Genomic DNA, 144,179 nt, shown 5'->3' on the forward strand with positions numbered 1-144,179 from the left:
CACAAATCTCAGCTTTGCTAGGCCTATGACTGTCTGGTAAGCACTGTCAGTATTTAAAATGACAAAAGGTGGGTATAGAAAGATGAAGGGGAATTTGTGGGCCTGTTAATTGACAGGAGCAGTCCTTAAGATGTTTGTTCTGGCGGCTATCGTTGAGGCTCTTTAAGAGGTGTTGTAGCACTTAACGAAAATCCTGATGAACCTGCAGGCAGTTAATGTATGCTATAGAGGTAGTATAGTCTTTGCACAGGACACAGAATAGATGAGGGTCAGAAGCAGTGGCAGTTCAGTAGAACCATGGTATAGAGTCGGTAAAGGTCCAGTATAGGTCAAGTAGAGGTGCTATACAAGATGGGTGTAGATGCAATATGTGAGAGGTGCAGTTGGTGTCCTGTTCTTGACAACTCAGTCTTTGCTAGCAATATAAGTAATGGGTCGATAGCCCTCCCACCAATCCCCAGGGTACAACTGTAGGCATCTGACGTGAAAGGGGCCCCCGAAGCCTCCAAGGAGCAGCGGTGTTAGCGAATGTTGTATGAATGCTCCAGCCTCTCAGTGACTATGGGGCGAGTGTTTCTGATGTGGCTGATACTGTGCCACAGCAAGTATTCTACTCCCAACCACCCTACTAGCACCCCCCGAAGACATACATTTGCATGAAACGCATTGCAGCAAAAACTACATTCTAAAATCTCACTGCAATGTCCATGCTTGGAACTGGCGTAAGTGCAATGTTTCATTTATCATGACAATCGTTGTATTGGGATGAAGCCTTTTACCTTTTTATGCAATATCTAAACCTTTTAATAAACATACTACACTATATGTGGTCCCCTGCTTGTGGCTCCGTATGGTGAGCATTTTTTCCCCAGACAGTATCAAGTAAACCTTCTGACTGACCCCAGTGGTGAGAAGCAGTTTTGCCGGATGTCCCCTGTTGATACAAACATGCATGTTGCTGCTTTTCTCTGGTAGCTTTAATGTCAGTATGCAGAGGCGTAGCTACAATCTTCAGGGTCCTGGTACAAGAATTCATATAGGGCGCCCCTGACACACGGTCGAGGCCCTACCACCTGGCATAACGCCAGGGCCCAGTCACAAGTGCAACTTTTGCGACAATAATAGTTCTGCCACTGGTGTCAGTAATTTTGTATTTCTGTTATTATATTTTTCTATTTCTTACTATTTTATTATATGTATTTATTATTATTTTTTTTACAATTTAGATTTTTGTTATTTAAAAAATAAATAATTAGGAGCCCCGTTGGGGGGCTCTGGTGAAATATTAGGGGGTCTAAACAGAACAGTTTCACCTTTAAAACAAAGAAAAGAGATTGAGGACACCTTCTTATTTCTTATTTTCTGCAGCCTTAGCTTTGCAGTTTGAAAGGACAGGAATTTGAGGTTGTTCCCAGAAAAGTAATAAAAGGGAAATCTTCCAGGGACACTAATTCTGGTGACTGGGGGTGGGGTCTCCAAAGAATTCCCTTAATTTACCAGGATTTCTCCTCACTTCCTGTTCGGTTATGGGACAGAAAGTGAAGGGAAATCTCACCAATGGGACACAGTTTTTTTTTGCTTTGGACTTTATTTATACTAATTTTTATTGCAGATGTTTTTTTGCACATTATAATTTAAGCTTGTAATATTTTATTTTGGAGGCGCTGCACGCGATCGCATGTGGCCGGCGGGCACGCGCAACGGGTCCCCTGCCGTGCAGCGGGCATGCACGTGTGTGCCCTCTGGTGGCTCTTAAAGGGGAAAACAAACTTGTACGGGGTTTCGCCCAACAGTGCCATTCTACCGCATTATATACACGAGCCAGTCGGGAACTGGTTAATCTTTTTTGAGCACGGTGAAGAGGTGGAAGATCACTGATGGAGAAATGTGCATGAAGGGTTTTCACCATTATCGCACAAGTTTCTTTCTTTCTTTATTTTGGACATTTTCTTTGGATTTTCTTTCCACTTAATAAATATATCCATATAAGCAAATCTATAAATAAACCTTGCACTTGGTTTCATTGGAACGAAGACTGCTGCACCCTAATAAAACCTTAATACAAGATCCAAAATAATATATAACAAATATAAAAAAGTGCGCTGTCTCTTTAAATGATCATAATCTCATAAAGTGAATTTTTACACATAAACATGTGAGAAACTATAAAAATACTTTTTATTGAATCAATTATTGCACTTACAAGAATTCAAAAGCAGGCATTTTGTGTATCGCTGGCTTTTGTGTAACCTTATACAGCGAGCCGATGCATGATGATGTCACATAACTAGCCACGTCCAACGCGTTTCTCCATACAAGGCGTCCTCTGGAATTGAAGGTCTTCAATTCCAGAGGACGCCTTATACTGTATGGAGAAATGCGTTGGAGCTAGTGCAATTTTTTATATTTGTTAAATATATCAATATAGTTGGTGGATTTAAAGACACGTGTACTTTATGCATATATAAGAACTACCACAGCATGTGCCATCAGAGGGGTGGGGTCATCTGGTTACGTCACCGAGTGGCCCCGCTCAACAGCTGTCACAGCGAAAAGACAGCAGTCGGCGGGACGCTGCCCAAGGAGGCGGAGTATTATTATTATATTTTGGGGTCCGTTGGGCGGTGTGATCGATGATAGATTTACATCGCGGGACACTTTTTTTTATTTTTTAATAAAGGAATTGTGAAAAACTGTTTGTGTTTTTTTACTTTTTGACACTTTCTTGTTGAATGGGTAGGGGTAAAATATACCCAAATACCCATTCACATAGGAAGGGGGACAGGATCTTTTGGGGGGATTCCGATAAGCTCCCGCCTGCAGACCCCCACAACCACCGGGCAAGGATGTGGAGATGAGGCCCTGGTCCCCATCAACATGCTATTTTTTTTTTTGCCGTGGAGTTCCCCTTAAAATCCATGCTGTTTTTTTTCATAGATTTTTATCTATATTGCCACAATGTGGCTAATACATTAGTTGCAAGCAATTTTAAATTACATTTTTTCCTTTGGAAATGTAATTTTGCTGTGGGACTGTAAAACGCATCGACAGATGCGCCACTTTACAGGCAGACTAAGGGGGGACCCCCCCCCCCCCCCCAGGCAAGATATTTAAAGGAATATTTCATTTTTATTGTTTCACTTTAAGCATTCTTAAAATCACTGCTCCTGAAAAACTTCAGTTTTAAAAACGTATTTTTTGCATTGATCGTCGTGCCCTGGCCCCCATACACTTTTTAGGGCAATAACTTGCATATAAGCCTTTAAAATTAGCACTTTTCATTTTTCAAGTAGACTTTAAAGGGGTTTGCATACATTTTTTGTCTGTTCGCATGTTCTGGTGCAAACTAAACCTACTTGTCGGGATAGAAGAAAAAATGTATGGGGCAAAATACTGTCTAATTCTTAAAGCGGGGGTTCACCCTTAGAGGGCACTTTTCCCCCTTAGATTCCAGCTCGTTTTTACTAGGGGAATCGGCTATTTATTTTAAAATATGTGCAGTACTTACCCGTTTACGAGATGCATCCTCTCCGTCGCTTCCGGGTATGGGCTGCGGGAATGGGCGTTCCTTCTTGATTGACAGTCTTCCGAGAGGCTTCCGACGGTCGCATCCATCGCGTCACGATTTTCCGAAAGAAGCCGAACGTCGGTGCGCAGGCGCAGTATAGAGCTGCACCGACGTTCGGCTTCTTTCGGCTACGAGTGACGCGATGGATGCGACCGTCGGAAGCCTCTCGGAAGGCTGTCAATCAAGAAGGAACGCCCGCTCCCGAAGACCCATACCCGGAAGCGACGGAAGAAGATGCAGCTCGAAAACGGGTAAGTACTGCTCATATTTTAATACAAATAGCCGATTCCCCTAGACCGAACGAGCAGGAAGCTAAGGGGAGAAATTTTTTTTTTTTATAAATGGGTGAACTCCCGCTTTAATGAAGATCTGCTGCCCTCTGCCAGAAAGTTGTTGGGAAAAAGGTTTACCTTCCAACATGACAATGACCCAAAGCACACAGCAAAAATTACCACACAGTGGATAAAGGAAAAATATGTGACTGTCCTTACATGGCCTAGTCAGAGCACAGACTTACACCCCATTGAAAATCTGTGAAATGACTTGAAAACTGCACTCCACAAACGGTCACCAACAAATTTAACTGAACAAGAAGAGTTTGCAAATATTGCAGTCTGGATATGAAAAGTTAAAGCAAAGGGTGACAAAATATATAGTGTCAAATGAAAGTCCATAAAAAATATTCCACCAGTGCTAAAGAATTCACAGATTGTGACAATCCCTCCACCTTAAGTCTATCTGGGTACTCTAACCTTCCAGCATGGACCGCTGAATCACCAGGAAGTCATGCAAGCAGAATATAACATGGATCAGATGCCTCAGAAAACGTCTCCTAAATGCTGCTTAAGACTCCAGAAATGAGTGGTCTCCCTTTAAACTCAGCAGGCAGTGCAAGGTATGCAAATAGAAGAAAGGATCCAAGTGCTCTCGGTTGAAAATTTTTACAAACGTTTATTAAAAAATACACAGGGTACTCACATTATGGCCTAATAAAAACAGCATGTAGTGGTACTGAAAGGACTGTGGATAGTAGCGGGTGACGTCATATGTAGCTACCTCCCCCATACGCGTTACGTTCTTGACGGAACTTCCTAAGCGGGCTTTAAGAACGTAACGCGTACGGGGGAGGTAGCCAAGTATGACGTCACCCGCTGCTATCCACAGTCCTTTCAGTACCACTACATGCTGTTTTTATTCGGCCATAATGTTTAACCACTTAAGGACCGCCTCCTGCAGATATACGTCAGCAGAATGGCACAGCTGGGCACAAGCATGTACCTGTACGTCCTCTTTAGGTGCCCAGCCGTGGGTCGCAGGCACGCGCCCGCGACCTGGTCCGAAGCTCCGTGACCGCGGGACCCGATCGCCGCTGGAGTCCCGCGATCGGCCCCCGGAGCTGAAGAACGAGGAGAGCTGTGTGTAAACACAGCTTCCCCGTTCTTCACTGTGGCGCCGTCATTGATCGTGTGTTCCCTGATATAGGGAAACACGATCAATGATGTCACACATCCAGCCCCGCCCCCTACAGTTAGAAACACCAATGAGGTCACACTTAACCCCTTCAGCGCCCCCTAGTGGTTAACTCCCAAACTGCAATTGTCATTTTCACAGTAAACAATGCATTTTTTGCTGTGAAAATGACAATGGTCCCAAAAATGTGTCAAAATTGTCCGATGTGTCCGCCATAATGTCGCGGTCACAAAAAAAAATAAAAAATAAAAAAAAAATAAAAAAATCGCCGCCATTAGTAGTAAAAAATAAATTAAGAAAAATGCAATAAAACTATCCCCTATTTTGTAAACACTATAAATTTTGCGTAAACCAAATCGATAAACGCTTATTGTGATTTTTTTTACCAAAATAGGTAGAATAATACGTATCGGCATAAACTGAGGAATTTTTTTTTTTTATATATATATATATATATATATATATTTTTGGGGGATATTTAGTATAGCAAAAAGGAAAAAATATTGCATTCTTTTCCAAAATTGTCGCTCTATTTTTGTTTATAGCGCAAAAAATTAAAACCGCAGAGGTGATCAAATACCACCAAAAGAAAGCTCTATTTGTGGGGAAAAAAGGACGCCAATTTTGTTTGGGAGCCATGTCGCACGACCGCGCAATTGTCAGTTAAAGCGACGCAGTGCCGAATCGCAAAAACTGACCGGGTCCTTTACCTGCATTTTGGTCCGGGTCTTAAGTGGTTAATGGTAGGTTCATTTTACCAGTGAGAGAATAAAAAAAAAAATCCAGAAAAATGTATTTCAAAAAAAGTTAGAAATTGATTTGCATTTTAATGAGTGAAATAAGTATTTGACCCCTTCGCAAAACATGACTTAGTACTTGGTGGCAAAATCTTTGTTCTCCAAGTAACTCGAACCTTCAGCTCCCTCCACATATTTTCATTGGGATTAAGGTCTGGAGACTGGCTAGGCCACTCCAGAACCTTAATATGCTTCTTCTTGAGCCACTCCTTTGTTGAAATGGCCATGTGTTTTGGGTCATTGTCATGTTGGAACACCCATCCACGACCCATTTTCAATGCCCTGGCTGAGGGAAGGAGGTTCTCACCCAAGACTTAACGGTACATGGCCTTGTCCTTTGTCACTTTGATGAGGTTTTCCTGTCCCCTTAGCAGAAAAACATCCCCAAAGCATAATGTTTCCACATTTATGTTTGACGGTGGGGATGGTGTTCTTGGGGGTCAAAGGTAGCATTCCTCCTCCTCCAAACACGGCGAGTTGAGTTGATGCCAAAGAGCTAGATTTTGGTCTCACCTGGACACAACACTCTTACCTAGTTCTCTTCTGAATCATTCAGATGTTCATTAGCAAACTTCAGACGGGCCTGTACATGTGCTTTCTGGAGCAGGGGGACCTTGCGGGCACTGGAGGATTTTAGTCCTTCACGGCATGTTACCAATGTTTTCTCCTGTGTAGTATTGGGCCAATTCTTCACCGTTCTCATGTTCATTAAAACTCCACAAGGTGAGATCTTGGATGGAGCCCCAGACCGAGGGACATTAACAGTTATTTTGTGTTTCTTTCATTTGCGATTACCAAGCTGCTTGGCGATGGTCTTGTGGCCCATTCCAGCCTTGTGTAGGTCTACAATCTTGTCCCTGACATCCTTGGACAGCTCTATGGTCTTGGTCATGGTGGAGACATTGGAATCTGATTGATTACTTCTGTGGACAGGTGCCTTCTGTACAGGTAACAAGCGCAGATTGGGAGCACTCATTTCAAGAGAGTGCTCCTGATCTCAGCTTGTTGTCTGTATAGAAGGCACCTGGGAGATCTTTCTGATTGATAGGGGATCAAATACTTATTTCATTCATTAAAATGCAAATCAATTTATAATTTTTTTTAAATGTGTTTTTCTGAATATTTCTGTTGTTATTCTGTCTCCCACTGTTAAAATAAACCTACCATTAAAATGATAAACTATTCATTTCTTTGTCGGTGGGCAAATGTACAAAATCAGCAGGGGATCAAATATTTTTTTCCCTTACTGTGTCCACCACGTTCTGTAGCGAGGACGTGATATGGTAACGCGCTGAATTTGCCCTATCTCCGGCTGTATGGGTACTCTCTGTACTAGTGTGTCCTCTCTGGACTAGTGTGTCCTCTCTGGACTAGCGTGTCCTCTCTGGACTAGCGTGTCCTCTCTGGACTAGCGTGTCCTCTCTGGAGTGTAGTGATAAGGAATATGATCAGTGCAGTGTATGAGGCGTCACCCAGCACAGAAGATAAATGAGGCCGCCTGTGTCTGGGCCCTTCTTTCCGACAGTGTATACAATAACCGTCCCTTCCTTCCAGGCCCGTCACTCTAGCACAGGTCATGTCCCCCTACTTCTCGGTCCCCCACCTTCCAGATCCTTCTCTCTGGCATAGGCCATTTCTCTTTCCTTTCAGGTCCATCTCCCTAGCACAGGTCATGCCCTCTCCTTCCAGGTCCTTCTCCCTAGCACAGGCCTTGTCACCCTACTTCCAGGTGCTTTTCTCTGGCATAGGCCATGTCCCTTTCCTTCCAGGTTCATCTCCCTAGCCCAGGCCATGTCCCCCTCCTTCCAGGTCCTTCTCCCTAGCACAGGCCATGCCCCCTTCCTTCCATGTCAATCTTTAGAGCACAGCCCACGTCCCCCACCTTTCAGGTCTTTCTCTCTAGCACAGGCCATGCCCCCCACCTTCCAAGTCCTAATCCCTAGCACAGGCCATGCCCCCCACCTTCCAAGTCCTAATCCCTAGCACAGGCCACGTCCCCCACCTTCCAGGTCCTTCTCCCTAGCACAGGCCATGTCCCCCTCCTTCCAGGTCCTTCTCCCTAGCCCAGGCCATGTCCCCCCCCTTCCAGGTCCTTCTCCCTAGAACAGGCCATGCCCCCTCCTTCCAGGTCCTTCTCCCTAGCACAGGCCACGTCCCTCTCCCTCCAGGTCCTTCTCCTTAGCACAGGCCATGTCCCCCACCTTCCAGGTCCTTCTCCCTAGCACAGGCCATGTCCTCTCCTTCCAGGTCCTTCTCCCTAGCACAGGCCATACCTCTCCTTCCAGGTCCTTCTCCCTAGCACAGGCCATGCCCTCTCCTTCCAGGTCATACTCCCTAGCAAGGCCATGTCCCTCACCTTTAAGGTCCTTCTCCCTAGCACAGACCATTTTCCCCACCGTCCAGGTCCTTCTCCCTAGCACAGGCCATGCCCCCCACCTTCCAGGTCCTTCCCTCTAGCACAGGCCATGTCCCCCACCGTCCAGGTCCTTATCCCTAGCACAGGCCATGTCCCCCACCTTCCAGGTCCTTCTCCCTAGCACAGGCCATGTCCCCCACCTTCCAGGTCCTTCTCCCTAGCACAGACCATGTCCCTCACCTTCCAGGTCCTTCTCCCTAGCACAGACCATGTCCCTCTCCTTCCAGGTCCTTCTCCCTAGCACAGGCCATTTGCCCCACCTTCCAGGTCCTTCTCCCTCTAGCACAGGCCATGTCCCTAGCCTTCCAGGTCCTTCTCCCTCTAGCACAGGCCATGTCCCTCACCTTCCAGGTCCTTCTCCCCAACACAGGCCATGTTTCTCACCTTCCAGGTCCTTCCCTCTAGCACAGGCCATGTCCCTCACCTTTCAGGTCCTTCTCCCTAGCACAGGCCATGTGCCCCACCTTCCAGGTCCTTCTCCCTCTAGCACAGGCCATGTCCCTAGCCTTCCAGGTCCTTCTCCCTCTAGCACAGGCCCTGTCCCTCACCTTCCAGGTCCTTCTCCCTAACACAGGCCATGTTCCTCACCTTCCAGGTCCTTTCCTCTAGCACAGGCCATGCCCCCCCCACCTTCCAGGTCCTTCCCTCTAGCACAGGCCATGTCCCTCACCTTTCAGGTCCTTCTCCTTAGCACAGGCCATGTCCCCCACCTTCCAGGTCCTTCTCCCTAGCACAGACCAAGTCCCCAGCCTTTCAGGTCCTTCTCTCTACCACAGGCCATGTCCTTCTCCCTAGCACAGGCCATGTCCCCAGCCTTCCAGGTCCTTCTCCCTAGCACAGGCCATGTCCCCAGCCTTCCAGGTCCTTCTCCCTAGCACAGGCCGTGTCCCCAGCCTTCCAGGTCCTTCTCTCTAGCACAGGCCATGTCCTCCACCTTCCAGGTCCTTCTCTCTAGCACAGGCCATGTCCCTCACCTTTCAGGTCCTTCTCCCTAGCGCAGGCCATGTCCTCCACCTTCCAGGTCTTTCTCCCTAGCACAGACCATCTCCCCCCCCTTCCAGGTCCTTCTCCCTAGCACAGACCATCTCCCCCCCCTTCCAGGTCCTTCTCCCTAGCACAGGCCATGTCCCCCACCGCCCAGGTCCTTCTCCCTAGCACAGGCCATGTCCTCCACCTTCCAGGTCCTTCTCCCTAGCACAGACCATGTCCTCCACCTTCCAGGTCCTTCTCCCTAGCACAGACCATGTCCTCCACCTTCCAGGTCCTTCTCCCTAGCACAGACCATGTCCCCCACCGCCCAGGTCCTTCTCCATAGCACAGGCCATGTCCTCCACCTTCCAGGTCCTTCTCCCTAGCACAGACCATGTCCCCCCACCTTCCAGGTCCTTCTCCCTAGCACAGACCATGTCCCCCACCTTCCAGGTCCTTCTCCCTAGCACAGACCATGTCCCCCACCTTCCAGGTCCTTCTCCCTAGCACAGGCCATGTCCCCCCACCTTCCAGGTCCTTCTCCCTAGCACAGACCATGTCCCCCCAACCTTCCAGGTCCTTCTCCCTAGCACAGGCCATGTCCTCCACCTTCCAGGTCCTTCTTCCTAGCACAGGCCACGTCCCTCTCCTTCCAGGTCCTTCTCCCTAGCACAGGCCATGTCCCCCACCTTCTAGGTCCTTCTCCCTAGCACAGGCCATGTCCTCCACCCTAGCACAGGCCATGTCCTCCACCTTCCAGGTCCTTCTCCCTAGCACAGGCCATGTCTTCCACCTTCCATGTCCTTTTCCCTAGCACAGGCCATGTCCCCCACCTTCCAGGTCCTCCTCCCTAGCACAGGCCATGTCCCCCACCTTCCAGATCCTTTTCCCTAGCACAGGCCATATCCCTCTCCTTCCAGGTCCTTCTCCCTAGCACAGGCCATGTTCCCCACCTTCCAGGTCCTTCTCCCTAGCACAGGCCATGTCCTCTCCTTCCAGGTCCTTCTCCCTAGCACAGGCCATGTCCCCCACCTTCCAGGTCCTTTTCCCTAGCACAGGCCACGTCCCTCTCCTTCCAGGTCCTTCTCCCTAGCACAGGCCATGTCCTCCACCTTCCAGGTCCTTCTCCCTAGCACAGGCCACGTCCCTCACCTTTCAGGTCCTTCTCCCTAGCACAGACCACGTCCCTCACCTTTCAGGTCCTTCTCCCTAGCACAGACCATGTCCTCCACCTTCCAGGTCCTTCTCCCTAGCACAGGCCACGTCCCTCACCTTCCAGGTCCTTCTCCCTAGCACAGGCCATGTCCCCCTCCTTCCAGGTCCTTCTCCCTAGCCCAGGCCATGTCCCCCCCCCTTCCAGGTCCTTCTCCCTAGAACAGGCCATGCCCCCTCCTTCCAGGTCCTTCTCCCTAGCACAGGCCACGTCCCTCTCCCTCCAGGTCCTTCTCCTTAGCACAGGCCATGTCCCCCACCTTCCAGGTCCTTCTCCCTAGCACAGGCCATGTCCTCTCCTTCCAGGTCCTTCTCCCTAGCACAGGCCATGCCCTCTCCTTCCAGGTCATACTCCCTAGCAAGGCCATGTCCCTCACCTTTAAGGTCCTTCTCCCTAGCACAGGCCATGCCTCTCCTTCCAGGTCCTACTCCCTAGCAAGGCCATGTCCCTCACCTTTAAGGTCCTTCTCCCTAGCACAGACCATTTTCCCCACCGTCCAGGTCCTTCTCCCTAGCACAGGCCATGCCCCCCACCTTCCAGGTCCTTCCCTCTAGCACAGGCCATGTCCCCCACCGTCCAGGTCCTTATCCCTAGCACAGGCCATGTCCCCCACCTTCCAGGTCCTTCTCCCTAGCACAGACCATGTCCCTCACCTTCCAGGTCCTTCTCCCTAGCACAGACCATGTCCCTCTCCTTCCAGGTCCTTCTCCCTAGCACAGGCCATTTGCCCCACCTTCCAGGTCCTTCTCCCTCTAGCACAGGCCATGTCCCTAGCCTTCCAGGTCCTTCTCCCTCTAGCACAGGCCATGTCCCTCACCTTCCAGGTCCTTCTCCCTAACACAGGCCATGTTCCTCACCTTCCAGGTCCTTTCCTCTAGCACAGGCCATGCCCCCACCTTCCAGGTCCTTCCCTCTAGCACAGGCCATGTCCCTCACCTTTCAGGTCCTTCTCCCTAGCACAGGCCATGTGCCCCACCTTCCAGGTCCTTCTCCCTCTAGCACAGGCCATGTCCCTAGCCTTCCAGGTCCTTCTCCCTCTAGCACAGGCCATGTCCCTCACCTTCCAGGTCCTTCTCCCTAACACAGGCCATGTTCCTCACCTTCCAGGTCCTTTCCTCTAGCACAGGCCATGCCCCCCCCACCTTCCAGGTCCTTCCCTCTAGCACAGGCCATGTCCCTCACCTTTCAGGTCCTTCTCCTTAGCACAGGCCATGTCCCCCACCTTCCAGGTCCTTCTCCCTAGCACAGACCAAGTCCCCAGCCTTTCAGGTCCTTCTCTCTACCACAGGCCATGTCCTTCTCCCTAGCACAGGCCATGTCCCCAGCCTTCCAGGTCCTTCTCCCTAGCACAGGCCATGTCCCCAGCCTTCCAGGTCCTTCTCCCTAGCACAGGCCGTGTCCCCAGCCTTCCAGGTCCTTCTCTCTAGCACAGGCCATGTCCTCCACCTTCCAGGTCCTTCTCTCTAGCACAGGCCATGTCCCTCACCTTTCAGGTCCTTCTCCCTAGCGCAGGCCATGTCCTCCACCTTCCAGGTCTTTCTCCCTAGCACAGACCATCTCCCCCCCTTCCAGGTCTTTCTCCCTAGCACAGACCATCTCCCCCCCCTTCCAGGTCCTTCTCCCTAGCACAGGCCATGTCCCCCACCGCCCAGGTCCTTCTCCCTAGCACAGGCCATGTCCTCCACCTTCCAGGTCCTTCTCCCTTGCACAGACCATGTCCTCCACCTTCCAGGTCCTTCTCCCTAGCACAGACCATGTCCTCCACCTTCCAGGTCCTTCTCCCTAGCACAGACCATGTCCTCCACCTTCCAGGTCCTTCTCCCTAGCACAGACCATGTCCCCCACCGCCCAGGTCCTTCTCCATAGCACAGGCCATGTCCTCCACCTTCCAGGTCCTTCTCCCTAGCACAGACCATGTCCCCCCACCTTCCAGGTCCTTCTCCCTAGCACAGACCATGTCCCCCACCTTCCAGGTCCTTCTCCCTAGCACAGACCATGTCCCCCACCTTCCAGGTCCTTCTCCCTAGCACAGGCCATGTCCCCCCACCTTCCAGGTCCTTCTCCCTAGCACAGACCATGTCCCCCCCACCTTCCAGGTCGTTCTCCCTAGCACAGGCCATGTCCCCCACCTTCCAGGTCCTTCTCCCTAGCACAGGCCATGTCCTCCATCTTCCATGTCCTCCACCCTAGCACAGGCCATGTCCTCCACCTTCCAGGTCCTTCTCCCTAGCACAGGCCATGTCCCTCTCCTTCCAGGTCCTTCTCCCTAGCACAGGCCATGTCCTCCACCTTCCAGGTCCTTCTCCCTAGCACAGGCCACGTCCCTCTCCTTCCAGGTCCTTCTTCCTAGCACAGGCCACGTCCCTCTCCTTCCAGGTCCTTCTCCCTAGCACAGGCCATGTCCCCCACCTTCCAGGTCCTTCTCCCTAGCACAGGCCATGTCCTCCACCCTAGCACAGGCCATGTCCTCCACCTTCCAGGTCCTTCTCCCTAGCACAGGCCATGTCTTCCACCTTCCATGTCCTTTTCCCTAGCACAGGCCATGTCCCCCACCTTCCAGGTCCTCCTCCCTAGCACAGGCCATGTCCCCCACCTTCCAGATCCTTTTCCCTAGCACAGGCCATGTCCCTCTCCTTCCAGGTCCTTCTCCCTAGCACAGGCCATGTTCCCCACCTTCCAGGTCCTTCTCCCTAGCACAGGCCATGTTCCCCACCTTCCAGGTCCTTCTCCCTAGCACAGGCCATGTCCTTTCCTTCCAGGTCCTTCTCCCTAGCACAGGCCATGTCCCCCACCTTCCAGGTCCTTTTCCCTAGCACAGGCCACGTCCCTCTCCTTCCAGGTCCTTCTCCCTAGCACAGGCCATGTCCTCCACCTTCCAGGTCCTTCTCCCTAGCACAGGCCACGTCCCTCACCTTTCAGGTCCTTCTCCCTAGCACAGACCATGTCCTCCACCTTCCAGGTCCTTCTCCCTAGCACAGGCCACGTCCCTCACCTTCCAGGTCCTTCTCCCTAGCACAGGCCACGTCCCCCACCTTCCAGGTCCTTCTCTCTAGCACAGGCCACGTCCCTCTCCTTGCGGGTCCTTCTCCCTAGGACGTGCCTTATCCCTTCCCTTGCCTTGCCTTGCCTCCTAAGACCTAAACCTTTCAAACGGCACGACAATCTGAATACAGTAGATAAGGTGCAGATACTCCCCGCCCCCTCCAACACAATAGCCAACGGTTAGTGTCTCCGTCACCCCTCCCTCCACCAATCAGAAGGAAGTCTCCGGTGTGCGTGCTCTATCGAAGCACTGGAGTGGGCGGGGAAGGTGTGCTGTGTGCGGATAGTGGAGGATCTCGTCAGTCGGGTCGCGGCGGCGGTGGTGAGTGCAGACCAGACCGGGGAACACTGGAGTCGTCATCGCTCTTCTCCTCTGAGGGTGGAACCAGCTGCGGGGGGCGCCATGCTACCGGAGAATGGAAGCCGATCAAGATGTGTCTCTTAGAGAGCAGCTCTTCCATGACTGGGTCCGGGAATGCATAGTGAGTACCGGGCTGGAATGCGGGTGTGGGGGGAGAACCGGCTCGGTTGGGGGACTATTCTGGGAGAGGTGTTCGGTGATCGTAGTGTGAAGGGGGGTGTCACCTGTGGATCACTAAACTCTCCACCAATGGAGGTCAGGACACAGGACCTTCCTATACTTCACTATGGTAGGGGGATCCGGAGCACCACACTCCATGGGGGGGGGGGGGGGGAGTAGGGTAATGACAACCCCCCCCCCCCCCCCAAAACAATTCTATCTTGAGACCCTGGAAAATAAAATGGTGACAGTTGCAATTTGTGAAGTCACGTGATATTTGCATCGTTATTTATCAAACGCATTTTCAAGAAAAATTATGTTAAAGTGAGTTTTAGTGCAAAGAAGTACAATATTGTGCCCAATTCTTTATAAAATATAAAAATGGGGTTACATTGAGTAAATATATAACTGTATCCAGTCTTACAATTGAACATTTCTGTCGGATCTCACGGAAAAATGTGCGCCCCCCCCCCCCAAATCCTCCACAGGCCACGCTTTTATTGGCATCATCCGTTTAGGATAAACCATGAACTCCTAGAATTCTTCCTATCTCTCCGACATTCGCATCGTCAATCTTTACATGCACATGATCACTCTATGCTGTCCTTTTTTTTGGGGGGGTGCTTTAAGTTTTTTTTTATTATTATTTTATACATTTTTTTTTTTTCCTTTTTTATTGCCATGACAGTGATGGCAAACCTTGGCACTCCAGATGTTTTGGAACTACATTTCCCATGATGCTCAACTACACTGCAGAGTGCATGAGCATCGTGGAAAATGTAGTTCCAAAACATCTGGGGTGCCAAGGTTCGCCATCAATGTCCTATGTAATAGCATAGGCAGATGACAGGTCCTCTTTATGGAGACATTGGGTATCTATTGGACCAAAGGTCTCCAAACTTTCTAAACAAAGGGCCAGTTTACTGTCCTTCAGATTTTATGGGGGCCGGACTGTGGTCAATGGGATTAAACAATGCCCCATCATTGGTTTTAGTGGAAGGAATAGTGCCCCATCCTTAGGAGGGCTGGACTGTGGCCAGTGGGAGTTGAAAAGGTTTCCGACATCAGTGGGAAACATAATACCCCATTGTTTGTTTCAGTGAGAGTAATTGCGCCCCATTATTGGTGTAACTGGGAGGAATTGAGCCCCATCGTTGGTGTCATTGACAAGAATTGTACTCCATCACTGATGTTATTGGGCCCCATCCTTGGTGTCATTGAGAGGAATTGTGCCCCATCCTTGGTGTCATGGAGAGGAATTGTGCCCCCATCACTGAGGTTATAGGGCCCCATTGTTGGTGTCATTGAGAGGAATTGTGCCCCATCCTTGGTGTCATGGAGAGGAATTGTGCCCCCATCACTGATGTTATTGGGCCCCATTGTTGGTGTCATTGAGAGGAATTGTGCCCCATCCTTGGTGTCATTGAGAGGAATTGTGCCCCATAACTGATGTTATTGTGCCCCATCCTTGGTGTCGTGGAGAGGAATTGTGCCCCCATAACTGATGTTATTGAGCCCCATCGTTGGTGTTATTGAGAGGAAATGTGCCCTCTTGCAGACATCAGTGGGAAAAATAATACCCCATTGTTTGTTTCAGTGAGAGTAATTGCACCCCATTATTGGTGTAACTGGGAGGAATTGAGCCCCATCGTTGGTGTCATTGACAAGAATTGTACTCCATCACTGATGTTATTGGGCCCCATCCTTGGTGTCATTGAGAGGAATTGTGCCCCATCACTGATGTTATTGGGCCCCCTTGTTGGTGTCATTGAGAGGAATTGTGCCCCATCACTGATGTTATTGGGCCCCCTTGTTGGTGTCATTGAGAGGAATTGTGCCCCATCCTTGTGTCATGGAGAGGAATTGTGCCCCCATCACTGATGTTATTGGGCCCCATTGTTGGTGTCGTGGAGAGGAATTGTGCCTCCATCACTGAAGTTATTGGGCCCCCTTGTTGGTGTCATTGAGAGGAATTGTGCCCCCATCACTGATGTTAATTCTCCCCATCGTTGGTGTTATTGAGAGGAAATGTGCCCTCTTGCAGACATCAGTGGGAAAAATAATACCCCATTGTTTCAGTAAGAGTAATTGCGCGGCCCCATTATTGGTGTAACTGGGAGGAATTGAGCCCCATCGTTGGTGTCATTGACAAGAATTGTACTCCATCACTGATGTTATTGGGCCCCATCTTTGGTGTCATTGAGAGAAATTGTGCCCCATCCTTGGTGTCATTGAGAGGAATTGTGCCCCCATAACTGATGTTATTGGTGTCATTGAGAGGAATTGTGCCCCATCCTTGGTGTCATTGGGCCCCATTGTTGGTGTCATTGAAAGGAATTGTGCCCCATCACTGATGTTATTGGGCACCATTGTTGGTGTCATTGAAAGGAATTGTGCCCCCATCACTGATGTTATTGGGCACCATTGTTGGTGTCATTGAAAGGAATTGTGCCCCATCACTGATGTTATTGGGCACCATTGTTGGTGTTATTGAGAGGAATTGTGCCCTCTTCATTGGTGTGAGTGGATGGGAATTGACCCATTGTTGGTATTAGTGGATGAAATAGTGCCAAGGGCCAGATGAAAGCAAGCAAGGTGCTGCATCAGTTTGGAGACCACTGTATTAGACCCCCAACTGTCTCCCCTGCCCTCCGGTTCTACGATTCCAGCACGGATCATGTTTGAATAGCCAAGGAATGATGGCTGTGACCCCGGAAGTGACAAAATACACACCGCTTGCAGGTGGGAATAGATGTTCCCCCAAGTTCCTCCAGGGAGCTGTGGAATAGAAGAGCCCCGGAAACACTGCATGTGCTGCCGGTGGGGGAAGGGGACTGTAAAAGCAATCGGGTGGCTCCAAGGCCATCTGATCACTTTTATCAGAAACCCTTCTCTGGCTCAAGGTCACATTTGCAGCAGCCGTGAGCGGATTTAGGTCCCTTTCACATTGTCGTGACGCAAAAGTCGTGTGGATGAAATTTTGCAGCGATTTCAGTGAATGCCTGTGTAAACGTGAGGTCTGTGGACCTCACCTGGCACCAAAGTAGTACAGAGACTACTTTGAAGTCGGCGCGATGTGCAGTCGCACAAATATGAATGGTTATCATTGGGGATCATAGGGTACAACTTGTCATGCCACTCTGTCCAAAGTTGCAGGAAAAGTGTGTGAAAGGGGCCTTAACCATTTTTCTACTATGCTGTTTACAAACGTACCTTGGCGATTTACCTTCACTGAGCTTTATTTATAGTAGACATGTCCATAGACCGTTTTGGCGCTTGTGTTTATACATGTTGCGATGCGCTGACATGTAACACGCTGGTATGTACAGCTCCTATTGAAAAATGATTTTACAATGCATGTGCTGCCTTTCTGAAAAGAGATCCTTGGTGGATCACTTTTCCGAGGGGGTTTGACAGGGAGTGAGGAGGGTATATGTCGCCTCATAACTGCCTGTTTTGATGCTAAAAAGGACAAAGCACTGTACTGTAGCCACACACATTGCATGCTGTTACAACCTGGCCCATACACTTAAAAAGGTTGCATTCAGTGGCAGTGTCGCCTGAGCAGCTGCATTGCCTTCTTTAGGTAGGGCAGGGGTGTCGCAGGTGGCCCTCCAGCTGTTGCAGAACTACAAGTCCCATCATGCCTCTGCCTGTGGGAGTCATTCTTGTAACTGTCAGCCTTGCAATTCCCCATGGGACTTTTAATTTCGCAGCAGCTGGAGGGCCGCCAGTTTGTGGGTCAGTTGCAGAGTGGTGAAACTGCTGCTCGGCTTTTGCCACCCATGTGAATGAACCCTTAAAGGGGTTGTAAAGGTTTGTTTATTTTCTAAAAGGGTTCCTTTAAGCTAGTGCGTTGTTGGTTCACTTACATTTTCCTTCGATTTCCCTTCTAAGGGGTAGATTCAAAAAGACTTACGACGGGCGTATCAGTAGATACTCCGTCGTAACTCCGAATCCCCGCCGTCGTATATTTAAGGGTATTCTCAAACTGAGATACGCTTAAATATTGCTAAGATACGACCGGCGCAAGTCTCCTACGCCGTCGTATCTTAACTGCATATTTACGCTGGCCGCTAGGGGCGTGTACGCTGATTTACGCCAAGAATATGTAAATCCGCTAGATACGCCTATTCACGAACGTACGCACGGCCGTCGCAGTAAAGATACGCCGTTTACGTAAGGGGTTTTTAGGCGTGAAGATAAACCACCAAAAACATGGCGCAGCCAATGTTAAGTATGGACGTCGGAACCGCGTCAAATTTTTCAAATTTTACGTCGTTTGCGTAACTCGTCCGTGAATGGGGCTGGGCGTAATTTACATTCACGTCGAAAGCATGACGATTTTGCCGACGTCATTTGGAGCATGCGCATTGGGATACGTCCACGGACGCCACATGCACCGTTCGATCGAAACATCATTTACGTGGGGTCACAGTTAATATACATAAAACACGCCCACAGCTTCAAAATTTGAATTAGGCGGGCTTACGCCGGCCTTAATACGCTACATCGCCGTAACTTCGGCGACAAAATCTTTTGAAAATACCATACTCGCCTCTCAGTTACGGCGGCGTAACGTATAGGAGATACGCTACGCCCGCCTAAAGGTACGTGAATCTACCCCTAAATGTTTTTTTTCTTTGTCTGAATTTCTCACTTCCTGTTCCTCCTCAGTAAGCTGTTCTGCCTGACTAAGCCCCATGGATGATGGGGGGAGCTTACTGAGGAGAAACAGGAAGTGAGAAATTCAGACAAAGAAAAAAAAATTAGAAGGGAAATTGAAGGAAAAGGTAAGTGAACCAACAATGCACTAGCTTAAAGGAACCTATTTAGAAAATAAAAAACAAACCTTTTTTTCCTTTTTAGTTTTGTATACAGTAGAGAGATTAGAACACCTGTCAGTTGTAATTGCGGTCTGTCCCCCTGTTGGGGAGATTCACACTCTTTTTCCTGTTTACCTTTATCATTAAAATAGAAAGAAAATTCAAAATTTTGAGTTGTCACCATAAACGTAATAGAGTGGAAATCTTCCAATGGGGACACTAGTTCTAGGGACATGGGGTACCCAAGGGATTGCCTCTCACTTCCTGTGTGGCTATGAGACAGGAAGTGAAGGGAAATCTCCACAATGGGACACGGGTGGCAAAAAATAAACTGACCGGGGTTCTAACCCGGCCTCACTCTATCCAAAATGGGGGTAAAAAAAAGTTTTGCCTTTTTTAGTTCTCATTTAAAAATGTAGTAGGACATGTTTGAAAGCGGAAATTGCCTGTGTTATGGTGCCCGTATATTGGTGAAATTATGATTTTGTATGATGGCTGTATTTTAGAATTATAAGGCTGTTGTACATATATTACCGGAATGATCAAGTACATTTTTCTTTACCACTCCTATATTTTGGTTTCATTTCTGAATCTTTTTGATCGTTTGGGCTTTGATGGTTAGCAGATATCGTAGATCCAGTAATGTCTATGAATAATCGTCCTATGAGATTTTTTTTTGTCAGACTTTTTTTGACCCTCATTGGCAATCATGGTGTTCTCCATCTCCATTGTTCCAAACTTAAAGCGGTGATTCACCCTAAAAACTACTTTTTCTTATTCCAGTGCCCCCCCACATTACAATCCGATTAAGGCTCTTATTATTTTTTTCATGCTGTACATACCTTAGTACAGCATATTCATCCGGGTTGCGAGTCCCGCGGGAGTGGGCGTTCCTCACATGCGGGTGATTGACGTTTTGCCCAAAAACGAGCTCCCCCCCCGTCGCGTAAGCCGCGTCACGGTTGGCGAAAGGAGCCGAACGGCGAGTCGACGCTATACTCGCCAATCGTGACTCGGCTTACGCGACGGGGGGGAGCACGTTTTTGGGCAAAACGTCAATCACACACATGTGAGGAACGCCCACTCCCGCGGGACTCGCAACCCGGATGCACGGGTGAATATGCTGTACTAAGGTATGTACAGCATGGAAAAAAATAAGAGACTTAATCGGATTGTAATGTGGGGGGGCAGTGGAAATAGAAAAAGTAGTTTTTAGGGTGAACCACCGCTTTAAATTGGCCATATATGTATAGATTTTGTTTTGCTCAGCCTTCATCGGCTGAAGGAAAAAAATCATGATGGCAGACCCCACGCTGTTAAAATCCCCGAACAGCACGTAATTGGAAGTAGCTGCTGTTCAGTTGACAATTTTCCTTCCAACGCCTTTTCAAGGATAGGCAGAAGGGTCATGATCAGTCCCCCTCCCCCCTTGAGCTTTGCACTGGAGGACCTCTATTGACCACTTCCGTCCTTCTAATGGTAGCTGAAGATGCTTTGTGACCACATGATGAAGATTCTGGTGCGTGTCCATCTCCATGAATAATGACATGCTTTCCATGTATATTGACTTCTGTAGCTCTGCACACGATGAATGAAAATGCTCCGCTTGTCCCGGCGTCTCGGTCATGGTGCTCTGGTCCCATCTTTACGTGCAGAGCATGTGATCAATCAGGGAATGTTGAGGGTTATGAGCCACTGAACACCCTCTGATGGAGATCTACTTTGATTTTCCTGCACTATTTATTATGGGGAGGGGGCTGCAGTGTCATCGGGGAGATGCAGAGACGTCATGCTTTCACTTAGAATTTCCTAGTTTGCACCAAGGGGAGATATCTGGTCTAGTTCATGCATGTTCTCGGAGCTTGTGGGTTTCCTCCACCTTTCTCCCAAACTCCAAAGACGTGCTAATAGGGCAATTGCTAATGTAGTATGTCCTCCAGCTGTTGTAGAACTACACATCCCAGGAGGCATTGTAACACACTGACATTCACAGACATGACTAGGCATGATGGGAATTGTAGTTCCTGAACAACTGGAGGGCTGTAGTTTGAAGACCCGTGACTTATAGTATAAGTTCACCTCTCATTCCATCCATATTCAGGGTGTAACATGTTATGCATGCAAACAACCACCATTTTTATTCTCTAGGGTCTCTACTAATATATGTATGTTTGTATGTGTTCTAAGTAATTTTCTAGCAACTTTTTTTTTTTTTTTTACTTGAATACAACTGTCAGAAAAAGGTTTGGTGGTTAAACATTCCTAATTTACATGCAGAAGTGTATTCCTTTTGCTGTAAAAGTCAAATGAATACAAGGTTTAGACCTTACATTCCACAGATGGAATTTTTTAAAACTTGGCAGACTGCCCAGACTTTGACTTTTGAAGGCTGAGCGCAGAAAGAAAATTCTCTGCATCCCGAAGATCGGGGAAACCCTTTGTCAAGATCGCAAAGGGGAAAAAAATTGCGATAACAATTCTTGACGATTAATCGCGCAGCTCTACGTGGTGCTGTGGTAGTCCATTGAGTCTTCCTGTCAGAATGTATGGGCTTGCTCCTACGAGGTACGAGCAAGCCGATACACTGACCGATCTGCAGTAGAGATGCACAGAAATTTGAAAATGGTGCTACCGGCATTTTGCCGATAAGAGCAAAGTGTGTTGATAGTGGTGTTGAAAACGCATGGGATGTAACTGCGACCTTGCCGCGACTTTGCTGCTGCTCCTGTAAAAAAAAAAAAAGAAAAACAATTCCCATGATTTTTTTCATGATTTTACTATGCTTACTAGGTTATGTGATTGAAATACCGCATCAAACGTAACAGGTGCGTTATTGATGCGTTTTCAATGTATTTCAACAGTGCTTTATTTATTTATTTTTTTACTGACCAAGAATGCAGCAAGCAGGGTTTTTAACCCCATAATGGAAGCGCAACTAACCAGTGTGAAGACATGCATAGAATTTAAAGGGATGCGTGTTTTTTTTTATTTATTTTTTAAATTTTTGCAACGTTGCAAATAAGTGGCTGACAATAATTTCACATTCATTTAAATGCATGATATTAAAAAGTTGATTACAATACAGTTCTTTATATAAAAAAACTGCCATTTCTCTTTCGTTCATAGACGGACACCGCCTTTGACATTAGGGTTATGCTTCTTCCTACCAGGAGAGAAGAAGCATAACCCTAATGTCAAAGAAGGCTGTGTCCGTCTATGAACTCAGAGAAATGGATTTTACTGTGAGTACAAAAATCCTATTTTTCGGTGTTCGGCCAAGTGTATCCTGTATTATCGGTTACAACACCAAAATTTTCATTTGGTGCATCTTTAATCTGCAGCAGACCTACATGGCATTGGTGATCTGATCATTGGCGCAGTGCTTTACAGGCTCCTAAAACAAAAAATAATAATTGCACTTTATTTTTTCTGCAAAAAATATGCATTTATTTTTGGCCAAAGGGTGAACATGCCCTTTAAATACAGAATTCAGGATTGTGATCCCAATTGTAATGTATTGTAATAACAAGTTGTGTTGGGTTGTTCACATATATTCTGATCAGAACACGGGTTCTTGCTGGCAGATGGTTCCTGCATAAAGTACTTGCGTTTAGACATGTACAGTTCTTTGGTGACGTTTTGCATGTAATGCGTATACAGATTTTCATTCTGTAAACTCTGCACATATGTATGGCCTCAGGCACAACCGTGTTCTAGTTTATTTTTTATGTACACTGCTAAATGTAGTGCACATTTGTTTGTAGATGCACCTGTGTGTATGACCCCAATCCTATGGTGCCACATTTTAGATGCGTACAGTATTGTACACATCCTAAGGACTGGGTTTAGATGCCCATCTGCAAAAATTATTACAAGAGATAATACTAACTATATGATACTATAGAGAATAAAATGCCCTGCTTTCCATTATAGAAATGGCGATGAGCCGTGTATCTCCTAGACCAGGGGTCTCCAAACATGTTAAATAAAGGGCCAGTTTACTGTTCTTCAGACCTAAAGGGGTGGGGGACGACTGTGGGCATTTGGAGTAGAAAAGGTCCTGGCATTAGTGGGAATAAACGGTGCCCCATCTTTGGTTTCAGTGGGAGGAATAGTGTCCCATTGTTGGTATCATTGGGAGGAATTCTTCCCCTTCATTGGTGTCAGTGGGGGTTGGGATTATGCGCTAATGTTGGTATCCGTGGATGAAAATGGTGTTCCAAGGGCCGGATAGAAGCAAGCAAAGGGCCACATCTGGCCCCCAGGCCGCAGTTTGGAGACCCTGTTGTATTACTGGGTACTAAGGATGAGCTCCGGTGTGTTCGCAGAGCCCGCCAGGAAGTCGGCACAGAGTTGCGCTAATCACAGGCAGTGAGACATTTCCCGATCTCTGCAGCCACGAATCGGGACAATGTCTCACCGCCTGTGATTAGCATAGTGCCGACTTCCTGGTGGGCTGTGCGACCACGCCGGAGCTCATCTTTACTGGGTACTGATGTGCTTATAGATTAAGGGACCATTTGGTGGCAGCTGCCATTTGCCAACAAACAGCCAAAAATGAGTGTCCTGGGAGTGGAGCGTTAAAGTGCTGCTTCTATGGCATTTAAAGTTATTGTCTCTTCAGAATAACAGTGGGGGCTAAAATTGTTGAACACCTGGTGAGGCACAGTGCTTACACTGTAAAATTTGGACCAAAAAAAAGGTACATAAAAAAAAAAAAAAAGCTGCATGATCCCCTTTTTTGCTCTTGCTTCCTGCAGATTGGAGAACTCTGACTTGGCGGGAAATATGTTGGACCTCTGCAGGGAGGCCGCTGATTCCCCACAGAGAGGAAGGGTTTTGGCAAGGGACTGGCTTTTCCACTCTTGCTGTGGCTGCTTTCTAAGCAAAATTAACTGCAAGATTTTGCACACTTTTTGGTTTTAATGTACCTGGATCGTATTTAAGAGATTTTAAAGCAAAAACGTAATTTGTAAAATGTAGCAAGTCCATAAATATTGTTCCATTATAATGCAGCTAATGTAATCATTTAGCTTTGTAGTTGCCAACTGGACCTTGGGCTCCATGCACACTGGAAGCTAAAAAAACGCAGTAGCTTTGCAGGGAGCCTTTCAACGTTTTTTAGCGTTTTTGCAATATCGTTTATTAGCGTTTTTCAGGGTAACTTTTATTTTTTTTTTTTTTTTTTTTTTTCAATGGATAAAAAACGCTGGCGAGCAGCGGTTTTTGAGAATTTTTCTGCATTATTTCCTGCCGAAAAACTGCACTTTGAACGCAAATTTCTGGCATTCGGGGGGAAAAAAGCCCATAAACTCCACTGCTCATTAACACTATAAAACGTCCTTGTGTGCACGGACACATAGGCTAACATAGAGTGCAGTTTATGGGTTTAAAAAAGAAAAAAGCCAAAATGCCAATATACTTCAGTTTTTCAGCTTCAGTGTGCATGGAGCCTTATTCTGACACGCATGTACTTACACAACTGACTGGTAATGTTCTTGTGTGTTTCTCAAGGGTTGTTGCTTGCCCTGGTCGTCACTTTTTTGTTTCCTGTCACTAGCTGATGTCGTTTTTATCAACATCCTGTGTTGAAGGTTGAAGATATGCCACGCCGCCGTTCTACCAGCATGTGTGGGAAGTTCATTTGACAGCTAGAAACTCCTATGTACGTAATCAGGCTTAGGCAAACATTACTGGCACTTCACAGCCAAGGGAAAAAAAGGTTACAGACTTAACCTGTGCTAAGAATGGAAGGATGCCGCTGTTCTTGGCACTGACACTGGCTTATATTTCAGAACTCTTTTTTCAGGTTGAATTTTTTTTTTTTTTGATGGGTCTGACGGCGTTTCAATGGCTGATTGAAGGAGCAATGTTTTACAGGCTCCTTTAAGAGGGGGGGGGGGAGAATCGCTGCACATTTTGTACACTATTTTTAATTTATTTTTTTAGGTGAACTTATCCTTTAACCACTTCCCTACCAGGCCAATTCTGGCATTTCTCTCCTACATGGAAAACATTTTTTTTTTATATAGCAGACACCCTAGAGAATAAAATGGAAATTGTTGCAATATTTTATGTCACACGGTATTTGAGCAGCAATTTTTTGGGAATGAGTTTACTTTACTGAATTATGACGCAAAAAAAAAATATAGACAGTATATAAAAATCTCACCCAATTTTTTGGGTAAAAGAAATTACGCTGGATGGATACCTAACGTCACGCTTTTAAAAAATTTCACGGAATGGCACCAAACTACAGTACTTAAAACACTCCATAGGCGTTTTTTTTTTATTTTTTTTTGGGGTTATCAGTTTAGAGTTGCTAGCTCTAGAATTATTGTGCTTGCTATAACATTCGTGGTGGGAATGCGCGACCTAGGTATATATCGTCTTCTACGTGTAAGCACGGGGGGCAGAGGTGCCTTATCACTTCTGTTTAAAGATTTTATTGGTATTTTTAAAATAAGTTGTACAATAAAGCAATAAGCATCCATTGATACATCAAGACAATAACGGAGCAAATGAAGTGAATTAACAATATACATGGAACAGCAAAAGTCATGAAAATATATATTTCTTTGCATTTACATAACCGATGAAAACAAACAGAGAATTCTATCATGAATAGATAGGTATATTATTTTTCTATTTTCTATATTTCAAATAAGAATCACCAATCCAAACATAAAAAGGAAAGAAAAAGAAAAGAGGGAGGTAATCATATGGTAATCAAAGGTCGCAGATAAAGTTAGGGCAGTACCTTATCACTTCTATTCCTATTACAAGAAATGTAAAAAACATCCCTTGTAATAGGAATAAGGCATGGTATGTCCTCTTTGAGACCTCTGGGTTCAATAAGACCCTGGATAGCTCCTATACTCTGAGAAAAGAAAAACGTTGATCTCTGCTTTTCGGGTGTTTGTGTGTTTTCATCTGCCAGAGCCGGAAGTGACGTCAAGTTGTCACTTCTGGCCACCCAGTATCATGGAGATGGCTAGGGACCATAACGTCGATGGCCATCTCTATGATAACCCATCGGATCTTCAGCTCCCCGATCACATGGGAGAGCCCAGAACGGTGGCGAGGGGGGGATGGGTTCCCTCCTGTTGCCTATAAAAGCAATCCACCGGCTGATCGGCCGCTAGGTTGGCTTTTACAAGAGAGGGAAGAGCCAGGTAAACTTAGATACTGGGATGATGCCTGCAGCTGCAGGCATCATCCCTGCATAACCACTTCCAGTCCAGGACGTCATATGACATCCTATGGTCGGGAGTTGGTTAATGGTCCTATAATCTATATTTCATGAAATTTTTGTTTTTATTTATTTTATTTTTTTATTCCTTTTTAATGTCCTCTCTTTTTTTTTTCCCCCTCTCTTCAGTTTGTTTGGAGCGAGCATTGCAGCCTAGTTGCAGTCATATGCACTGCTTAATGCAGTGTTTCTCAACATCAATCCTTAAGGTGCCCTAATAGGTTATGTTTTCAGGCTTTCCATTATTTTGCACAGATAATTTGATAATTTTCACTGCCTTTGTAATTACCACAGCTGTTTCATCTGAGGAAAATCCTGAAAACATGACCTGTTGGGGCGCCTTGAGGACTGGAGTTGAGAAACGCTGGCTTAATGCACACTACACATCCCATAGTCGGGTACAACCATTCTATGAAGGCCTGTAGGCAGCTAAGGGTGTCCAGGGTAGGCAAGGTATAGCGTAGCTGGGGTTTCCAGGCTTTGAGAAATGTAAGTAAGTGAGTGAGTAACTTGTATAGCGCAACAAATGCGAACTAAATCGCCTCAAGACGCTTCCCGTCCAGAGTCATTCCGGTCCTTCAGAAGAGGTGGGTCTTTAGTTTTTTCCTAAATGCCGATGGTTTTCCTCTAAGCGGATGGTGATGGGTAGAGCATTCCAGAGCCGTGGTCTACGTTCTCCCTTCGATTTGTAGCGGGATTTAGGAATTTGGAGAAGGTTTTGGTCGGTTGACCGGAGAACGCGCTTGGTGACGTAGGGTTTTATTTTCTCGCTTAAGTATTGGGGAGCGTTCCCCTGTATACATTTGTGGGTGAGGCAGAGTGTCTTGAATGTCACCCGGTCCTGTACGGGCAGCCAGTGGAGGGATCTCAAGGCCGGGGAGACTGATTCCCACGGCTTTTTACCTGTTACCAGTCTGGCTGCCGTGTTCTGGACGACTTGTAGACGTGAAATCTGGTATTTTGGTAGTCCTAAATAGAGGAAATTTGCGTAGTCGAGTCGTGAGTTGATGATCGTTCCCACCACTACTGCCGTGTCCTTTTAACCTATACATACGCACTTCAACCTCGGCTAACTAGACTTCCTGCATGCGTTTGCGATGGATTATTTGGCTGCAACGAAGAAGAGTAGAGTCCCAGGACTGAGTGAGACGTTGATTACTTAAAGTGGCTGTAAACCTTGGACATGACATATGAAGCATATCTCTCTATTGTGTGTCTCTATTAAGAGCACGAAGTGACATTTCTGTCTGCTGCTTCGTTCCTCTATCAGCATGAATCCCTTCTGACAAGTTTTCCTGACACCAAGAGAAAAAATGATGACAGGGAAGGGATCTCCAGCTGAGTAAAAGCCTTCGCTCTGTTTCCATTCACCTTGTTTGTGTGGAAGGAGAAATGTGTTACCCGCTAGAAAAAATAATTGGGGAGGGGGTGGGGAAGGTCAACCTATGGGGACTCGAGTGGGGAGATGACTGCATCATTGCAAGTAGGGGCTCCCTGTTGGCTATTGTATTAAAGTGATATTAAAGGCTTGCTCACCTTTTGTTGTATATTTAAAAAAATATAAAATGTCTCGCTCGCCTGCTCTGTGCAGTGGTTTTGCACAGAACAGCCAGTCATCTTCTCGGGTCCCTTGGCAGAGCTCTTGACCCCTCCCACCTGCTGAGTGCCCCCAGAGAAAGCCGCTTGCAATGGGGGGGGGGGGGGGGGAACCAAAGGAGGCTCATTCATGATTCACACAGAGGTGTTACTTGGCCCTGCCCCTCTCTCTCCTCATTGGCTGTGATTAAAAACAGTGGGAGCCAATGGCTCCTGCTGCTGTTTCAGCCAGTGAGGTGGGAGAGTCCCCAGAGAGCCGATTGCTCTTGTGCACGTCGCTAGATTGAGATCGGGCTCAGGTAAGTATTGGGGGGGCTGCATACAAGTTGTTTACCTTTATGCACAGAATGTATGACGGTAAAATACCTTGAGCCTTTAGAACCACTTTAATTTGTTATATGCAGACTCTGGTTGGGAGCAGTGAGATTGTACAGTGGAGATCTGAGCACTAAATGCTTTGTTGAAAAAGGCAAGTCAGGGTGTGTCTTTCCAAATAGTGTTCCTGTTTGGTGGGTTTATTACAGGTCAGTGTGTGCTATTTGTGTATCCATTTTATTTTCCAATGATATGTGGACGTGTATAGGCTTGTGTATGACGTGCAAAGCAGGAAATCAAGGTGTAGCCTCATAACGGGTATGAATTGTATCAGCACCGCAATACCATTAGTCCTAACACATTTAAATGGAATCTGTCACAAAACACTATCCCGGGCTGCGAAAAGCTACCATTCTGGGTCTCATTTACCAAGTGATAGTTTGGGGTGGGGTGAAGGCGAATTTATTTGCCGCCTTTGCACGTGATGGCAGTATTGCAGAACTAGTATGGAACTTAAAAGGAACAGAATGGCTGCTTCCATCTGAGGCTTCTCAAACATTTTTGATTCACCTGACCCTACTGTAAATCACCAGGACCAAAAAAGTGAGTCTTCCTAAATGGGGATAGAGACCACAATAAAAGACAACTATCAGGTTTCTAACCCCCTTCATCACACACAATATTAAAGCGGTGGTTCCCCCTTAAAAACAACTTTTTTTTATTCCACTGCCCCCCCACATTACAATCGAAATAAGGCTCTTATTTTTTTTTTTTGCTGCTGTACATACCTTGATACAGCATCTTCACCCGTGCATCCGGGTTGCGAGTCCCGCGGGAGTGGGCGTTCCTCACATGCTGTTGATTGACGTTTTGCCCAAAAACGAGCTCTCCCCCCGTCGCGTAAGCCGCGTCACGATTGGCGAAAGGAGCCGAACGGCGATGCGCATGCGCAGTATAGCGCCGACTCGCCGTTCGGCTCCTTTCGCCAACCGTGACGCGGCTTACGCGACAGGGGAGAGCTCATTTTTGGGCAAAACGTCAATCAACAGCATGTGAGGAACGCCCACTCCCGCGGGACTCGCAACCCGGATGCACGGGTGAAGATGCTGTATCAAGGTATGTACAGCAGCAAAAAAAAAAATAAGAGCCTTATTTCGATTGTAATGTGGGGGGGCAGTGGAATAAAAAAAAGTTGTTTTTAAGGGGGAACCACCGCTTTAAATAATGTGGCTTTAGATATACTTTATTGCTGAGCTCAAATCTAGTAGCTAAATATACAGTAAAACCTTGGTTTGAGAGTAACTTGGTTTGAGAGCGTTTTGCAAGACAAGCAAAGTGTTTTAATAAATGTTGCCTTGATATACAAGCGATGTTTTGATATAAGAGTAGCATCACGTCACAACTGAGTATAAAAAAAGAGAGACGCCTCTAAGTGTAGCAATACTTAGAGGCGTACTTACATTCGCTACAATTTGTTAAAGGGGTTTTCCACCCATTTTTTACGTTTATTAAAAGTCAGCAGCTACAAAAAGTGTAGCTGCTGGCTTTTAATAAACAGACACTTACCTGCTCCAGCGTTCCAGCGACGCGCCAGCCGGGGCTCCGCTCCTCTCCCCCCTTCCCCGGCCGGCGTCTTCATTGTCACTGTGGGCACCCAGCCGTGACAGCTTTCGGCTTCACGGCCGGGCACCCACTGGGCATGCGCGCCCGGCGCTGCGCTGTTTGATTGGACAGGCGATCGCCTAGGACCTGTCACGTGTCCTAGGCGATCGCCTACAGGGAGGGGCTGCCAAAAGGCGATTAAGCTTAATCGCCTTTGCAGCCCCTCGGCGGAAGGAGGAAGTGGGACAGGAAGTCCCCTTCTCCTGAAGCCCCCACTCCCCCCCCAAAAAAATTACATGCCAAATGTGGCATGTAAGGGGGTGAGGAGTGGGATAAGCGGAATTTCCATTTTTGGGTGGAACTCCGCTTTAATGAATCCGTCTGTATTTGAGCTTTAACTAACAATCTGGTAGCTACAGGGAGTGCAGAATTATTAGGCAAATGAGTATTTTGACCACATCATCCTCTTTATGCATGTTGTCTTACTCCAAGCTGTATAGGCTCGAAAGCCTACTACCAATTAAGCATATTAGGTGATGTGCATCTCTGTAATGAGAAGGGGTGTGGTCTAATGAAATCGAACACCCTATATCAGGTGTGCATAATTATTAGGCAACTTCCTTTCCTTTGGCAAAATGGGTCAAAAGAAGGACTTGACAGGCTCAGAAAAGTCAAAAATAGTGAGATATCTTGCAGAGGGATGCAGCACTCTTAAAATTGCAAAGCTTCTGAAGCGTGATCATCGAACAATCAAGCGTTTCATTCAAAATAGTCAACAGGGTCGCAAGAAGTGTGTGGAAAAACCAAGGCGCAAAATAACTGCCCATGAACTGAGAAAAGTCAAGCGTGCAGCTGCCAAGATGCCACTTGCCACCAGTTTGGCCATATTTCAGAGCTGCAACATCACTGGAGTGCCCAAAAGCACAAGGTATGCAATACTCAGAGACATGGCCAAGGTAAGAAAGGCTGAAAGACGACCACCACTGAACAAGACACACAAGCTGAAACGTCAAGACTGGGCCAAGAAATATCTCAAGACTGATTTTTCTAAGGTTTTATGGACTGATGAAATGAGAGTGAGTCTTGATGGGCCAGATGGATGGGCCCGTGGCTGGATTGGTAAAGGGCAGAGAGCTCCAGTCCGACTCAGACGCCAGCAAGGTGGTGGTGGAGTACTGGTTTGGGCTGGTATCATCAAAGATGAGCTTGTGGGGCATTTTCGGGTTGAGGATGGAGTCAAGCTCAACTCCCAGTCCTACTGCCAGTTTCTGGAAGACACCTTCTTCAAGCAGTGGTACAGGAAGAAGTCTGCATCCTTCAAGAAAAACATGATTTTCATGCAGGACAATGCTCCATCACACGCGTCCAAGTACTCCACAGCGTGGCTGGCAAGAAAGGGTATAAAAGAAGAAAAACTAATGACATGGCCTCCTTGTTCACCTGATCTGAACCCCATTGAGAACCTGTGGTCCATCATCAAATGTGAGATTTACAAGGAGGGAAAACAGTACACCTCTCTGAACAGTGTCTGGGAGGCTGTGGTTGCTGCTGCACGCAATATTGATGGTGAACAGATCAAAACACTGACAGAATCCATGGATGGCAGGCTTTTGAGTGTCCTTGCAAATAAAGGTGGCTATATTGGTCACTGGTTTGTTTTTGTTTTGTTTTTGAATGTCAGAAATGTATATTTGTGAATGTTGAGATGTTATATTGGTTTCACTGGTAAAAATAAATGATTGAAATGGGTATATATTTTTTTTTTGTTAAGTTGCCTAATAATTATGCACAGTAATAGTCACCTGCACACACAGATATCCCCCTAAAATAGCTAAAACTAAAAACAAACTAAAAACTACTTTCAAAAATATTCAGCTTTGATATTAATGAGTTTTTTGGGTTCATTGAGAACATGGTTGTTGTTCAATAATAAAATTAATCCTCAAAAATACAACTTGCCTAATAATTCTGCACTCCCTGTATATCCTCCTTTTTTTTATTTTTATTTTTTTATATGAATTTTTAGGCTGATGCCAGGTGGGTGACTCATCTACTGGTGACTTGTCGGCAGTATTGCTCTGAGTTGGCCTTTTTGTTCCTGCCATTGCTAGCGATCAAGATTTAGCAGCGTTCAAGCCATCAACCTCTCTTCCTACAATGGGAGCTATTCCATAGGGAGACGGGCAACCTCCTTGGCAACCCTGCCTGGGAGTTTCATTTCTAGTTGGCAGAACTCTCCATCTGAGATCAGCCTAGGTTATTTCTGTTTGCCCATCATCTGTTTTATATCCGACTATCAAATTCTCAGTTAAGCTAGTAGATTTTCAATAGAACATATGTACAAATATTCAATAGACTGTTCATATAAAAATTCTCCTAGTGCATTTGGTGAATGTTTTACAAAAAGCCATATGCTTATAACGGTTCAGTTATAGTTTGAATGGACTTTCCAAGAAACCACATGCACTATTAGACCAGCCATACACGGTTCGAATCTCGGCCGCTTCAGCAGGAACTGGCTGAGATTCGAACCGTTGATGGGCAGGTGGAATGCAGGGCTGTGGAGTCGGTAGATAAATGTTCCGACTCCTCAGTTTTATGTACTTCCGACTCCTCTGTATTAATATGCGAATGTATTTTATACATTCCTTGAGGGAAAGAAACGCAACCTACCACAGGACTACTGGCTGGGAAGCCAACAGTCTACTGTATTGCACAGTTTAAGCAAAAGACAAACACAATGAAAACACAGTTTTTTTATTCTAAAACATGATTTTCCTAGGAGAATCCCATAGTCATGTTTAAAGCGGTAGTTCACCCCCCCCCCCCCCCCCCGACACATTTTACCATCGAGACAGGCATTGTAGCGCGAGCTACAGTATGCCTGTCCCGATTTTTTTTTTTAACCCCGTACTCACCTTGTAGTCGTCCATCGTAGATTTCGGCTCCCGCGGGGAATGGGCGTGCCTATGGAGAGGGAGGATGATTGACGGCCGGCCCTGGCACGTCACTCTCCCCGAAGACAGCCGGAGTAGGTCTCGGCTCTTCACGGCGCCTGCGCACAGGCTATGCGCACGCGTCGTGAAGACCAAGCCTATTTCGGCTATTTCCGGAGAAGCGTGACGCGCCAGAGCCGGCCGTCAATCATCCTCCGTCTCCATAGGCACGCCCATTCCCCGGTATCTTCGATGGACGACTACAAGGTGAGTACGGGGGTAAAAAATTCGGGACAGGCATACTGTAGCTCGCGCTACAATGCCTGATTTTAAGGTAAAAGAAAAAATTTTTTTTTTTTCCCGTCGATAGGGTGAACCCCCGCTTTAAAGTTTAAGCTAACAATCGGAGTTTACAAGTTTTTATAGCCTTAGCTAAATGACAGCAGTTTTTCCAATGGTTTACAGCTTCAGTCTTGAACTATTGGCCCTCCATTCCCTTCACTTATACAAGTGTCTCACTCTCTAGTCCTGCAAAAAAACATATTTATTTAATCCCTTATCAGTGAGAGGCTAGGTTGCACATGGATGCTGCGTTCCCTGTAAAAGCAGAACACAACACTATGGAAAGTATAAGTATTGCAGCTCCTAATTGTGCGTTGCGTGCCATATAGTGAAGCACATGAAAAGCATGCTTCTTCACGGTCAATTAACGCGTTCATTTTGCGGTTACGTGAGGCACTGCATGCATTGGTCTTTATTCTTACAGTAGAGAAGTCATTAATTATAACTTTTTGTGAATTGGGACATTTAAACTTGCTTTTTTTTTTTATTCCAATCTAAATTTAGTAGGAGTCGGTGCATTGTTTGCCGACTCCGACTCCAGGTACCCCAAATTTCCCCCGACTCCGACTCCACAGCCCTGGTGGAATGTAAAAAGTTGATCGATCAACTTGGGTACAACCAGCCTGCTGGATTCTCTTGCGATTATCACTAGCGTCTGCTTTAGCCGTCAGCGATCATCGCTGTTTTCTCCCAGCGGGAGAAGACAATTACTGATTTCCCTATCAGTTCTGTCTGTGTTAACGGGGGAATTGTGCAAATGTATTTCCTGCAGGAAAGAAATTTGCACTGCCTGTGGCCGGCCTTAGATTTTTGTTTGTTTAGAACTTTTTTTACTCCATTTTGCTTCTTGAGATTTTTCTCATCACTGTGGTTGAAAACAAATGTTACTTTATTTGTCACTACTGAATAAAAAATCCTGCCCCATTGGGGAGATTTCCCTTCACGTCCTGTCCCATAGCCAAAACAGTAAGTGAGAGGAAATGCCTGAAAATTAAAGCTGGGCTCCGTGGCAACATTTTGCACCTTTTTTGGTGGGGAGCGGGTACCTGTTTTTCGCAGGTACCCACCTCTACTTCTGTTTCAGTTCACCACAGTATTTGTAGCTGCTGACTTTTAATTTTTGGATGAAGGAGAGGTTCTCTGCTTTAAGGAGATTCCTTGGGGCCTACTCCAGGTCACCAGAACTAGTATTCCCATTGGAAGATTTCTCCTCTACTACTACTTTTTTGGGGAAAACACAAAATTCTTGGTTCTACTTTAAAACTTAAATCGTCCAAATTGTATTGCTTCAGCACTTCCAGCACAGTAGCTGAGAACTAGACTGAGGGTTACATAGGGTCTGTATTGTACCCTATTGTAACAGACTTGATGCGTCATGTGATTGTGTTCTATATAGAAGCATGGAAAGTGTTGCATAAGATCTAACCCCTGGGCTGATTTTTTTTTTACCATTTTTAGAGCAGAGCCATTTGTTGCATGAACTTTATTCCTCTAATTGAGCATTGCAGCTATAAACCTAATCCTTGAGTGAACTGCCTGTGCGTTGAGGTTTTCAGATGATGCTTCATGGTCGGGGGCTCTGTTAATTAAATTCTTCCAAGAACATATTTGAGTTGTGTACAACCTTGATTCTCTGTAGCTCAAGGTTTTCTGTGACCGAACAGTAAAAAGTTACTTTTTTTCCTCTTTAGCGGAGGAGAATAGAAAAGTATGCTTCTGGTTATTCCTTCCTACATGGCTTGTTCACACCACCCCCGTGATGCTGCGTTGGGCACAGTCCCAATGTATAAACAAGGCAATGTATCTCCTGCCCTATTGTTTCAGCTTACACCAACGCACTGTGCACCACCCCTAGACTATACAGAGCGCAGTGCACTACGCTAGTATAAATTGACCTTAAAGCGGGAGTTTACCCAATTCGTTTTTTTTTTTTTCTATTATCCCCTTAGCTTCATGCTCGTTTTGTCTAGGGGAATCGGCTATTTGTTTTAAAATATGATCCGTACTTACCCGTTTACGAGATGCATCTTCTCCGTCGCTTCCGGGTATGGGTCTTCGGGAGCGGGCGTTCCTTCTTGATTGAGTCTTCCGAGAGGCTTCCGACGGTCGCATCCATCGCGTCACTCGTAGCCGAAAGAAGCCAAACGTCGGTGCGGCTCTATACTGCGCCTGCGCACCGACGTTCGGCTTCTTTTTCGGAAAATCGGGACGCGATGGATGCGACCGTCGGAAGCCTCTCGGAAGACTGTCAATCAAGAAGGAACGCCCAGTCCCGCAGCCCATACCCGGAAGCGACGGAGAAGATGCATCTCGTAAACGGGTAAGTACGGATCATATTTTAAAACAAATAGCCAATTCCCCTAGACAAAACGAGCATCCATCTAAGGGGAAAATGTGTTCGCTGTGGGTGAACCTCCACTTTAAATACTTGGTATATAAGTCCGCCTAAATGTGGAAATCCAGTGTCAGCTGGAATGTTGATAAGGCTGGTTTACAGTCACCTGGAGTGTGGACTTCTCATCCCTTCTTCAATGGGTACTTCCATGTGTTGCATACTGGGCAGTACAGCGGTTAGTGCTTCCACTAGCAGCGCTAGGATCATTGGTTTGAATTCTTTCATGCCTGGCGTTTGCTCGTTCTCCCTGTGATTGTGTGGGTTTCCTCCGGGTACTCTGGTTTCCTCCCACACTCCAAAGACATGTCGGTAGGTTAATTGGCTCCTGTCTAAAATTGGCCCTAGTATGTGTATGTATGATTGTGAATTAGGGACCTTAGATTGTAGGCACCATGAGGGCCGAGACTGATGTGAATGTACAATACATATGCTGCATAAATTGACAGTGCTATATAAATACAAATACTGTATAAACAGTTCATAAAGACCAAGGGTCTCCAAACTTTATAAAATAAAAGATTCCAAATTACTGTCTTTCATAAAAAAAGGGGGGATCTGGACTGTTGCCATTCTGAATAGAAATTGTCCTGTATCAGTGGGAGTTAACTTTGCATCTTTGACATTAGGGGGAGTGAACCTTTGTTGGTGACAGTGTGAGGAATAGTGTCTGACCTCAGTGTGAGGAATAGTGTCTGACCTCAGTGTGAGGAATAGTGTCTGACCTCAGTGTGAGGAATAGTGTCTGACCTCAGTGTGAGGAATAGTGTCTGACCTCAGTGTGAGGAATAGTGTCTAACCTCAGTGTGAGGAATAGTGTCTAACCTCAGTGTGAGGAATAGTGTCTAACCTCAGTGTGAGGAATAGTGTCTAACCTCAGTGTGAGGAATAGTGTCTGACCTCAGTGTGAGGAATAGTGTCTGACCTCAGTGTGAGGAATAGTGTCTGACCTCAGTGTGAGGAATAGTGTCTGACCTCAGTGTGAGGAATAGTGTCTGACCTCAGTGTGAGGAATAGTGTCTGACCTCAGTGTGAGGAATAGTGTCTAACCTCAGTGTGAGGAATAGTGTCTAACCTCAGTGTGAGGAATAGTGTCTAACCTCAGTGTGAGGAATAGTGTCTAACCTCAGTGTGAGGAATAGTGTCTAACCTCAGTGTGAGGAATAGTGTCTAACCTCAGTGTGAGGAATAGTGTCTAACCTCAGTGTGAGGAATAGTGTCTAACCTCAGTGTGGGGGAAAAGTGCCTCATGGGTCGGATAGGACCGCAGTTTGACAACTTTCTACTCTGCATTAAGTAGGAAGAAACAAAATAAGGATGAAAGACTGACTAGGTGTAGACCTTGTCCTTAACAAATTACTATCTGTTGTCTCCCAGTTTTATGACCACCAGAGCAGCACTGACACTGCTGCTGTGTGGGTTAACCATTGATGGCTGGTCAATGGGCAGAAGGCTTGACCATATGTTATGCACTTTGGCACCCAGATAACTAACTTCAAGCTGTCTAATTGTCCTATATTTATTGGTGATGTTTTATTTTGAATTTAACCCATGGTCATATATTCAGGCAAACCTCTGCGACCAGAAATATGGGAACTGTCTTTGCTGGTCTGTTTTAGGTGGCTCCAGAACCTAGTAAGTCATTGACCTGGAGCAAGCATACAGCCAGTGAAGTCTGAACTCTCTAGGTCAGAGATTAGCGTTTTTTTTTTTTTTTTTTTCTTATCTGAAATGCAGCCAATTGTTTACAGTGTGCCTGTACACAAGTTTTGCATATTGAGTAAAAAATAGAAAAATCTGCATTCCAGGTAAGTATTTTGCACTAGTATGCGCATCAATATTAATGAATTTTCCATAGGAATGTATTGTGTGCGCAAAACAAACACCTGAAACTATGTAAAAAAAAAAAAAAAATCCTTTTTTTTTTTTTTTTAAACATCCGTACCCTGTGCGAGAGGCCAAACAAGGTAGCATAGCTGGGATTAGAAAGTCAGCCTTGTAGGCCAAATCTTTGAAAAAAGGGTCAGCATTGACTGCTCTCTATTTGCACTGTCATTGGCGCATGCGCTCTGAAGAAACCGCACGGGTGGCCGTTTTTTTCAGAAGACAGTGCCGACATTGGACCATGGAGATCAAACGTAGCCACCTTCTAACAGGAGGTTGGCTCAGAGCAGCAAAAATACGGCATGTGGAGGAGGCAGAGAGCACTAGAAGGCACTTTTTTTTTCTCTCCTTGCATACAGTACTTGTATAGTTGTGTAGTTATTGTTGCGTTACAGAACAAAATAATTTCAGACTGGGTCCAAACATAACTTTCTGCTGCAGAATCCAGTGGCAAGGCCCTGTCTAGACATCGCACTCCATGCAGAAGGTGGACTGATGTCTACAAAAGTAGAGTTTCAGATAAAACATGACCAATCCAGAGATAACAAAACATTGGCGTTATAAATTTGGAAAAAGTAAGATCGGTTAGCATTGTGACTTGGTATAACATGACTTGTTTGCTTTGTTGGTGCATGTACACACATTGTATATGTTTTCTTACCTCATGCAAACTTGTAATATGAACTGACACAAGGTCGGGAGATGACGGCAATACTTGAGGTAGAGCCAGTGTTCTGGAGTGTTGTTTACCAAACTCTCAGAAGTACCTCTGATCTGTAGTCTTGTCTAACGCTTATACTAACCATAAGAACTTCCTCATTCCCTGTGAACAGGGTGATATCATATGGTGGTGGAAATGATTCCACGTTCAGCGTTCTCGGCTAATCTTCAGTAATGTTTAGGTATCAAGTTCTCCGTACAGCTGGGGTTCTGCATGCTGAATAGCCAAATTCTCGGCATAACTTGTGAATGACATTGTTTTTTAGGCGCCGCCAGCAGCCTCTCCCTGAATTCATCGGTCACATATGTACTGGCAGAGTCTGTTTAATGTGTATATTTGCATGTTGCTGAAAATGTTTTTTTGCATTAGAAATGGCTGCTTTAAGTTTAGCAGCTCTGTCACTTTGTATACCAGACGTGTACCGTCTCAGCAGGGAGTTACGTGGCGTGACGAGGAATGGATTCAGTGGAGCGCAGACTGAATGCAGCGATGGAGACAGGAGCCGGGCAATTTCCAATTGGTCTGTGTGTTGCTGCATTGCTGTGCTTAGACAGTTAAAGGTCATAGAATTCCTAGGACTTTTCATCCTGTGCCCCCCCCATATGTCCACGTCCCTGAGCAGTCTGTGACGAGCACTGAATTTCAATCACTTTTTGCTGTCTGCGTATTACATGCTTGCTTGGCCAATGTCTGAGCAGCGCCTGCTTTTTGAACAAGGTGACCTCAAATCCTTTTCTTAGAAGCAGCTCTTTTGTTGCTTTGAATTTAATCAGTATTTGACCTCTCTTCAGGTGTAAGTTTACCTCTGCATGCCCTGCTTGTATTCTTCGAGAGCTCTATTATTTACATGGTGTTTGCAGCCTCAGGCATGGAATTCTCCAATGTCACTGTCGCAGCACGTTTTCTTGGTGACAAGAAAGCTTCCAACAATTCACCATGAAAGAAAGACGCCATAGGTGAGCACATTAGCCATCCATCCATCCATCCATCCATCCGCAGCATAGCCAGGGTGAAGGTGCTAGCACAGCTCATCTGCAGATTTAGGCTTCACTTCCATGGACGTTTTTACAGACACTTTTTTTTTTTTTTAGCCTTTTTTTACAGCTTAAAAACGACTGTCCATGTTTAAAAAAAAAACGCTCAAACGCTGTGGTAGCGTTTTTGCTCGTTTTTGAGCGTTTTTAATGTCTGGCGTTTTTACAGCTCTAACGTTGGAGCTTCAGAACGCACTGGTCCTGTTTTTTTTTTTTTTTTGCAGCTTAGCCATCTACAGCTCAAAAACTTCATGGTGGGCATGAGGCCATAAACTAACATGGAGAGCTGTTTTTCCCTGTTCGTCTTTCAGGACAGGTACTGTAGAGAGACACAGGCTCCTCCCCTCACAGGAAACACCGCCTTCCAATTAAGAATTTAAGCCTCATCCTCCCTCAGCTCCTCAGTTTATGGTGTTTCCTCCGGAGGGGAGACACCGCTGGGGGCCAAGGGCCAGACAGCTGGGGAAGCTGAGGCCAGTTTTCCTGAGAGGGGGGACCTGTTCTCCCTGGGCTCAGGGCTATTTTTTTTAAACGCATGGCGTCCTGGTTGACTGGGGAAGTCACTTACCCAGGACATCGCCGTGTAGCGTCCCGCGGACATTCCTGGGGTGGATTCAGCCGCGGAGGCCTATTCACTCAACGCACAGGGGTGGCGCTGCAGGCGGGGTGCACGCTCCCTGTGAGATTTCACAGTCGGCCAGGAGCTGGGCCGGACCGGATGACGAGTGACGTCAGTTCCGGGGGGGGGCGGGCACTTCCGCCGGATACGCGTCACTGGTCCCGGACGCTGCAGTGTGAAAAGGCCTGACGCTGGGCTGGTGCGGCCTCTCTCTTCTCAGCCGTAGGGTCGGCGTTTTGGCAGGCAGTCGCGACCACATTCCTCAGCGAGATGTCGGAAGCAGAGGCTTCCCGTGCACCTCCGGATGACGACAGCACCAGCCACTCTAAGGTAAGGAGAACCCTGGGGTGGTGTTCCCTTATCATGTTGTACAGCTTCACTGGTGATTTTTTTTTTGTTTTCCTGGTGGTCGGGGAGTTTGTTAGTGTAGTGTGTCTGGAACCCTGGTGGTGGTTGGTCCTAGAACACTCCTGGTGGTTACCTGTGTTATGCGCTGGTCTCTCTTTTAATCTAGCCTCCACTTTCTTCTGTGTTTTTCAGAAATCCACAGAAAAATCAGCCCACAGCAGGAAGAAATGCCCTTCCTGCAGATCTTCACTTAGTGAGAGTTGGAACAAAGCACTTTGCAGGAGATGTATTGAGGGGCTGGTTAAAGAAAGGGAGGCAGAGCAGGCATCTGAATTAGCAGCTTCTATGAAAGAGCTTTCTGGCACCTTTCAATCGTTTAAAGATATTTTTGCTAATTTTCAATTGCCCCAAAGCAGCCCTTCTGTAGCGCAACAGGTAATTCCACCGAATCCTGAGGTTCTTCCCTCTGGGAGTAGAGAGAAACCTGCGGATATCAGAGAGGATGCTGAGGAGGAGCAAGACAGTGCCGCTTCTAGCTCCCAAGAGGAGTCAGATAGTGAGAAGACAGAGGCAGGGTCCTCAAAGGTCTCTCGCTACAAGCTTTCCCTTGAAGAGGTGGAAGAGTTATTGGAAACTATCCACGCTACTTTAGGGATAGTTGAGGAGAAAAAGACACTGTCACTCCATGACCAGATGTACAGTGGTTTGGGAGAACAAAAGAAAAGGGTTTTTCCAGTCCATGAAGTACTGGTCAATGCCATCAAAAAAGAATGGCAGGACCCAGAGAGGAAACCTTTCTTCTCAAACTCTTTGAAGAGGAGGTTTCCTTTTTCTGAAGAGGAGGCTTCAGTGTGGAACAAATCCCCCAAACTAGATGCCGCCTTTTCGCAGGTATCCCGACATACGGACTTGGCGTTTGAGGACATGGGGGTCCTTTCAGACCCCATGGACAGGCGGATGGATTCGCTATTAAAAAAGTCCTGGGATGCTTCCCAGGGGAACCTTAAGCCAGCTATGGCAGCAACAGTGGTGGCCCGTAATTTAGAGCATTGGCTCTTACAAATTAAGGCACATATTGAGGCCGGAACGCCAAAAGAGACTATACTTTCCTCTTTTCCAACTTTACTGAGTGGCGTACGGTATGTAGCGGACGCCTCAGCAGAGTCAATCCGCATGTCTGCCAGATCTGCAGCTCTATCTAATTCTGCAAGAAGAGCTCTCTGGCTCAAGACATGGCAGGGGGATAGCGCCTCAAAGGTTAAATTGTGCGGGATCCCCCTTACAGGAGACTTATTATTTGGGCCAGGCTTGGAGGCTGTCTTAGATCGTACAGCCGACAAGAAGAAGGCTTTCCCCTTAAAGAAAAAATTTGGGGGACAGACAAAGAAAAAATTCTGGACCCAAAAGAAGGTGGAAGTCCCCAAACCTGAGGGAAAGAAAAAGTTTTGGGGACCAAAAGGGAAAGGCCGTGCCGGGGCACTTTTTCGTGCTCCTGAACAGCCCCAAAAACCTCAATGACGGAGTCAAGGTGGGAGGAAGGTTGGGGGCCTTTCTCCCACAATGGGAGACGATCACCAGCAACCAATTTGTGCTGGGGATCATAAGGAGAGGGTACAGACTAGAGTTCTCAAGTCCCCCCCCATCCAGACTCTTAGTCACCAATTTGCCCCAATGCAAAGAGAAATCTGTGGCTCTGATCTCCTCTCTTCAGGAGTTGGAGGATCAGGAGGTGGTAGTTCGGGTTCCATCGGAGGAGATAGGAAAGGGCTTCTACTCCCACATATTTGTGGTCCGCAAGCCTTCAGGGAAATTCAGGCTTATACTGAATTTAAAACCTCTAAACACCTCGGTCACGTACAAACGGTTTCGGATGGATTCCATCTATTCCGTGAGGACACTCCTCCTTCCGAACTGCTTCATGGCATCCATAGATTTAAAGGATGCCTACCTACACATCCCAATAGCGGAATGCCATCAGAGATTTCTCAGACTGGCCGTGAGGTCCAGAGAGGGGATGTTTCACCTGCAATTCAAAGCACTCCCCTTCGGGCTCTCCTCTTCCCCCCGCATATTCACCAAAGTGATGGTGGAGGTACTAGCCTTTCTACGTCTCAAGGGCATCCTGGTGATAGCTTACCTGGACGATCTGCTATTCTTTGCAGACTCTCCGACACGGTTGTCCCAGGACCTCCAGGTTGCAAAGGGGATTCTGGAGAACCTAGGTTGGTTACTCAATCTGGAAAAATCCAGCCTGACACCCTCCCAAAGAGTCACTTTTCTGGGATATGTACTGGACTCAACCAGACAGATGACTTTTCTCCCAATAGAAAAAGTTCAGAAGGTGGACAACGTAATATCACTTCTTCAGAGCAGTTGCCAGCTTCCGATAAGGAAAGTCATGTCAGCTCTGGGGTTATTAACATCTTGTCTTCCTGCAGTGCAGTGGGCGGGTCTGCATTTCCGACCTCTACAACTGTTCATACTGAACATTTGGGACCACAAACCGGAATCCTTGGATTCCCTGATATCCATACCGGTTCACATCAAGAGGTCCCTTTGGTGGTGGAGGAAGGGGGCGAACCTTTTACAGGGCCTGGATTGGATCTCCCCGATTTCCAGAACAGTGACAACAGATGCCAGTGGCTCCGGTTGGGGAGCACACCTGGACTCCCTTCTGACACAGGGTCGCTGGGCAAAAGAGGACTCGCAAAAATCTTCGAATTGGAGAGAACTAAAAGCGATAGAGTTAGCCCTCAAAGCCTTTCAGAAGGAGCTGCAGGGACAGCATGTTCGAATCAGGACAGACAACTCCTCGGCAGTAGCTTATGTCAACAAGCAGGGGGGCACCAGGAGCAAGTCCTTATGGGATCTGACAAAATCTATTCTCATATGGGCGGAGGCCAATGTCTTGTCCCTCTCAGCCATACATCTGAAGGGAGAATTAAATCAGGTCGCAGACTTCCTCAGCAGGAAGAAACTGAGGGAGGGCGATTGGGTTCTGAATCAGGAAGTTTTCAGAGCGATCACTCAAAGATGGGGTCTTCCGGAGGTGGATTTATTCGCCTCAAGAGAAAATGCCAAAACTCGGCTCTTTTTTTCCCTAAACAGATGGGATGGAGCTCTGGCGGTGGACGCTCTGGCCCAAACCTGGAAGTTCTCCAGGTGTTATGCTTTCCCCCCTCCGGTTCTAATACCAGCAGTCCTGAGGAAACTGCAGGGGGAGAACACAACACTCATTCTCATCGCACCTCATTGGCCCAGGAGACCATGGTTCTCTATCCTAAAAAATCTATCGATAGAATCTCCTTGGATTCTACCAATTCGGGAGGATCTCCTTTTGCAGGGTCCAATCTGCTGCCCGCAGGTAGAGAGATGGAACCTGGCAGCCTGGCTTCTGAGGAAGAGCTGCTGAGGGGCAAAGGGTTTTCAGAACGCTTGGTTGAAACACTCCTAAGCTGTAGAAAGAAGGAGACGCAAGCCATTTACCAAAAAGTGTGGAAACGGTTTAACATCTGGTGTGCAGAAAGCTCATTCAGTGTCAACAGCTCTGTGGCTGTTTTAGAATTTCTTCAAGCTGGAGCTGATAAAGGGTTGGCAACTAGCACGCTGAAGGGTCAGGTGTCAGCGCTAAGTGTATTTTTTGAAAAACAACTAGCATTTGACCCTTGGGTCTCTAGATTTTTTTAAGGCTTTGAGTAGACGGAGACCTGTTAAAACCTCCAACTTCCCAGTTTGGGATCTCTCATTGGTTCTTCAAGCCTTTACAGTAGAACCATTTGAGCCTTTAGACAAATGTAGTTTAAAAGTGATCACTCTCAAAACAGTGTTTTTAGTAGCGATCACTACTGCCAGGAGAGTGAGCGAACTCGAGGCCCTATCTATTAGGGTCCCCTTTTTTCAAGTTTTTCCGGATCGCATCATTTTTAAGACAGATCCGGCTTTTCTACCAAAGGTAGCTTCTAAGTTTCACAGAAGTCAAGAAATAACATTGCCTTCTTTTTGTTCAAATCCTGTGAGGGAACAGGAACACAAGTTTCACAACCTAGATGTTAGGAGGTGTGTCCTACAATACTTGGATTACACAAGTCAGTTCAGGAAAGCTGATTCACTATTTGTTTTGTTTTCTGGGTCCAAGAAAGGGTCTAGGGCTTCTAGACGCACGATAGCCAGGTGGTTAAGGGCAGCCATCGTTCTAGCCTATTCTTCTAGGGGAGTAGAGCCTCCACAGGGTATCAAGGCTCATTCCACCAGGGCAGTAGCAACTTCCCAAGCAGAGTGTGCTGGTGCTTCCCCGGAGCAGATCTGCAAGGCTGCAACATGGTCTAGTTTCTCAACGTTTGTAAAACATTACAGACTGGACCTACTTTCAACCAAAGACCAGGCTTTTGGACGCAAAGTACTGCAAGCAGTTGTCCCACCCTAGGGTAAGGTGCTCGCTTATCCTCTCTACAGTACCTGTCCTGAAAGACGAACAGGGAAAAACGGGGTTACTTACCGGTAACATCCCTTTTCCTGGAGTCTTTCAGGACAGCACTGGTACCCACCCTCTTTTGTTGTAGGGGATATTATGGAAACTCATCAGACGAGGCCGTCAGGTAAGATGTAATTTTATACTTTTATGACGTGTTCTTGTGTCTCCCCAGCTGGCCGGAGGTACTCTGGAAAAAACTGAGGAGCTGAGGGAGGATGAGGCTTAAATTCTTAATTGGAAGGCGGTGTTTCCTGTGAGGGGAGGAGCCTGTGTCTCTCTACAGTACCTGTCCTGAAAGACTCCAGGAAAAGGGATGTTACCGGTAAGTAACCCCGTTTTTTTGTGCTACCCCCGACAACCCCCCCCCCCCCCACCGTCTTCCAGTGCACGTGCTCCTGTCCGTGCATGCCCTCCCTGGTAGTACGGGGAACGAGCACCCTGCATTGGAGAGTAAAGTAGTTTGGCCACGCTGGCCTATGTTATATTACTTATTAATAAAAAAACGTTTTTATGTTCGATATGTTAAAGCAATTGTAAGACCCCTTTCACACTGAGCCGCCCTGGGCATTCGCCGGTAAAACGCTGCTATTTTTAGCGGTGGTTTCCCGTCATTTTTACTGCGCCTTTCAGCCACTAGCAGGGCACTTTTAAGCCCCACTAGCAGCCGAAAAGGGGTTAAAAGCACCGTTACAGTTGCACTTTGCCGGCGGTTCAGTGGTACTGCCAATTGATTTCAATGGGCAGGGGTGCTTTAGAGCGGTGTATTCACTGCGCCTAATGCGCTGCAAAGAAGCTGCTGGCAGGACTCTTTCTGATGCCCGGGAGTGGCTCTTTCAGGGAACTTTGCAGATGCTATTTTTAGCGCTATAGCGCCTCACTGTGAAAGGAGTCTAAAGGTAAATAAAAAAAATTTAAAATCACAAACCTGTCTATACTTGCTGCACAGAGTGGCTGCGAACCTCCTCTTCTTGGGTCCCTCGCTGGCCTCTCCTCTGTCCAGTGGAAGTGGCTTTGCTGAATTTATTACACAGATACTGACAACGATTTTAAGAATGTGCCTGTGAGCTGCCACATTCTGAACAAGCTTTTTGAGTGGAATTCCATGGGGGCACTCGTGCATTCTTGCTCCCGAGCCCCGCTGCTGCATCTATTGACACAGACAGTAGGACCTGGGCACCCCCCTTTTTCCCTTGTCACTGACTTTGATTGACAGCACTGGGAGCCAAGAGAGACTGCAGACATGCACAGTGCTGGATCAAATGAGGGCTCAGGTAAGTAAAGAGAGGGGGGGTGGGGTGCTGATGCCTGTTTAGGAAGAACCACTTTAATGTGTTTGTGTTAGAGCACCAGTATGTTGCAACACAGTCCATGGACAGGGTGACCTACTGAAATGTCACACTTTTCATGAACTATCTGTTGCATCATTTTCATTTGTTTTCTGTGCCATTGCTGGTAGGTTGGCATTAACAAAAATCAAGCACTTTTTACAGCTTATTCTTTTAGTTTTAGCACAGTTATTTTGCTTATGGTAGAATGACCTGTCTGTCTTGTTCTTGAGGATTCCAAGCAAAAAGTCTACAGCTTTTAGTTGTGGTGCCTGGAGCCACGGCTGCAGAATATTTTTGTCCATGGGAATGAATTACAGAAAACACAGCGCAATGCTAACTTGCACACGTATGGATGTATTTTTCAAAACGGAAAATATTAGGTTACTCATGTATAGGCATGCACGTTTTCTGCGTTGCATACCTATGGCAGAAATATGTAGCAGCTGTGGCTCCCGGAAAGAACTACACAGCTACATCCGTATTTTGCTCTGTACACCCATACACGTTTTCTAACAAGAGAATTTGTAACATGTACGTGATCATATAATCTTGCTAAACAACCGTTTCAACTTTTACAAAGAGACCAATTGAGCTCATGTTTAGCTATGTTTCCGTCTTTATGCCCTGGTTCACACTGGTACAATTTGACATGTCTAATGTTGTGGTTGAACTGGATGGACTTGTGTCTTTTTTCAACCTGACTAACTATGTAACTATGTAATCGGCGGCAATGGCACTGTCCTAATCGTTGCGACACTGCATCTGCGGCGCTGCACCTTTTTCCTGTACTACTTTTTGCAATGTATTTCCCCCCCCCCCCCCCCCCACGATTTACATTGACATTTGTGCAGAAACCTGCACAGATGTCTCTGTAATCGCGTCCGAAATCGGGACTGACAAGCGGGAGTGAAATTGTGCGAGTTCAGCTGAACTCGCACCGCTTCATTCCCACAGCCCGTGTGAACCTGGGCTAAAAGCTATTTTATTTATTTATTTTTTTGAGCAAAGGTCATTTTTATTAACCTTCAAATACAATATGATTTGAGTCGCAACAGTATACGCAATATTTTGTATTTGCTTTTGATAGCAGTTGACAGGTAGATTTGGGGACACGGTACAAACCGCTCATGAGATAGGTGGGTAATTAAACTTGCTAAGTACTACCAAATGTATCAATGTTGGTGTAGTTGAGCTTAAAGTGGAATTCCATTCAAAAAGCAAAGTTTGCCTATGATTAGTATGTCGAACAACTTTTACGCATATTCTGAAATGCCGTGTTTCCCCGAAAATAAGACCTACCTAGGTTTTCGGGAAGGGCTGCAATATAAGCCCTAGTTGAAAGTGGTTGGAAAAAGGTAGAATCCACTGTCCTAATAATGGTAGACAATTCAAAAGGTTTGTGCCTCTGCAATACAATCGTATCACATACCCCTCGGTACAGCGGCGCTCGGCTGATCTCTTCTTTTTTTTTTTTCCTCCTGCTCTCATCGTCTCGAGGGTGCCAGTACAGGATCTCACCCTCCGTCTGCAGGCGCTCAGCTCCACTGGTCTCCCAGGTGTCGGCGGGGGATGTCGGGCCCCCCTCCGTCTGCAGGCGCTCAGCTTTGCTGCTCGCATCATCTCCCGGGTGTCAGTGGGGGATCCCACCCCCCCTCTGCAGGCTCTCAGCTCCGCTGCTCTCATTGTCTCCCGGGTGTCAGTGGAGGATCTCGCCCTCCGTCTGCAGGCACTCGGCTCCCGTGCTCTACTTGTCTCCTGGGTGTCACTGGAGGATCTCGGCCACCCTCCCTCTACAGTGCTCAGAATTGTGGAAGAAAGTTCAGGCAGCCATGAAAGCGCCAAGCAGCACTATAAGAAGGTACTTGCACAATTTTATTACAGAAACACACACCCTCAACATTACACAATCCTGTAATAGAGAGAATTCCAGCATTTTACAGGCACTTTTACTCTGTTCACACTAGGGATTCCTGGCATGCAAGCCCTAGCCCGAAAATAAGCCCTACCGCATTTTTGGTTCCTAAAAATAATATAAGACCTGGGCTTATTTTCGGGGAAACACGGTAGTTGTCTAAATTAGAAACCGCAGAAGTCTAAGCCAGACAACCGGCAATCCCCTGATCTCTGCTGACAACGGTCAGCTTGTTGCAGAATGTGGCAGCTCACAGGCACTTTCTTAAATCGTTGTCAGTCTCGGTCTAATAAGTTTAGCAAAGCTCAGCGTAGCCCCATCCCGCCCAACCATCAGCTCGGTATGTCACTTCTGGCAGTGACAAGTGAAGGATGCGCCCAACGGCCGCATTAATCTACTAAACCTGAAAGCTGTACGGTCACATGACAAGGGGACTTTTAAAAGAAAATAAGACACAAAGAGGCCTATTTAAAAAATGTGAACTATGCAGAATTTCTACTATTGTAGTTAGAGAGCCTGGCTTTGATGTATATATGTATTTTTTTCAGTTGTAGATCTATATCAGTTGGTAAGTAGAGAATAGTTGGGTTAGTTTTGTGGTCCCTTTTTCCTGCTTTTTCTGTGCCATAGACACAACATGAAAAGTGAGCGTACATTTTTATAAATTTTATAAACTTTTTGGATTAATCTCCCCACCAGGACAAATGCAGGCTTATTCTCCACAGCAGAGATCTAGAAATAAATCCCTGACGAGTTTTAACACTTACCCACACATCCAAAACCTTAGAGTGGAGGTTCACCCTAAAAACAAATTTTTAACATTAGACTAAGTATAGTAAGGGCATTTTCTTTCGGCAGGTCTTTTTTTTTTTTCTCCGTACATACCTTTTTTATATTTTGATTTGGTCCAGGGCTTCCGCGTTCTGATGACTCCGGGACTGGGCGTTCCTATCCCTGTCTCAGGGTTCTGATGACTGCGGGACTGGGCATTCCTATCCTTCGGTTCGATGATTGACGGCTTGTGAAACAGGTCCCCTGTTGCACAACGCGCGTCACCAGATTTCCAGAAATAGCCGAGCTGCGAGCCGGCACTATACGGTGCCTGCACAGTCAGCTCTACACGGCAGGCGCCATATAGTGCCGACTCGCAGCTTGGCTATTTCCGGAAATCTGGTGACGTGCGTTGTGCGACAGGGGACCTGTTTCATAAGCCGTCAATCATCGAACCGAAGGATAGGAACGCCCAGTCCCGCAGTCATCAGAACCCTGAGGCAGGGATAGGAACGCCCAGTCCCGCAGTCATCGGAAGCCCTGGACAAAATCAGAATATAAAGGTAAGTACGGAGACATTTTTTTTTTTTTGGGTGAACCCCCGCTTTAAGGCCCCTTTCACACATGCGGACCGTTCAGATCCGCCTGTCAGTTTTTTCAGGCGGATCTGAATGGGCGCTCCATGTATCTCTATGGAGCGTCGGATGTCAGCCGTGACATGTCCACTGACACCCGTGATCAGCCCCCATTCCGATCCTGTCTGCTAAAATGTGACAGATGCAAATCCTATTTTGCATCCGTCTGGCAGATCGGATGAAAATGAACAGACCATTTGTTTTCATCCGATCCCCATAGGAGAGCGGAGATCTGACTGGTCGGTCCCTGCACAGTGTGCAGAGACAGACCTGTCATCTGCCCACTCAGCGGGAATCAATGGAGCGATCCCTGCTGTAAAAACAGTTCTGCATGTGTGAAAGGGGCCTAAGTTGTTTGGCCTTTAGGCCCCTACACACATACACGTCCATTTTGACAGGCTCGGCTTGCTCAGCAGGGATCGCTCTGTTGATTCCCGCTGAGCCAGCAGATGACAGGACCGTCTCTGCTCACTGTGGAAAGACAGACCTGTCACAGTCCCACTGTTCTCTGGGGGATCGGAAAAAAAATGGACCGCCTATCCGTTTTCATTTGATCCGCCAGACGGATAGAAAATAGGGTTTCCATCTGGTTTCATCTGATCAGATGTCAGCGGACAGTTGTCTCATAGGATAGGATAATTTTAAAACCTTTTCATGTACATGCCTGGCCAATGTGGAATCCCAGCTTTAACCTAATCTCTTCCTGCGGTTATTTGAGGATTCAAAGCTTTATTTTTTTTGAACTGACGTACGGTATACATTTCCTAATAGGAAATCAGTGATGCAACATAGATGATGTAATATTCTCGAATTTATGAGCGTACAGCTTGCACACAGACAGAAATGCCTTTCATAGGGTCCATGAGTAAAAGTCGGATTTAGAAGCTTAAAAGTATTTATTTTTAAAAAAAATTTGAGTATCCTAATTGCATTTTAAGTTGTAGCCAATGCAGTAAGTGTTGTGACAGAATTACATTCTGCTTTTGATACCAGAGTGCGGTGTGTACAGGAGTGAGTGACGAGTGCAATAGGGCATGGAAAAGTAGAAGTCTTTTAGCATGTTGGTAAATTGTTGTTCCCTGACAATGGAAGCATTATAAAAGGGGGGGGGGGGAGTTAATAATAATTTTTTATTAGACTGTTATCTGCTGATTAAAGGAAATATGGAGGCTGCCATTGCTGACCTCTCCTCTGAAAAATGCTAATTGGCAGGCCGTCGTACTGAATCGGTGGTCTCTGTACCCTGTGTCGCTCTCATTCATGTGCAAATACTTGTATTGGCCTCTCTGAGTCTATTTTTGATTTGTGAAGAGAATCCCTTTATTCCTTACATTCCAGACTCTGAGCAGGGGTTTCTGTTGTATTGTAACTGTACTGTCTGCCTTCATTTAGTAAAGCATATGTCCTCTATTATAATTATATTGTCAGCTAGAGGGAGTTCATCCAGTTTCCTATTCCACCCCTCTCCTTTCATTGCTTAAATGCAGATGACCAGGCTGCAACGGCGTCGCTGGTTGCCAGGATGCAGGCTGCCAGGCCTCACAACATCAATAGTTGCTAGGACGCAGTTGGCTGGGCTGCACAGCATTATTGGTGCTTGTGTTGCAGACGTCCAATTTAATCTGCATAATGGAAAAGCATGACCTTGTGTGGCTTTGCCATCAGCATCCTAGCAACAGTTGACACTGTTCTGCCCAGTCGTCTGCATCTTAGCAACCAATAACATTGTGCGTTTTAGCTGTCCGCATCCTAGCAACTATTGAAAAGACAGCAAGAGGTGGTGCAGTACGGGAACTGACTGAAATATGCTGTAACTGGATGGGGGCAGAACGTTTTACTTGGTGGTACTCATTTAGAGCCCTGTTTTCAGTAATGGAACAGCGAGTACCTGCATTCTGAACATACATATATCGTGGTGAGCTGCAGGCAGGATGTTTTAGGCAAGGCCGCAGCTTCGGCCTAGTCCGCGGCCCTTTCCCAGGATCGCGGCGGACTAGGCTGAAGCTGCACTTAGGACCGGCGTTGAAGTAGAAAATGCCCCCCAATGTCAGCAGGAGTGAAAAAAATGTAGTGGGAGGGATAGTGCCCCATTTTTGGTATTGGTGGGAGGCATAATGCCCCATCAGTGAGGGAAAAAAATGTCCCAAATGCTGGTGTCGGTGAGGGGAATGGTTGCCCACTTTTGGTTTCAGTGGAAGGAATTGTGCCTCCTTGTTGGTGTCGGTGTGCAGAATAGTGCCCCAAAGACCGGATAAAGGCAAGGAAAGGGCCCTATTTGGCCCATGGGACTCTGTTTGCAGATACTGCAGCAACAGCATATCTTTTAAGATGCCTACAATGCAGTTAGTTCTCCATTATGGTTTGCTCTACTTTACACATCATTGCTGGTCAAGTAGAAGTTTAATCAATCATTGTTTTTAATAAACCGCATCCAGATTTACTGTCTTCTGCACAGAAAATAAATGATTTTGTTTTTTTTTCTTTCTTGCAGTCCTAAAATAGCTAATTGCTGTTGCTTTGGTTTAGTACCACTGCTAATGTATGGTTGTAATGTTAGATTTTACTAGTTCTATTTATGAATAGTTTCCAGCACCCATTGTTTTATGGACTTTTCCAGCTGAAAGCTATATTGTCTCAATTTACAAGGATTTACCATGAGGGTAAGGATCTTTATTTTATCCTTGTGATTGTCACCAATCACATTGGTCTTGGCTGAAAGTAACTTGATTTTGTGAAAATACATTTTTTGGTGAGTTTTGTGAGAATGAAGCCTTTTATATGGGCTGTGTCCCATCTAATTGGCAGGAAATTTAGTCAACTAAATGGATGTCTTTGTGGCATCTGTCCATCTGTTTTTAGAATCTGGTGTCCCTTTTTATATTTCGATTACCTTCGATCCATCACAGGTCCAAAAAATGGACCTTGTGTGATCGAAACCACCCATGTGAAGGGGTCATAGTGATTCTCAAAGATGTCATCTGGCAGCCGTTATGGTCTTGCTTTCTGTCTCTTCTGTAGTTTCTTTATGTCTGTTATCTTTATTTTTCACTGATGTCCTGTTAAAGAAATAATGTTCTGATATTTTATTTTATCTTTTTCTTGGCAGATCTGCTCGTTGCTTTTCGCTACACTCTACCTCCTCTCCTATATGGTCATCACCAAGTTCAAGAAACATGCTGATTTCACCACAGGTGAGTCATTCATTCAGTTTAGCGTTTCCAGATGTCAAGTTACGTGATACACCGCTAATACAGCATCTATGCGAACATGCCTTCACAGTACTATAAGGCAGAAGAATACAACCCGTGTAACGATAAACTGCGCTTAGGGCTTGTATAGACACGCTTTAAATATTAAGGGTCATATCACACCACCACCTGAAATACAATTGCACTTTACCTAATGGAAGCCGAGACGGAGTGACATCTTGCTGGCTTGGCAGCACTATAGAAAAGACGATGAGCTGACACCTGGCGAGTTGTGTGACCGAATCACTAGTGTAATATGGCACCAAATCCGCACAAGCAAGGCATCATTGAAGCATGCATTGGCTCAAGGTTTGCAAAGCTTTGGTTTAACTTGGAGATCATTTTAACTAACGGGTTTCCAAAAGTTGACCAAAGCTTCTGAAGCTGGAATAGATGTGTGCTTTTGTGCCGTGTATTGCTTGGATCGCTTCTAATGGGTCAACATCGTTTAAAGTGCTTCTAAATGCTCAATGTTTTTTTTACCTTCATGTATCCCATGTGCCGCAGCCCCCCCTCCTAATTCTTGAGCTCCATCTCGATCCAGCGATTTGCAAGAGAGCAACAGCTCTCCCAGGTTTCTTCCTCCTCACTGGCTGAAACCGCAGTGGGAGCAATTGGCTCCTGCCAGTGAGCCAAAGAGAGAGTGGGGCTGAGCCGCACTCTGTGTGAATGGACACACACACACACAGCAGCAGCTCAGGAGCGAGCCTGCCCGGGTGCCTCCATAGCGAGCTGCATGCTATGGGGGCACCTGGCAGTAGGGACGGGCCAGGACCACCAGCAGAGCCTATGATCACTGTCTTCTCCCGCTGGGGGAAGACAGTTGCTGATTCCCCTGTCAGCACCGTCTGTGTTGATGAGGGAATTGTGCAAATTTATTTTGTGCAACCCGTGGCTGAAGGAAACAAATTTGCACAGTCTATGGCCAGCCTAAGTCACATAGGGAGTGTATTGTTTTTTTTAATTGGATGACTTAATCAAAGTGTAAACCCAGTACTCACAGGGGCCGAATGTTGGGTGGCATCGGCTGGTTAATTAGAGCACTGACCAGAGTGTTCTGGTGGGGAGGTCGCCCCCCTGTCAGAACACAACAGAACAGCAGGGGAGATTACTGTACTAACATTGGTGTAATAGTGTGTACGAGGCTTAATAAGGAACATTAAAGCACAGCAACTTTTTGTCCCATTTTGTAGCATGGCAGAGCAGAAAGGAGCTTGTGCATGTTGAGGGAATATGGCTCACCCATATATGTGCATACAAACATTAAAGGTTAACTCACTTTAAAAGAAAATTAAATAAATGCACATTCTTTTGCAGGTAAAAAAAAATGGGTATTTATTTTTGTAGGAGCCTGGAAAGCATTGCAACAGCGATCAGCAGATCGCTGATCCCATGCAGGTCTCTCGCACACTGTCGGTGTATTTGATTACCCGTACATGCTGTATGAGTAAGCCGATACTCCCTAACAGAAACATTTAATGAACTGTGGCGTGCTGTGGTAGTTCATTGAAAACCACCAGCCGACCGCCGCTATGGATGTCGGGGGCTTGTAGTTCATTCACACCCATGCAGAGCTGTGTGTCTGAATGATGCGGCCATGCTGTTTTCAAATGGGGACAACTAGTATAGGGAACTTCTCCCCGTACTGCTGCCACAGGGAGGGGGGGGGGGCTGGGCAGGGTGCAGCTGCAGCACTGGGAACATGTTGCACCCTAAAATCGAGCAAAACATGTAACATATGATAAGTTCATCTTTTGGAAACATAATGCACATTAATGAGATATTGAGAATTGCACAAAGCTGAAGACTGACCAGTGCATAGAAAAAGAGGGACTGCAGTTCAAAAGAAAAAGTAGCACAACTGCTACAGTACACAAAGTACAATATTGAAGAAAAACTCCAGCCACACTGTTAATGTTTGGATAGAATTAGGAAGGGTTAAAACCTTTATCCTGTTGAGGCCTACTGGGTATATTTCTTCTTACTTCCTGTCCCTGAAGAAGGAATTCCCTTGAAATCCCACCTTTTGCAGTTGTCACTAAGACAGCTGATCCCATTTTGGAGATTATCCCAAATATCCTACCCTGGTAACAACTAAAACGTTTAACTTGAATTTCTCAAACAGGGGCACATACAGAAAAAGAAACCCTGTATAGGTTTTAACCCTTCCTCACTATATCCAATACTAGAAAAAGGTGTTTGCGTTAAAGGGGTTGTAAAGCTTTGTGTTTTTTCACCTTAATGCATCCTATGCATTAAGGTGAAAAAACACTTTGCAGTCACCCCCCAATCCCCCCCCCCCCCCCCCGAGCCCCCGTTTTACTTACCTGAGCCCCGAATCTCCGTAGGCGCGATCCCGCATTGCTTTCCCCCAGCTGTTGTTGGCTCTTCATTGGATGATTGCTAGTAGCACAGCCATTGGCTCCCGCTGCTGTCTGTCAAATCCGTGGCGGGGCCTAGTGATACACTTGGCGACTATGGCCCCTGAGTGTATCACACGGGAGCACACTCGCAAGGCAACCCCCTCGGGAGAGAGCGCTTCCCAGAGGGGGTTAGAAAGGGATGTTTGGGGCCACTCTGTGCAAAATGAACTGCACAGTGGAGGTAAGTTTGACATGTGTGTGTTTTTTTTTTTTTTTTTTTTTTTTTTAAACCCCTGAACCTTTAGTGTCACTTTAAAGGCTAAGTTCACAAAAAAAAGTAGGTGGCAAGTGGGATTTGTAGTTTGTTTATTATCAGATCACTGTGAATGAATGACACGGCTATCTGCCTTGTTGTACCCCAAATACAGATGTAACATGTTGCTAAAGCTGCCATTAGCCTTTAAATACACGGTTCAACACTTTTCAATAAGCGACCACCTCCTTTTCATAAAAAGGCTGTGTAACAGGCCACAAACTTAAAAACTTCACTATACTGCCCTTGAAACTGTATGGCATTGTAATGCACGGTTAGCCACATGACCGCGCTGACCGATGAGAAATGCTTTTGAGCCACCTTTCTTCCAGGAAGGTGTCCCAGAAGAAAGACGCTTATTGGTAAGTGCATGACCATGCTGACCAGTGACCGTTGCGCGCATTATGGTGCTACCCGGCTTCTGGAGCCCGTTGCATTGGTTCGCTTAGGAAATGGCGTTTACAGCAGCGGAGACCAGGGATGGTGTTCTGAGTTAGTTGAACTTTTCATTTTTTTTTTTATGAAAAGGTGAACATATCCATTGTATAAATTTAGGAATATATTGTTGGCTCTGTCTTCATGCATCATTCTCATGGACACATTCTGAGATTCAGTACTTTGGCAGTATTGACTTTTTGTCCCATGGGGACAATAAAAAAAAAAAAAAAAAAAGTGCAAGCTTGCAGTTGAATTCTTGGGACGTGACTCTACATTGTCCCTGCTGTAAAAGCTCTTTGTAATGATTTCCTCTTTTTCCTACTGTCACACATGCACACTTTTTAAATGGCTAAAGTTGAGGGGTCTCCTTTCCGTTCTGTTTGTCGGAGTAGGAAAAACATTATGCAAGTTCTCCACACAGTCATTCTACTTTTTATAGTTTTATGTTGGTGTTGTCCTAAGAATATTTTAATGCAGATTATTAGTTCACAAACACAGGAAACCTCTTAGTTCCTGTGCATTGTTTGATTATTTTAGATCTTATTTTTTCAGCTCAAATAAAGTCACCTCTGCAGACCTCACATAAATGTTGTTTGCTCATTTCTGTTTTTTTTTTTAAGTGCATCTAAACCCAAAAACAAAATGGATAATATATGGTGCTCCTTATGAGTCCTTAGATGTGGCAGCTGAATGTGTATTTTCTAGGGCCCCCTTTCACACATGCAGATCATTTGTCTGTTTTTCATCGATCCGTTGACGGATTAAAAACGGCCATCAATGCATCTCTGTGGAAAAACGGATATAAACCGATCGTCCATTTACATCTGCTTTTGTCAACATCCGTTTCTTGGAGCAGATCAGAACCCTATTACAAAAAACAGATCGGATGAAAAACTGATGTAAAGGGACTAACGGTCTGTTTTTGCATGACAAAATGCCTCCAGGACTCAAGTGGTTAAGGACTCTACATTGGTTTTCCATCCGTTTTTACATCCACCAGCTAAACTTTGAAAAAACATGACTGAACTGATGAAACGAAAAGCTTTTTTCCCCCCCCCCCCCCCTTTTTATTTTTATCGGGTGATCCTGCCAGTAACATACATGTCTCTTGGGTGACAACATTCACTGATTTGTACTGTTTTAAAGGAACAATGTTGTCTGCTTAAGCCATAGATGGCTCGAATCTTGGCTAGTTTAGCACAGGGATCGGCTGATATTCGAACCATGTATGGGCAGGCTGATTGTACCCAAGTTGATTGATCGATTTGCCTTGGGTACAACCAGCATGTGAAATTTTTCATGCGATTATTGCCAGTGGCTATAACCACTACCAATAATCACTGTGTTCTCTTGGCAGGGATAGCTCCCCCCCATTGGGAGAACACAATACCTCTGAGGAAGGGACAGTCTGTGTTGATGGCGAACCAAGTGATTTTCTTTCCTGTAATCCGTGGTTGCAGGAAAGAAAATCGCACAACCTCTGGCTGGCTTTAGGCCAGGGATTTTGTTGGTAACACAGATTATTTTCTAAAGCGGGGTACACACTAAGAATATCGGATGAACTATTTAGTATTCAAACCGATCGCTTGATTGCATACTGTGTACACAACTTTCGACCTCTGATTCCGACTTGCCAAATTCCAAAGCTTTTTTTTTTTTTTCGTACGTGAATAGCACTATTTTCTTCAAGTGTGTACGTTTTTTCTGTATAAAGATACGAAAGACTGCGCATGATCGGAAGGAATATCGACAAAGGAATAATCCTATACATGATTCCAAAGACACTGAATTAGTGGTAAATCTCCAAAAACACCCCTAGAAGAAAAAAAATGCAGATGCCAATACTCATCTCATGAATAATACCCAACACAACTGGCATCCAAAGGCATGGCTACAGGGTCACATGTACATTACTTCCTAACATAAGCTATAACGTTTATACGTCCAACAACAAAAAATAATTTAAGAATTTTTGTGCAATTGGCAACATTGTCGGTATAACTGAGGAACATCAAGGAAAGATTTTTCTTATAGTGTGTGTGCTGGGCCTTAATACATAGAGGGGAGGTTTCTGCAGTCAACAAACTGAAGTAGGCATGGCAGATAATACTGCTTGGGATTTCCGTGCAGAAAGCGGTGCGTAGAAAGTTATGAGCGCACTGCATTTATCACAGAATAAACTGGTATTTTTCTGTATTTGCAGAAACACACAAATGGGGTAATATGCATGGTTGGAGAGTTGCATTGAGGCAACAGAGTTTCAAAAAGGAGTGCAGGATAAGGTTTTTTTGCTGATGAAATCACACTTTGAGCGCAAGAGGCTTTTACCAGCTGAATCTCCATTTCATCTTTTTGAATGAAATACTTGCAGCTAAAATAAGTGAATTGAGACCTGTCACTGTTTATGCTCATCCTATGGCATATGTACATTCATAGCAGATTTTTTTTTTTTTTTCGGTTCAAATTCCAACTATGACACTACCTGCATGGAGTTTTTGTTCTCCTTGTGCTTGTGTGGTGGTTTTCCTCCGGGTACTCAGATTTTCCTCCTATACTCAAAAGACCTGCTGATAGGTTAATTGGCTCCTGCAATTAAATTAATGTCTGTACTTGAGCGAACGTCCTGACGTTTTCCTCATCTTGGAACAGTACTGAAATATTCCAATATATATATTCAATCATCGTTTTTGTGATCTAAAGGTACCCATAGATATGACAATCGCTGCATGATCTGAACAAAGTCACTTTGATCAGGTAGTGAGCACCAACTTTCTACGGTGCTTTTATCATGTTTGCTGTCTCCATAATTAAGGATTTATTTGTATTTAAGGATCAGATCAATTCATGAGCCTGTCACTGTGATCAAACATGAGCACTCGGATAACTTGAAGGGTCTCCTTCCCCCATTGTGATACTGTGTTCTACTTGGAAGATAGTTTTTCCAGACCCCGGCTCAAAGTTTCTATTTATAAGTCGGTATTGGGTAAGATATGTCAGACTTGCTTTCTGTACTTGGATACTTCTGTGTACATGGGCTCAGTTATTTGTAGTCACCAAGAGGTAATATTGTAGCATTATCTTCCGTCTTTTACAGCTGCGGCTAAATAAACCACAAAGTTATTTATCTTTCAGATAGGCTATTTATGTGGCACCAGGTTTTGGCTTCTGCTTAAATCTTCTTCCTTTTTTATTTATTATTATTATTATTATTATTATTATTATTATTATTATTACAAAATAATAATATAACTTATTATTATTCATTTAGCACTGTGGATTTGGATGTTTAGTTGGTGGTTATTATTATTATTATTATTATTATTATTATTTTAGCACTGTGGATTTGGATGTTTAGTTGGTGGTTATTATTATTATTATTATTATTATTGGATCACTTATGCACACAGAGCTAAAGTGACAAACCGTAAACCCAGAGGGGCTTTGCAAAACCAAGCAAAAATAATCCACATTTGTTAAAGCTGAATTCTTTGGTTCAGCTTGAACCAATGTAAGGACTTCCTGTCCAATAGCCAAAACAGGAAGTGAGAATCCCTGGTTGTCACCAGTATTGGTGTCCCCTTTGGAAGATTAATGCTCTGGTGACAACCCAAAATTTGGGATTTTCTTTCACTTTAAGCGATAATAATATGCAGGACAAATTGGGTAAATCTCCTTAGCAAGACGCAGGCAACAATAAAAACCTGACGTGGACGGCAAAGGAAAATCGCCGCTCCAGGTGAGAGACTCCAGGCACAATGAATATTGTAATAAAACAATTTTGTGGAATACAGACCATCAAATCCTAGCACCTTATCCCGTGTAGTAAAATATAATATAGGAGAGGAGAGGAGGGTACCAAAAGACCCTGGGGACTTTTAAACGGTGCTTATAGAGTTTAATAACACAAACCTAGTATAGAAAAATAATAATTTTATTTTTTAACAATAAATCTATAATAAAAACCATCCGATAATATTGAGGTTGTTGAACTTCAAAGATGTGAGAAGACCTGTTGTAGTATTGAATCGCTCGACATGTTTCGCTCCAAATAGAGCTTCTTCAGGAGCTTGAACAGGCAATACTACAAAATACCACGAAACAAAAAATATACAAAGGATGGAAACAGAGAATTAGTAAATGTAGGTGCATATATGACAGCACAATATACATTTTTGTAGATAAAGTATACATGATAATTCATAAATAATATATAATACAATATCAGTTCACATGTATGGGTGCAAAAATACTGGCGCAAGCAAGCTTACCACAAGAGACCAGATCCCTTCGAAAATGAAGGCAAAATAGGGAAAGAAGCACACAACGTTGCAGGAGAATGGGAACCATATGTCCAGAAGACAATCAATTATTATTTTTCTATACTATGTTTGTGTTATTACACTCTATAAGCACAGTTTAAATTTCCTCCGGGTCTTTTTTTTTGGTACCCTCCTCTCCTATATTATAATGAATATTATAAGACTCCTCACACGGGTGCATGCTCCGGCTCGCCGGCTGTAGAAGACTGAAGGAAGAAATTGGCTGCACATCGAACTTCATTTATTGAATATTCCACGCAAACAATGACACACCACAGTTAGAGGTGGACTAATTTCGCACAGCTACACTGTGCTTACTCATGATAAAGCACAGTGCGCAGGGGTGCTGTACATGGTGCAGGGAGGCTTAGGTAAGTAAATCTTTCGTCTCCCCTCTAATGAAAAACAAGCAGTTGACCCATGCAGTACAGACACAGCCCCACTGCATGGGGAAATTTTTTTGTTTTTGTTTGAAGGTGTGCTTTAAAAGTGCTGTCTTCATGTTCCTGGCTTTACTACCTAGCAAGTCCTTGGTCTGGAACAAGTATGCAGCTATTGGTATCCAAACCTTTTGGGTATACCTATTCTTTAGGCCTTTCTTTACCAGGGTTCTGTGGAACTCCATCAGAAGTTTGTGTGGGTTCCTGGAGCAATTAGTCTCCCAGATAAGTAATCGCTGACACCAATGATCTTTTAGCTTTTTCTAAGAGGGGGAAACTTCCCGCTGACCACAATTGTAAGAAGCATTCTTCCTATTAACCATCACACTAATGCACGTTGAGCTATTTCAAAGGTTCCTCCTATTTTAAAAAGCTTGAGAGAGGCTGCTTTAGTCACCGAAACAAGATTTTAAATGGCAGCTCTGGTTCTATTAAGGTGATCGGCAAACCATCTTCAGTAGATATACATGTCTCTGAGCTCCTGAGAGCCCTCACAATGAGCCAGGGGTGGACACTTGGAATTTGGGCACCAAGAGAAATGCCAGACTGTTTAGAAGCTCCAGATTCCTGAGGTCGATATACTGTTTAGTGTTCTATGTATTGGCTTGACATATTTTATTATACAAGTCATCTGACATTAATCTGATTTTTATTATTTGCTTCTTACAGTTGACCTTGAAGATGCAGCTGTTAACCGAATTGCGTAAGTGCTTTTCTTTTCTTTTGACTTTTGGGGAACTAAGATGTCAAGCTGTGAAAATCAGAAAAAGGTTTTTGAATCTTTAAAGCACCTTCTCAGCAGCTGTGTGATGCTTCAACTCCGATCAAATATTTACGTGTTTGCTTTAGTGTGCTTTAATAGATGTCTGACCTTTTTTATCAAAGTCTCTGTATCTTGTATATGTATTTTGGCAGATGTATACATGAATGATTTGTATTGCACTCTGTTTATGTCACATTGTCAGACTTTTATGAGCCTTTGTGCATCTAAAATGTGTGTTGTTGCACAATGTACTTATCACAATGATGATGTGTGCTTCACATTTTAAAGTGCAACTCCGGTCATTTTTTTTTTTTTTTTTTTTTTCAAGGACTTGAAAAGAGTGGGGAAGGGGCTAGAACTTCAGTAACATTTTATCAAAGTACAGACTTTGGGCTGGAGGAAGTATCAATGGATGTACAAGTATGATGGGGTCACCACACTTGGCTCCATTGAGAACTGCGAGTCTTTCAGCTGCAATGGCAGATGAGACTTGTGGTCCCTACATACCCAGAGATTTGGGTATGGATAATACAACTGTTCTGACAGTCATGTCAAAGTAAAAAAAAGCAGAAGCCTGTGGGGAGAAGAACCCCTGGATTCAGTAGGGATGAAGGATATGGGGGGGGGGATGTTTGGGGGTGGTAGTCCAAGAAAGATCTGGGTGACTATATATGAAAATCTCACTTTCTCTTCTAAAATTGCCCTACCTCCTGAGCCCCCCCTTTTTGTTCTTTGAATGTGATGGGTGCTCTTCTGTGGGGGATGTTTAGGGTGGAACAGTGTAAAACTCAACTTCATCTGTTGAATATATTCAGGGGTGTCAAACTCAATTTCATCGTGGGCCGCATCAGCATTATGATTGCCCTCAAAAGGGCTGGTTGTATCTGTAAGATAAGATGTGCAGCACATCCCCTTACATTAGATGTCGAGAGCCACCCCACCATCAGAAGCTGAGTCCCTCACGCTCCCTTACATCACAGTGCACCCCCCTTTCCTTATGCTGCTGCTGGGAATAAGCTGGATGCATTGCTTGAAAGCAGAAAGTAAGGGTCTGGAGGAGGACCAGAAAGAGGGCTGGAGAGAGGTTCAAGGGCCACATGAAGTGGCCTAAAGGGCCGGATTCGGCCCACGGGCCTTATGTTTGACACCTGTGATATATCTGGATCTACTGTGTACTTTGAGATTAAGTTTTTACTGAACACAATGCTTCATCATATTCTAGTTTTTAACTGCTTGAGTTTCTGACTAGTTTTTGTTCAAGAATAGGTGTTTCTTCAAAGCATAAAGTCCTGTAAGCCCTCTACTTGTCCCCTGCATATGAGTAGCAGGCACCCTTGTAGAAGGCCCCACCAGAATTTGTGGCATGCACTTTATCTGGGAAGTGATGTTCAAAATGATCAGTACCACCCAGTTCAACAACTTTGAATGAAAAAATTGAAGGAGCTGGGTGTGACGCTTTTGGCCAGACTGGATACAATCACGATTTGGGTAATCTGACAGCTGTGGGTGTCTGGGCTGCTTGAATGCAATAACTTTCACAGGTTGAAGGAGAGACATCTATGCGTGTATGGCTAGCCTCTGAGGGTAATGGACTGACCACCATCTCCCATTATATTCTGCAATAAATAGCCAGATCTATCTTCTAATTATGAGCAATGTTATCTATGCCCCTTATGCTCCTAAGATCTGGAGGGGTCAGGGGTCTAATAATGAAATGACATTTAACAGCAGCAGAATTTGCTTACTTTGAGGACCTACATCTGTTTAACCTATCACTATTTTAGCTGATCTAAGATTCTGCTTTAGCTGTTACTGGACTGTGTACCTTCCAAGTAGAATTTCTATGAGTAATGGCTGGACATTGCTTAGATAAGAGCTGCCTTATCATGCTTGTTGATGCTTTCCTATGTGCCTGGCCTTTGCTCTGCCACGCTGTCCTAGGAATATAATCTGAGCACATGTCTACTGTTTTAGACTTTCAACTTGCTACTGTGGCGTTTTTTTGTTTTTTTAAAGCTTAATTTAACTGATTCACTACAGCAGTAAACCGAATGTTCTCCTACGGCATTGTATGTTTTTACTGGTACTTTTATAGTATACATTGTTTTAATTTTATTTGCAAAATCAAGACCGTGATGAGTTGGCAGGCTTTTTTTTTTTTTTTTTTTTGCATTGGTTGGGGAGTCATATTTCCCAAGTACCTAGCGGTAGTAAAGTAGAGAAGGTTACATGGATTCACTGTGTCTTCGGAGCTCTTGGTCTCCTGTGATCCATGACGGGCTCTCATCCTGTTGTCTTGATCTCTCAAGCAGGAACTTTTCTACTTTACATCATGCCTCTTGGGAGTTTGCGTTCTCTTTGAAACAGTGGCGGCTGGTGAAGATTTAGGATGAGGGGGCGCAAGACCCCGTCCCTCCACGTTTGGCCCCTCCCACTTCTCATAAGCCACACCCCTTTAGAATCCACCCACTCCTTCCCCTTATTCCACTCAGTGTCAGGAGTATGCAGCCCCAGAATCACAGCACAGAGTATACAGCCCCAGCATCAAAGGACAGAGTATACAGCCCCAGCATCACAGATCATGGTATATAGCGCAGCCTTACAGATCACGCAAACAAATGAAAAAAATGTTAGTAAATCACATATATCTGCATTCTACACCCTGTAAATCGCACAAAATCCGCATTCTGCAACCCCCCCAATCAGGTTAGCTACAGTGCTTTACCCTATACACATGGCAGGGGGTGGAGGACACTGCAATCACCCCCCCTCAGACCAGCACAGGGTGACAGGGCAGACAGACACGCTCCTCCAGACAACAGCCTCTTCTTCTTACAACACTACTACAAGTCCCAGCATTGGAAAAAAAAAGCCATGACCACTCATCATCCTTCGAGTTTTAAGTTACAATCTGCTAGGTCCCCGGCTGATTTGGTTCCCTATGTATGTGTGGGACTACAATACTAGCATCATAGAAATCTGGTGCATGAAATTCCCAATTATGGGACTACAAGTCCCAGCATCGCACGGGCACCCATCCTCCTTGGAGCCCTATACTATAACCTGCCTGGACTTGTAGTTCTCCACCCTCTCCTGGAGAGATCAGGATCATGCATTGCACACCAGCCTGCTGAGATTTGTAGTTCTCCATTATCTCCCTCCTAAGACTCTGGTTCATGCAATTCTCTTAGGCAAGGGACTACAAGTCCCAGCATCGCATGGAAACTCTGCCACTTTGGAGCAATATGCTATAACCTGCTGGGACTTGTAGTTCTTCATCCTCTGCTAGGTTCTGCAGGTTCATGCTATATCCCATGTTTGGGACTACAAGTCCCAGCATCACATGTGTACCCATCTATGTTGGAGCCCTATACTATTTCTTGCTGGGACTTGTAGTTCTCCACCCTCTCCTGGGGAGATCAGGATCATACATTGCACACCAGCCTGCTGAGATGTGTAGTTCTCCAGCCTCTCCCTCCTAAGACTCCGGTTCATGCAATTTTCTTAGGTAAGGGACTACAAGTCCCAGCATCACATGACCACTTATTTACTTGGAGCCCTATGCTGGGACTTGTAGTTCTTCATCTTCTGCTAGGACTCTGGTTTATGCAATCTCCCATGTATGGGACTACAAGTCCCTGCAGTGCTAGGAAAACACCTGGACACCCATCCACCTTGGAGCCATACACAATAGCATGCTGGTATTTGTAGTTCTACATCCTTTCCAGGGGAGATCAGGTGAATGCATTGCACAGCACCAGCCTGCTGAGAGTTGGCCCAGGAAGCATGTGTTGGTTATACAGGTCAGGAACATGCACGCACCCCTTGCCTTGCACAAATACTAAATACATCTGAATCAGGAGTGGACAGCCTGGAGCCGGAGGAGTGACTATTGTACAGAAAACTGCACACACAGTCATTGGTGATCAGAGTGGGATGTGTGGGGTCGATCTAGCAAGGACAAACTATCTTAGCATGGTAAGTGTGGCTCTCTCTGTCTTCTTACCTTGCTTTCAGCTCCGCTCGGGCCATGCAAAGAACTGATCTGCCGAAGTGACATCACTTCCGGTTTGTCTATTCCACAAAACCCGGAAGTAACAGCTACGATGCAAACAACAATCCTCCAGCCCAGAGCCCATAGTGATTATACGGACGGAAGCTAATCGGCAGTTTGCATTGCGCCCGAAGGCGGGTTAAAAGCCCGCAAATGAAGCGCCACGTCTGCAATCTCGTGATTGCATTGACGTGGTGCTTCCCATAGGGCACTGGTGACCAGCGCCCAAGTGAACTTAAAAAAGAAAAAAAAATTTGAATGACATTGTTTCTTAAAGGGGCCGTTTTAAAAAAAAATATTTTTTCATTTTTTTTTTTTTTTCATTTTTTTTTTTTTGGTGACTACAGGAGGGGGGGGGGCGGCGCCCGGGCGCCCCCTATGGACGGGCCGCCACTGCTTTGAAATGTGATAGCATCCTTTTGTCTGCTAATCTTTATACAATGAAACGGAGTTCATCAGTGGGACTTTAAAAGGGATACTCTACCAGGATGGAAATTTAGACGAATTTATGTCAAATATGTGCCTGTTATTTGAAATCCAATGGATGTCTCCAAAACAAAGAGGGGGGGGGGGGGTTAAACTTTTTGGAGATTACTGCAGACAGTTGACATTAAGTTTTGGCTTTCTTTCAGAATGAAATGAGAAATAAGGTTTCTCTAGAGCAGTGGTTCTCAACCTGGGGGTCGGGACCCCCTGAGGGGTCAAATTACAATTTGCCAGGGGTCACTGAATCCTGAGCTGTTCCTGAAGCCCGCACCGCTCTCTCAGCCTTTTCGCTGCTGCCCAGCAGGGCTGTCCCTGGAGCCCGCAAGCTGCCCAGTCTGCCTCTTCGTAGCCCCCTATTTAGTTCATGGCAAGGGTGGGGGGAGAGACTAGAGGTAAGCTGACCGGTGAGGAGCCGATGGAGACCCTATCTCCTGATTTTGGCATAGGTGTGACTGCTGCGAGACACCACATAGCTGGAGGCACATTGGGTAACACTACGAGGCTGTGAATAGAGTTGCCATTAAAAGTCCCCACTACAGTTCTCAGATTAGCAGATGACCTTAATCAAGAGCACCTAAGTTGGCTGATTAGAACTCCCCCCCCCCCCCCCCCCCCCCCGCACTGCCACTGATCCCATCAACCCACAAGCTTATCGACCCATCCCAACTCCCCGCCGGCACTGCCACCCATCCCAACTCCCCGCCGGCACTGCCACCCATCCCAACTCCCCGCCGGCACTGACACCCCCCACCAAGAAGTAAGAGAAGGAATACAATTGGAGAATACATGGAAGGGAGAGGAAAAGAGGGGGAGGACCAAAGAAAAAAGGAGAGAGAGAATAAGAGAAAGCACAAAGATGCCTAGTGAGAGGGATGGGAGAAAAAAAAAGAAAGAAAGAAAGGAGAACCAAGAGAGAGAGTGGTACATCCTAAAATGTGTATTATAAGGGGTTTTAATACTAGAAGGGACTTGGGGAGTGCTAAATCTTCATGGGTTAGAGGCGCAAATTTCTTGCCTTACCTTGGGTGCTGACAACCCAAGCTAAGGAAAATGTATTTTAGTGGTCCCCACAACTTGGAAAATTTCATCAAGGGGTCACGGCAGGAGAAAGTTTGAGAATCACTGCTCAAGAGAGTGGTACTATGTACAACACTATAATACACTATGCCACATCCTAATACCTCCGGGGGAAAAAAGAAAAAAACCTGTAAGACAAAGGTCAAAATGAGCTAGTATGCATCGCAAGTACCTAGAGTACATCGCCTGCAACTCCCCTCCCACTGCCGATATCTCTCCCGGAGTTACGGGTTTGCGGGCTCCGGTGCTGTGATTGGCCGGAGCCGCGATGACGCTACTTATCACGCATGGGTCCCGATGAAGTGACACGAGTGGGCCGTTTCTTGACGTCGGCGGTAGCTCGTATAGTAAATATCTCCTAAACGGTGCAAGTTTAGGGAACATTTACAGTACCCACAGGTACTTACTATAGGCTTACCTGTAGGTACAATTACAGAGGAAGACTTTACTTCCTCTTAAGTGTACATTGATTTAGTTCATTTTTAATAGAAAGGATTAGAACCTCCTCCTGTTTTTATGTGCTCTTTCACTCCAGTGGAATAACTCTCTTCACTGCATCAGTGACAACTTTGTGACATCAGGACAAAGAGGGTAATGGGTGTCGCCAGGGGAGGAAGTCTCGCAACACTGAAAACCTGTATGAGAAATACCTGACAGTGGTTCTAACACTTAAAAAATAAAAACTGATCTGGCTTTCCTCCTCCTCTAAAAAATGTGGGCTTTTGAGAATTGGTACCATTTTTTCTTACAGGCACCCTCTCCCACTTCTATTTATGTCTAGGTGAGAATTGGGTAAGCTTCAAATTCTCACCCACAACCTCCCGGGACACTTTACAAGTCTGAGGAGGCTGTGGAACAATCCGACAGCTCGGCATGATCTAGCCTATGTGCAGTGGTGAGGCGGCTGTGAAAGGGCAAGAAGTCACAGCTAAGATGGTGACACCAGGGCTCCAAAGACAGAAGAACTGGCCCCAGTGAGGACAGCGCTGGACTCTTGGGCCGGTGACTGTCAGTATCTTAAGTCAGCAGCTATAGTTTTTGTAGTTGCTGACTTTTAAATCTTTGGAAAACGAATAGTTATTTAATTGCTGCAGTGTATATATATTTTTTAATGGAAGGGAAAAGTTGTACTACACAAATAGACTGTGTATGGATTATTTTTGGAGAATAAGGATATTGTTTGGTGTCACTTTAAAGTACAGAGACAGGATCTGCTATTTCATTTTTCTGAGACCGAAAACTGGGACAGATGCGGTTTTTCGTTTTTTCTTTTGGGAAAAGCGTAGCACAGCTATTAGACTTGCTGTTCTGGTAATCTAGTTAAATATGTAATCGGGGCCCTGGGAAATTGAGTATTTTAAATTTAGATTTTATGTGGCAAAAGCAAGAAATGTCACGGGGGGAAGAAAATAAGCCAACATTCTATATAAATTGAGGTCCTGAAACTTTTTCAAAATATTACAGATGGTGAAATATTCTGTAGAAGTTTCACATTTGATTGCCTGAGTTTTATTATGATACGTGATCGTAAGACTGAAGGCAGACAGGAACTGGTTACCTGCTGAGTGAGGCAGCAGCAGGCAAAGGAGTGGAGCTATTATGTGGTTGCCGGTGTCTTGCCGAGCTAGTTCCCCTATCGATATGGTTGACTGCGCAGACGAAGCCCAAGGAAATCTCCGAACTTTGGGTGGCATCCAGGCTCATTCCTTACCATCCCATGGATTGGAGGATGTTAAAAGAGCCACTTACAGCAAATTCCACGTCGCCCTGGACCTCTTGCTACAGCTGCTCAAGTTCGGTGATTTCCGTCAGCTCGGATTACACCTGCGCAGTCAAGGGGGGAACCATGTTGATAACAGGAACCATATCGGCAGATCACCGGTCAATTACTTAGGTTTCGCATTGCAGATCCCCAACTTGTGGTCACTTAATAGACCGGGATTTCAACTCTCCTTTCTCCTGGTCTCCAGTGTGGAAGGGTACTTGCAGAGCCCATGTCATATCCCGGTAAAATGAGTGCGAACTAATGCCTGTCAAATGTCCGTTAAAGGCTCATCACAAGAGATTTCTAGTATTTAATGGTTAGTATACCTTTTGTAAATTATCTAGACCCTCCAAGGGGGCCTGGTATGTTCTAAATCGCTGTACAGTGAAGCTAATATCCTCCAGATATCATACCTTTAGGCCAACAGTGACTTCTACAATACCAGTCCATAAATCTGCCACGCTGTCGAATAGCCATCATACTAGACTTACTCCATAATGGATGAATCACTTGGTAGATGAAAGACGTCGCTTGTCTGGGCCTTCCCTGCCCCTTTCACAGCGACACAGAAGGGAGGAGTGTAAAAAGGTCAAATAATATACTTGGTATGCCTGTCCAGGAAAGGAACGGTGTTAGTCGCAATGCATTAGGCTATTGGGTCCCAAACATTTTGAGACCGAAACCCAGTACGTTTTCCCATAGTGTTCAATGCCCTTAGCTGTGAAGAATAATGTTGGAAGGCTCTATAGGGAATGGGGATACTGAAGGGGACTGGGGGACACTGTTGTGGGGGCCACTATGGTGAGCTGGGAGGCACTCTTGGAAGCATGGTCGGCACTTTGGGAAGTTATGGAGGCTTTAGGGCCCAGGGACACTATGTGATGTTGCAGGGCACTATGGAAGTTAAAAGATCTGCAGTTCCAACCATTCCTCTTCCTAGCCAAAACCTAAAATATGCATGAATTGTTTGGGGACAGCCTATAAATACTGCCTTCCTCAAAGCTATACTTGAGGGCGACCCTTTCCCTGATGTCATGGCATCTTTTGTATGATTTATTTTCTAGAATCAAGGCTAAGATGAAGATTTTTAAGCAGGGGGGTATCGAACATCTGCCTGCTATCTGCATAGGCGCGTTCAGTGCTGTGATGTTACTGACCTTTATCGCTTACAATTTGAATTGTTATCCGTTTGATGTTCTTGCAATAATAACTCCAGGCAAGTAAATTTGGTTGGGGCTGATCAGAAAACATTCCAACTGTGCTAAAGCAGAATGTCCTTTCAGAATATTTTTAAACAGAGTTTTAAAGATAATCTCGACACAATCAGGGTAACGTCCTATTGATAAGCCATTTTTCCACCCACTTTTTCATGGAAGCTCATGAGGACCGTGGCAAAGTCTGCATGTGTACACAGACCCTATCGGGAGAACCTTTTTAAATAGTCAATCTGCAGTGGGGTGATGCCACACTATTTAATATTTTTGTTACCATTCAAAAAAATGAATCTTTTTTTTCAAATATTGAATTTAGGTTGCGCTCTAGAACAGGGGTAGGCAGTTTTTTTTGTCACTAGTGTACTTTAAAATGTTTGTAAACTATAGATAAGCACATGAAGGTGAGCTCTGTGCCCTTTTGCAAAATTTGGACATAGTTAAATTCAGGGCTGTGGAGTCGGTAGATAAATGTTCCGACTCCTCAGTTTTATGTACTTCCGACTCCTCTGTATTAATATGCAAATGTATTTTATACATTCCTTGAGGGAAAGAAACGCAACCTACCACAGGACTACTGGCTGGGAAGCCAACAGTCTACTGTATTGCACAGTTTAAGCAAAAGACAAACACAATGAAAACAAAGTTTTATAAAAAAAAAAAAATATTAATCAATCAAGTGGCTGGATAGTAGCAGCAGGCATAAACATCAGGAACAGGATCTTTACCAGTTCAAAAATACAAACCACATTATTTGGTTGTTTTAGAACAAAAACAAAGCTTATCTATAATGAACCAAAAACAAAATCTGTAAAACCTAGAAATGGTTTATATTAATCTTGAAATGTAGTTATAGGCTTAGCAAATGCAAATCAATTCAATGTAGAGTTCTAAGGAAGAGAATTGCCTCTGCCAGATCCTCTTTCATAGAGACTCTTAAGTCAGACTTTATTATTTTTAGGGCTGAAAATAATCTTTCGACACTGACTTGGGTGGGTGGCATTGCAGTAACTATTCTGGCCACATCACTAACGATCTCTGGATAAACAAGGATGGCTTCTTCAACAGTAAGTTTTGATGAGCGATCATACTTTTCAACTTCTTTTAGTGCTTTATAAAACTCCTGTTGGAATTTTTTTATTTGGACACTTACTGGTTCTCTAACATGCGTTCCCTGTAAAAGCAGAACACAACACTATGGAAAGTATAAGTATTGCAGCTCCCAATTGTGCGTTGTGTGCCATATAGTGAAGCACATGAAAAGCATGCTTCTTCAGTCACTTAACCTGTTCGTTTTGCGGTTACGTGAGGCACTGCATGCATTGGTCTTTATTCTTACAGTAGAGAAGTCATTAATTATAACTTTTTGTGAATTGGGACATTTAAACTTGCTTTTTTTTTTTTCTAATTCCAATCTAAATTTAGTAGGAGTCGGTGCATTGTTTGCCGACTCCGACTCCAGGTACCCAAAATTTCCTCCGACTCCTCGACTCCGACTCCACAGCCCTGTGGAGAGCTAGGTAAAGTGTTGATGAATTACCTTTTTAGATCTGGGTGATATTTTAACTGGTAGGCTTCTTCATACACGGCCTCAAGCACACTCGGGCCCCTGTTGTGCTTTTTGTTGGGAAGGTGGATACACACGCTAACAATAGGCGGCGAGTGCCACCCCTGGCACGTGTACATGGGTTACCGACTGCTGTTGTGGAAAATTCCACCTGTCAATGTGGGACATGTCTGTAAGCTGACAGTGGCTCTCACTGTACTTTAGATATTTTTATATGTTCTTCTACACAATGGATTGTAATAGTCAGCTGGAAATATATAATTTTGAATTCCTAGACACAGGCGCACTGTGCAGTGTCACAGAACAGCAGCTGTTTTTGTGTTCTAATGTAGGCAGATGAATGCAGGCTTACCTAGTGCTTCCTAGCACCAGCTGCATTAGATATGCAGCAATGCTACCTACTATCCACACTGATTTTATATAGGTCAAGCTCTAATAATTACAATAGTAACTGGCACCTGTGGCATGCATTGCTTATAATAACTTCAAATTACTCAGACCATCAATCAGACATACTTTATTAAGGATGCAACTTAAGAATTTAAAGGTTCCATCTTTTACATTATTACACCCACATTTGAGATGTCTGACCCCAATATGGCAGACAGACTTTTAGTTCTCAACAAAACACAAGTGTGGTAATTACCACACTCCTTGTTCTTTAAGACCCCTTTTACACCGAGGAGTTTTTTCAGGTGGTACATCGCTAAAAATAGCGCTGCTATACCGCCTGAAAAACTCCTGCACTGCATACTCAATGTGAAAGCCGGAGGGCTTTCACACTGAGGCGATGCGCTGGTAGGAGAGAAAAAAATCTCCTGTCAGCAGCATCTTTGGAGCGGTGAGAGGAGCGGCGTGTATACCGCTCCTTACCATTTAGAACAATGGGAAACCGTGGCAATACCGCCCGCAATGCGCCTCTGCAAAGGTGCATTGCGGCCGGTATTAACCCTTTATCGGCCGCTAGCGGGGGTTAATACTGCACCGTTAGTGGCCGAATCTCGTGGCAAATCCGGCGGTATAGCGCCGCTATTTTTAGAGGCGCTTTACCACCACCGCGGCTCCCGCCCCAGTGTGAAAGGGGCCTTACACTTCTTTCAGTTCTCCAACTGTAAGCCTGTATCTCAGTATTGACATAAAACTAGTGGAAGCATGTGCAGAATCCTACTATTGTGCCCATGGTTCACTGATTGCGGGTGCATTGCTTTGCAGGCTCCTGTGCAAAAAAATTATTTAAAAAATTACTTATTTTTTGCAGAATGAGAATTTTTTTTTTCTTTTTTAAAGGTGGAGTTGGCCTTTAAGCCAGTTATGTATGTATTAAAATATATTTAAATACAATCCTTTTTAAGTACCCAAGTATGTCTTGAAGGGGACCTATGTAGGGTGAAATGCATGAACTCCTAAAGTGCATCATAGACTGAGAGCGGACTTCAGACCTCTCTTCGCTGAAAACGGGTCACAGGAGTGCAACATGATTGGACCCCTGTGACCCAAAGGAGAAGCCCAGCCTAAAAAGCTCAGGCTGGACTTCTCCTTTTTAATTTATTCAAATTGACTAGATTTAAATCAAATCCCTCCTGATCTAAACACAAGTGATCTGTGTGTTCTTACTTGAATCTTGGAGTGTGCTTTAGGTATTCCTTCCAGATCTGTTCAGTAATCTAATGTGAAACTTTTTCCCTTTTATGAAGGAGCTTCCTGTAATACAGACCTGCTCTCTCTTTTTGTGCAGGCTGACTGGTCTTGTCGCCGCCTCCTCCTGTAGTTTTCTACAGGCAGCCTGCAGTAGATGGTCCTGCTGGGCCCCTCCCACAGTTCTGCTCTCTGCATAGTCCTTGTACAGAACCGTAATTGCGTCACTGCTACAAGTAGTGGTAATTGTAAAATTGCGTAATTTATACCCAGCACTACACCTCGCTCTGGTGTTTTGGGGTGCCTGGATTACAAGACGATCCAGACGAAAGGAGTTCACATGCACAGTCTGTATTGTATGGTGTTCTAATCATTTGGAATTCAGCCTCAAAATATTTGAAGGAAGGTTGATGTGAGCTTTCCACCAACATTATGCGATTACTCACACTCTCCAAACTGCTTTTACTTGCTTGACTTGTCGTGTTTACAATCCAGGCGATCTTGAAATAGCATCTTTCTAAGTGCCCTGGGGCCCTGCAGTTCACACACCCTGCATCTGAACGTGAGCCTCGGCTTCATTTCCGGATAAATATCCTCTCCATTCCATCACCTGTAGTCACCATTTACTTGCACTTAATTGTCATCCCAAACCGACTGACAGTGTTGTCACATGTAACCAACCACTGGAGTTCATAAATGGGTCATCACTAGCGTTCGAAAGGTTTGAGCTGGCCCAAACGTTGTTCCATGAGGTGATTCAATACAACTTTATTAGCCTGCTAAATCTTGTCATCAATCACCTGTGAGTAAAACGCATTGAAATGATTTCCTGCTGTGGATGGCAGAATCGTGTATGAAGTATGGTGGCGCCTTATGGTCAAAATCGGTAACTACAGGTTAAAGTGGATGTAAACCGATTTTTTTTTTTTTTTTTGTAGAGTATAAGATTTCCTATCATCTGTGCCCAGTCTTGCCACACAGAGTTAATCCAGCTCTGAGCAATCCTCTTTTATTGTTCAGTGAAAATTAACAGACTTCCAGATAAAAACCTGTCTAAATAAAAAGTCCTTTCCTCTCTCCTTGCTTTGAGTGACAGGTTATTTACATATCTAGCTTGGACATGTTTATCATAAGGCTCCATTCACACCTTGGCGACAAAACGCCGGACGCTCGTGCCGCTGGAGGGGAGAATTCCCATTGCTGTCTATGAGATGGTTCACATCTCATAGACGCCGTATGCCTGCCGCCTGAAAAACAAGTCCCGGACCCTTTTTTTCAGGCGGCATTGGCGTTCGGCCATAGAAAGCAATGAGAAAGATTTGTTAAAAAAAAAAAAAAAGTTACACGAATCGCAGCAAAATACGCCGCGTACGCGTCGTTACTTGTCGCGGAGGTGTGAATGCAGACCAATATGAGGTGATCCACAGTTCATTGTATATTACCAGGATGTGTTATGTGGGGGAGGGGTGGATTTCTCACTTTTTATACTGTGGATCACCTCATATTATGATAAACATAACATATGATAAACATGTCCAAGCTAGATATGTAAATAACCTGTCGCTAAAAGCAAGGAGAGAGGAAAGGACTTTTTATTTAGACAGGTTTTTATCTGGGAGTCTGTTAATTTTCACTGATGATAGGAAATCTTATACTCTACATTGTGACATCAAAAAATTTTTTGGGGTTTACATCCACTTTAAGATCTTTGTTAGGGACTGAAGTTTGTATAGTGCACAAATATGTCCAAGTAGTATCTGCTTATACTTTATCTTGTGTATTGATATTTATTTTCCTAATTGTATCTTAAAAGTTTGTAAACTTTTCAGAAAAGTGACTTTACAAAAAAAAACAACTCCCTGCTGGTCAACGACTTGATTGGAGTGCTAAGTAAAAATGTCTGCCTTTTACTGTAAGTAGGGCTGCAACTAACGATTATTTTCATAATCGATTAGTTGGCCGATTATTATTGTTTCGATTAATCGGATAATAGCCTTAAAAAAAAAAATAGAATTTTTTATTTTTTTTGGGGCCAATTTGTTGGGCAGATTACAAAACACAAATTGCCGCAAAAACACATTATGCTTTTCTGCAGCTTCTCCATTGAAGTATATTGAACCAAAGAAAAACAAAATGGCACCGTTTTGCGTTAAAGTCCTTTCCCTTTTCCAAATACGCAGCAGCTGAAAAAAAATCATGGATGTGAACGTGTCCCATAGGAAAACATGGGAATGAACTGTAGTGGGTTTCTGCAAAAAGCACCAAAAACAGAGGTGTGACCCCCGGCCTGAGATGTTTAGTAACATAATGGGGTTAAAAAAACATAAATAAGTACAAAAAGAGCAAATACTCGCTACTGTAAGGGGTTCATTTTTTTTACTGTGGGACAGTGAAAGTAATATTTACAGGAGCGATTTCCTTTTTTGTACTATACAGGGCTAATTTTAGTTTTTTAACCCCATTATGTTACTGGCCGATTAATCGATTTTTGAAAATTGCAATCAATTAATTTCATAATCGATTAGTTGTTTCGGCCTTAACTATAAGCTTATAATATTTAAAATATATTTTAAGTAATGCTGCTTGTCCCTCTACACCAGGGGTCTCCAAACTTTCCAGACGGGCCAGTTTACTGTCCTTTGGTCTTTAGGGGGGCTGGGCTGTGGCCAATGGGAGTAGAAAAGGTTCCGACATCATTGGGGGTAAAAAAATGCCCCATCTTTTGGTGTCAATGGGAGGAATTGTGCCTCATTGTCATTCAGCCCAGTTCTTGGTGTGTTTGGGTGAAATTGTGCCCCATTGTTGGTATTGGTGGATGAAATGGTGCCCCAACGGCCAGATAAAGGCAGGCAAATCACCGCACCTGGCCCCCCAGGCTCTGTGGGTATTAATATAGTCCATGATAGAGGGCAACAAAGGGTAACTATGTACACTGCAAGTAACCGCCCTCATAAAGGTAGTTCCAACAGGGAATCCTCAGTTTTTATGGATTAACTGAGAAACATCTTTGAGACACGGATTGCAACCAATATGGGTTTTGAACATAATCCTTCCCGTGTGTGTTTTTTTTTGTTTTTTTTTGTTTTTTTTTTGTAACTTTAGTGCCACTTTAAATAAGCAAGAGGGTAATGAGGAAACCTGTCTATCCAACTGAACCCTGTTACTGAAGCTGGAGAGGAATGTGTCTTTTCTGACAGATGCATGACCTGTTGGCTGAAGGCCAAAATAGAAATCAATGACTTTTGAAGCGCTTTCAATTCCAATGGAGAGGGGTGTTTTTTCAGCGCACTGCCCCAGTGTGAAAGCACTCATTGATTTTAATGTAAATAAGTTTTCAGGCGTGTTTTTTTTATTTTATTTTTTTTTTGGCGTTAAAGTGCCTGTGTGTGAGTTTTCTAAAAGCACCATTCGGAGATAGAACTATTTTATCATCCTCTCTAACCCATCTAACTATGCATTTAAATGATGTTCTTATTACCATGTGAAGTCAGATATAGTCACCTAAGTCCCCCCTACAGGTCCCTCATTGCACGCAGTTCCAAGTGGGAAAGGGGTGCCGACCTAGTGCCCCCCCCCAGAGATTGTGGATCCCCCTATGATGGTATCCTCCTTCTGGATCTTTATTTGGATCCCTCCCCTGGACACCTAATAGGAAGTGTCCATGTTATGCAGGCACTGAAAACGATCCTTGAATGTTTCATGTTTGTTGGCTATATTGTTTTTGTCCTACATTTGATGTGTTGACACTCAGAACTGTGTGTACAGGACATAATGGGCAAGAATGTGAGTTCTAGCTACTTTGTTTCCAAGTCGCGCAACATTGTGCATGTACGTGTTTTATTTTTCTAAATGAATCTTTGATATTAACTATATAAACATTTGGATGACCTAGAAATGGCTACACCCATGACAGCAGGATGCAGTTAGAAGGATTACTCCTGAGTCACATTCCCACTAATCCTGCTTCTGCGGATCTAATGAGGTTGTCGCATTAATAATGAGAGCAGCCACTCTTGATGGCACCTATTCATATTGTATGTTTGACATTTAATAATGGTTTGGAGCCCTATTTTTCTTAGAATAATTTGCCAAAGAAATCTTAGCAGTTAATTAGCCGTATTGATTACGAGAGGCTGGAGAAATTCACGTGGACTCCAAGAGCCTTTTCTGGTTATGCAAGGGAACGGTTAGCTTTTTTTTTTTTTTTTTTTTTTTTTTTTTTAAGGGAATGCTTAAAATTATTGTAAACATTTTTTTTTTTTTTTAAATAACAAACATATCAAATTTACCTCCACTGTGCAGCTCATTTTGCACAGTGTGGCCCCGATCCTTGAATTCTGGGGTCCCTCAGCTGCTCTCGCATCTCCTCCTCGCATCAGATAACCCCCTCGAAGAAGCACTCTCCCTGGTGGGGGAGGGGGGGGGTTTTACCTTGCGCACGCTCCCGAGTCCAGCATTTCCATAGACACGAATGCCGGACTTGGCCCTGCTCCCGCTTAATTGGATGTGATTGAAAGCAGCAGGAGCCAGTAGCTGCGCTGCCATCAATCTATCCAATCAAGAGCCGGGCCCCTGTGCAGAGAGGGACAGCACGTTCCCGCCGAGGGAAATGAGGGCACTCGGGTAAGTAAAATGGTGGGGGGGGGGGTGGACGTATGAGTGCTGCCAGCATTGCTGCAGAGGGTGGGGGGTGGGGCCAGCCTGTCAGTGCTCAGACCATACGCAGCACACTGCATCAAATTGGTCTGCATGGTTGTTGTCCCAAAAGGAAGCCTCTTCTAAAGATGATACACAAGAAAGCCCGCAAACAGTTTGCTGAAGACAAGCAGACTAAGGACATGGATTACTGAAACCTTTTACCTGTGGTCTGATGAGAACAAGATTAACTTATTTGGTTCAGATGGTGTGACGCATGTGTGGCCGCAACCAGTAGAGGAGTACAGACAAGTGTGTCTTTCCTGCAGTCAAGCATGGATGGTCTGGGGCTGCCGACACTGGGGAACTACAGTTCATTGAGGGAACCATGAATGCCACATGTACTGTGACATACTGAAGCAGAGCATGGTCCCCTCTCATTGGAGACTGGACTGCAAGGCAGTATTCCAACATAACGACCCCAAACACACCTCCAAGATGACCACTGCCTTGCTAAAGAAGCTGATGGTAAAGGTTGTGGACTGGCCAAGCATTTCTCCAGACCTAAACCCTATTGAGCATCTGTGGGGCATCCTCAATTGCAAGGTGGAGGAGAGCAAGGTCTCCAACATCCACCAGCTCTGTGATGTCGTCATGGAGGAGTGGAAGAGGACTTCAGTGGCAACCTGTGAATCTCTGGTGAACTCCATGCCCAAGAGGGTTAAGGCAGTGCTGGAAAATAATGGTGGCCACACAAAATATTGACACTTTGGGCCCAATTTGGACATTTTCACTTAGGGGTGTACTCACTTTTATTGCCAGCGGTTTAGACATTATTGGCTGTGTGAGTTATTTTGAGGGGACAGCAAATTTACACTGTTATACATGCTGTACACTCACTACTTTACATTGTAGCAAAGTGTCATTTCTTGAGTGCTGTCACATGAAAAGGTATAGTAAAATATTTTCAAAAATGTGAGGGGTGTACTCACTTTTGTGAGATAATGTATTTTTCAGTGTCTGGCCGAGCACTGGTTAAAGCTTGTAGGAGGGGTTTTCATTCTCCTCTGACTGTCCTATAAGGATGCAGGACCCCTGACACTGTCTGGACAATGCCGCTTGGCCCTGATCACATTCACCCTTCCACCCTATCTTGTCAGGATAGAGATTGGGGACAATGGAAGAAGGGGAGGATCAGAGAAGACAGGATTAAACAGCCTTTTTACAATGTGCAGGATTAACCCCTGTGGTTCCACAGTGAGTCTAAGAAGCATGCTTTGCTGCATATACAGATTGATTTTACTTTTGTGGGTTTAGTAACACTTTAACAATGTGTGTCTATACAGGGTGGGCCATTTATATGGATACACCTTAATAAAATGGGAATGGTTGGTGATATTAACTTCCTGTTTGTGGCACATTAGTATATGTGAGGGGGGAAACTTTTCAAGATGGGTGGTGATTATGGCCGCCATTTTGAAGTCGGACATTTTGAATCCATCTTTTGTTTTTTCAATAGGAAGAGGGTCATGTGATACATCAAACTTATTGAGAATTTCACAAGAAAAACAATGGTGTGCTTGGTTTTAATGTAACTTTATTCTTTCATGAGTTATTTACAAGTTTCTGACCACTTATAAAATGTGTTCAATGTGCTCTCCAGTGACATGCGGCGAGTGCTATGCTGTGGGCTCTTGCTGAATGAAGCTAGGACAGCCACTGATGTTTCTTCATTAGACCCCTTTCACATTGGATACGCCTATAGCAGAGCCGTAAAATCACGGTAAAAACGCTGTAAAATAGCAGTGTTTTACAGCGATTTTTAACGCTCCGCTATAGGCGTATCCAGTGTGAAAGGGGTCTAATGAAGAAACATCAGTGGCTGTCCTAGCTTCATTCAGCAATAGCCCACAGCGTAGCACTCGCCGCATGTCACTGGAGAGCACATTGAACACATTTTATAAGTGGTCAGAAACTTGTAAATAACTCATGAAAGAATAAAGTTACGTTAAAACCAAGCACACCATTGTTTTTCTTGTGAAATTCCCAGTAAGTTTGATGTGTCACATGACCCTCTTCATATTAAAAAAAAACAAAAGATGGATTCAAAATGGCCGACTTCAAAATGGTTGCCATGGTCACCACCCATCTTGAAAAGTTTCCCCCCCCCTCACATATACTAATGTGCCATTCCCATTTTATTAAGGTGTATCCATATAAATGGCCCACCCTGTACTATGTTCAGGGCTGAAAAAACAAACAAATATAAACTCTTTCCCCATCCCCTCCCTTCGGTATATGGCTCCATCCAAGGTTTCATTTGCTGAATCTGAAAGGGAAATATTGCGTTTTGTCTTATATTTTTCTCTTTTTTTTTTTTTTTTTTTTTTATGTAGTCGGTAAGGGTTAGAACCTTTTGGGTTTTTATGCATTGTCCTGGTTGTGGAGATTTCCGGCGTAATAAAGGCGGCCCACTTTTTTTGCAAACCCAGTATGCAAAAATGATATAAAAACTCTAGTAATACATTCTATGCTTCCTGCTATATATTTTATGATCGGATTGGTGTGATGTATAAAGAGTTGTTTTGCCTCCAGCATGATCCGAGGTCTGACAGGCTTTCTCTTTTCTCTCTCCAGGCTCTGGATGTGTACCTTCACCCTTGCGGTGTCCGTCGGAGCCGTGCTCCTGCTGCCTTTCTCAATCATCAGCAATGAGGTGCTGCTCTCTCTTCCACACAACTACTACATCCAGTGGCTCAATGGATCCCTCATCCATGGTGAGTACAGGACACTTGCTGCCTATATACGTATAGCAATTCTCACCTGGCCTACCAACATCCCTTCCATACAGATGTAAATCCACAAGCTGGTGGTAGGTTGCTCTGCCCTATTTGATTGTCTTTGTGGATGAAGTTACTGGAATAACGCTGTTTATGGCCTACATTACTACACATTTATATTTATATATATATATATATATATATATATATATATATATATATATTTATATTTATATATTTAAATGTTGGTAAACTTTTGCTCCCTATAAGATCAAACGTGTATACTTTTTATGTTTTTTTACTTTTTTTTTTTTGTTTGTTTCTAGCGCAGTGGATATGTGTACACATCTCCTGGTGGCAGGGTCCATGTGTCAAAGCTCCTAGCTGTTGGCAGTCTGCCTGTTGCCAGCATGATCAGAACTACTGAATTAAAGTGATTGTAAACGCTCACCTTGTAAAATAACCCATTCAGTTTAAAACTGAAATAAAAGGCAAAACATTTGTGTATAGATGTTAACAAACTCCTTCTCTTGTTAAAAAAACAAAAACATGTGTATGTAAACACATAATCTTTCCTGCATAGGGGATGAGAAGCAACAGTGCACTGAACTCTCCAGTGAGCGGGGGCGTTTTCAAAAGTCTGATCGTTTAAGGAGAGCAGGATAGCTAGAGAACTGACCACTGTGTGTTCTCCTGCTTAGTGTGGTCATTTTTTTTTTTTTAAATAGGTAAGCAGAGGGACTAATGGGAACATTCAGGAATTTCACACAAAGGAAGCAATACATAGAGAACAGGATACTTTTTCATACAAGTACATGCAGGCACATATCAGGAATAGGAAAGGCTGGGGTAACAAACACTATAAAGCAGATCACTGCATCTGAGCAGCACAAACTAAAAACACAATTTTATTTATTTTTTAAATTCAAAGCAAACTACCCTACTCATCCATGTATCCGTGCTTTTATTTTGTTGAGAAACCACTCTGAAAAACATTACCCCTAGCATTTTTTGCTCTGGCCATCTTGAGTAAGGGCAGATTCATGTAGCATTTGTTCCTGCCCTTAGCTCAGGCATGCAGGCAGGTGGGTGTGCTTGGCTGAGAAAACCCCTCCTGAAGACTTCTGGGATGTTTGACATCTGCCTAGGCAAGAAACCAGGAAGTAACTAAAGAAATGTAAAAAAAAAAAAAAAAGTTTAATGGCAGTAAAAATATCTATTTGCTAATGCTAGCAGAATGAGGATTAAAAAGTAACCAATGGTAATTGGGAGAGAAGTTGCACTTTAACTGTGAGTACTCTGCTGACCCACTAGGACATGATTCCATAAATGGTAAATTCATTTTAAATAAAGGGAACTGGTGAGGATGGTTCATGCCCATCGCAGCCAAGGCCTCTATTGAGTGCTGGGAGCAGTCTCTTTACATGACAACACTGGAGCAGATGCGCCACGATGGTGAATTTCTGTAAAACTAGATATGACTGGTTTGAAGAAAAATTCCAGGAAATATCCGTTTTAAATGTGACTGCTTACAAATTTACAGTTCAGTCCAACAAGGTGTACACCCTTTTCTAGACTTCTTGTATTGAAGTTTACTGAGTGCTGGATGTACAGCTACCTCTACACTCCCTGCGCTCTGACAGATGCAGCTGCTGTGTGCATGCCCCCCGCTCACTTCTAATGTCCATTTCCATTCACAGAAGTCTTTGTATTCTGTAAATGGGCACACATACTAGAGGGGTGGGCAGAGCTCCAAGATCTAATGCTGCGTACACACGATCATTTTTCAGCATGAAAAAAATCGTTTTTCCGCATGTAGAAAAACGAAGTTTTTCCAACTTTATTAAAACGACGTTGCCCACACACCATCGTTTTTTTTAAAATGCTCTAGCAAAGCGCGGTGACGTACGACGGCACTCTTAAGGGGGAAGTTCCATGCGGATGACGCCACCCTTTGGGCTGCTTTTAGCTGATTCCGTGTTGATAAAAGACGATTCGCGCTTTTCTGTCTGTGTTACAGCGTGATGAATGTGCTTACTCCATTACGAATGGTAGTTTTACCAGAACGAGCGTTCCCATCTCATAACTTGCTTCTGAGCATGCGCAGGTTTTTCACGTCGTTTTTAGCCCACACACGATCATTTTTTACAACCCGAAAAACGACATAGTTATAAACGTTGTTTAATAATGCAGCATGTTTGAAAAAAAATTGTCGTTTTTCAGAACCTGAAAAACGATGTGCAAGCCCACACACGATCATTTTAAATGACATTTTTTAAAAACAATGTTTTTTCATGCTGAAAGATGATCGTGTGTACGCGGCATGAGACTTGAAGGTCCAGCATTAAGGCTACTTTCACACTAAGGTGCTTTGCAGGCACAATAGCACTAAGAATAGTGTCTGAAAGATCCTCTTCTTTCACTCCGGAGCGGTGCGCTGGCAGGATGGTAAAAGTCCCGCTAGCTGCATCTTTGAGGCGCTGTATGAGCATCTCAAAACGCCTTCACCACCCCACTGTGAAAGTAGCCTAAGAGTGCAGAAAGTACAGCAATAGCTATACACCTCGGACTATTGTATCTTGCATAGTAAGTGTACATTGCAAGAACAAGGCAGATTGGGTTAGTGCCTCAAAGTATTCATAGAATGAAGTCTGCCTTGGTTAGCCTATGTTTCTCTCAACAAAGATTTCCTTTATAGTGTGAATAAACTTCCATACATGGATTTTACCTACAGGTAAGCTTAGAATGGGGCTTACCTATAGGTACTATACTTGCACCGTTAGGGACATATTTACTGTACATGCAGCTGATGGCCTCACCGGTGCATGCGCTCTGAAGGAACGGCCTTGCAGGATAAAAAATAAATAAATTGCCGGCGGTTTGCAAATGATGGCATCTCTTATTTCACTTGTGTGTTCCTTTTTAATAGTAATGGAATACTTCTTCTATATACTGTTTTGCTAAATGTAATTGACTGAAATCATTTTTTTTTCTGGGTTGTCGCACACCAGCTGTAAGTTGAAATTGTGCTCCCTGTGGGTTTTTCTGCTCTGGTAGCAGGTGGCTTCTTTGTTTGCTTACAAGAATGAGAGCTCTCAGGATAGGCAACACCAATTCCGTGGCATTAACTAGACGCTTAACCAGGATTGCCAGATTTGCAATCCTATTTTAGCACAGCACATGGAAATGAAGAAAATGATGATTTAGAAGGGTTTAGAGCTTTTCAGCACCTTTAGTCGGTGGAACGTTTCTTGCGTGTTTCAACCGCGTACTTGGATGTTTGCCTGTAGCTGCCTTTTCATTCTCTGTCCTGGTGGTGACTGGATTTGGGTGCTTTTAGAAAGAAGCTTTTGTGACTGAAGTCTTTATATTTTCTAAAGTAATAGAATATGCAAGGCATCTTATAAAGCTGGGTATAATGACCTCCAATTCTCCGGAGCTTCCATTACTATCACTGTTTGATGTTCGTAGCTGCAAACCTTTTTTTTTCTTGGCTTTTATGCTGCGAGTGAAGTCGTTTATGGTGGCTTTACAGTTAACAACCTACTTTTAAGTCCCTGTGGCATTATTTCAAAGCAGGTAAATGTGGAATGGATGTTACAGTTATGTACGTTACAAGCAGAGATGACCCTGGGAATGGAACATATGTGAGCAACAGGAGAATTACATATTTAGTCTAGATCAATGTTATGGATTGGTATTGTATAGTGTGCATCTAATGAGATTTATATACTGGATCCATTGATGGACTAATACTGAAGGGAAATTATTATACATTCTAAACCGGAATCCCAGATTGCCAATGTAATTAACTGCTGCCTCTTATTGTACACAGCATGTTTTAAAATAGAATTAGAAACATTTTTAAAGCTAAGAGCCGGTTCACACAGGGGCGACTTGCATTGACTTCAATACAGAAGTAATTTTGCAAGTTGCCTCTCATGTCGTCTTGAGATCGCCTTGCCCAGTCGCCCCTAAAGTCGTGCCGCCCCTGTTTGAACCGGCTCTAATGAAAAATTTTCAAGAAAACTTCCCATTTTTCAGTATATGTATGTTCTCACTGGGTTTCTGCGCTTCTCTGTGCAATGCAGACAGATTAGGAGTGAGAAGGGCTTTACATAGCTTCCTGAAAACCGAAAAGCACCTTCGATAATGCCCACATGCTATGCTGAGCCTCTGATTGTACCCGGCTCATCCCTTTCATTTATGAGATTTCAATCGGGCTGGGCAGGATGTCTAGATCCCTGGTGCCCAACCTGCAGCCCACAGCAGTCTGTAGTGGGAACATTGATTAGGGTAATGGCATTGATCTCTACTAGTCTCATGCAACATGTTCCCAATTCCATATTGTCATCTGCAGACATCCCCAGCCAAAAATGTAGCTTGTCCACCACACTCTCTGATCCTCATTTTCTCCATAAGGTCAGCAGGTTCTGACAGTCAAGTATTACATATATTGAACGTTATGTGCAGCCCTTTGTAAATGTCAGGAGCTGCATTTGAGGCCTCCTTTAGCTCATCAGTTGACAACCACAAATTTAGATGATGCTGGATGTCCTCCAGCCAGGACTAGAGGCGGGCTTTCTGACTTGTTGCAGCTTTTAATGCATACTATGAGAAGCTCACAGTGTGCATTGAAATCAGAATAGCTATATTCAGTACAGAAGAGGGGCCTGTACAACTGTGCAAGACTAAAGGGAAGGTTGGAATCTGGTATTGAAAATAAAATTAAACTGATTTTATAACTATTATATTTCTCTATACATCATGATCTAAACAGCACTAGCAAAGCATTTGGATGCGTTATTTATTTACATTTATTTATTTACATTTATTTATTTACATTTATTTATTTACATTTATTTATTTACATTTATTTATTTACATTTATTTATTTACATTTATTTATTTACATTTATTTATTTACATTTTATGTGGGGAATATTTTCTAGTGTTGTGATTTTTTTAGTATGCAGGCTTTGCTAATTGTAATGCACCTTAAAGTGGAGTTCCACCCAAGAGTCGAACTTCCCCTTATATGCTTCCTCCTGCCCCCCTCCGATGTCAAATTTGGCACTTTGGGGGGGCGATTGGGGTCCCGTTTGACAGGCCCACTTCCGGATGGGCCATGGCCTGTCTGCCATTATAGCCACTTTTTGAACCGGTGTTAAAAATCCTGCTTGCTGCATTTTTGGTGCATGTTTGGTCTGTTCAAAAGACCACACCTAAAACTTCTCCATTGAAATGCATTGAAAACGCAGCAAGAACTCAATCAAAAATGCACTCGTTGCGGTTTTGATGCATTTTTTTTGAGTCACATGACCTATGAGAAACACCATAAGCAAATGGTAAAATTGTGGTAAAATCATTAATCTGCACTTTTTTTTTTTTTTTTTTTTCCCCTTTCGGTACAAATGCTGTACATTATTTTCGGCCAATAATTTTCGATGGCCAAAATTTCTGAGGAAATGCTAGTCGTTTCCATTGAATCACCTGCAGTCCAGCTGAAGATTGCAGCTTCAGTTTTGTCACCCCGGTGGCTACAAATATGACAACACGGATAGTCGATTTTGATGCCAGTCTGTGTGACCGCTGTCACCGCAACAAAGGAATTGATACTTCTGTGGTTGAGTGGCGTGTATGTTATAGTGAGGAAGCGGCCATAAAAAGACGTTCTATGTATAGATGTACATAACTGGGTTTCCAGGACATATCACACCAGAGCTTGTATTCTGCCAGGCCATATATGTGTTGCCTAAAGGGAATTCATAGGTTCTGAATGCTGCTTGGTGTCAATCTTCTTTTTTAGGCGATATCCAAATTTTCACTTGTTCTTAGTTTAAGACTAATGTTGCCCCTTTGTTTTCTTTTTTCAGGCCTATGGAACCTGGTTTTCCTCTTCTCTAACCTGTCACTAGTGTTCTTGATGCCATTTGCCTATCTCTTCATGGAGGCCGAAGGTTTTGCGGGATCAAAGAAGGTAACAAGCCCACTTGCCTGAGAATCTTTCAAAGTTTGAATCAAAGTGTTATTATTGGTGGGCTTTCCTGAAAATGTGCTTGCTGCTTGCACCTTGCAGATGAATTTTTGCAGCATCATTAGCATTCATTTTTATTGGCTGATTTTTTTTTTTTTAAGCTAACAGTTTGAGGCTTTTTTTTTTTTCTAGGTATAAAATATTTGTAGAAGGCCGCTACCCATACCCTATTGCAGGGATGTATTTAGGTTTTGTGCTGCCCTAGGCCTGACTAAACTCATGCACCCCCTAATTTAAATTTAAATATGACCCACCCCTTCCTGTCAAGGCCGCACCCCTTGCGGTTTAAGACCCACCCTGAATTTTTCAAGTAGGGACACTAGTTCTGATGGCCGGAGGGGGGGGGGGGGGGGGGCAATTGATTCCCTTAATTTGCATAGATTTCCTCTCACTTCCCATTTGGCTATGGGACAGGAAGTGAGTGAGTTAGTGAAAAACTTAGAGCGCTACACATGCAAACTGAATCGCCTCTGGAAGTGAAGGGAAATCTCTGCAATGGGACAGGGATGGTAAAAAATTTGAAGCGACGCCCCCCTCCCCCACAGTTGCAGAATGCCAACCGCCCACATACTGGAAGCAGTGCGGCCGATTTATGGGGGTGCTAAACTAATTTGCCTAACAGTGTAGCGCAAGTCGGCGGGGACACTGTCGGTGCTGCCCCCCTGCAAAATGCTGCCCTAGGCCTGGGCCTTGTTGGCCTAGGCCAGGATACAGCATTTCCCTATTGTAAACCATTTCAGAAATCTAACCTGGCTTTTTTAGTCCTAGTAGCTTTAGATACAATAGTTTTTAATTTATTTTAAAGCTTTATTCCAGGCAGATAAAAATGCGGATTACCGTAGTTTGGTTTTCATGTAATTGCAGCTATCCTGAATTTTCAAAATCTGCTTCTACTTGCAGTACTTTGGGAGTGGAGGGACTCTGGCTTGACCAGGCTCTGCAGCTAAATGTGTGAGCATGCTTTCCAGGAAAAGAAAGCAGCATGAGTAGAGGGATGACTGTGTCAGTCTGCTGCTGCTCCTTCACTGTCCAGTCCACTGTACAATGTGTTTTATCTGTATTCTTGCCATAGCGGTGCTGCTTAAGAAGTGGAGAATCGAGGAACTGCTTGCGCTGAGGCACCTGGATGAAACACTTTACTGCACAGAATTACATATACTTGGGTGCTGCAATAAAAAATAGAATTATAAAACCCTGGACCTGAAATATAGGTATATACTGTGTTGTGTGTATTTTCTAATAGTTCTCAATTTGCCATTTGTATTCTCATTGCAGGGAGTGATGTCCAGAGTGTATGAGACATCTGTGGTTCTTCTGCTGCTCACACTCTTGGTGTTTGGCATCGTATGGGTGGCATCTGCCATTATAGACGATGACTCTTCTGGAAGAGAGTCCCTCTATGGTATATATATTTTTATTCAATTTATCTGGCCACAACAGTGGAGAGTGCTTATAGAAAGATGTATAAAGTTTGAAAGACGAGATTTAAAAAGCTCTTGAGAACAAAGTGAGACCATTGTTACCATGATAATTGGTAATCCTTTTATCTTATGTTTATCATTATAACCTTTTTTTCTTGTTTTGTTTTGTTTTTGGCCACCTGTGTACCATTGGGGAGGTTCCTGCCCTGTAGATGAGCACACCAGAAGTATAATGCCCTGTGCACACGTTTTCCCGTCGTAATAATTTCAGACAGTTTTTCTGACGGAATTCCGCTCAAGCTGTCTTGCATACACACGGTCACACCAAATTCCGACCGTCAAGAACGCGGTGACGTAGAACATTACGATGAGCCAAGAAAAATTAAGTTCAATGCTTCTGAGCATGCGTCGACTTGATTCTGAGCATGCGTGATTTTTAGTCCGTTGGAATTGCATCCAGATGAACGGAAATACCGATAGAATATATATTTTTTTTCATCTGAAAAATTGAGAACATGTACTCTATCTGATTTGGTCGGAATTTCCGACTGAAAAAGTCCAATGGGGCATACACACGGATGGACATACACACGGACGGAATATCCGATGAAAAGCTTCCGTCTGACTTTTTCCGTTGGAAATTCCGCTCGTGTGTACAAGGCATAAGGCAATTTCTCTAAAGTGAGGAAAATCCTGTGACCTTTGTTACAGGAGTAGTTTTCACCATTGGAACTTTTCCCTCGCCTCCTATTCAAGTGACCACCTACATTTTTGGATTTCTCTTCCCAGTGGTCACCAGGCTTGTCTCCCTAATGGGAAGAGCTGAGAATTTGGACCCCTAGGAATAACTCTCCTGATTACTTCCTATACATGATATAAGCTCATCATGATTAAAGCGGAGCTCCACCCTAAAGTGTAACTCGCGCTGATCGGAACCCCCCCCCCCCTCCGGTGTCACATTTGACACCTTTCAGGGGGGAGGAGGGGTGCAGATACCTGTCTAAACACAGGTATTTGCACCCACTTCCGGCCACACAGTTTTGGGTAAACTGCGGGCAGAACGTCGCCTCCCGTCCTCCCCCCGTTGTGCTCTGGGAACACTCGGCTCCCAGAGCACAGCGGGAGCCAATCAGCGGCGCAGCGCAACTCGCGCATGCGCCGTAGGGAACCGGGTAGTGAAGCCGGAGCGCTTCACTTCCTGGTTCCCTCACGGAGGATGGCGGGGGGGAGCAGCAGAGTGACAAGCGATCGGTCGTTCTCTGCTGCGGACGGCGCTGGACTCCAGGACAGGTTAGTGTCCTAATATTAAAAGTCAGCAGCTGCAGTATTTGTAGCTGCTGGCTTTTAATATTTTTTTTTCGTGGCACATCCGCTTTAAATGTACCTCTTTTGCACATAATGTGGGGGGAAAGAAAACGTCTCTTAAGTTGCTAGGAGTGAAGGTACAAAAAACACATGAGGCAGCATAATATCCCCCCTACTATAGTAAGACTGTCAGTGGTGCCTTTTTATAGTTTATTGCGTTTTTACAGTGTTTCCACTAAAATACAGAATTGGAGCAAACAATAATAAAAAGTTTTTTATTTTTTTATTTTTATGGAGCATGGATGGTGACTAGTAATAGGAGGAAGAGTGATTATGGCTTTTCTCTTTCAGATCTGTGGGAATACTACCTACCATACCTCTACTCAGGCATCTCTCTGTTTGGAGTTCTTCTTCTGTTATGTAAGTATTACAGCACAATAGCTGCAGGATAAGGATGGCAGTAATTCTATAGGATGGCACTTTATTTCTTGCGGAACATGTTCACTAGGTGCGTAGCTTTTGCTAAAAGTTAAAACAAAACTATGGGCAAAATGGCCTATATCATACAGTCTGTCACAATCATTAACCCGCCTGTTTTTGTAGTTGGTGCCCCCCTATAACATTTATTAGCAATTGAACCTTCCAGTAGATCGGTTTCCACTTTTGTAACAAGTAAAACTAGCCAATAAAAATGAGTTACTTTATACCACAGTTTAAACATTTAGTAGGATTTCTTACACTGATCAGCTTTTGTTCATACAGCTTAAACCCCAAAAAAGAAATCTATTACAGCTTGCCAATGACTAGATGTGGTGGCTGCATTAGTTTTTCATTTTTTTGGCTTTTGTCCCTCTGTTTTCCTTTGGTGATCTGACAAGTAACATACTTTCTGTATTAGAATGCCTCCACTCTGTATGAAGGTGCACAGGGGCACCTTTGGACAACAGCATTGTCATTCTGAGTGTTGGGTGTACTAGCAGATTTAAATAAACTATAAAATTGAAGCCAAACTTCAGCTAATACTTTTTAAGCAGTTACAGCAAACAGGTTTTGTTTTTTTTCCCTTTTTAAGTATTAGGCTTCATTTCCACTGGCGTTTTTACAGCCACTTGTGTTAGCCTTTTTTACAGCTTAAAAACGCCTGTCTATGTTTATTTTGTGAGCTGGAGCTCAAAAACGCTGCGGTAGCGTTTTTGACCATTTTTTAACGTCTGACGTTTTTACAGCTCTACTCTGGAGCTTCAGAACGCCCTGGTCCTGCGTTTTTTTTTTTTTACAGCTCAAAAACGCCTATGTGGGCATGATGCCATAGAATAACATGGACATGCATTTTTAAGCTGTAAAAAACGCTCAGAAAAGTGGCTGTTAAAACATCAGTGGAAATGAAGCCTAAAAGGTAAGTCTGTTGCTTTTCAAAAGATCAAGCTGTCCTGCAGATTTATCAGTTACAGGGATGAGAGAAGCCATTTAATACTGACAGGGGTGCTTACGATGATCAGCTTTTATGTAGCTTTTATGATCATTGTAAGCACCCCTGTTGGTGTTAAATGGCTTCACTCATCCCTGTAACTGATGCATTTGCAGGACTTGACAAGCAACAGACTTACTGGCTGGATTTCCAAACTGAAATAGAGAAAGCGTCTAAAAAGAAAACTAATACAGCCATCGCATCTGAGAATTGCTAAGCTGCAATATAATGTAAACAATGCTGCTGTAACTGCCTAAAGAGTGTTAGCTGAAGTTTGGCTTTAATTAGTTTTATTATGCTTAAAGGGAGTTTGTGCCCAGATTATGCACAGTACAGTATTTAGATATACTAAACAAGCAGTAAGGGCTCTTTCACATGGGTGGCCCGTTGAGGTCCGCCTGCCAGTTTTTTTTGGTGGACCTGAATGGGCGCTCCGTGCTCCTCTATGGAGCCGTGGATGTCAGCGGTGACAAGCCCGATGACATCCGATCCGCCAAAGTGTGACGGAGGAAAAACCTACTTTTCCATCCGTCTGGCGGATCGGGGTGAACTTGGACACTGATCCGCCCCGTGTGAAAGGGGCCTAAAAGAGCAGGGCACAGATTAGAGGATGACCATGCTCCAGTAAAGAAAATCTCCTTTGGTAATACAAGTCCATAAAATGTTAGTAAAACAGTAAGCAGGAGCCACTTAAATGCTTCATGATGGAGAGTGGCCAATCAGTCTACTCTACCTGGTAAGCTGCAATACATCACATTTATGGTTTTGGGTTTAATACGGCTTTAAAGCATAGTTACACTGGTTACGTTTAAAAGTCAGCAGCTACAAAAAATTTAGCTGCTGCCTTTTAAAAAACAGACACTTACCTGTCCAGCGGTGCGGCTGCCCGAAGCCTCGCTACTCTCTGCGGTGCCTGCATTGTAAGGGTGGGCACCCAGCTGTGACAGCTTGCGGCTTAACAATCGGACGCCTCTGCGCATTCGTAAGACGCGCTGCGCTCTGTCAGTGGCCAGGCAATCTTCTGGGACCTGTGACGCGTCCCAGAAGACTGCAGGGAGGAAGGGGTCATCTAGGGGGAGAGTAGGACTAGAGGGAGAGGAGTCGCCATGACCCATCCAGGGAGTAGGAGCTGGGTACCTATCAAAACTAGGTAGAGTAGACCTACAGAAGAGTTTTTTTTATTTATTTTTTTTTATTTTTTTTACCATATATTTATATCTGATTAGTTTTCCTAAAGTGCAACTAAATGTTGACTTTTAAAAAACTTCTAGCATGCATGATGCCAAACATGATTTGGGCTCGGTTCACAGCGGGAATTTTAACTTGATTTATTTCATGTACTTGTATAGTGCTGTCAATTTATGCAGGACATTCGCATCAGTCCCTACCCTCAATGAGCTTACCACCTAAGGTCCCTAACACACATTCATACATACTAGGGACAATTTAGACAGGATCTGATCAACCCACCAGCATGTCTTTAGCGTGTGGAAGGAAACCCACACAGGCACAGGGAGAACATGCAAACTCCAGGCAGATGGTGTCGTGGTCGGCATTCGAACCAGCGACCATTTTTGCTGCTAGGTGAAAGTGCTAACCACTACATCACTGTGAATTGCACAGGAACGCACTGTGGGTTCCTGTACGAGTCACATGCATGGGATTCACTAGCATCTTCAGCACAAGATTTACAAGCTAACATCTGGACAGGTTAAGTATTGGGCATGGTCTGTTCTTGCAGTGGAAGCTGGCTTTTGGTCTCTGTCCAAGTGTCTGGTTCTGATAACTGTAATATCTGTTTTCCTTTCATTGCACTAGTATTATGTGGCAAGTAAATCTTCAGTATCTGAAAGTGTGATAATCGCATCCTATTATGCTGGCATAGTCTTGTTTGCCTGGGCACAGTAACTAACTATTTGCTTGGCTCTGCAGTGTGCACTCCGTTGGGCCTGTCCCGGATGTTCTCTGTGACTGGAAAGCTATTGGTCAAACCTCGGGTAGGTGTTTTTTCTGATTTTAGTGATGATGACTTTTTAATGAAGATAATTTTCCTCATTCCTCTTGTTTAAATGATTGTTTGAGGGATGAATTGATGAAAAACAGAACTTAAGACTCCATTCACACTTGTGCGACTCCAAAGTTGCACCGAATTTAAAGTGCATCTTTGATGCAACTTTGGATGTGACTTTGTTGCGTTGTATAACATTCAGGTACTTTTATGCAACTTCTGAGGGTTAAGGTTGAAGTCTATGGCCTTTAACCACTTAAGGACCAGCGCACGACTATATATGTCCTTTTTTGAAGAGGGATATCTCGGTAACGGCAGCAGCTGCTGTAAATGAAAATGGTGGTCTCTGCAGCGAGATCACCATTATCGGCGGCGGGAGAGGGGCCTCTTCCTAGCTGGGTATGGAGACGAATGAGGGGAAGATGGCCCCCACCCGTCTCCATACCATAGCAGGGCGGAAGCGACGTCAAAACGTCGCTTCCGCCCATATGTCTTAAAGGCACATTTTTTTAGTTTTTTTTCTTCTATTTATTTTTATTGCATTTTAGTCTAAATATGAGATCTGAGGTCTTTTTGACCCCAGATCTCATATTTAAGAGGACCTGTCATGCTTTTTTTCTATTACAAGGAATGTTTACATTCCTTGTAATAGGAATAAAAGTTTTTTTTTTTTTTAACGGTGTAAAAATAAATAAGAAAACAAACAAAGAATTGCCCCGACGAGCTCACATACAGAAGCAAAAGCATACGTGAGTAGCTTCCGCTTATGAAAACAGTATTCAAACCACACAAGTGAGGTATCGCCGCAATCGTTGGAGTGAAAGCAATTCTTTTAGCCCTAGACCTCCTCTGTAACTCAAAAGATGCAACCTATAGAATTTTTTAAACGTCGCCTATGGAGATTTTTAAGGGTAAAAGTTTGACGCCATTCCATGAGCGGGCGCAATTTTGAAGTGTGACATGTTGGGTATCAATTTACTCGGCATAACATTATCTTTCACAATTTATAAAAAAAATTGGGCTAACTGTACTGTTGTCTTATTTTTTTTCAAAAAAGTGATTTTTTTTCCAAAAAAAGTGCACTTGTAAGACTGCAGCGCAAATACGGTGTGACAAAGTATTGCAATGACTGCCATTTTATTCTCTAGAGTGTTAGAGAAAAAAAAACAATATATAATGTTTGAGGGCTCTAAGTAATTTTCTAGCAAAAAAAATGTTTTAAACTTGTAAACACCAAATTTTAAAACAAGGCTCGGCCCTTAAGTGGTTAAGTTGCATGAAAGTCGGCCCAAAATAGTGCCTGAACTACTTTGAAGTTGCTTCAATTTTAGGGGGAAATGCACACATGAGGTTTTTACAGCTGCTGTTATGGGCGTCTGACTTTTTTTTTTTTTTTACTGCCTGTAAACACCCCTTCGTTTTGGCCTATGTGTCCATGCACACATATAGGTAGATTCAGAGAGAGTTAGGCCGGCGTATCAGTAGATACGCCGACCTAACTCTGAATCTGCGCCGACCTATGTTTAAGTGTATTCTCAATCAGAGATACGCTTAAACATATCTAAGATACGACGGCTTGCGCCGTCCTATCTTAGGTTGCAATATTTCTGCTGGCCGCTAGGTGGCGCTTCCATTGCGGTCGGCGTAGAATATGCAAATTACTAGATACACCGATTCACGAATGTACGCCCGGTACATTTACGTCGTTTACGTAAGAGATAGGCCGCCTAAAGTTAAAGCTAGGCCCTAGGTGGCGTAGCCAATGTTAAAGTATGGCCGGCGTTCCCGCGTCGAAATTTTTACGTCGTTTGCATAAGTCGTCCGTGAATAGCGATTTACGTACACGTCGAAATCAATAGGCCCGTGCGGTGTACTTAGCCGCAATGCACACTGGGAAATGTAGGCGTCCGGAGCATGCGCAGTTTAAAAAAGACGTCAAAAACGTCAGGTCAAGCCCCATTAACATAAAACACGCCCCCTTAGACAAATTTGAATTAGGCGCCCTTACGCCCGCCCGCTTTAGGCTACGCCACCGTAACTTAGCAGGCAAGTACTTTGAGAATCAAGTACTTGCCTAGCTAACTTACGGCGGCGTAGCCTAAACACGCTAAGCTACGCCGCCGCAAAGTTAAGGCAACGTCTCTGAATCTACCTAATAATCTTTGAGGCATAGGCATTTAGGACCAGTAGGGTGGGAAACAAACAGTAGCTTGTGTGTCCAGGAGCAGAGGCTGTTGAGATAAAAGAAAGAAAACACTGCTAAACGTTGTAATAAGCTTTTAGCCGCTTTTTGCATTTTTAGATGTTTTTTTTTACATTATAGGGAGTGTTTTTTAACTGTAAAAACACCCATGCACGCTAAACGTCTTTTTACAGCTGCTTTTTCCTGGCAACAGCACTGGCGGTTTTTAAGCGTCCTGTGTGCAGGAGCCCTAAGCCGTACGTGGATGAAAGGGTATCATTGGAAAACACAGGGAATGACTTGTCATGCAACTTTGATGTCCAAAGTTGCATGACAAGTCGCACAAGTGTAAATGGAGCCTTACTAAAAACCTCCCTGCAATGCTCAGTTCATTGTGCCATTTTGGGTTTAGCAATTTTCTTCCCGAAACCATATCCTGCCTTAATTTCAATGCTGACAGAGGTGTTTGTATTGCACATGTGCCCCGCTCACTGTCATTGCTAGCATTGCTGAGAACGCCAGAATTAGGATTTCACTGTACTGAGGTCTTCAGTTGCAGGAAGATGGGGGGGGGGGGGGGCTTAGGCATTCAAAGATGGCTCCTGGCAGGGCTTTGCTGCAGTTATTGGGATGCAAAGGGTTCCCAGTGGAAAGCTGAATGGTTGAGTAATTGTGGGAGTTTTCTTTTGTAAATATGTTTAGAGTTGTGTCCATAGTTCTGCTTTTAATACTGTTATTTGTTCTTTGTATCCACAATAGTTGTATAGCCTTATTCTGGTTTGTGAAAAAAATTGTAATTTTTGTTTTGCAGCTCCTGGAGAACTTGGAGGAGCAGATGAGCTGTACTGCATTTGAGGAAGCGGCCATATTACGTAAAATATCCAGTGAGTAGCATTGTGCCGCAGCGATATTCTCTTATCGTGTTACAGGGGAGATATGTCATGTCAACAGTGCTTAAAGGCAAGACAGAACAGCGTTTTGTCGCCGCCATCTTGCTACACCCTGCACTCGTCAATAGTAAGGATACTACACTGCGAAGGGGGTAAACAGACATCTTGTTAGTTTTGCATTCTACATGTTTTTTTAATAGTAAACTGACTTTATATAGTGAAATGCAGTACTTACTTTTTAGATGATGAATTTAAAAAGCTACAGCAAGGGTGCACGTATGTAAATCTGACAGAAGTTTGCTGCTTTTTAAATTCAAGATGTAAACAATCCCATGGCGTTCTAAGTACTGTATTTCACTATATAAACTCAGTTTACTGTTAAAAAAATAAAAAAAAAATGTGTAATATGCAAAACTCTGGTGGGTGTAGCAAGATGTCTGCTTAACCCCTTCTCGGTGTATCCTTACAATGGACGATGGCGGCAACAAAACGTCACTTCTGTTACACTTTCTGACGGGTCGCCTAATCTGATGAAACACCGGTCGCACGTATGTGGCCCTGTTAAAACAACACCAAGGGCTGAGAGCGAGCTCCCAACATAATAGGCAGTGGGGATCAGTAAGCTCCTGATGCATACTTGCGATAGGGAGCTTTCCTATGGTGACAGCCAATTACGGCGATCACATGCCCTGAATGCCCACCTCCCAGCTTTTAGAACTCTTAACTGATGAGGTGGTCAGTGCAAAAGGGTTAAAGTGGAAGAAAGGACAATGCAATCAGCAGAAAAGGGAATACAGGCACCAAACCTTTCTTTTAATCACTGCCTTTTACTACTCTGCCTGCATTCAGCTATCAAAGGGGTTGTAAAGGTTTGTTTTTTTATTTTCTAAAAAGGTTCCTTTTAAGCTAGTGCATTGTTGGTTCACTTACCTTTTTCCTTCGATTTCCCTTCTAAATGTTTTTTTTTCTTTGTCTGAATTTCTCACTTCCTGTTCCTTCTCAGTAAGCTGTTCTGGCTGACTAACCCCCATGGATGATGGTGGCAAGCTTACTGAGGAGAAACAGGAAGTGAAAAATTCAGACAAAGGAAAAAAAAAAACATTTAGAAGAGAAATTGAAGGAAAAGGTAAGTGAACCAACAATGCACTAGCTTAAAGGAACCTATTACGAAAATAAACGAACCTTTACAACCCCTTTAATATCAATGGAAATGCATATGTTTTCCAAGCAGTCACATGACTGCAAAGCTTCACCCTGGGTGTCTCGTTAGAGGGGTTGACAGCGGCACCAGTTCTTTAGAGCTGTGATGTCCTCCTATCAGCGTCCACAGCTCTAAAGTATTGTCGGATCTGAAAGAGTTCATGCCCACCAGATGCCATGGCATACACACCTGTCAGAGGTTTGTAGTCAAGTGACGACTTGGAAAAAGGTAAAAAATGTGTTTACATTGAGACCTATTAATTGAATGCAGAAAGCTGAAGAACAAATGGGGAGTCCGTGTTCAAACGGCAGGCCACTGTATTACCTTTCTGCTTTTCAGTGTCTTTTGGATAAAAGATTCAGCAGCCAAGAGCTGTCCTAGTGGAGTAAAGGGAGACTGGCATTACTGACGCATTCTACATGTTTGCAGGGAAACTGCGCAATGACCGTTCTAATCATACGTTTCAGGGTTTTTATATTCCTCCCCTATGTGCTTTCTCTTAACTCTCCACACTTATGTTTTATTTACAGCGAAAGCTTCATGCTGGCTAAATCTCAACATGGAGGCTTTACAAAAGAGGCTTCTCTCCATCAAGAGCAAGCGAATCGCATTAGGTGGGAAATGGCCTGACCGTCTATAAATGTTGTACCAGTTTGATTCTTATTACTATTTTAAATTGTGCATTGCATGCCATTAATGCTATATACAGCAGTGTGTCTCAACCTTGTGAAGGGATTGAATGTATCTGTGGACAGCTTGAAGGTCTCTGACATCAGTGACTGTCATCCCTGTCCAGCCATATCAAGGAATTGTATGTCTCGAAGCACTTCCTGAGCATGGCTTCTCCGTCTGCGTTTTCTTAGGGGACAGTTAACTGGTTGCATTCAATTTATCCTGGCCAGGTCCTAATCTCCATAGAAAGGCTGAAGTAAGGGACATCCGTGTGTCGCACCTTCTCTCCACACATTTACATTAGGATGTTTTTCAGCAGCTGGCTCTTGCAGGTGTGAGATTTTGGGTAGATTTGTATTAATTTTTTTCACTATAAAAACGTCCATGCTCCAAAAATATTAAAAAGAAAAAAATGATATACTAAATAACCTAGTGCAAAAAAAAAGTATGTGAATTAAGCTAATTAGTGTTGCTGCCCCTTTAAATGACCTCAAAACGCCATAATTGTGTTTGCATAAATATTTGGAGGTTTTTTATTTATTTGTACACGTTATCCTATTGGCACCTACGCCACAGCAATAAGCAAGTGCGAAAAAAAAAAAAAATATGAAAGTGGTCTTCTATTGTGCACAATGCCAGCCTTATAGTGCCACCTAGTGTCTGCTGTTTTCAGCGTCAAGACGCTTTCTGATGCCACCTTGTTTGTAGGCTGCTGATTTTTGTAGGCTTGTTTCCTCTCCTCATAGTAAAGTTAAATGTCTGTGGCTTCTATATTATGCTAAAGTTGGCAGTTTGTTTGTTGCAGAGAAAAGAAGGAAGGCCTCTCCATGGCAGCGCAACTTGGTGTACCCTCTAGCCATGCTGTTGCTCCTCGCGCTCACTGTAAGTAATTTATTTTGTGCAACAGATTAAGAATTCCACAAATGATCTTTTAATAATTGCATAAAGAAGAACAAGTGCTGGAACAGTTTGTCTGTATACAATCTGTATCTTTATATTATTGTAGGGTATCTCGGTACTGATTGTGTGCTTCCATGTCTTGGAACTTCTAATTGATGAAGCTGCCATGCCAAAGGGGATGCAGGTATGCCATTAACTTTTAAATCATCCACCGTATTTATCCGTTTTCTGACACTTAATTCCTGTTTTTTCTGTCTGTGGTCTGAGTTTGGTACCTTTTTTGTTATGTTTTCCAGGATTCACGGCTTGGGAAGGTCTCGTTTTCTGTTTTTGGTCCTTTCGGTGCAGCTGTACAAGTCATCCTTATATTGTATCCTTTTACTATGCATTCCCATCTGCTTTGTAATGTTTCCAGCAAAGTGTGCTACATATACATAAGACTAAATACACAAGTAAAAAAGTAGCCTAATACGTAAGGAACAGGGTATGGGCGTACATTGTAAAATGTCTGTTGTGGTGCTGGGGAGCTACAGCTGCAGTATATTCTGATGGGAATGGATTCTAGAAAACACTTTGGAGGTTATTTACGAAAGGCAATTCCACTTGCGTAGTGCGCTTGAAATTGCACTGAAAGTGCAGTCGCTGTAGATCTGAGGGCGGCATGCAAGGAAAATAAAAAACAGCATTTTAGCTTGTACATGATTGGATGATAAAATCAGCAGAGCTTCCCCTCATTTCAGATCTTCCCCTCAGATCTACAGCGACTGCACTTCCAAGTGCAATTTTAGTTTGCACTTGTAGTGCAAAGTGGATTTGCCTTTCGTAAATAAACCCCTTTGTGTGCATAACCGCCATAACCGGTGTTATTGGTAATGCATTCCAAAAAAGCAAATATACACTGCAGCTGTGACTCCCTGATATTTTGCACTGTATGCCTATATACTGTGTTATGATCATATGCAAGGGGCCTGGCATATTTTGGCTTTGCAAACTGCGAAAGAGGCCTGAGACAATGATCATGTTGAAACCCTAAGGGCACTTTCACACTGGTTCACTTCAATACTGGCAGTAAAACGCCTATGTGTTAATGGAGCGTTTTTGCTGTGCTTGTGTAGTGTTTGCAGGGCGGTTTTTAAAGGACATGTGGCTCAAAAATTGCCCCAAAACCGCTTAATGGGGCATTTTTTGGAGCGTTGTTGAAGTGTTGTTGTTGCCGTTCCTATTCATTTCAGTGGGGAAGAGCGTTCCTTTTTTTTTTCTCCCTAAACATGCTCCAAAAAGGCTGCAAGCAAGGTTTTTTTTTCACCACAATGGAAGCGCACCGCAGCAGTGAGGGAAGCATTTTTCTTGCGCTTGTCAAGTTTTTTTTTTTTTTTTTTTTTTTTAACACAAAAGTGCTTGAAAAACTCCTCCGTGTGAAAGCGGCCTTACTGTCATGTTGCCAGATGGAACGTAATAAAAGAATAGTTAACCACAATGCCAAACTGTTCCATTTGCGCTTATCCAACAAGGCAAAAAAAAAAAGATGCATATAAAGTTTAGAAATTCATAACAACCACTCAGAAATCCGTTGCATACTTGGTAAGGTTAAAGAGGGAAAAAAAAGACGTGTGTGTGTCACTACCATTTCCTATATCCTTGTATATTGTATTCATCAAGAGGGTTTTTTTTTTTGTTTTTACACTCCCCTGCTGACATCACCAACTGTGGAAGTGAGTTCCACATCCTTTCTGCTCTTACTGTAAGGGCTAAACCACTTCCCATCCAACTTTGAGTGGTCGCATGTCCTCTTAAGCGATCAGAGACCTGAATAGTTTTCTCTATGCTAGAATCAACATTGCTGATGATGCAAAGCTAAGCAAATATCTCAAACTCTGATATTGAACTATTTATACCAACCTCAATATTTATGCATAAATAGAATTTATCACAGAACAGAGCCTTGGATCACCCCGCTCGCCACTCCAGACCATTCTGAGTACACACCATTTATCACCAAACTTTGGAACTTTTTAGTTCAGTACAAAGGAAGTTACAAGGACACTGGATGTCTAGCAGGATCCACTATTTTTTTTCACTGATAGACATTAGGTGGCGCTGCAAATCCTCATACCTCCAGTATAGTAGATGTGTATGAATACATTTACAATTGAGTCAAACTATACCCAATTAACCTTTTTTGTAAAAAAAAAAAAGTAAAAGCAAATGAAACTCAAATCTTCCACAACAGTGCGTGTTATGAATCGCCAATAGTGTCCACATGTATTCAAATTTCCTTCTTCATGCAGTTCTCGTGACCACCACTCCCTCAATGTGAATCCATTGACTCACCAAAACGTAATGCCTCACATCTGATGATCGGCACGCAGAGCCAAAATGGTTAATGACACCTGCACACACATCTCATGCTTCTCCTGCTCCAGAAAGAAAGATCTTCTTAAACATTCACCTTTCCACCGTCATCCATGAAAAAGAGGCTTGCAATAGGAGTACCTTTTACGTCTTCAGAGTTTTTTAACCACTCGCTGACCAGACCTTTTCTGGAACTTTTTGTTTACATCTTTAAATCAGTTTTTTTTTTTTTTTGCTAGAAAATTACTTCAAACCCCCCAGACGTGTTTTTTCTAGTAGAGACCCTAGAGAATAAAATGGCTATTGTTGCAATATTTTATGTCACACTGTATTTGCGCAGCAGTCTTTCAAGCGGAATTTTTTTGGGGAAAAATACACGTTAATAAATTAAACACACATAGTTTCACAATTTTTTATTTTTTTATTTATTTTTACTGGTTACCTGTTAGAGGAGGTCTTATGCTAGACTTCTTGCTCAAACGATCGCAGCAATACCTCATGTGGGTTTACACACCGTTTACTAAAGAAATAAAATGAGAACTTTTTTATTTTTACACTTTCCCTTTTTTATTTTTCCCCTTGTGTAATGGAAATGAGCATAACAGGTCCTCTTTATTGAGAGGGTCTTTTCGACCCCAGATCTCTCATTTATCTTTAAAAGCAAAAGGGAAAAAATATATATATTATATAAATTATGCCTGAGAATCAGAAGTGATGTCTGAGGTTGCTCCCGTTCTCCATGGACATAGAGCCGAGTGGGGTGCCATCTTGCCCTCACTTCCTGCCCAGCAAACGACCGCATCAGGTTGCTTCCGGGTTTATTGAAGGCTCCGGTAAACTCGGAAACGACTGGGAAACAGGGGATGGGCTCCTCTGCCACCACCTCTAAAAGTGATCCCAAGGTGAATCCACCCCTGCGGGACCACGCTTATCAGATGTTAAATCGCCCATAGTAAAAAAGGATACCAGGTTTTTGGCAGTTAGCTGCTGCCATAACACCGGTATTTAACATAAAAAATTACATTGTAAAGGACTTATAAATGACATAAAGAACCCCAGCCAGATCTGTCCCTGAAGAGAACCTGTCATGCCCTATTGCTATTACAAGGGATGTTTACATTCTTTGTAATGGGAATAATAATAATTTTTAAAGTGCCCCCAACCCCACATGCTGGCACGCAGAAGCAAACACATATGTAGGTTGCGCCTGCATATGTACACAGCGTTCAAATCACACATGTGAGGTATCTCCCCAAACGTTGGCGTGAGAGCAATAATTCTAGTGCAATTTCTCCTCCAACTCTAAAAAAAAAAAAAAAGTTTAAAGCATACCCTATGGAGATTTTTAAGTACCAAAGTTTGGCACAATTTTAAAAGTGTGACATATTGGGTATCTATTTACTTGGCAATATCATCTTTCACATAATACAAAAAATTGTGCTAACTTTAGTGTTTTGGTTTTATTAAATCCTGAAAGTGTTTTTGTTTACCAAAAAAAATTGTGTTTGAAGAATTGCTGCGCAAATACCATGTGACATAAAACATTGCAACGACCGCCATTTTAATCCCTTGTGTGTGTGTATATGTATGTATGTGTGTGTGTGTGTGTGTATATGTATATGTGTATATGTGTGTGTGTATGTATATATATATATATATATATATATATATATATATATATATATATATATATATATATATATATATATATATATATATATATATATATATATATATATATATATATATATATAGTACAGACCAAAAGTTTGGACACACCTTCTCATTCAAAGAGCTTTCTTTATTTTCATGACTATGAAAATTGTAGATTCACACAAAAGGCATCAAAACTATGAATTATATATATATATATGTGTGTGTGTGTGTATATATATATATATATATATATATATATATATATATATATATATATATATATATGTGTGTGTGTGTGTGTGTGTGTGTGTGTATATATATATATATATATATATATATATATATATATATATATATATATATGTGTGTATTTTATATTGGAAATATAATTATTTTTGTATATAAGGAAAATGTACCTAGCATGAAAAAATAAATTTAAAACGGAATTGGTTTTTATTACCTTTTTATAGGAGTTTAAAATAAAGATATTTTTTTTCTTTGTCTTTCAATATTTGTGTTTTATGGAAAGCATTATATGATTTGCATCCTTAACTCCAGTCTAGTTATCTGATGGCTGCTTCGGTGGTTGGGTTTTATTCCTCTCCGTTGTTTATAAGACTCCTACCCCAGAAGCATGACACGACTATGACCAAAGTAAGAACCTTTCAATTTAATGTTCTGATAACATCTTATTTGCTGTTTCCCCCCCCCCCCCCCCCCCCTACAATTTAAAAAAATGTGCAATACTACATGACAATTCTATAAATGAATTGTAAAGCACCCAGGCTGAACCAGTCCTTTTCACATGATTTACACAGCAATTGTAGTGTTTTCACAGCATTGATTACTAATGTAATTTATGTAGTACACCCCTGGAGTCCCGGCACTGTCCACAAGAACGGGTCTGTGACCTTGCATCCATTTTTGGGCAGTCACAACAGTATAGGCTACACCCTTTTACACTTTGCCTTGCAGAGTGAATTATTGTCCTTTATTTAGTGTCACGTATATGGAAAGACTTTAACAGGATCGACATTATAAATCCAGGCCACTTGGGTTACATTTCCATAGCGTGCTAGTGGCAGTGCTTTTATTAACAGTACAAAAAAGTGGCAGCCACCCCAACCTATAACTAGCCTTAGCAGTAAGGTGCACATAAAAAGGGCAACGCACATCACAAAGATTTCCCAGTACATTTACCAGCCAGCCTACAAAACAACCAACCTGACCCTAATAGTTTATATAAAAAATAGAGGGTTTTGTTTGCACATATATGCATAAGCCACAGTACCCACGTCAAGGTTCCTATTAGAGCTGCACGATTCTGATCAAAATGAGAATCACGATTCTTTTGCTTAGACTAAAGATCACGATTCTCTCGCGATTCTCAAAAACTGAATGCCAGAATTCCCCCCCCCCCCCCCAAATAAATAAACCTGTGATTTATCTGAAAATATGGATATATAAAAGAGACCAGTGATATGTCTATAATGTTAAAGACCATATAACTCCTATGAAAAAAGCAGAATCAAAGTTTGATTCTGCTTTTTTCATAGGAGTTATATGGTCTTTAACATTATAGACATATCACTGGTTTCTTTTTTATTTATTTTTTTATACATCAGAAGCAGTACCGCCAGCAACCATTGGGTGGCGCATGGATACACACAGTTGTACAGAACTGTGAGAAAGATTAATACATCAGAAGCAGTACCGCCGGCAACCACTGGGTGGCGCATGGATACACACTACAGTTCTACAGAACTGTGAGGCCCCGTGCACACGTCCGAGGAACTCGGCGTGCCAAACACATCAAGTTCCTCGTCGAGTTCTGTGTTGAAGCCGCCGAGGATCTCGGCGGGCCAACTTTCCTCATTGAACAACGAGGAAATAGAGAACATGTTCTCTATTTGGCCCGACGAGTTCCTCGTCTGCTTCCTCTGTGAAAAGTGTACACACGACCGAGTTTCTCGGCAGAATCCAGCTCCGACCGAGTTTCTGGCTGAATTCTGCCGAGAAACTCGGTCGTGTGTACGGGGGCCTTAGAGAAGCCCAGGCATCCATCGGCACAGGCTGCTGACGTCGGTTTTCTGATATCGGCGCCATTTGCGTTCCATGCTGGTTACGTGGAACCGGTGGTGACGCAAAAGAATCACGAGTCATCCCGTGGGGAGAATCGTGATCGCCATTCTCTCCACGATTAATCGTGCAGCTCTAGTTCCTTTGTAAACTGCAATTCTAATTCTATCATTTTTAGAGTTTCCCAAGTTGGAGCACATAGAGCAGTTTATAGATGAAGGGCGAGTTTGCCTGAAGGGAGCTGGGAAATCTTTTGTGCAATGCTTTATGCATTTAGTGTTTTCAGCATCTAGCTCACTTCTGGGCATGTCAAATGCCTGGTGCACCAATGTGGTTTATTCTTGTACCCCTTTGTCACTGCTGCATTATATGTGACGTACAGTGTTAATTTCGTAGACTAAAAAGTTTTAGTGAACTAAAATACGACTAAAACAATTGGGATGACAAAAATACGACTAAAACTCCATTTTAGTCGAGATTAAAACTAAATTGAAATTTAATGTCAAAATTAACACTGGTCTGTAGTTCATGTTCATACCTCAATGCCATAAATAACATTTAGATTTTTCACTCCAGTAGTATATAATGAGAAAAATAGTAGAGGAATGCTTAAAGCGGGGGTTCACCCTTAGAGGGCACTTTTCCCCCTTCGCTTCCTGCTCGTTATTACTAGGGGAATCGGCAATTTATTTAAAAATATGTGCAGTACTTACCCGTTTACGAGACGCATCCTCTCCGTCGCTTCCGGGTATGGGCTTCGGGAATGGGCGGTCCTTCTTGATTGACAGGTTTCCGAGAGGCTTCCGACGGTCGCATCCATCGCGTCACGATTTTCCGAAAGAAGCCGAACGTCGGTGCGCAGGCGCAGTATAGAGCCGCACCGACGTTCGGCTTCTTTCGGCTACGAGTGACGCGATGGATGCGACCGTCGGAAGCCTCTCGGAAGGCTGTCACTCAAGAAGGAACGCCGGCTCCCGAAGACCCATACCCGGAAGCGACGGAAGAAGATGCAGCTCGAAAACGGGTAAGTACTGCACCTATTTTAATATAAATAGCCGATTCCCCTAGACCGAACGAGCAGGAAGCTAAGGGGAGATTTTTTTTTTTTTTTTTAAATGGGTGAACTCCCGCTTTAATGCATTACTATTTAAATTGACCCCTTAGATTTTAGATGACTAAAATGAGTTTTAGTCGGCTAAAATGTACTGGAGATTTAGTCTACGAAATACGACTAAAACAATTTCAGGAGACTAAAATGTGACTAAAACTAAAATGCTGTTTTAGTCCTAAGACTAAAACTAAATAGAAATTTGCTCAGGGGTCAGTGGTGGAAACCACGGCACATACTGTGGCACCAGGCATTGGATGCAGAAGACTTTTTAGCTAGCATAGCCTTTGAAGACCCATAGACACCTGTGTCACAGTTGGGGTAAGTATGAACCCTTCATTACTGGCATGGCTGTGAACAGGATCTATTAAAATTTTCTCTTGCAGCCTTTAGTCTTTTTGTTGCCAATCTCAATTATGTGAATTGTTCTCTGTAATCCAGAGGTGTGCCAGCATTTTTTTGTTAACTTGAATTTTTTTCATCAGATCATTGGAAACTGTGTGTCCCTACTTGTGCTTAGCTCTGCTCTCCCGGTCTTCTCCAGGACATTGGGTGAGTTCTCTTTTTTTTTATTCAAAGGAAATATGCAAAGCAATTTTCATTCATTTAGGGAAATGTTAGTTTGAGTACCGTACTGAAAAGGAGAAGCTCGCGCAAGAACCAACTGAGTAATATGTCCGTAATCGCAATGCTGGTTACAATAAATGAATGTAGTGAAACTCAAAGTCCCAATAATGGTTAAAAAAAAAAAGGGGGGGGGGTGTTGGTTAGTTCAGTTCATTAAGTGTAATACAGCAACAGCCTTGAGAGTTAGAAGAAAAACTCTGGGGAAACAAGTAGAAAAGAGACAAGGTGCGCCAGACTAAGTGTAGCGTATGTTTAATCCATAAAGCTAGCCAAATAGCTCTCACAGAATGGAAGTAATGGTTAGGCACATAGGTAATGTAGAGTTCAAAGTCACGGAAGCTGTGAAGCACGTCATCTGATTGGCCACACTGTCACTTCCGTCTCACTGACCCTCTCGAGCCTCCGTTCCACACATTTCCGGTTTCAGGACTTCGCCCAGCCAGCTATCTGGACGCTTACAGAGGCTACTCTGCATCTCCCTATGGCTTGTCCTCACACCGTTGGGATGCTCCTTATGTGACCGCAGATCGCACAGTGTCTTTGGACCCTACATTACCTATGTGCCTAACCATTACTTCCATTCTGTGAGTAGCCATTTGGCTTGCTTTTTGGATTAAACGTTTAGATATACGCTACACTTAGTCTGGCGCACCTTTGTTTCTTTTTTCACTTGAGTACCGTACTGGCTGCTTCATTTAAATTGCAACAATAAAGCGATGGGAGGCCCTGAAGTCTGAAGTGAAATGCAGAGTAGTGCGGTCCCCCCACACCGTTGGCGCCAGCCACGCGCAGATTTGCGGCTTCTCAGCACCTGGCCCTTCGCTCCAAGCAGCCACATATTTATGTGAATAGCTGTGCTGAGAACGTGCACGCTCCCAGCACAGTTACAGGCGCCTAACCAAAAGCTCCCGATCGCTGCTTGCAGGAGTTTTCGGGATCACATTTGGCAACTTTCAGGGGTGAGGATGTGTAATACAGGTATTGGCTCCCACTTCCTGGCAAATCATCGTAGTGACCTACACCACTTCCTGCGCCTACACTGTCCTCCCCCGCTGTCTTCTGGGAGACACACAGGTCCCAGAAGACAGCAGGGACCAGTGAGGATGTGCAGCGCGACTCGCACATACACAGTAGGGAACCAGAAAGTGAAGCCGCAAGGCTTCACTCCCTGATTCCTTCACAGAGAATGGCGGGGGGCGGCAGCTGAGAGCCGTGCGACAGATTGGCTTTGGCTGCCGATATCGCGGGTGCTCCCTGGACAGGTAAGTGTCCATATATTAAAAGTCAACAGCTGCAGTATTTGTAGGTGCTGGCTTTTAATATCTTTTATTTTAGGTGGACCTCTGCTTTAAGCGTCTTAAACCTCTTAAAGGGCCGGCATGCGCTGAAGTTAAAGGCTGTTGTAGTTTTCGTTTTACTGGAATAAAAGGCACCATTTTTTTACACTTTATTGGAGTGCGGCTGTCCATCATCTCCTCCCTCTTATTTATGCTTTGTGCATTGCCTGCACCCATCGGGTTTTGAACTATACTCACCGCTGAAGTGCATTTGTCTGGAGCGGCGGTTTTCTTTCTCTGCTGAAGTTAAAGGAGTTCTGCACTCCTGTGACCTGTTTTCAGCCAACAGCGGGCTAAAGCCTGCTGACGTCATTCAGGCAGTCCAGGCTGGGGAAAGATCCCAGCTTTACAGTTTGGATCCACTCGCATGCCTAGATCGGCAGCTGGGAGACTGGGCCAGCCCAGTGACCGCTGGAGAGGCAGAGCAGAAATTCATTGAATGGCAGTCACAACTCTCTGCTTATAGCAGAACTAAGTGATCAGCAGTGTTTGATCGCTCTGTTCTCACTGCAGAGGTGGCAGGGACAGATGCCGCATCGATCCGATTTTTGGTTGAGAGCAAAATTCAGATATGGAAAGCGGCTTGCCTGATATTTGGATTATGAAATTAAAAGTGCCATGCAATCTCTCAGAATCAGATGCCCGTTATGAATGAAGTTATTTCCAGTTAGTGTAAGATTTAATTGCCTGTGCTTTCTTTAGTTCATCGTTTTACTTTCTTTACTCTCAGGCATCACCAGATTTGATCTGCTGGGCGACTTTGGACGATTCAATTGGCTTGGGAACTTTTACCTGATATTCTTGTATAACATTCTGTTTGCTGGCCTCACCACACTCTGCTTGGTGAAGAAGTTTACCTGGGCTATACAAGCTGAGCTCATCCGTGCGTTTGGTAAGAATCACTGAAGGAGTAAGGGGCTAAATGCATGAATCAAAACTTGCTTGTCCCAGAAACCTTGCTGGGAAGCAAAATGTTAATTCCAAAAAATGTTTAGTGTAAATTTTTGCAAATGTATACCTGTTACATTATGTTTATATGCACATTTGCTGGTTTTTCATTATTGTTACTAAACCCACAACAGTAAAATCTGTCTGTGCAGAATAGCATGCTTGTTATACTCTGGAACCTTAGGGGTTAATCCTCTGCATTGTGTAAAAAGGCTCTTTAATCCTCTATTGACAGATCCTCCCCCTCCTATAGGGTCTCTCTTGGCAAGATAAGACGCAGTGAGGGTAGTACTGATGCACATGCTCAGTGGAGAGAAGATTTGCTTGTTGATCAGTGCTAGCCAGGTCACATATTAAAGCGGAGCTCCGCTGTAAAAAAAAATTAAAAGCCAGCAGCTACAACTACTGCAGCTGCTGACTTTTAATATTGGGACACTTACCTGTCCTGGAGTCCAGCGACGTCGGCAGCAGAAGACAAGTAATCGATCATCTCTCGGCTGCCCACGCCGCCTTCCTCGGTGAGGGAACCAGGAAGTGAAGCATTGCGGCTTCACTGCCCGGTTCCCTATGGCGCATTCGCGAGTCACGCTGCGCCCGTGCTCACTGGTCCCCGCTGTATTCTGGGAGCCGTGTGTTGCAGACTGTATAGCCGGAAGTGGTCTTGGACAGGTATCTGCACCCTCCTGCCCCCCTGAAAGGTGTCAAATGTGACACCGGAGGGGGGGGGGGGTCCGATGAGCGGAAGTTCCACTTTAGGGTGGAGCTCCATTTTAACATCACACGTGGGCGTGTATACAGATCCTGAATGACAGCCTAGTCTCTCCCTCCTTCTCCTTCATGCCCAGTAACTATAAAAACAGTGGGTGGATGTCACATCTTGATGGATGATCTGCCTCCCATAACAGCATGAGGGCACGGGCTATAGTGGAAATCTCCTCCCTGAACACTCGGGTTTATCATGTGACCGTGATCTACAGATCGGCCAAAAAGGTATATAGTGGCAGTATTTCAATGTAAACTTATAAGCTGGGGGGAATTAACTATTTTCATTTTACCGGGTTTAGTAATACTTTAATAAAGATAAGGCAACAATAGCCCCGTCAGATTATTTTTTAATGTCCCCAATTGTATCCTATTGGGGATATTTACCTTCACGTCCTGTCCCATAGCCAAACAGGAAGTGGGTGGAATTCCCTGCAAATTAAAGGAATTTTTTGAGGACCCCCAAGTCACCAGTTGTCACTAGTAACAACCACATTGGAAGATTTCCCCTCTGTTACCTTTCTGGGGACAACCCAAAATGGGGTTTTCTTTTAGACTGGGTTCACACTATCCAATTCGCATAGCAGGAGATTGTGACTGGCTCTCTATGGAGCTGGTTCACACATTTCGGCAGTGGGTCTGGTGTGAATTGCATACGAGTCCTGTGCATCTTTTGGACCCTTTTAGGTCCAAAATTGGGCTGAAATGGGACGTGAGACGGTGAATGGAGACCCACCGGACCTCCTGCTCTGAGCCGCTACGTGCTCTAGTCTGAACCCAGCCTTACTTTTACTTACAATAAAAATGGTAGACATGACAAATGGAGAGGTTGAATCTTTAACGGGGGGCACAGACTGCAATAAAAATTGACAAGCATTTTATCATCTCTCCACTCCAAAACTAAAGCAAACCTTTTTTTTGCCTTTTAGTTATACTTTTAAATCTAGTAATACCAATGTTTTTTTAATTTAGAAATTAAAAAATGAGGTTGACCACTAGGTGGAGCCAGATCTCTAAAGATGTCCTCTGTATCTAAAGCTGGCTGTACACAGTTTTTTTTTTTCAGCTTGCCTGTGCATTGCAGGTGGATGAATGTCCTGCAATGCCTATTGTATCACGAGAGCCAGCGATTGATGCTTTTTAACCTGCAATTTTTTATTTTTTTAATATCCAATTTACCCTTTGACAAACAAATTTCTTACAGTGCATGGCCAGCATTAGACTCTGCAATCACTGATAGTCGGAGAATGTGACCTGGACTGGGAGCTGGTCTACAATTACATTTTTTTTTTTGTTCTGCCTAGTGTGTGTGTGTATATGTATATATGTATACACATTTATTTATTTATTTATATATATATATATATATATATATATATATATATATATATACATACATACATACATACATACATACATACATACATACATACACACACACACACACACACACACACACACACACACACACACACACACACAATTATAGATATAAAAGGTGTGTGTGTGTATATGTGTGTGTGTGTGTGTGTATATATATATATATATATATACACACACAATTATAGATATAAAAGGTGTGTATATATATATATATATATATATATATATATATATACATACATATACACACACACACACTTATAGATATCAAAAGTGTGTGTGTATAATATATGTGTGTGTGTAATATATATATATATATATATATATATATATATACACACACACACACACACACACACACACACACACAATTATAGATATAAAAGGTGTGTGTGTGTATATGTGTGTGTGTGTATATATATATATATATATATATATATATATATATATATATATACACACACAATTATAGATATAAAAGGTGTGTGTATATATATATATATATATATATATGTATATATGTATGTATGTGTGTGTGTGTGTGTGTGTGTGTGTGTGTGTGTGTGTGTGTGTGTGTGTGTGTGTACATATATACATACACACACACCTTTTATATCTATAATTGTGTGTGTATGTGTGTGTGTATATATATATATATATATATGTATGTATATATATATATATATATATATATATATATATATATATATATACATACATATACATATAATTTGTGTATCTCAAAGTATAAATTTCCTGTACACTGGACTTCTTGTCTTTAGTGGACCGGAAAAGGTGAAGATTTTTGTTCTAGGGAACATTTAAGAATGTTTACTGTACCTATGTAGTACCCTGAATGCAGTTTGGCATTTTTGCCCTGGGCTTAAGTTTTTCTTGTCCCCGGCACTGCTGAGCTCTTTGGCACTGCTGCTAGCCTTATGAGATTTGGTGATGTCACTGTGTATAAACTGTGTGTGTTTTTTTATTTTTTTTTATCATTTTGACATGATGCTGTTTATCTCTTCTAGGACTGGACAGGTTACCTTTGTCTGTAAACAGGATTCGCAGCCAAGGCAAGGCCTGATATGCCTCCATGGAGTTGTCTGTCAATGTGATGGCACTTGGCACCAAGATCCGTGAATTGCCAGACAACCTGCTTCGTTTTGTGTCTCGTTTTTGAGAGGAAAGAAGTCTCGGGCACGGATTCTGGATTCTTGCGTCGGAAGCCTTGGTCAGGTCCTACGTTCTAGGAGGTTCTACACTCATGGATTTAGAAGATTTGAGTTTTTGTGGGCCCAGAACCTGGGTGACAACATTTGAGGAAACTATAAATGGAATATTTTTCAGAATAATCTGAGCCAACCCTTGAACATGAATTGTGCTGCTACAGAGTAGGAGAGGGGTAGCCTGTGACCGCTTTCATTTTTCTCCTGTTTTGGTATTTTAACAATGGATCGGTCCTTCAACTGGATTGTGGAGTCCCGGAATAAATCTACTTGTCACCCGTGTTTAACAGAACTCTTCATAGTGCAATGGAAACACTAATTTTACACAGGTCATGTAGGGACGATGTGATGAAGGTGCACAGGATGTTGGTCCTCTCCTTTCTGCTTGTGCTAGTTTACATGAACTCCACTCCAGCCTTTGTGGCTTTCTATTGCCATCTCATCTGGTGTGCAATCTCTGTGCAATGAGACAATACACCAGCATTATTCAGAAGCCCAAGAGACTCGTCTCTTATGGCATCTCCATTTTGTGTCTTTTTGTATGTGTTGTCTGGTTGACGTTTGTTTCTTCATCTTGTCTGGAAGTGTTTACTCTTAGAGCAGTATGTAAAACTATGGCTGGATTAGTAGTGAATGTGTGAATAGTTCTCCTGCTGCTGTTTGTCTTTGATTGGTTAGCTAGGCAGTGTCTTCCAAAGTTGATCTAGAAGTGCAGTATTTTATAGAGCTTTGTCTTTGTTCTCTGTTTATGTATGAAGCGCACATGGTGAACCCAACATAATGTCTTTTTCCATTAGGTGCAGAATACTGTATACTCTTGTCACTTAGGGCCTGATACACTGTGTGTGATGACTGACTGGTGCTTTTCTGCACCCGATCAACACCAGTCACTACACGGGCACATTAAATTGCACAACACAGGTGTGATGTACAAATCTGATGCATTTTTCTGCAGCACATGGGATGACACCACTGGTCATGCAGCATATCCCAACTAGGGATGAGCTCCGGCGTGTTTACACTGTCCACGTGCAGAGCCCGCCAGGAGGTCGGCACGGCGCTGCGCTAATCACAGGCAGGGAGACATTTCCTGATCTCTGCAGCCGAGCATCGGGACAATGTCTCCCTGCCTGTGATTAGCGCAGCACCGTGCACACTTCCTGGCGGGCTTTGCACATGGACTGTGCGAACACGCCGGAGCTCATCCCTAATCACAACGCACTGCTGTGCAAAGACCTGATTGGCAAATACATTTGTACACTCAAAGTTTTAAAAACATCGTTGCACCAAAAGCATGCATCGCACTGCCACCCCATCCCTCAGCAAAATGGACACCAGCCCGCACACTAAAACGTAAGTAATACCCTTTGTAGGAGCAGAGTGATCTGTACCTTATGGAAATGGTCATGTTGGTGAATGTGACACAGGTTGGCTTTAATAAAGGCGAATACACTGTTCACTTTGTAAATGAAGTTGCACTTCGCAAGGACATTTTTCCCAAAGCTTTGTGGATGTGGTGCAGTTTCACTTTGCAAGGAATACCCAATCCCATGCAAGGAAAAAAAAAAAAATAGCATTATTGTTGGCCAGAGGCGGCTCTTTAATGAGGCAGTCGGCTAAGGCCTCGCGGCCACCTAGTTTGCCTCTGCTCAATCACTGTGTGCTAGATCCGTAAAACTTTCTGCAGCCATTTTTATTTGCTCAAATTTTTTTTACCCATTATGGGCATGAGTGTGGCCCCTGTGTCAAAGTTTTTGCTTAAAGCGGGAGTTCACCCATTTATTTATTTTTAGACCTTTTCCCCTTAGATTCCTGCTCGTTTTGTCTAGGGGAATCGGCTAGTTGTTTTAAAATATGATCCGTAGTTACCGTTTCCGAGATGCATCTTCTCCGTCGCTTCCGGGTATGGGTCTTCGGGAGCGGGCGTTCCATCTTGATTGACAGTCTTCCGAGAGGCTTCCGACGGTCGCATCCATCGCGTCACTCGTAGCCGAAAGAAGCCGAACGTCGGTGCGGCTCTATACTGCGCCTGCGCACCGACGTTCGAAAAATCGTGACGCGATGAATGCGACCGTCGGAAGCCTCTCGGAAGACTGTCAATCAAAATAGCAACGCCCAGTCCCGCAGCCCATACCCGGAAGCGGCGGAGAAGATGCATCTCGTAAACCGTAAGTAATGCTCATATTTTAAAACAACTAGCCGATTCCCCTAGACAAAACGAGCATCCATCCAAGGGGAAAATGTGTTCCCTATGGGTGAACCTCTGCTTTAAGGCCTCACAAAGCCAACTCTGTTGTTGGCACCGGATTGGATTATGCAACTGAGCAGTTTCCCCTCATTCACTAAGCTCTGGGGCAACTTCCCTTGCAAAGTGAATAGTATACTTACCTTTATTATATTCCCTGTAGTGTCCACTCCATACCTGACTTATCACCATGATTGTGTGTAATCATTACGTCACGACTTTTATCGCTGTGCACAAGAAGTTAATGATTTAAGCAGCACACCAAATGCCACTAATTAGCAGTATTGTTTGTTTTTTTTCTCATTTGTTTTTACTTTTTAAAACTATTTATCACAGACTTGCCATGAATGGATTTTGGATTGTTTATTAGCAGACAATCTGACATGTAACTTTATTAGTATGGGTGATAAAATATTTAGGAATGCCTCATGGAAAGGGTTCACCTGTTGCAAATGTTACACTACATACACTGCCCAGTAGATGTTCTTGATGGACAACCTACATACATGACCACATTAGTACTAATGTATTAGAGGGCAATGTTTTTATATATAAAAGACAAGTATAATATAGCCAGTACGCTGTTGGCAGTAATGTCTCTCTTTTTGTGCTGGTTTTAGCAGTGCAAATATGGGAAAAAAACTAGATAAAATAATATTTATATCTAGACAGACTCAAATACTATAACTGTGACTATTAAAAGTAAAGCCAAAATAAAAAGTTGTCTTAAAAGAAATTGTTATGCAGATGGTTGTGTTAGATTAAATATGAGCATGTTTAAGGTCGGCTATTTTTATGCAATTTTTGTTTGAATTCTTTCTGCAAAAATCTTCTAACATACCAGATATTTAAAATAGAGAAAAATAAAGTCTATTTTTAGTATATATTAGGATTAGGACAGAGTATACATACTACGCTACTCGCTATTCAAGCTTTATTGTATACACTGTGATGTGCCTCCTGTGCAGGTTGCTTATGCTAAAACCTTCACAGTGGGAATGACTGCCTATAGTGATCTAGACCAATCATGGGAATTAACTCACAACTGCCTTGACTGAGAGTGGCCGTTGTTTGTAGCGGTCTGGTCTGTTTATGACCTACTAGGGGGCAGTAGTGAGTCCCATCTTTAGTCAATGGGTGCATAGGGAGGTTTACCAAACTTGTACAATTATCCCCCCCCCCTTTTTTTTTTTTTGGGTTCCTAGTACACATTTCACCTTTCTCATTGTTCAGGGAGATAACTGACAGCCTTTTATAGAGAGCAATCTGAACTCTTAGGCCTCATGCACATGGGCGATGCCCATCAGCATAGAATGCCAGCGTTTTTGGCACAGGTGCAGCAGCCAACCCTTCTGCCAGAAGCCTGTAAAAATCTTTTGACAGGCTGAAATATGTGGTGGCTGGACACTGTATTGAGTAAAACTCGTGCTTTGGGGTCGGATGCGATCAGGAATTCTGCATTCGCGAAGGCATATGCCCCATAACACAAGTACCACTTGGTACAGTGTCCAGTCTTTGTTTCGACCTCTTGTGGATTTCGGAACTGGAGCACTTGTGCCTCCTGGTGCCAGTAAATGGAACTTGATGCTCCTGGACACTCGAAAGCCAGGATTTGATGCTGTTGGGCGAACACACCTGTGTGCATGTAGCCTTAAAGTGCAACGTTGGCCAGCCCAAGTGTAAAAATTCACATAGCCCTCACTAACCTCGGGACCTGCAGACCCTAAAGAACAATTTAGCTTTACAAAAGATGCAGCTACTATCAGAAAATGTCTGCATCCACAGTTTCATTTTCCCATAGGAGTAGGATGATTTGTTCCACATTGTCTGCAGCTTCAGAGGTCAGTGAGGGCTTGTTTTAGTGCTTGTAAGGCCCCTTTCACACTGGGGCGGGAGCGGGTGCCGTGGGATTCGGCCACTAGCGGTGCGGTATTAACCCCCGCTAGCGTCAGATAAAGGGTTAATACCGCCTGCAATGCGCCTCCGCAGAGGCGCATTGCGGGCGGTATTACCGCGGTTTCCCCTTGTTTTAAATGGGAAGGAGCGGTATACATACTGCTCCTCTCACCGCTCCTAAGATGCTGCTGACGGGAGATTTTTTTCTCTCCTGCCAGCGCATTGCCTCAGTGTGAAAGCCCTCCGGCTTTCACATTGAGGTTGCTGGGCAGGAGTTTTTCAGGCGGTATAGCAGCGCTATTTTTAGTGAAAGGGGTCTTAGGAATATGCAAGTATAGATTTGCATTGTCTTGGCCTGGCCACAGTGCCACCTTAAACTTCCTATGTAGGGGTGAGTTTGAAATTAGATGTGTTTTTGTGACAAAAATGACATTTCAGAGAGGCTCGAAGCTTCCCCAGTTTCTTTTAAATGTTTTTATTCAGTGCAGGTTTTAATGTGGGCAGTAATTCTGTGACGGAACACACAGCTTGTGTACAATGTTTGGTATAGAATGTGAGCGTTTGGCAAGCACCTTTTTAAGTCACTTTGGATTTTAGCTTCAGACATCGTTCATAGATAGAGATATTTGTTTACAATTTTAATAGTTCTTAATGTGAGTTGGCTCAGAAGATCCAGGGGTCCATGTATTAAAAATGTTGCTTTGCCAATGTGTCAATCATTTGCACAGGCGCAACAAACGTAATGTGCTTAATATATTTATTTCATGGATCATCTACGCTATCTAGTGGTGATAATGAAGTATATTGAACAAATTACAGTGAAGATTTGTTGCACCTAGGTGAATAATTGACGCACAGCATTTTTTTTTTTTTAAACGTAGACCCCCTAAACTTGTGTAAATGGCCAGATAATTGCAATTCCCTAGATTATCTGCTCTTACTAGCAGACTGTGTATACATTTGTTTTTGTTTTTTGTTGTTTTTTACTTTTTGTTTGTTTTTGTGCGTTTTTATGATTGCATAACTCACCTGTTATGATGTATTAATTTTTCATTCCATGTAAAATTGTTTAACTTTCACATGAAATCTTTATACATCTTGGATGAATTTTACTTTTGCTTTCAAATCCGTTAAAATGTTTTTGTGTCTTATTTTGTGTGCATGTATTACATTTAATAGAACTATGGGTCTTCACAGAAACCACACTAAAGTACTGTGTTTTTGTACATAAGAATTTTAAAGTGAACTTTTACTTCCCCAATTCTAAGTGAAGTAACATGTCCACTTTATATGAGTGATCAATGGTCTTTATTGACCTCCATCCCCTACTACTGCCCCCCCCCCTTCCAATTCATCTCTGAGTGCAGTTCTTGATGCCCAAGTGTCTAAACGCCAGTTCCAGGTGCTGTCCTGTAGGCGTGGGTAAATTGTGTCGAGCCATGAAAGCCTTTTAACACACAAGTCCAAACTTACACATAAATCATGGGTATGGTGGTGGCAGGGGAGCATATGGAAAATACACATGAGTATGGTCTGTACTGTAAAGTACACCTGTTGATTTGCCTAGAATGGGAGGTTTATAGGTTCACTTAAAGCGGGGGTTCACCCGTACATAATACTTTTCCCCCTTAGATTCCTGCTCGTTTTGTCTAGGGGAATCGGCTAGTTGTTTTAAAATATGAGCCGTACTTACCGTTTACGAGATGCATCTTCTCCGCCGTTTCCGGGTATGGGCTGCGGGACTGGGCGTTCCTATTTTGATTGACAGTCTTCCGAGAGGCTTCCGACGGTCGCATCCATCGCGTCACTAGTAGCCGAAAGAAGCCGAACGTCGGTGCGCAGGCGCAGTATAGAGCCGCACCGACGTTCGGCTTCTTTCGGCTACTAGTGACGCGATGGATGCGACCGTTGGAAGCCTCTCGAAAGACTGTCAATCAAGAAGGAACGCCCGCTCCCGAAGACCCATACCCGGAAGCGACGGAAGAAGATGCATCTCGTAAACCGTAAGTACAGCTCATATTTTAAAACAAATAGCCGATTCCCCTAGACAAAACGAGCATCCATCTAAGGGGAAAAATTGTTTTATGGGTCAACTCCCGCTTTAAGGCGCCTTTTGAAATTGCCATGCTTCCCAAGCAGCAGCAAGGCTGCTTGCTAAACTTCTAGCAGAACTCCAGGCAAATGTATCATAATATAATAATATATATGTATTTATATAATATAGATTTATGAGAGAGAGAGAGAGATTGATTCTTCTTGAACCAAGCTATGTTGCTTCCAGCTGAAACTAATTAATCGTATTTGAGGACCACAAACCAAAAATGCTATTTAATAAATTTTTAATGTTCAAAGAAAACTCGCCCATCCATCTATGTCTCCATGTATTTTTCCGTTAAATCACTTTAAAAAAAAAAAAAAACACACTTGGCCACGGCCATCTTGGGTAAGGGCAGATGATTCATGTAGCAGCTACTTCCTGAAATCCATCTGCCTAAGCCAGTAACCAGGAAGCAACTGAAAAAATATAAGAAAAACATTTAAATTGTGTCCATATACCATAACTTCCTATCCTGTCTATTTATTAATGCGTAGCATAAGGATTAAAATAATTAGACCCCTTTCACACTGGGGTGTTTTTGAGCTAAAAATAGTACCTGAAAAACTCCTCCCCCTGCAGTCTCGATGTAAGAGCCCGAGTGCTTTCACACTGGGACGATGTGCTGACAGAATGTTAGAACATTTCCTGCAAGCGGCAAAGAAGCGGTGTATACTTTGCACCTGCCCATTGAAATGAATGGGCACCGCTGCCAAATCTCCTCGGCAGCGGCACTACATGGGCACATTTAACCCTTCATTCGTCCGCGCTAGCGAGGGGTTAAAAGCACCCCGCTAGCAGCAGAATAGTGTCACAAAAATTCTGGTAAAGCACCGCTAAAACTAGTGGCGTTTTACCGTCAACGCCCGCCACAGTGTGAAAGCAGCCTTAGTGTGGATTGAGGCCCGGATTCACGTACGAGTTACGCCGGGGTATCTCCAGATACGCCGTCGTAACTCTGAGTCCGAGCCGTCGTATCTATGCGCCTGATTCTTAGAATCAGTTCCGCATAGATTTGAATTGGATCCGACCGGCGTAAGTCTCTTACGCCGTTGTATCTTAACTGCATATTTACACTGGCCGCTAGGGGCGTGTACGCTGATTTACGCCTAGAAATATGTAAATCGGCTAGATACGCCAATTCACGAACGTACGCCCGGCCGACACAGCAGTACAGATATGCCGTTTACGTTGGGCTTTTCCCGGCGTAAAGTTACCCCTGCTATATGAGGCGTAGATGAGGAGTACCAATGTTAAGTATGGACGTCATTCCCGCGTCGAATTTTGAAAGTTTTATGTTGTTTGCGTAAGTCGTTCGCGAATAGGGCTTGGCGTCATTTACGTTCACGTCAAAAGCATTGCCTTTTTGCGGGTTAATTTGGAGCATGCGCACTGGGATACTTTCACGGACGGCGCATGCGCCATTCGTAAAAAGCGTCATTTACGTGGGGTCACATTAAATTTGCATAACACACGCCCACATCTACCACATTTGAATTAGGCGGGCTTACGCCGGCCTATTTACGCTACGCCGCCGCAACTTTGGTTTGAGAATACGGCACTTGCCTGTCAAAGTTCTGCTTTAACTGCCATGTGGTCAGCAGAGAGGTCAAAAAACCTGACTGTACTATCTTGACGGAGTGCCCAAATTACAGGGCTGTAAAAGCTGGATTAAAAATACTCTGATGGGTAAATCGGTTTGGCTGTGTATACAATTTAATTTGTATTAGTTTTCTGCCTGGAGTTCAGCTTATTCAACCCATGTTTGGTAACTGAATACATATATGGTCTAATACTGGTAACACCTAGTCAGAGATTTTGTTGTATCAAAGGTTAAAGCAACATAATGGAGTTCTGTGTAGGGTATTGCATTTGTGGAAACTTTGTGTGGTAGATTTGTCAAGTTTGTATTGAAGCAATATAATAAGTGCAGATCAGGCAGTCTTTTTTAGGATCGGTTTTATAGACATTTTGTGTATTTTTAACCTCTTGCCTCTGCAGTCTTGAGCAGCCAACTTTGATAGTTCTGCAAAGATCTTCATTGTTTTTTTAAGAGTTTTCCACCTAAAACACAAGCACACCTTAGAGGTGGCCAGGAGATTTTTTTTTTATTATTATGGAGCAGTACCACTTTGCATGTGTCAGAAATGAATGAGTGAAGCTCCAATCTTCTAGATAATGGACATAATTTGTCCCTTAGCACTGGTTTTTAACCACTTGACACCCGCACGCCGTCATATGACGTCCAAAACGGGGACCTGTTATCCTGGGTGGACGTCATATGACGTGATGGGCTTTACGGGGGGATATCTCAATGATGCCTGCACCCGGAGGCATCATTGAGATATAATTTTTTAGCGGCGGCGATCCTGCGCACCGTAAGAACGATCATAGCGGCGATTCCGCCGCTAGATCGTTCTTACAGGCGGCGGGAGGGGACATCCCCCTCCCGCCGCCATCCGGTGCTTCTCCGGGCTCTCCCGTCCCACCGTGGGCCCGGAGAGATGATCGCCGTCCGCCGGATGTTTGCCATAGAGAAGACTGGTGACCATCTGGTCACCAGTCATCTCTATGACCGTCGGAGGCCCGGGCGCGATGTGATGACGTCACGCCCGGGTCCCCGTAAGTAAACAAACCGCAATTGCGGCTAGTTTGAATGAGATCTGTGAATTTTTTTTTCACGATCTCATTCTTTCCAGCCTGCAGGAGAGATGTGGGGTCTTATTGACCCCGCATCTCTCCTTAGAGGACCTGTCACACACATTCCTATTACAAGGGATGTTTACATTCCTTGTAATAGGAATAAAAGCAATTGAAAAAAAAAAAGTGTAAAAAATAAAGAAATAAGTAAAATAAAAAAGAAAAAATAATAATAAAAAAATTAAAATGCCCCTGTCCCCGGTAGCTCGCGCTCAGAAGCGTACGCACACGTAAGTCCCGCCCACGTATGTAAACGTCGTTCAAACCACACATGTGAGGTGTCGCCGCGTGCGTTAGAGCGTGTGCAACAATTCTAGCACTAGACCTCCTCTGTAACTCTAAACTAGCAACCTCTAAAAAAAATTTAAGTGTCGCCTATGGAGATTTTTAAGTAACGAAGTTTGGCGCCATTCCATGAGTGTACGCAATTTTAAAGCGTGACATGTTGGGTATCTAGTTACTCGGCGTAACATCATCTTTCATATTTTACCAAAAAATTGGGCTAACGTTACTGTTTTGTTGTTTTTTAATTTATGAATCCATTTTTTTTACAAAAAAAAGCCGTTTGAAAAATCATTGCGCAAATACGGTGCAAGATAAAAAGTTGCAATGACCGCCATTTTATTCCCTAGGGTGTCTGCTAAAAAAACATATATAATGTTTGGGGGTTCTGAGTAATTTTCTAGCAAAATAATGAGGATTTGTACATGTAGGAAAGAAGTGCCAGAATAGGCCCGGGAAGGAGGTGGGTTTTAAAGCCCGGTATTGAAGTGGTTAATGCCTTTCTGGTCAGTAGAATAGAATAATACAATTGTAGACAGGAAGCCTTATTTACTTTGCCTATAGATCTGCAAACAAAATATGTACAGTAGTATTAGGGCAGGTTTGCACTAGATGCAGTCCTGTGTTTTTTAACCCACTTAAGACCCGGACCAGTGAAGAATGGGGAAGCTGTGTTTACATACAGCTCTCCCCGTTCTTCAGCTCCGGGGACTCCAGCGGCGATCGGGTTTGCGAGTCCCGCAGTCACGGAGCTTCGGACCTGGTCGTGAGAGCGTGCCGCTGGCGCGCGCCGCTGTGCTTAAAGGGCAACATACATATACGTTGATGTGCCCAGCCGTGCCATTCTGCTGACGTATATCAGCGTGAAGGAGTCCTTAAGTGGTTAATCTGCATCAAAAATGATGCTCCACTATAGTGCATGAGCATCATGGGAAATGTAGTTCCAAAACACCTGGGGTGCCAAGGTTTGCCATCACTGGCCTAGAAATATGTTGTATTACATGTGGCTTTCTGCAGTCTGACAGACTTTAAAGCGGGGGTTCACCCTAAAAACAATTTTCTAACATTACATCCAGCTCACTCGCTACATTGACTGTATGCTGTTTGTTTTTTGTTTTTTTGCTGTACATACCTCGTACAGCTATTTTCTTCCCCGGGACTCCCGCGGGAGTGGGCGTTCCTATCCAGCAGGTGATCGACGTGATGACAAAAACGACCTCCCCCCGTCGCATAAGGAGCGCCATGAGTTGCCGAAAGAAGCCGAGCGTCGGTGCGCAGGCGCCGTGTAGTGCCGACTCGCCGTTCGGCTTCTTTCGGCAACTCGTGACACTCCTTATGCGACGGGGTGAGGTCGTTTTTGTCATCGCGTCAATCACCTGCTGGATAGGAACGCCCACTCCCGCGGGGGTCCCGGCCCGGAAGCCGGGGAAGAAAATAGCTGTACGAGGTATGTACAGCAAAAACAAAAAAACGGCATATTGTCAATGTAGAGAGTGAGCTGGATGTAATGTTAGAAAATCGTTTTTAGGGTGAACCCCCGCTTTAATCAGTTATTCGTTTTTCAAGGCATACAGTATTATATCTCTATGATTGGAAGCATTGGGAAGAAGAAAGGGGGTCATTTTTTTGTCCTGAGCAGACTTCTGTAATGTCTACGTTGTTAGTGTTTCAGTACATACAGACACAACTGTAGCCCAGAATCCTGTATTGCCAGGAAACTCTACTCTGTCAATATGAGCTGACCACAGTGGTTGGCAATGGCCAGCTTTGTTTAAAGTGATATTAAACTTTGCTTTAAAAAAAAAAAAACTTTTAGCAGCCGATTTAATCACTTCCTGAGTGTGCAGCTTCTTTATCTTTTAATCAATTAAATGTAATCTTTTAATCCCTTTACATTTCGTGAAGCTATATATTAGTGAGAGTCCTGGCAAGCTTTAAAGGATAAGTTCACCTTTACAAAAAATAAAATGATGCATATTAAATGCAAGAAAAAAAATGCATTTTTTTTTTGTAATGGACTTGTAAAGCATTGTGCCCACAATCTGCAGATCCTGGGTGTAATGGCACAGTCCTGCAGACTGTCTATCTGTCTGGCTGTATCTCTGATATGGCCAGGCAGTTACACTGTGACGGGAAGCATGAATTAACTACCACAGTGCTCAATAGCGCTGTGGTAGTTCATTGAGAACTAAAAGCTGACAGGTGCAAAGGCTGTGGGGCCTTGTAGTTTACTCATTCACAGAGCACTGTGAATGGATAACGTGGCTGGGCAGGTGGAGCCCTGCATGGCCGCCTTTGTTGCAGATAGCGGGGGGGGATTTGTAACATGTTACACCCGGAGTATGGGTGTAACATGTTACAAAACGTGAACCTATCCTTTAAAGTAGGGGTGTCAAACTGGCGGCCCTCCAGCTGTTGCAAAACTACAAGTCCCATGAGGCATTGCAAGGCTAACGGTTACAAGCATGACTCTCACAGGCAGAGGCATGATGGGACTTGTAGTTTCGGAACAGCTGGAGGGCCGCCAGTTTGACACCCCTGCTTTAAAGCATGGATCTTCAAACTATGGCCCTCCAGTTGTTCAGCAACTACAATTCCCATCATGCCTAGTCATGTCTGTGAATGTTGGAGGTTTACAATGCCTCATGTGATGTGTAGTGTCGCAACATCTGGAGGGCCGTAGTTTGAGGATCCCTGCTTTAAAGCAACCTTTGCCACCTCTAATTTTAGCTGAATATTCTGCCTTTCACCAGTGCTTTCCATCCATTCCCCTTTCTCTCTTTCAGGTTCCTCCATCTTTCCCAGCAAATGTCATCCTTAAAATGCTAATCGCTCCTCAAACTCTCAAAACCAGTACATCCACCACTTGAAATTGGATAGCTCAGCGCAGTTACCCAGGAAGGCAGCCAGCACGCAACTTATCAATAACTGCAATAAACGGTTGGATGTACTGATGTGGTTCTATATCAAAGCTGGCCATATTTGGCTCCATTTATTCCTTCACAGAATTCCCCCATCCACACATTCGAGATGTATGCGGAAATCCTCCCTGCTGCGTCATAGTATTCTGATACTGGAGGAGTCGGTTGGACGACTCTGCTGTCAGAATACACTGATCAGCACTACAGCAGATTTGCCTAAGCACTGTTTAACCACTTACCCCCCGGACCATATTGCTGCCCAAAGACCAGAGTACTTTTTGCGATTCGGGACTGCGTCGCTTTAACAGACAATTGCGCGGTCGTGCGACGTGGCTCCCAAACAAAATTGGCGTCCTTTTTTTCCCACAAATAGAGCTTTCTTTTGGTGGTATTTGATCACCTCTGCGTTTTTTATTTTTTGCGTTATAAACAAAAATAGAACGACAATTTTGAAAAAAATGAATATTTTTTACTTTTTGCTGTAATAAATATCCCCCAAAAATATATAAAAAAACATTTTTTTTCCTCAGTTTAGGCCGATACGTATTCTTCTACATATTTTTCGTAAAAAAAAATCGCAATAAGCGTTTATTGATTGGTTTGCGCAAAAGTTATAGCGTTTACAAAATAGGGGGTATTTTTATGGCATTTTTATTAATATTTTTTTTACTAGTAATGGCGGCGATCAGCGATTTTTTTTTTTTCGGTATTGCGACATTATGGCGGACACTTCGGACATTTTTGACACATTTTTGGGACCATTGGCATTTTTATAGCGATCAGTGCTATAAAAATGCATTAGATTACTATAAAAATGCCACTGGCAGTGAAGGGGAAGGGGTTAAGTATGCCTGGGTGTGTTCTTACTGTGGGGGGGGGGGTGGCCTCACTAGGGGAAACACTGATTTTCTGTTCATACATTGTATGAACAGAAAATCAGCATTTCCCCTGCTGACAGGAACGAGAGCTGTGTGTTTACACACACAGCTCCCGTTCCCCGCTCTGTACCGAGCGATCGCGTGTGCCCGGCGGCGATCGCGCCCGCCGGGCACACGCACGGGAGTCGGGGGCGCGCGCGCCTCCGGCGGCGCGCGTGCGCCCCTAGTGGCGGCTAAAAGGTAGGACGTCCATTTACGTGGTCTCGCCTAGGAGAGCCACCTTGTGGACGTATAATGACGGTGCGGCGACGGCAAGTGGTTAAACTAACATTTTCCAGCAAGCCCATTTGTGAGCTGTCAATAGAACAAGACCCAATTTCCTGCTGAACTGGCTGCATTTCAATCCAACTATGGCCAGCTTAACATAGCCAACTGCTCACAGAACCACCTCCATTATAATACCTTTCCCATGGTTATTCTCTTACCAGAGCGTTATGGAGGTGAACACTATTGACTTGAAAAGTCAAGTGCCTTTTTTTTTTTTTTTTTTTTAAAGTGCAGGAACATGGGCTTAAATAAATTCATGTAAAAAGGTGAGCAATGTAAGTCATAAATTCAGAGATTTTATGAGCAGGGTTCAAGCCTCTGCAGTGTGCAGTACCGCATTTGGCCAGAGGTGTGGGGGTGACATTCGGATGGGCTCGGAAATACTCTGTTCCCGAGTGTTTCCGGGGGGTTTCCAAGTGCATCCGAGAGGTCTTGGAGTATTTCCGAGTCTCTCCCCCCCACCTCTGGCCACATGTGGTATTGCATGCAATAGAAGTCAACTTGGAGCAAATTCTCTTTGTTTCCATTGACTTCTATGGGGAAACTCGCTTTGATATGCGAGTGCTTTAGATTACAAGCATTCTCCTGGAACTGATTATGCTCGTAATTCAAGGTTCCACTGTATACAATATATATTTTATTTTTTATTTTTTTTTGGATCTGTTTGCATGATCACTATAAAGCTGGGTACAATCTGAAAAAAATCAAAAGAAATTCCGTACAAGGCACGATTGTTTGATTTTCGTATAGAGTGTACACAACTTTCGACATCCTATTCAGACTTTCCAAAAGAAACTTTCTGAATGCCAAAACTTTTTGTGTACAGGAACAGAACAAATTTTCATTTTTTTTTTTTTAAATGTGTACTGTTTTAGTAATAAAAATCATCATACAAAAGACTGAGCATGATCGGAAACGATACCAAAAAAAAAAGCCTTTGTCATACGAGAATTTTTGGACATTATTTCCATCCTTGGTTCTGACTTGCTGTGAAACATTAAGGAAAACTGGGCGATTGTTCACCTGATTTTTCTTGGTGTGTACCCATTTTTAGGCCTGGTTCACACCTATGCATTTTTTATTGTGTTTTCAGTTTTGCAGAAACGCACTACAGTCCATTTAACATGGTTTCCTATGGATGTAGTTCACATCTGTGCATTTTATGGAAAGGGCCAGGGACTTTTTTCAGGTTTTTGGTCCCATAGACTTCAATGGATCAAAAGCGTGTATTGAAAAATGCACCTACATAGGTGTGAACCAGGCCTTAAGGCTCCTTTCACACTAGCCCACTCCAAAATTGCGCGATTTGCAGTGCAACTTAAGAGTTCAACTTTGAAGTGACTTTGATAAAACTTTTCAACGCTCTGGCATTGAAGCCATGTCAGTCAGATCAAAGTAGTGCAGAAACCTTTTCGGAAGTCGCAGCGACTTCAGTAGTGTCAATTGGAACGGCCCTCATAGAGATGCATAACGTTTCACATGTCCTGCGACTTTGGGTCTCAAGTTAGATCCCAAGTCGCAGGAGTGTGACCCAAGCCTAAAGGTTAACCTTAAAAAAAATATTAAATTCACTTTAAATTGCTGAGGCTTGCCAAAAGCCTGATGAAGCCCAGTGAATGCGTGTTTAAAGTTCGTCAGGCTCCTTTCACACACTGGAGTGGTGCACTGGCAGGACGGTAAAAAGTCCCGCTAGCCGAATCGTTGAGGCGCTGTAGGAGCGGTGAATACACCACTCCTAAAGCGCTCCTGCCCATTGAAATCGTTAGGCAGCGCTGGCAAAGCGATGTTGCAGCAGCGGTTTTGGGCCGCTAGCGGGGGCTAAATACGCCCCGCTAGCAGCCGAATAGCGACGCAAAAATATAAATATGGTTCAACCTAGCCTTCAGTTTAGGAGTAAAAAAAATAAATAAACACCTATCAGGCTGGATTCACACCTATGCATTTTTTGTGGTTTTGGCAGATTTGCTCTACAGAATGTGTTCCATAGGAAACCATCTTAACCACTTGAGAGCCACGCTATAGACGAAAGACGTCTCAAGTGCCGGGTGGATGTCCTTTTATGTGCATTACCCGCACGGGCCGCAGGTAAACACTGTGCTCGGCGCATCGCTGAGAAGCCGATACGTGTGCCTGGCGGCCGTGATGTCCGCCAAGTACCCGCGATCGGCGGTAACAGCAGGGACGTGGAGCTCTGTGTGTAAACACAGAGCTCCACGTCCTGTCAGGGAGAGAGGAGACCGATCTGTGTCCCTTGTACATAGGGACACAGCATCGGTCACCTCCCCCAGTCAGTCCCCTCCCCCCCACACAGTAAGAACACACCCAGGGAATACGTTTAACCCCTTCCTCACCCCCTAGTGTTTACTCCTTCACTACCAGTCACATTTATACAGTAATTAGTGCATATTTATAGCACTGATCGCTGTATAAATGTGAATGGTCCCAAAATTGTGTCAAAAGTGTCCGATATGTCCGTCGCAATATCGCAGGCCTGACAAAAAAAAAATCGCAGATCGCCGCCATTACTAGTAAAAATTAAATCATATATCTATATATTTTGTAGGTGCTATAACTTTTGCGCAAACCAATCAATATATACGCTTATTGTGATTTTTTTTTTTTTTATTCTGTCTTTTTTTGTTTAGCGCAAAAAATAAAAATCGCAGAGATGATCAAATACCACCAAAAGAAAGCTCTATTTGTGGGAAAAAAATGATAAAAAAACAATTTGCGTACAGTGTTGTATGACCGCGCAATTGTCATTCAAAATGTGTCGGCGCTGAAAATTGGTCTGGGCACGAAGGGGGTTTAAGTGCCCAGTAATGAGGTGGTTAAATGGACTGTAGTGCAAATCTGCAATAGCACTAAAACTGCATAGGTGTGAATCCAACCTAATGGCACCTTTTGCGTGTGTAATCGGTCTATAATTGCCAGTTGATATGTTGCCACAGTTGCGCTACAGCTGAGGCTAGTGGCAAATAAAGCCACCCGGGGGGGGGGGGGGGCAAACCCTAAAGCTGCCAATAAAAGTGGCAATATGAAATAAGTACTTTTGGGGAGATCACCATAGTGTGTGTTTTTTATTTTATTTTTTTGGTTCAGCCTTTCTTATAAAATCAGCCAAATTCTAGTGGTCAGTTGAAATCGTAGGTGGTACATTGCTTAGTTTCTGCAATTGTATGTGCTATTCCTTGTTGCTAGGAAGTGGTTGAAATTCACCTAAATTTCCACATGTATGGCCAGCTTTATACTGGTCATAAGCATGGCAATATTCAGGCAATTGTAAACCCTTTCAATCAGCTTTTAATCTCTAAAAAGACCAAAGATCAAGGCATCCCTTCACAAACGGGTTTAATCATATCACATATTCAGTGGAAACTGTTGGTGGTAGATACATTGATCCATTCGGTTATCTTTGCAATTAAAAAAAGGTTGATTGTTGTGTGCATGGCAGGCATAAGACCAATAAAATATATTGTCAGTAGGGGCAATACCTCATAATGGGAACTCTGTACAATTTATGGATGTTTTCTGATGGGATTGTATGTCGCATATAGGAGTAAATGAATGAGAGAATTGTTTTTATAATAAAAATCATCCTGTTTTTTATACAAACTTGCTTTTTGCTGTCTTATTTGAACTGAAGTGTCTATATTTTTTTTTTTGTATCTTATCTACAACACACAATATAGAGGATTTATTTTTTCTGCTGTTTTATCTTGGTGTCATTCAGCCTTGGTTACATTGCAGATAAAAATCGAGAGGGTTTAATGGGTCATCCAAAGTGTAGGCAGGAGTGGGAAAGGGTTAAAACTTCCAAGGGTTTTTTTTTTTTTTTTTGCTGTGTTCTCATTAGGAAGATTGACCCCTATATTTGTACCTGTGTCCCTTGTTGGCCCAAAACGAGAGATGCATTAAAGGAGTTGTAAAGGAAAAAAAAATGTTGCGCCTAAAATTAATGTCTGCAAGGTAGACAGACAGAATAGTGTAATGATTCTGTTAAAAAAACAAGTAAATACCTAATAAATTCCTTCATCTATATCACCTCCGGCGTTCTAGTTTCTGTTCTCTCATTCACTTTCTGGTTTGCGGCGCTTGTTCATGTAAGAACTACATTTCCCAGTATGAATTGCGGCACGCCCAGTAATTCACACCTCCTTGAAGTCTCTAACACGTAGAGAGCGTCCTGCTGCACAGATGTAGTTCCCAGGAGGGGGTGAGCACGTTACTGACCACCGCAGTAAAGCCTCCCATCACGGTGGTCAGTAATATCAGACAAGCAGGAAGTGAACAGAACAGAGAAGAAATAGAGCAACTTCTGAGCAAAAACGAACAATGGGGAAGTGAAAAGAGGAATGTCTGCAGGTAAATGATGCTTATTATGAAAACATTTTTTTTTCCTTTACAACCCCTTTAAATCTTAAAATAAGGGATTCCTGTTCCAGGGACAACTGTCAAGAGAATTATCTTCCCTCTGGGAGATTTTCTCCAAATTTCTGGTGCATCTCTGGGACAGGAAGTGAAGGGAAGTTTCCCCAATGGTACACCACATTTAGAAAAAAACACATGGCACAGGATTTTAACCCTTATATCCAAAGCTAAAAAAAGGTTTTGTACAGAAGGAAGCAAAGAAAAACAAATAAGACAGCGTTGACATACCTCTGGGGTATGCAGTAAATGACCCCCCATAGTTTATAATATATTAATGCATAGCAGCTAATTGAATGTAGAGCATTTTTATGTACATGCGTTAAAGTGGTTGTAAACCATTTTTTTTATTTTTTTCCCCACACCCTGCAAGGTAAAGGCATAATGTGCTAGTATGCATATCCATATGTTAAACTTGCCTTAAAATAAAGCCCTCCCTTTCTGAGATCTCCGAGCCGCAGCGGGCTCCCATCTTCACCCATCTTGCTTCCGGGTTCGTGGACTCTGGCTCTGTGACTAGCCAGAGCTGCGATTTACATTACTGCCGTGCGGGACCCGCCGATTACGTCACCGCTACCCATTCCTTCAGAGCACATGCGCCAGTGACATCACTAGCTGCATGTATTGTAAATTATCTCCTGAACGGTTCCTGTTTTTAGGCGATATTTACACTACTTATAGGTAAGCCTTATTATAGGCTTACCTATAGATAAGTTATAGAAGAAAGTTTACTTCCTCTTTTTAAGCCAGCACATTGAAATGTATATACATGCAGTTCTCTGCATTTTTAATCTATATGTAGCACAACATAAAATGTCTCTACTCCTGGATGTTTTACTCTTATTCCATAATGACCAGAAAAAAACAAGTGTATAAAACATACAACGGTGCTCATGTCAATTGCATGTGCATAAATGTGAAGATTTATAAACCATATCAAAGTAATTTTATTTTTTTCAATTTTTACAACTGTCCCATTTGCACAGCAGCTCCGGCTGTCATTTTGGCAGTCTGGAATTGCCAGCAAATGCAACAACTAGGGAGGACAGAACATACTACACATATCCTGTCTACTTTGGATTACATTTTTTTTTTTTTTTTTTTTGTGTAGCAGGCTCCCAAACAAACAATTTTTTTTTTTTTTGTTTGTCTTTTTTTAAAGGCCTTAACCACTTGAGACCCGCGCTATTGACAAAAGACGTCAACAGCGCGGCTCTCAGGTGCCAACTGGACGTCTTTGGACGTGCATTACCCGCGCGTGCCTCTGGGGGGCGCGCAATGGGTAAACACTGTCCCGGCGCATTGCTGGGAAGCCGATGCGTGTACCTGGCGGCCGCAATGTCCGCCGGGTACACGCAATCGTCGGGAACACAGCAGGGACGTGGAGCTCTGTGTGTAAACACAGAGCTCCACGTGCTGTCAGAGGAGAGGAGACCGATCTGTGTCTCTTGTACATAGAGACACAGCATCGGTCACCTCCCCCAGTCACCCCCCACACAGTTAGAACACACCCAGGATACACATTTAACCCCTTCCCCCCCCCTCCTAGTGTTAACCCCTTCACTGCCAGTCACATTTATACAGTAATTAGTGCATTTTTATAGCACTGATCGCTGTATAAATGTGAATGGTCCCAAATTTGTGTCAAAAGTGTCCGATACGTCCGTCGCAATATCGCAGTCCCAATAAAAATAGCAGATCGCCGCCATTACTAGTAAAAAAAAAATAATTAAAAAAAAATCATAATTCTGTCCCCTATTTTGTAGGCGCTATAACTTTTGCGTAAACCAGTGGCTTATTGCGATTTTTTTTTTTTTTTTTTTTTACAAAAATACGTCAAAAATATGTATCGGCCTTAACTGAGAAAAAAATAGTTTTTTTAAAAAAAAAATTGGGATATTTATTATAGCAACAAGTAAAAAATATATATATATTTTTTTAAATTGTCGCTCTTTTTTTGTTTATAGCGCAAAAAATAAAAACCGCAGAGGTGATCAAATACCACCAAAATAAAGCTCTATTTGTGGGGAAAAAAGGACGTCCATTTTGTTTGGGAGCCACGTCGCACGACCGCGCAAATGTCAGTTAAAGCGACGCAGTGCCGGAAGCTGAAATTTCGCCTGGGCACGAAGGGGGTTTATGTGCCCAGTAAGCAAGTGGTTAAAGTTTGCAGAAAGTTTTGGAAATGCTTTCCATACTCAACTTTTTTTTAAACAAGCTGAGGCTGAACAGAGGGAAATCTCCCCAAAAGGGACATGCACACATGGGTTTCCCTTCCCTACTCTCGTAAAAAAAAAATATATATATACATATTGTGGTCTGTGTCTATTGGAGGGATTCCTTTAATTTCCTATTTTGTTAATTGCATAGGTAGTGGGGGGACCCCCAGGGTCAGGATGAGAAAACAAAATACTGGTGAGGGTTCTATATGCATAATCCAAAAACACATTTTGACTGCAATTCCGAGAAACAAAAGAAGCCAAGAAATGAAAATAATAAGGAAAAGGAGTATTTACATATTCTTTCTGGCAGCCGCACTTACTAGTGTTTCAGTATTGTAGTCTGCATCAATTACAGCCCTTCCTGGCAGCATGCATCTACACAGTGCAATGGGAAAGGCTTCTTGTCTTGCTCTCAGACCTGCTTCCTTATTCCTCCTTCATTTGGAAATCTCCTGGCAGGTTCACTGCATTTGTTCACCAGCTTGGACACTCCTATTCGCCAACCGCATCCCCCGCTCTGACTGGCACCGTCATTTGTTCACTTTTCCTGTTCTCTCACAGAGATTGAACTGAATTACATAAATTGCTGGAGTAGGGATGGATTTTGGTTATGTAGATTTTACAACTTTCAAAGCAATGCTGAAGAAGCAGCCCATAGATGATTCTTTTTTTTTTTTTCCTCCCCAAGCAGCAGGTTGAATGCAATAAACGACTCTGTTCCCCCATACACACAATAAATGTGGATGGGGGAATCGCTCCCGCTGAGCTAGTTTCAATGGTGGGGAGACTTCCCCACTGTCAGAATACAACAATCACTTCTTGCTAGTACCTTGTTAATGTATTTGGATTCTCTTCTGCTACCCTGTTTATAATATAGAGGAAGGGTTCCCAAACACACCCACTTCAGGCTCCATACTATCGCTCATGAACGCAAAGCCTGATGCACCAAGTTTATGTCGCCAATACAACTACTGGTCAACTTTAAACATGTTTTGTAAATCCTGATTTAATTTTTTTTCTTTAGATCCATGTATGGCCAGCTTAACCCTTCCTTATTTCACTCGCAACTAAATCCAGGGTCCGACTGAATTTTGAGCCATGTATGGGCACCTTGGTTGTCCAAAAGTCGAGATTCCGATTGACTTCTGTACAACCAACCTGTCGGGCTATTCTCAATTTATCAGTGCCACCAGCACTGAGCATTGTAGTCTGACAGTAGGGAAATCTTCCCGCTGTCAAAACGCAGTAGCACAATGTGTGGATGGGGAATTGGATTGTTTTTTGGGTCAACCCCCTGGGTGAATGAAAAATATAATTTATAGGGGCTGCCTTTAGCCTGGTACACACCGCTATTTTTTTTTTTTTTTCATTCAACCCAGTGAATTTAACAAATGGGGGGGGGGGAGGAATCTGACAGCTCAGGACGGAGCCGCTGTACTAACGGTTCTTATTAACGGTAATACTATCAGTTCTCAAAAGAGCTATTCGGCTCTCAAAAGGGGGGATAGCCCCTTCGCCAGGCCATTCCGTTCAGCACTCTCAGCCATTAACTGAGAGCAGTGATTGTGAGACGGTTTGACAGACCATTAATCGATCAGGAGCCTTCAAAAGAAGCTGGACAATCGAATCCAGAAATTTTGAGTTATCGTCCAAGGTAAGAGAAAATTCTCCAATGGATGCCACCCTTTTCTATGACAACTCTCTAACATGAGGAGCCTGTTAAAGCCATATTAAAGAAAAAGGTTAACTTTCTTTTATCGTCCATGGACGGACACAGCCTCTTCAAGTCTTGACAAGTGGGTTATGTTCCGGTTTACAGGAGAGGACTAGGCAGAAACATGTTAGATATTCAGATACATGTTATTTTAACAAAGTTGAACAGCCCCACCCAGGGGGCGGTCCCTCTGGACATAACCCACCTCCCTGCAGCATGCAGCCTCAGTTTCGTACTGCCTAGCAAAGGAGAAGGATGTATGGCTCCCTTTGGGCCCAGCGCCCTGAGGAAAAGATTTTTATTCTATTCTCTTTATTTATTTGCTTTTTTGAATCTTCTATCAACTGTCAGCTGAGAGACAGGCTGGATATTATAGATCCTTGTAGTCTTCTCAGTCCAGCCAGCGAGCGTGAACCCACCTTTGCAAAGGCTCCTGGGGTGGCCGGTGAGCTTTCCGCTCCGAGGCGCATATATGTCTGGGCTGTGGTGTTGTCTCACTCACAGTGGACCGGGCCGACGGCTACCTCCAACGCGGTTGTATGCCTGTCTGGAATGCGTCAGTGAGTCCTCGCGTGGACGGGTAAGTACAGTCCCTACTGCTTAGGTGGGTTAGTACGAATGAGCATTCCTGGGGTTTGGGGGGTCCTCCTATCCTCCCTTCCCTGCTCATTTTCCCTCTGCTGCATTATATTACTGCTGTTGGGACCGTCTGTCTCACACTGAGGGGACTGTGGTACGTCTGGTCTGCGTTTTTTTTTTTTTAATACTGGGGGTCTTTTTCAAAGAGGTGGACACTGTTTAAATGGAAGCAAAAAGGTATGGACAGCCGCACTCCGATAAATGTAAAAAACAATAAAAGCCTTTAATCCAGTAAAATACCACTGCACAAACAGAAAAACAGCAAACGGTGGGATGATATAGCTGACGCGTTTCACATTGTTGTACAATGCTTAGTCATAGCTAGGAACAACATAAAAAACAATCTCATTTATAGTATTCCAAAGAAAAAAAGTCATGTGGTAACTCCAGTCTGTAATTGGTCCGAACTGATTGCAGTAATCCCATACATCTGTGAGTAGACACAGCAGAGAGACTGCACCCATTGGAACCAGGTGGAAAGGAATTCAAAGATCAGCTGACAAAAAGCAAAAAAATATTATGATAAATGAATAAAAAGTAAAAAACACACAATTATACATAAGTCCATGGAAGTAAAGTGACAACAATCGTAGCATCTGCTTGTGTAACCAGGTATAAGTGTGGATGTGAAAATGTAAAAAAGTAAAAAGAAAGAAAAAAAATTAGAGCGCAGGATTGCTACAAAGTGGGGTAGTTAGATGTCAGTATGTCTAGGACATAAAAAGAATGTGTATAATAACTAAACTGTCCTGACAAACATAAGGTGCATGGATATACTTGAGTCTTTTTTGCAGTGTCCCACATAACTTCTTGGGTTATCCATGCACCTTATGTTTGTCAGCACAGTTTAGTTATTATACACATTCTTTTTATGTCCTAGACATACTGACATCTGTGCATCATTTATCATACAGACCGTATGAACATAATTGACTTTATTAAGGTTCTACTATTAACAACTTTTAAATTAAGCAATTTTTATATTAACAGCAAATATTGCCTAGAATTAATAATGGGATTTTTTTGGTTTCATATTTAACATTCGCATGTGTATTCCCTTATAGGACACTTTATATTGCAATGTTTTTTGATTATAATTATATTTGTCATTATTTACATCTGACTTTATGCACAAGGGGTTTTATACTCTATCGTGCATAAGCTTTCACTTACATATAATCCCTCTCTTACTTCTGGGTCTTTTCTTCACATTTTTAGTTTACTTTCTTCTTCACCATAGGCTTTCACTGTTTAAAATGCTGCATTTTGCAGCCATTTTTTGGGTGATTTTCAACTTCCATTGAAAATCCCATTGGCGGCTATTTTGTCGTGGCCGTACTATGGCGCAGATAGCTATTGCGGTCAGCCATTTTCCTGTGGCCGCAACAGGGTCCATATGCAGTGTTCGGTGGCCATCTTGGCTGAGCCTTTGGCCTCTAGTGCTGGTTCCTACGGCGCGCAGCACAGGTCTCCTTACGAATTGCCTCACGGTTTTCTCCTCTCACACACGCTGTGTACTGAGGGCGGGCAGCGGTGCTGTGCGGTCTCCTCCTGTAGTGGTGAGTCCCCTAGGTAACCCCCCTGGCCAGCGCAGCAGGTGGGTGTTTAAGCCCTGGGAGCTTATGTAATGGAGTCAGTACCTGGTTGTTCTTCCACAAACATGACAGAGGTGGCAGCTGGTGCTTCTGCAACTGCGGTTCCTATAGACACTTTGTCGGCAGTCCTGGAAACATTTGTTGCCAGGGTGGAAGCAGCATGCGGACGTAAGGGGGGTAAAAAGCGCCCCCTTCCCCCGCTATCCCCTGGGGAATGCTCTGATTCAGACAAGGACCTGGCTGAGGCTCAGGTTCCTTGTTCTGTTTTATCTGAAGATGTGGACCAGGACCTTTCTTGTGAGGAAGACCGCTTACTTGGGTCGGCGCATGACAAGGCACATGTTAGTGAGCTTATCAGTGCTGTAAGGCACTCCCTTAAGCTGGATAGTGCAGCTGAGGCTTCCGCTGAGGGCTCCGTTTTTTTTTTGGATCACACAAATCGGACTGTTCTGTGAAGGTTTTTCCTTATGTGCCCTTCCTTGATAAATTCATTGATGCGGAATGGGAAAAGCCGCAGAAGGCTTTTGTAGTCCCTCACCGCCTGGCGGTTCGGTACCCCTTTGAGGAGAGCCTTTTAAAAAAAGTGGGCTTCTCCTCCGGTGGTGGACCCTCCGGTTGCCCAGTTGAATAAGGTGACCACTCTCCCTATAGAGGGAACCCCTGCTTTTAAGGATTAGACCGATAGGAGATCGGAAGCACTGACCCTTTCCATGTTTACTATGCTGAGGTCTGCCTTGCGGCCTATTGTGGGCAAAAAATGTGTACCAGACTGTGGAGGAGCACCGACCCCTGCCCAAAGTTATTAGGCTGGCAGACCAGCTGGTCCAGGGCTTGGCATATGTCTGTGATGCTTCACTAGATGCAGCACCCTTGATATCCAGGGCTTCTGTTTTGGTGGTAGTTTTACGCCGCCTTCTTTGGTTAAAATGCTGGTCTGCTGACCAGGCCTCCAAAAAGCCCTGGCGGATTTACCCTTCAAAGGTGGGAGGCTTTTTGGGTCCTCGCTGGACAACGTTATCAAGGATGTCACAGGAGGGAAGAGCACGCTCCTCCCTCAATCCTCCAAGGGGAAGGAGCCCCTCTGTAAGCCGGGTCCTTCCTTTTCCACGCAGAAGCAGTATGTCAGTCGGGGTCCACGGGTAAACCATCCCAGGCCGACAAAGGCTCAGCTGGGGGACAGAAACGTCCCTGGGTGGGTAAGCAGAACAAGCTGACACCCAAGCCCGCCACTGCATGAAGGCCTGCCCCCGCCCGACTCATTGGTGGGGGGTCGAATTTGCAGGTTCACGACTCGGTGGACCTCTTTGCTCTCTGACCACTGGGTCTGTAAGGTGGTCTCTTTGGTGTACAAGATAGTTTCTTTCCTATCCCCCAAAAAGATTCTTTCCCTCAAGTCTCCCTCTCCTCCCGGCTCGTCGGGCTGCCCTGTTGGGGGCAGTACAGGACTTGCTAAGTTGCGGGGTAATTTTACCTGTTCCACAGGACGAGAGTTTTCAGAGATTTTATTCGAATCTGTTTGTGGTCCCGAAGAAGGATGTGTTCCGTCCAATCCTGGACCTCAAGGCCCTAAATGCCTTTGTGAAAGTAAGGAAGTTCCGCATGGATTCCATTCGTTTTGGTGATAGCTGCGCTCCACCCGGGGGACTTTCTGGCGTCCTTGGACATCAAGGACGCATACTTGCATGTCCCAATCTGCGCAAGTCACCAGAGGTTTCTTTGCGATCGGGGAGGACCACTATCAGTTTGTGGCCCTATCTTTTGGCCTGGCATCAGCACCAAGAGTTTTCACCAAGGTGCTCGCACCGATCCTAGTTTTGCTGAGACATTGCCATCATGAGCTACTTAGATGATCTTCTTCTGAGAGCAGCTTCTGGCTCAGAATTAGAGGACGTGTCTATAGCCAGCCAGACCCTCCAAGAATTTGGGTGGGTGTTGAACATTCAGAAGTCGGTCCTGGTTCTGAGCATTTGGAATATCTGGGGCTGATTCTGGACTCCTCGGAAGCGAGGGTCTTTTTACCCCTGGAGAAATTGCAGACCCTTCAGTCTGCAGTGAGAGTGTTAACATCCCGCAGATGGTCGCTTCTCTCAGATTTCTGGGCCTCATGGTAGCCTCGTTAGAGGCAGTACCTTATTCCCAGTTCCACACTCGAGTACTACAGAGGGAGATCCTGTCCAAATGGAACAAATTTCCGGATCGCCAGATTCAGGTCAGCCACCTGGTTAGAGTCTCTCTGAATTGGTGGCTGAGATCCCCGGCTCTTCGGTCAGGGAAGTCGTTCCTTCCTTTCCAGTGGACATCGGTCATCTCAACCATGTTGAGGGCACGGAAGTCTTCTTCTAGGAAGATCTACCATCGCACCTGGAAGGCCTACATCTCTATGTGCGAAGAGATGAGTTGGTGTCCAGGGTCCTGCTGTTTTTACAGTGTGGTGTGAATCAGAAATTTGGGGACAGATTTCAGCCTTGGCTGTGTTCTTTCAGAGGCCCTTGGCAGCCCATTCTCTGGTTGGTACCTTTGTGCAGGGAGTTCGTCATATACTTTCCCCTCTTAGACCACCTCTTTTCCCTTGGGATTTGAATCTGGTGCTCTCGGTTCTTCAGAAACCTCTCTTTTGAAGACATCGAAGAGATTCCTCTCTTGACACTATCTCAGAAGGTGACCTTTTTGGTGGCGATTACTTCTGTCAGACGGGTTTCTGAGTTGGCGGCCTTGTCCTGTAAGTCGCCATACTTGGTCCTCTAAGGATAAGGCAGTGTTGCGTCCGCGACCTTCCCATCTTCCAAAGGTGGTTTTGTCACTTCACCTTAACAAGGACATTGTACTTCCATTCTTGTGTCCTCGGCCGGGGCATCCTAGGGAGGTTGCGCTTCATTCCTTAGACGTGGTACACGCTCTGCGGGTCTACCTGTCAGCTACGGCTTCGTTTCAAAGGTCTGCCTCACATTTTTTTGTGTCGGTGTCCGGTCCACAAAAGGGCCTGGCGGTCTCGTCGGCCACCATTTCTCGGTGAGTCAGGCAGACTGTCATACAGGCCTATGCTCTTAGGGGGCGGGCTTCCCCCTTTCCGGTCACGGAACATTCGATCAGGGCAATTGGTGCTTCCTGGGCTTTCCGGCATCAAGCGCCTGTCTCACAGGTGTGCAAAGCGGCGACTTGGTGATCTGTTCACACTTTTTTTCAAAATTTTACAAGGTTGATGTGAGTGCATCTTCAGATGCTTCCTTCGGCCGCAAGGTTTTGCAGGTGGCTGTTTAAAGTTGCATCTCCTCCGTTGAGGAGCTCTGCTTGTTTGGGGTGAAGTTGTGTGTTTTTTACTGATACTGTTCCCACTCCTCGTTTTTGACACTGCTTGGGGACGTCCCACTTGTCAAGACTTGAAGAGGCTGTGTCCGTCCATGGTCGATAAGAGAAAATAGGATTTTTTTGTACTCACCGTAAAATCCTTTTCTCTGTCGTCCATGGACGGACACCGCCCCCACCCCTCCTTTTAGGTTTGTACTGCTTGTTACGAACTGAGGCTGCATTCTGCAGGGAGGTGGGTTATGTCCAGAGGGACCGCCCCCTGGACGGGGCTGTTCATCTCTGTTAAAATAACATTTATCTGAATATCTAACATGTTTCTGCCTAGTCCTCTCCTGTAAACAGGAACATAACCCACTTGTCAAGACTTGAAGAGGCTGTGTCTGTCCATGGACTACAGAGAAAAGGATTTTACGGTAAGTACAAAAATTATATTATTTTTTTAAAAGAGCCTGTAAAGTATTGCCCCCCCCCCTTTTTTTTTTTTTTTTACCATTTTCTACTTAAAATCTAAAAAAAAAATTGTTGCAGAACTACTCTTTTTGAGATCTAGGGTAAGATGGGTTCTTTGTGCATAATTCTACCAAGGTTAATCAAACTCTTGGCCGATTAAAAAAAAAAAAAAAAAAAAAAAAAATATATATATATATATACTGTGTGTGTATATATATATATATATATATATATATATATATATATATACTGTGTGTATATATATATATATATATATATATATATATATATATATTTATTTAGGGTCTTCTGGGTTATCCTTTAGGCATACTCTTCTCTGTTCCCTAAAGCGCATATTTTTTTTCACCTGCAATTGTGGAAATCATTTTCCTATGAGCATTTGATTCAATTCTATAGCACCAAGAAATTCTGTTGCAGTTTACAATACCATTTACACAAACAGCGACTACTAGTGTTATGTGTAAAGAGTTGCACTGCTTCCCAATCCCCTTCTGCTCTCTCTGATATTCAGAGGCCATGTTGCAATGCAATGTGAATTGGTGGTGGAGATACTATTATTCATCCTTTCCTCCACGTATGTAATTGACTGGGTGTTGCAGGGATGGCTCTAATCTTGAAGGATTTTTACTACAGTCATGCAAGACTTTATGATGCAGATTTCCCATCTAATGTTTGGTCCAGGCCACAGAGGCTGGAAATGCACTCCCACCTGATATGTAGCCTTGGCTGCTTCCAACTGTGGAAACTGACACTGAATCACTCAAGTGGCTAACTGATAAACTCTTACCTAAGGATTAGCATTGTTCTGCTATAGCTCCTACTTTGAGATCATTTCAGCATTTATTGATGTGGTGCACCATATGCTAAAACTGTAAGATCAGCCTGTCGTTTCTGTCAGTGCTGTATCTAGCTTTGAGGCTTACATGGCCCCTATGGCCAGCACAATTTTCCATTCTCACCCTCTTTTTGAGTGGTTTCTGTATGAGAATTGGAAGTACCCTGATGGGTTTTTTTTTTTGCATTTCCCCAAACAGTTGGCACTATACCCTAATTGGGTCTTAGCTGTGCATCTAGCCGTTTCTCGCCATAACAAGGAGCTTGCTATTCCGATGCAGAATGTCCTTTCCTTTAAGGATCCCACTGACAGAGAATGATGTTTTATTTGACAGCCTCTGCCTTTTATCCGGTTATGCCTGTACTTCTATGCCAAACCATGACTTAAATGGGTTAACCTCCTTAAACATCATCTGACTAATGCTGACATTGACTCAATCACATGGGCCAGATATCCTTGGTTTTGAATTTCTGTTTCTTGCTAAAAGCCACTTGCTGTCCCATATTGGTCTTCTGTTAATGCAATTGTGCAGGGCTGTCTAGATGAAATGCTGGACTGTTTGCAAGAAGTGTCCACTCCACATGACTTTCATGGGACAATATTTGGGTCCACATTGGATGCTATTATCAAGGATGCTACTGGGAGTAAAGCACCATAAACACACTATCAGTTTTCCTGCAGGTTTTTCTCTTCGGGTTAGCCAAAACCATGTAGTGCAAGGGCCTGCCTGATTGCATACGAATTGAAACTCTTAAGGTTTGACCTCATATTATATGGTTTTGGTAAACCTGAAGAGAAAAACCTGCAGGAAAACTGATAGTGTGTATGGGGCTTTAGAGTACCACCTTCCTTATTGGAAAAAGCCCAAGTCTTATCCTTGCAAAGCCTTTGTTACACTTCACCGATTTGAAAATCGATGGACTTAGTGTGGGCTGGGAATGTCCTGCCCGTGGTGACAGTCTCACCAGTGTGGGAACTGGTGAGACTGTCACCACGGGCAGAGGACATTCCCAGCCCACAATAAGTCCAGCGATTTTCAAATCAGTGAAGTGTGCCTTATAAATACTCTACTGGAGTCTGGACCAAACTGATGAGTATAACTGGCTTCACTAGAGCAATTCTATGGACCATATCCTCTATGCTTCATCAATCATCAGAGAGGAACATAAAAGCTCACTGCAAAAGAGGTAAAGCAAATAGTGTCCCGGGCAGAACAACATGTTCCAGCTTTGTCAGCTGTGTACATGTCTGGCATGAATAATTGGCAAGCGGATTTTCTCAGACAGCTGGACCCAGGAGAGTGGTCTCTGCACTTGGAGTGGTTCCAGAACCTGTGTCATAGGTGGGAGAGACCAGATGTGCACCTGCTGGCCTTCAGATTCAGCAATAAGCTGGAACGATTTGTATTCAGGTCCAGGGTTCTGCTGGGGGAAGCACTGGTGGCTCCAATAGATTAGTATACCCTGATCTATGTTTTTTTCTTCCTTTGAAGTTTCTTAACTGCTTCATACTATCAAGATGGCATGAGTTTTTGCCCAGAAGAACGTGGCATGCTGACCTTCTATCTAAGACTTCTCGCAAATGCACTGTGGGCTCTGCCAGACTGTCTCGATCTGCTGTATTAAAGACCGATTAGCCACATTGCTTGTTAGTTGCTGGCTTTATTGACATGGATGTTAAACCCCAGGTTTTAAGGGGCAGGTGCATCTCTAATGCCGCATACACATGAACGGATTTTCCGTCTGAAAAAAATTGGTTTAGCCCATAGTACAATTGTGGGCCAGATCTCTGCTCTTGCCATTCTTTTTTTAGAGACTGTTGGCTCCCCCACACTCTCCCGTTTTTTTTTTTCTACTCTGGATGTGCCCTGGCTTCTTGTTTTGCCATTTCTTGGTGACTTAGACAGACCATAATTCAGGCTTATGGTTTCAAGGGTTAGGTTCCCCTGTTTCCAGTCGAGGCTCACTCCACCAAAGCTGTGAATGCTTTTTTGGCATTTTAGCCTTAGGTTTGCTAAGCTACGACCCACTCTACCCATGTTTTTCAGGAGTTACCAGATAGCTAATTCATCCTCTTCTGATGCCATCGTTAGGAAGAAGATCCTTAAGGTGGCTCTTTGAGTTGCAGGAACCCCCCCTGTTCATGTTCAATGTTGGGCCTATTAGTTGCTTTTAATGTCTGTGTTTGGCTGCTTTTGAATGTACCAAAGATTCGGCACTACCTGTGCCCCTCAAAGGATGAGAATGAAAGAAAATAGGATTTTTGTACTCACTGTAAAAACATTTTCTTTGAGTCCATTGGGAGACACATGTTCCACCCCTCTGTGCTTATAATATTGCTTTGGGGGCTACTAAACTGACACTTCATGTGTCCCTTAATGGACCCCAAGAGTTTTTAAAAGGCCAACAGATGCTGCTGCTGTTCACATTAGAGGGCTGCAAAGCTGCCAATTCTCTGCTGCCATAGAAAATGTGGGGAGCTGGGATTTTAGTGCCTACTTTGTGACATTTGAAGAATAATTTTTCCACAACACTTTTAGCTACAGAGGTGATAACAAGCTTGTTTTAAAGTGTTTTAATGTATATAGGCACAGGTTCATTTTAATTGCATATCCTCCCTATGCTGTTCCAACAAATGTTCTCTACTTGTACAAAGATCTCTCCATTTATATATCCAAAAGGTAATACATAGGTAGGTTATTTTGCTTTCCAGCATCAAGCCAAAACAAAAGTATTCGTTTTTGGTAGACCGACCCTTTCATCTTCCTCATTATACTAATTTGTCTTTTTACAGTTTGGCTTCCTAATATTAGGGGCTTGGCATTTTGCGTATGTTCTCATGCCACTGAAGTCACAGAGAAGTGGAAGTCTATAAGTGTTTGTTTCCTTGGCCTTTATGTCACAAAGTCAGTGAAAAGGGGGTACTCATGTGTTTCCTGCTCTTGATTACATTGTCTGGGGAGGGTGCGGTGTGCTGCACTGACAGCTCTGTCCGTTCCGCCTGGCGGCCCCTGGCACGAGGCAGGAAGCACAGAAAGCTGTGTAACACCTCTACAGCTGCTACTATTATTGTACTGGACATGTGTGCTGCTTGCTGAATAATACAGAGATGCAGAATCCACTTCTATTTATAATGACCCGCCCACTTCACCAATACCACCATGCTACCTCACTTCTCAATGCTTGTTAACAGAAAATGCCTGTGTTCACTTCAAATACCCAATCAGATTCAGAAGATTTATAGAAATATCCATTGACCTTGACATCAGAATTATGCACAGGCTAGTGTGAAAATTGCTTTAATAAATCATCCCCAGTATACAGTATTTTTGATGCATGCACTGTAAAATGAGTATTCTATTTTTAGGCAAATGAGAAAGATTGAATGAACAGTGGCAGAAATATCAAAGCTCTAAAGCTGGCCAGAGATGAGTGGAAAAATGAACGGAAAAAAAACGAAAAAAAAAAACAATTGTTCTCTCGATCCAACATTTGATGGCTCAATCATTTTATCAGCACATTTTTTTTTCTGTACGGTTGATCTACAAATGATTAGAAAATAAATGATTTGAAAAATTCCAGCGTATTCATTTGTTTTCAATCTTAAAACAGAAATTGTCTGTCGCCGTAAGCACACTAACCATAAGAAAATCCATCGATTGGTCTACCGAATACATTTTTTTATTTGATTTTCTATCCATGTATGGCTTAAGCTTAAGGGGCATTCTTCCTAAACCCTCAGTATCAGGGGCATTCTATCTCCCTCTAAACCCTCAATATAATGTTCATTCTTCCTCCCACTGAACCCTCAGTAGAAAGACAAAAAGAGGGAAGCGCCTCTGAGTATGCTGCTTTTAATTTAAGACATAAAAATATATATCCAGCACTTACATCATAATAATATGGTGCAGTCGTGGAAGCTGGCGTGCATCTGTAGCAGACAGTCCGCAAAGCGTCAGAGCTGGGCAGCCGGAGAGAGCCGGGGAGAGAG

General features: G+C 43.9%; 1 protein-coding gene across 1 annotated transcript; it reads left to right on the forward strand.

Moving 5' to 3' along the window:
* The first annotated feature begins 13,729 nt into the window (after positions 1-13,729).
* Positions 13,730-112,682, forward strand: LMBR1L (limb development membrane protein 1 like). The gene is made up of 17 exons (XM_040341163.1): positions 13,730-13,957; positions 52,086-52,170; positions 60,770-60,803; positions 79,931-80,070; positions 85,950-86,053; positions 87,386-87,512; positions 89,188-89,256; positions 92,237-92,301; positions 95,306-95,378; positions 97,116-97,199; positions 98,063-98,139; positions 98,264-98,341; positions 98,454-98,527; positions 102,729-102,819; positions 105,838-105,904; positions 108,047-108,208; positions 111,438-112,682. The coding sequence occupies exons 1-17, from the start codon at positions 13,892-13,894 to the stop codon at positions 111,491-111,493; spliced, it is 1,452 nt and encodes a 483-aa protein (XP_040197097.1). The 5' UTR covers positions 13,730-13,891; the 3' UTR covers positions 111,494-112,682.
* The last annotated feature ends 31,497 nt before the right edge of the window (positions 112,683-144,179 follow it).

Source organism: Rana temporaria, chromosome 2 (genome assembly GCF_905171775.1).
Source record: "Rana temporaria chromosome 2, aRanTem1.1, whole genome shotgun sequence".
Lineage (NCBI taxonomy): Eukaryota > Metazoa > Chordata > Amphibia > Anura > Ranidae > Rana > Rana temporaria.

What these genes read in the sequence shown, in the direction of transcription:
- LMBR1L (XM_040341163.1), top strand. Translation starts at nt 13,892, where the DNA reads ATGGAAGCCGATCAAGATGTGTCTCTTAGAGAGCAGCTCTTCCATGAC. An exon ending in GAGCAAGCGAATCGCATTAG is followed by an intron (nt 97,200 to 98,062) that starts GTGGGAAATGGC and finishes TGTTTGTTGCAG; the next exon opens with AGAAAAGAAGGAAGGCCTCT. An exon ending in GTACAAGTCATCCTTATATT is followed by an intron (nt 98,528 to 102,728) that starts GTATCCTTTTAC and finishes ACTCCAGTCTAG; the next exon opens with TTATCTGATGGCTGCTTCGG.